This window comes from Rhinoderma darwinii, unplaced genomic scaffold (assembly GCF_050947455.1).
Source record: "Rhinoderma darwinii isolate aRhiDar2 unplaced genomic scaffold, aRhiDar2.hap1 Scaffold_3434, whole genome shotgun sequence".
NCBI classification, from domain to species: Eukaryota; Metazoa; Chordata; class Amphibia; order Anura; family Rhinodermatidae; genus Rhinoderma; species Rhinoderma darwinii.
In genome coordinates, this window is record NW_027463439.1 from 70,129 (window position 1) to 171,174 (window position 101,046).

The 101,046-nt window shown below is 45.3% G+C and overlaps 17 non-coding genes and 3 pseudogenes across 17 annotated transcripts; 4 read left to right on the top strand and 16 right to left on the bottom strand.

Moving 5' to 3' along the window:
- Nucleotides 1-4,724: 4,724 nt before the first annotated feature.
- LOC142706742 (U2 spliceosomal RNA) lies at nucleotides 4,725-4,918 on the bottom strand. Its single transcript, XR_012868468.1, has one exon. It is a non-coding gene; the product is annotated as a U2 spliceosomal RNA (small nuclear RNA).
- A 2,700-nt stretch (nucleotides 4,919-7,618) lies between these two features.
- Nucleotides 7,619-7,815, bottom strand: LOC142706744 (U2 spliceosomal RNA). The gene has a single exon (XR_012868469.1). It is a non-coding gene; the product is annotated as a U2 spliceosomal RNA (small nuclear RNA).
- Nucleotides 7,816-33,200: 25,385 nt separating this feature from the next.
- Nucleotides 33,201-33,391, bottom strand: LOC142706724 (U2 spliceosomal RNA). Its single transcript, XR_012868452.1, has one exon. It is a non-coding gene; the product is annotated as a U2 spliceosomal RNA (small nuclear RNA).
- Nucleotides 33,392-34,633: 1,242 nt separating this feature from the next.
- Nucleotides 34,634-34,824, bottom strand: LOC142706736 (U2 spliceosomal RNA). The gene has a single exon (XR_012868463.1). It is a non-coding gene; the product is annotated as a U2 spliceosomal RNA (small nuclear RNA).
- Nucleotides 34,825-36,062: 1,238 nt separating this feature from the next.
- On the bottom strand, nucleotides 36,063-36,253 carry LOC142706748 (U2 spliceosomal RNA). The gene has a single exon (XR_012868470.1). It is a non-coding gene; the product is annotated as a U2 spliceosomal RNA (small nuclear RNA).
- A 1,242-nt stretch (nucleotides 36,254-37,495) lies between these two features.
- LOC142706760 (U2 spliceosomal RNA) lies at nucleotides 37,496-37,686 on the bottom strand. Its single transcript, XR_012868474.1, has one exon. It is a non-coding gene; the product is annotated as a U2 spliceosomal RNA (small nuclear RNA).
- Nucleotides 37,687-38,932: 1,246 nt separating this feature from the next.
- On the bottom strand, nucleotides 38,933-39,123 carry LOC142706725 (U2 spliceosomal RNA). The gene has a single exon (XR_012868453.1). It is a non-coding gene; the product is annotated as a U2 spliceosomal RNA (small nuclear RNA).
- A 1,234-nt stretch (nucleotides 39,124-40,357) lies between these two features.
- Nucleotides 40,358-40,542, bottom strand: LOC142706733 (U2 spliceosomal RNA). Its single transcript, XR_012868461.1, has one exon. It is a non-coding gene; the product is annotated as a U2 spliceosomal RNA (small nuclear RNA).
- Nucleotides 40,543-47,319: 6,777 nt separating this feature from the next.
- On the bottom strand, nucleotides 47,320-47,526 carry LOC142706749 (U2 spliceosomal RNA; annotated as a pseudogene).
- A 1,376-nt stretch (nucleotides 47,527-48,902) lies between these two features.
- Nucleotides 48,903-49,044, bottom strand: LOC142706758 (U2 spliceosomal RNA; annotated as a pseudogene).
- Nucleotides 49,045-50,264: 1,220 nt separating this feature from the next.
- Nucleotides 50,265-50,433, bottom strand: LOC142706747 (U2 spliceosomal RNA; annotated as a pseudogene).
- A 6,757-nt stretch (nucleotides 50,434-57,190) lies between these two features.
- LOC142706728 (U2 spliceosomal RNA) lies at nucleotides 57,191-57,381 on the bottom strand. The gene has a single exon (XR_012868456.1). It is a non-coding gene; the product is annotated as a U2 spliceosomal RNA (small nuclear RNA).
- Nucleotides 57,382-58,615: 1,234 nt separating this feature from the next.
- On the bottom strand, nucleotides 58,616-58,806 carry LOC142706729 (U2 spliceosomal RNA). The gene has a single exon (XR_012868457.1). It is a non-coding gene; the product is annotated as a U2 spliceosomal RNA (small nuclear RNA).
- Nucleotides 58,807-60,040: 1,234 nt separating this feature from the next.
- Nucleotides 60,041-60,231, bottom strand: LOC142706726 (U2 spliceosomal RNA). Its single transcript, XR_012868454.1, has one exon. It is a non-coding gene; the product is annotated as a U2 spliceosomal RNA (small nuclear RNA).
- A 1,238-nt stretch (nucleotides 60,232-61,469) lies between these two features.
- LOC142706737 (U2 spliceosomal RNA) lies at nucleotides 61,470-61,660 on the bottom strand. Its single transcript, XR_012868464.1, has one exon. It is a non-coding gene; the product is annotated as a U2 spliceosomal RNA (small nuclear RNA).
- Nucleotides 61,661-68,205: 6,545 nt separating this feature from the next.
- On the bottom strand, nucleotides 68,206-68,398 carry LOC142706750 (U2 spliceosomal RNA). The gene has a single exon (XR_012868471.1). It is a non-coding gene; the product is annotated as a U2 spliceosomal RNA (small nuclear RNA).
- A 6,908-nt stretch (nucleotides 68,399-75,306) lies between these two features.
- Nucleotides 75,307-75,497, top strand: LOC142706761 (U2 spliceosomal RNA). Its single transcript, XR_012868475.1, has one exon. It is a non-coding gene; the product is annotated as a U2 spliceosomal RNA (small nuclear RNA).
- A 6,159-nt stretch (nucleotides 75,498-81,656) lies between these two features.
- LOC142706731 (U2 spliceosomal RNA) lies at nucleotides 81,657-81,847 on the top strand. Its single transcript, XR_012868459.1, has one exon. It is a non-coding gene; the product is annotated as a U2 spliceosomal RNA (small nuclear RNA).
- A 1,387-nt stretch (nucleotides 81,848-83,234) lies between these two features.
- On the top strand, nucleotides 83,235-83,425 carry LOC142706730 (U2 spliceosomal RNA). Its single transcript, XR_012868458.1, has one exon. It is a non-coding gene; the product is annotated as a U2 spliceosomal RNA (small nuclear RNA).
- A 6,537-nt stretch (nucleotides 83,426-89,962) lies between these two features.
- Nucleotides 89,963-90,150, top strand: LOC142706739 (U2 spliceosomal RNA). The gene has a single exon (XR_012868466.1). It is a non-coding gene; the product is annotated as a U2 spliceosomal RNA (small nuclear RNA).
- The last annotated feature ends 10,896 nt before the right edge of the window (nucleotides 90,151-101,046 follow it).

Below are 101,046 nucleotides of genomic sequence, written 5' to 3' on the forward strand. Positions count from 1 at the left end.
GCACCGCATCTGAATGGTTTTGGAGAGAGGGAGGGAGCTCCCTCTCATCTCACTGACACCCGGCGATAAAATCGCCGAGTGTCTGTGTCTTCTATGGCAGCCGGGGGTCTAATAAAGACCCCCAGGTCTGCCTGCAGCGAATGCCTGCTAGATCATGCCGCAGGCATGACCTAGCAGATGCCTGTCCGTTTTAAACGGACAGGCAGTAATACACTGCAATACAAAAGTATTGCAGTGTATTATAATAGCGATCGGAGGATAGGGAAGTCCCCTAGTGGGACTAGTAAAAAAGTAAAAAAAGTTTAATAAAGTTAATTTAAAAAAAAAAGTGAAAAAAAAAAAAATGAAAAACCCAGCTTTTCCCCTTACAAAATGCTTTACTATTAAAAAAAACTACAATAAAGCAAAAAAGTTACACATATTTGGTATCGCCGCGTCCGTAACGACCCCGACTATAAAGCTGTTACATTATTTAACCCGCACTGTGAACGCCGTAAAAAATAAAATAAAAAACAATGGAAAAATTGCTGTTTTCTGTTAATCCTGACTTAAAAAAAATGTGATAGAAAGTGATCAAAAAGTCGCATCTACTCTCAAATGGTACCAATAAAAACTGCAAGTCGTCCCGCAAAAAACAAGACCTTATACAGCTATGCCGACGCAAAAATAAAAAAGTTACAGCTCTTCGAATGTGACAATGGAAAAATCTAAAAAATGGCTTGGACATTAGGGCCCAGAATGCCAGCAGGGGGAAGGGGTTAAATTAGCATAAAATTCAGATTTTTCTTTTGCTTTCTTCATCCCAGCTTTAATAAAAAAATCTTTTATCTTTATTTTCATTTTTTCCCACCAGGAAACAATTAGCATATTGGGATGTCTTACCCGTCTGCAGCCCTTATAAAAGGTGATAAAATCGGATAAAATTTGCGGATCCTCTAAAAGGGATACGTTTAATTTCCAGGCTTTCTTCGGAGTTCTCCTTTGATCGTTCAAATTAACTTTAAAATATAAAAGTTTATGGTCCGAAAACACGTTAGAATTAAGATCACATTTAAAAGGCAGTATTTGATAAGAGCAAAAAATAAAATCAATCCTGGAGCTGCAGTTTACATTGCTCCAGGTGACGCCGTCCTCTTCCGGTAGATCCCTATTGCATTTTTTTAAAAACATCAGTAAGTTTAAAATCCACTGTAATATCTTTTAAAATAGACGGGGTTTTATCATAGTTTCGACTTACTGAATTAGAGAACCGGCGTTCCCCCTTTAAAATACAATTAAAATCACCAGCTAAAATAAGTGGTTCTGAATCATTGATAAAAAGGGGTAAAATTCCTAGCATTTTTGCTCTTTCTTTTTTGTCTGTACAACCATAAAAGTTTAAAAACTGCCATCTAACACCGTTTATAAAAGCTTTGACCATTAAAATTCTGCCTGGTAAAATTTCATAAAAACTATTAATTAAAACGTTCCCTTTGAATAAAATGGCGACACCTGCGGCTTTTGATTCATTGGACCCGGACCACACTGAAGGTCCGAGTCTCCAGTCTTCCTCATATTTTTTATAATTCATGCGGTGAGGTATGCAGCATTCCTGTAGGAAAAACACTGAGGCGGTAAAAACAGAAAGGTAGTTGAAAAGGGCAGCTCTTCTTGTCTGTGAGTGCACGCTTCTTACATTAAGGGAAAGACCACATAACTCAGCCATGAGGAAAAGGGAGAGAGACAGTCTATCTTTATCTTACCCGAGGAGGCCTCAGCAGTCCTCCGCGTCGCCAGACACCCCACTCGAGCTCTCATCATCATATTTCCTCGAGTCAAATGTACGCATCGATGAGGTTTGAGAGGAAGACCCGTCACTCAGCTGACCCCCCATACCTAAGGCGCTTCTTGAAAATGGGTCCCAGACGGACTCAACGGGTAAGATTCGGCTATCTTTGGCAGCGTCCTCCCCTTCTATAGGGGCAGGAATCGCGCTTCTGGACGTCTCAGGGACCACGCTTACCTCGGAGGCAGCTGTCCCTATATCCCCCAACTGTCTTGAAGGGGGGGGACCTTCAGCTGTCGCTTCCGGGGGCACGTCAACTGGTTTCCCTGCCTTCAACCTGGCAGGTACTCCCATCGGCACCCCCGCTGCCACCTCCGAGTACGCCCTACGTCTCTTAGTGAGCGCTGCCGCTCCGCCCGGGACCTCTGCCTCAGGTACAGGCTGACCCAGCATCTCTTGCAGGCCAGTAGGATCAGCTTCATCCGAACTACCCTGTGCCCCAGTCTCCTGGGGGGGCTCTTTCGTCCGCTGATCACTGGCTCTGCGTTTTTGTTGCCTCTGCTCTTTAGGGTCACCTGTTTGGGGGGGTCTGCTGGAGGTATCCATATCATCTTGCTCGCCTCCTTGGGGTTCCTCTCCTTGTACAGGGGTGATCTGGCCTGCGGGCCGCTCGGGACGCCTTGGCCGGTCCTCGGGTTGTTCCAACTCTTTAGATCTGTGGGGACAAGTAGCATACAGGTGACCAACTCGGCTGCAAAAACGGCACCTTTTCCCCAGAGGGCAAGTTTTGGTCTCGTGCTCAGAGCTGCCGCAGTTCCTACAGGTGCTGTCACAAGACTCCTTGGTGTGACCGTACTTTTGGCACTTCCTACAGAATGGAGGCATCCCTGAAAAATAAAAGTCTCCGGCCATATCACCTATTTTAAAACGTGCTGGCGGCAACATTATCCCTCCTGTAAAATTGGCATCTTTATAACACGTTACATTGAATCTCCACTTTGAGGTCCATACACCAACCTCGTTCATTACTTTGCCAATACATTTCACAGTTTTAAAATAAGGGAATAAAAAGGACATCACTTCTTTTAAGTCGGCAAAAGGGCAGTACATCTTTATAACTATCATTTTAGTGATGTCCATAACGTGCTCATAAAAATCAACACCGTCCAGTCTCGGGTCATTTTTTACCGTATAAGCCGCCAGCAGATCTCGGAATACTCCATTCTGTATGAAAGTAACGTCGTATGTCCTCCTTCTTGGGTAATCCTGCACCGCCAAAATTTCTCGCTTCTGGATGTTGAAGATACCAACAAGTACGGTCTCCACCACGAATTTTAAGCCGCAGGTCGTCGCCTTCTCCTCCGATAGCACTACACGAATTGTGTTTTTAATCCGGGCATAAGCCGGTATCTCACATGGATCCTCGTCCATGGTGAGTAAGGTTTTTTTTGAATCGTTACGCTACTCCTTAGTAGGCGCAACTTTGGGCGCAACTCCCCTTTTCGGCCGAAGCCTACACGGGGGTATGTGGATCGCAACCCGTTGCACAGGACTAAGCCTCTCTCCCAAATAGCAGCACGGGGGTGAAGTCCAGGCGAACCTGGACGATCCCCCGAGGCCGAGAGAGAGGGTACCTGAGCACCTCCTAACCAAGACCAGGCAGCACTGACTACAAGTAATCAGCACTACACTTGATCTCAGCCAGAAGGCCGAGAAGCGATAACCCGAACGGGCCGCGCGTTGCCCGGGCCTGCCCGATACTGCTGTTCAGCCCTTGCAGTGATTCAGCCTACTTCTAGGCAATTCCATGGGGCCCTGCAGGCTCACACACTCACAGCTACACGGGAGGTGAATAAAGGCCGGAGAGGAAGCCAGACAGGATTTGCTTCTTTTGCTTGCACCACAATGCAGTGCTGAAAGAGGAGGAATCTACATAAAAACGCCTTCCTGGCAACGCCCAAATGCCCTGCTGCCATGCAGATAAACACTGGCAGCGGCAGCAAGTGCATGCCCACAGCCACCCCTTGTTCCTTCACACCTTGTATCAGCTGTAATCCAGTCCAGTCCAGTGCTGCCTGCTGAGCAGCACTGACCAACACTGCCTGGGCCCAGGCTTTTATCTCTGAGGCCCCATTATGATGTCAGAAAGCTGGCTCTGGCTCCTCAGGGCTCCACTTTGACACGTGCAAAGTTCCGTCTGAACTTTATATAAGATGGTGCGGCTCAGTCAGTCACTCAGTGTTGCCTGAGAGGGCAACACTGCAACAGCCGGCCGCCAGGCTGTCTTTTTTTGCACAGCTAGTTGCCTCCAGGAGGCCACAAGAGGGAGACAAGGGACTGCAAAATGGAAAATAAGCATCCACCAACTTTACAGACAACTTCTCCTTGCTCCTACAACCTCCATCCTTGCACAGTTTGTTATTCTTCTAGGTAACATAGTAACAAATCCAAATTGCTGCTCTCTTTGTAGGCAAGCAAGGCTTTGTTGCAACTGCAATTCTTACTCCTTCTTGAAATGTAGGGACGACAGTACATTCCATCACATCCATCTAGTGTACACAGGTAGGTCCATTGTGGCGGGCGGGCGGGCGGGCGGCTTTAATGGCTGTTTGCTGTTCCCCTACTCCACTCCACTATTTGACTGTGGTGCTGCATCAATCAGTGGCTGGCTCAGGTGCAGCTCTTTAACTTACCTAAAAGGGAGGGCGGAGAGAAGACAAGGAAGGTGAATGAGCTGTTCCAATGTGAAATGCCGGAAACACAGACACACAGACGACACAAAACAAGAGGTGGCAATGTATTCATTAATTGCATTTAATCAATTAGCTCATTATCACTCATGCATTGTCCAACAGGTGTTGAAATAATGGGATTAAAAGGGGAGATCCCTTCAGAAAGACAGAAACAATGGCAAACACAAAAAACACTTTTGGAATCTGATTTTAGTCAACACATAAGGAAAGGGTGCACCGGTCCTGGAAATACTGCAATACCAGGTCAATGCGTGGAGTGGACAGAGCAAGCTCTATTTCCATCTCCCTGTTCTAAAAATCCATTTAATATATGGTCCCCAGATAGGGGACGTATCAGATATTAAACTGATAAGAACAGATTTTTTTTTTTTTTTCATTCAGATCACGTCTTAAAAATCATAAAATTCAAAATAAAAAAGACTTAGATCATCACAATGAAAACTGAAAATGTATAATTAACTTTTGTTTTCCTCTTTCCTTTTTTCCTTTTAAGAAATCAAAAAAACATTCCTTTTTTAACAGCAATAGTTCCTAACATATCCACTAAATGTTCCTGCAAATCATTACCATCCCATTCACAGTTTACAATGCACGCTAACCACGTTGGCACACCATACCGTTCAAGAAACCCTGGTAAATTTTCTCTTACACAGAGCCGCACCCTTCTCCGCATTTTTTCAAAATTAATTTTACTACGTAACTGCTCTACTTCTTCCAGTAACCTGACTCTTTCTGCTCTTTCCTCTTCTGAAATGACACTTTTTTTCTTTCTCTCTGCTTTTTTCCTTTTTTTCTCATCACTTTGCCCACTTCCTTCCAATTTCTGAAGCTTTCCTTCTTCCAAACTAACTTCCGCTTCCTTTCTTTTGACTATCTTCTTATTTTCTTCTTGTACCTCACGTTTGCTTTTCTTTGGGCATGATTTGAATATGTGCCCCTCCTCTCCACACATATTACATACTTTCCCTTTCTGACATTCATTATACTTATGCCCCTCTTGCAGACATTTTGTACACATTACTTTCTCACACGTTTCTCTCTCATGACCATAATCTTTACAATTCAAACAAAACATATCCATTCCCAAAAAAAAAAAATTTCCACATGCACTTCCAATCTTAAACCGCGCTGGAGGAAACAATAGGTTTCTAGATTCACCAATTCTCACAAATTTACAAAGAAATTTCCATTTCCCAGTCCAAAATCCAAAGGGGTTAAACACTTTCCCCTTTCCCACCACCTCCTCACAAAACTTAGTGAGAAATGACTTAATGTCCTCTTCCTCCACGTAAGGCGAAAACATCTTTACGACCACCAACTTCTTGTTTGGCACAAAATGTGGTGTTACCTTCACACCCACAAGTCTTGGGTCCCTTTTACCTTCCTTCAAGCGTTCCAAAAAATCTGAATAAATTTCTTCTGTAGCGAAGGTAACGTCAAAGCACCCTCTCCTCGGATAGTCCATCACCGCCAAAATGCACGATCTCTCCAGCTGAAAGAAATCCAACAAAAGGACCTTCGTGATGTACTCCAAATCCTTCCTTTGCCTCTCAGATTCCTCCACGAAAAACCGGACCGCATTCCTGGTTCGCATATGTTCGGGAATTTCCTCCATCCTGCTCCAAAAGAATTCCAGCAATCTCCAAAGAAATACCTTCAGTACCGGAGTACCAGGCAGGTGATCGCTCCCCGTTGCCCTGGACTAATCCTCCTCCCCAATAGCAGCAGAGGGGTGAAGTCTCTCCTAAGAGAAACGATCCCCCCAGGCCAAGGAAAAGGGTACCAGGGCACCTCCTGACCAAGAAACAAGGCAATACCCTAAAGTACTACACTTGATCTTAGCCAAAAGGCCGAGAAGCGACAACCCGAACGGGCCGCGCGTTGCCCGAGCCTGCCCGATACTGCTGTTCAGCCCTTGCAGCGATTCAGCCTACTTCTAGGCAATTCCATGGGGCCCTGCAGGCTCACACACTCACAGCTACACGGGAGGTGAATAAAGGCCAGAGAGGAAGCCAGACAGGATTTGCTTCTTTTGCTTGCACCACAATGCAGTGCTGAAAGAGGAGGAATCTACATAAAAACGCCTTCCTGGCAACGCCCAAATGCCCTGCTGCCATGCAGATAAACACTGGCAGCGGCAGCAAGTGCATGCCCACAGCCACCCCTTGTTCCTTCACACCTTGTATCAGCTGTAATCCAGTCCAGTCCAGTGCTGCCTGCTGAGCAGCACTGACCAACACTGCCTGGGCCCAGGCTTTTATCTCTGAGGCCCCATTATGATGTCAGAAAGCTGGCTCTGGCTCCTCAGGGCTCCACTTTGACACGTGCAAAGTTCCGTCTGAACTTTATATAAGATGGTGCGGCTCAGTCAGTCACTCAGTGTTGCCTGAGAGGGCAACACTGCAACAGCCGGCCGCCAGGCTGTCTTTTTTTGCACAGCTAGTTGCCTCCAGGAGGCCACAAGAGGAAGACAAGGGACTGCAAAATGGAAAATAAGCATCCACCAACTTTACAGACAACTTCTCCTTGCTCCTACAACCTCCATCCTTGCACAGTTTGTTATTCTTCTAGGTAACATAGTAACAAATCCAAATTGCTGCTCTCTTTGTAGGCAAGCAAGGCTTTGTTGCAACTGCAATTCTTACTCCTTCTTGAAATGTAGGGACGACAGTACATTCCATCACATCCATCTAGTGTACACAGGTAGGTCCATTGTGGCGGGCGGGCGGGCGGGCGGCTTTAATGGCTGTTTGCTGTTCCCCTACTCCACTCCACTATTTGACTGTGGTGCTGCATCAATCAGTGGCTGGCTCAGGTGCAGCTCTTTAACTTACCTAAAAGGGAGGGCGGAGAGAAGACAAGGAAGGTGAATGAGCTGTTCCAATGTGAAATGCCGGAAACACAGACACACAGACGACACAAAACAAGAGGTGGCAATGTATTCATTAATTGCATTTAATCAATTAGCTCATTATCACTCATGCATTGTCCAACAGGTGTTGAAATAATGGGATTAAAAGGGGAGATCCCTTCAGAAAGACAGAAACAATGGCAAACACAAAAAACACTTTTGGAATCTGATTTTAGTCAACACATAAGGAAAGGGTGCACCGGTCCTGGAAATACTGCAATACCAGGTCAATGCGTGGAGTGGACAGAGCAAGCTCTATTTCCATCTCCCTGTTCTAAAAATCCATTTAATATATGGTCCCCAGATAGGGGACGTATCAGATATTAAACTGATAAGAACAGATTTTTTTTTTAAGTTGGCTACCCCCTCGCGGGGGTGTCAATGATTTATTACTTAAAATTCAAAAACATTTACAATAAATTACAGCTTTTTACAATGAATTACAGTAATAAAATCAATTTACATAAAAACACATAAAAGGGGACATGGCGGCAAATTCTTATATATTGGAGTTCCATTCTTTTACAAACCATTTATTTGAAAGGGTGGCATTTCTTTTTTTATCTAATAAATAATAAATGTACATCTCGCTAAAACAAAGACCTAAAACATCGTCAACAGATAAAACATCGTGCTTAAAAATCAGGATGTTCCTGGCCTTCCACAGAGCTTCTTTTACGCAGTTCATCGTCTTCCATGCAATAGTCTTTTGGTTCGCAGTTGGGCATCCAAAGAGTCCATATAAAATCATTTCGTAACTCAAGTCCTTTAGGTCTGCCATCTTCTTCATTAGAGGGAATATCTTTATCCAAATATGTTTTGTAAAATCACAAGTCCAAAAAATATGACGCACTGTCTCCTCAGCCTGGCAGCCTTCCCTCGGACAGACAGCAGACCTCGTGAATCCTCTCCTGAATTGGAATGCCCGGCATGGAAGACATTGATGAACGCAGCTCCAGGCCAGGTCCATCTGTGTATTAAAAAGATAAAACACATTAACCATTTTGAAGATAAAAGCACAGCGTTCATTATTAAAATTTTCAATATTAGTGACGACTTCATTTCCTCTTATGTCTTTTATAAGTTTCTTACTGTTTATCATGTCATTAAAATTTTTCCCTTTAAAATTAAACAAGGCCACTATTTTCTCTAAAATCACGTAATTTGCTGGTAGATTAAAAGCATAAGGTGAGGTTAAAACAATTTCAAACCACCCCATCCTTCGCATAAAAAACCCAGTATTAAAACGTAGAAAATAAGACCAATGATGTTGTTTAAAAAGAGAATTAAGACAGAAACAAAAGTACTTGATTAAAAGAAACCTATTAAAATCTGGAAAGTCTTTGCCACCCTTTGGTTTGATTTTCATTACCGTCTCACGTTTAAGTTTCTCCATTCTGGAACTCCAAAAGAAGGTAAAACAAGCTTTAGTAATTTTTCTTAATAAAACCGTGGGAGGAGGGAAAACCATGCTTAAGTATAAAAGCAAAGGTAAAATTATCATTTTAATTATTAAAATTTTTCCCTCCATGGTAAGCTTCCTCATGTTCCACATGCATATTTTTTGATTTACCTTCTGCGCCACCATGTCCCAACTGATAAAACCATTGTCGTACCCACTGAAGGAGACACCTAAAATTTTAATATTATCAGACACAGGAACCGGTATATCTCTAAGAGCCATGCTTCCTATGTTTAAAATATGACTCTTGCTGAAGTTTACTTTAAAACCGGAAGCACAGCAATAAAACTCGATTTGCCTAAGGGTTCTCTGAAGCGACAGGGCGTCCCTACATAAAACCGCCACATCATCCATGTACCCCACTGCTTTGGCCTCTACGCCGCCTCCCCCGGGCAGGGGGACTCCACGGATACACTTATCGCGGCGAATTGCGCATAACAGAGGCTCCAATGCACATATAAAAAGCAGTGGGGACAAGGGACACCCCTGCTTCACCCCAGAGTTTAAAAATACGTCCTGTGTCTTAAAACCATTCACTAAAATTTTGCTGGTGCATTCTCTGTAAAAGGCTTTAATAGATAATAAAAATCCTTCAGGTATACCCATATGTTCTAAAACCTTAAAAAGATAAAAATGAGAGACACGGTCGAACGCCTTCTCAAAGTCTATAGATAAAATGGCTAATTTAACTTTTCTAGACCTTGTGTCCTCAATCACGTCTTTTATTAGGTTTAAATTATCCCAGATGCTGCGGCCTGGCACCCCACACACCTGGTCAGAGTGTATAATGTGGGGTATTATGGCTTTTAATCTATTTGCACATATTTTAGCCATAATTTTATAGTCGCTATTTAGAAGGGTTATTGGTCTCCAATTCTTTAAAACTGCGATGTCACCCGTCTTATACAGCAGGGAGACCTCACCCTTCCGCCAGGACTTAGGCAGCATCTTGGAATTAAAAACATCAGAAAAAAGGTTAAAAAGATCCTCTTTTAAAATGTCATAAAATTTTACATAAAACTCACTGGGTATACCGTCCGGTCCGGGAACTTTCCCTGTTTTAAAACTCTTAACAGTTTCTAAAACCTCCTGCTCCGTCAGCTCCTGTAATAAAAAATTCTGGGAGACAGGGTCTAAAACAGTAGTAATCTCCTTCAGTGAGTCACGCATAAAATTATGATCCACAGTCTTAACATTAAAAAGGTCAGTGTAAAACTCATGAACTTTACTTAAAAGACCCTGTACATCTGACACCCCTTCTATATTTTTGATAATTGCCTTTTTGTTATTTATTTTCTTAAAAAAGTACCTGGAGCAGGTCTCGTTCTCCTCCACATGTTGTATTTTTGAACGGAATATAATCTCTTTACCTTTCTGCTCCAGGCACTGGGCTATCTCCTTTTTCAAATTGGTGATGTCATCTTTAACGTCTATGTCATGATCTTGCATTTTGTACAGGGTCTGCAGACGGGTATTGAGAATTTTAAAAAAAGCGTATTTCTCTTTGGCTTTCGCCACGCTTTTCTTAATAAAAAAATCTTTTATTTTCTTTTTCATTTTCTCCCACCATGCACTGATGGGAGTACGTGTGTCTCTTACCCGCCTGCTTTCTTGGTAAAATTCAATAAAATCTGCTAAAACCTGTGGATCGTCTAAAAGGGAAACATTCATCTTCCAGGACTTTTTACATACAATATTATTAAGATCATGCTTTACTTTAAAAGATAAAAGCCTGTGATCTGAAAACACATTGGTTAAAACTTCACAATTAAAAGGCAGTAAATTTCCAGAACAAAAGATAAAATCAATCCTGGAGCTACAGGTGGCGTTGCTCCAGGTAACGCCGGCTTCCTCTGGACTGCTCCTGTTACATTCTTTGTATATGTCTTTTAATTTAAAATCAGTCATGATATCCTTGAGCAGTCCAGAGGTCTTGTCATAGTTCCTACTCGTACTGTTGGTAAGCCGGCGTTCTCCTCTCAGGATACAATTAAAATCACCTGCGAGGATAAAAGGCTCAGATGTGTTGATAAAAAGCGGTAAAATCTCCAGCATCCTCGCTCTTTCGTTCTTTTCTGGTGATCCGTAAAAATTTAAAAACTGCCACTTTACACCATCAATAAAAGCTTTAACCATTAAAATACGTCCTGGTAAGATTTCTTGAATAAAATCAATTAAAACGTTTCCCTTAAAAAGAATGGCGACCCCTGCTGATCTGGACTCGTTGGATCCAGACCAGACGGATGGACCATACTTCCAATCCTTTTTGTAATTTTCATATCTCATTGTATGGGGAATGCCGCACTCCTGCAGGAAAAATACAGAGGCTGCCAGGCAAGATAAAAAATTGAGGAGAGCAACCCTTCTCACTTTTGACTTGGCGCCCCTCACGTTGAGGGAGATTCCCATGAGCTCAGACATCGTGGAGAGTTAAAGCAAAATTCTGATTTTAAAATAATAAATAATAGGCGTACTTAAAATCAGATTGCTCCTCCACCAGCAATACCCGAAACCTCACTTGAACTCATGGCCCCGCCCTCATCCGACTCAACTGAAAAGAGGGACGAGGCAGGAGAAGAACTACTGTCGCTGAGAGCTGAGCCAGCAACACTCACCTCGTACACAGGGAGCCCAGACTCGCACAGCCTCACCTGGGTCTCTCTCGGTTGACCGACTGGGTCCATGTCTGGTGGGTCCCCCAAGGGCCCCGCCTCTCCCCCCTGGGCCCGTGAAGGCCGGTCTAGAGGGGGAGGTTGTGCGCATGGCGGGGTGTCCGATAATACGGAGGGAGCAGTGCCCGTCCTCCTCACCAGTGCAGGCGAGGAGGGGGTCCCAGGAGGAGCCACATCTTTCCGCACGGACGTATCCATCTGCTCCTCCCCTGTCTCCCTCCTACTGGCACGTTCTTGCTTCCCCTTTTTACGGGGACCCACCTGTACCCAGTTTTCTCCTTCCGAGTCGGTCTCTAGAGACCCAGGATTAGGAGCAGGCCCGGCACCGCCTGAGCAACCAGCCGTCTGGGATGCCACAGATTCATCGATGGCCTGCTTCCTCTTGGCCTGCCGTTTTTCCTTGGCGCTGGGCTCCATTTTATCCCCTGAGGTTACTGGCTGAGAGGCACCTGTTTTCGCTTCGGCTGGCCGTACCCTTGAAGCCCAGGTACCTCTCTGCTCTTTCGCCGCAACAGCTTGTTCTCCTCCTTGAGGACGGGACTGCTCTGCTGGTGGAGCACGTGGGGGCACCTCGGGTTGCTCATCTTCTTCGCCTCGGTACCTATGTGGACAAGCATAATAAAGATGACCAGTTTTTGACAAAAATTGCATTTTTTCTCTCCTGTACATTCTCTCATTGTGTGTTGTTTACTTCCACAGTTCCTGCAGGTGACATCGCAGTTAAAACTGGTATGTCCATAGGTACCGCAGGCCCTGCAGAAGTTTGGCATTCCTGAGAAATAGAGGTCGCCATTCACATTCCCAAGTTTAAAACGAGCAGGTGGTAGCTTCGTTTCTTGGGTGGAGGGGTCCTTTATTAGCGTAACAATAAATTTCCATTTGACGGTCCACACACCGCACTCGTTCATAACTCTCCCCAGCAGCTTAACGTTCTTAAAGTATGCAGCAAGAAACGCTGCCACTTCCTGATCTTTCACGTATGGGGAATACATTTTAATCACTACGAGTTTGGTTACTTCAAAAGCGTGTTCAATTACCTGGACTCCCAAGGCCATGAGTTCACCTTGTTGCCTCTCAGCTTTCCCCATGGCATCACGGAGGATTCCTTCTCCCATAAAGGTTACATCGTACACTCCACGCCTTGGGTAGTCCTGGATCGCCAAAATCTCGTTCTTGTGGACCGCCAACCGCTTTTCCAAAATATCGTGGACAAGGAACTTGAGACCACGAGGACCGCCTCCACCCTCTGCCAAGATAAATCTTGCAGTATTCCGCAACCGGGCGTATACCGGCACCGCATCAGGTCCGCCTGCCATTTGCGTGGCCAGGTCGGTACCGCACAGCTTGCGCTGCGCCCTTTGGGTTCAAGGAGACACACCAAAGGGCTGGGGGGGGATCGCAACTCGTTGCTCAGGACTAAGCCTCTCTCCCAAATAGCAGCACGGGGGTGAAGTCCAGGCGAACCTGGACGATCCCCCGAGGCCGAGAGAGAGGGTACCTGAGCACCTTCTGACTAAAAACCTCCTGTATAAATACACTTGGTCTTAGCCAAAAGGCCGAGAAGCGATAACCCGAACGGGCCGCGCGTTGCCCGAGCCTGCCCGATACTGCTGTTCAGCCCTTGCAGCGATTCAGCTTACTTCTAGGCAATTCCATGGGGCCCTGCAGGCTCACACACTCACAGCTACACGGGAGGTGAATAAAGGCCGGAGAGGAAGCCAGACAGGATTTGCTTCTTTTGCTTGCACCACAATGCAGTGCTGAAAGAGGAGGAATCTACATAAAAACGCCTTCCTGGCAACGCCCAAATGCCCTGCTGCCATGCAGATAAACACTGGCAGCGGCAGCAAGTGCATGCCCACAGCCACCCCTTGTTCCTTCACACCTTGTATCAGCTGTAATCCAGTCCAGTCCAGTGCTGCCTGCTGAGCAGCACTGACCAACACTGCCTGGGCCCAGGCTTTTATCTCTGAGGCCCCATTATGATGTCAGAAAGCTGGCTCTGGCTCCTCAGGGCTCCACTATGACACGTGCAAAGTTCCGTCTGAACTTTATATAAGACGGTGCGGCTCAGTCAGTCACTCAGTGTTGCCTGAGAGGGCAACACTGCAACAGCCGGCCGCCAGGCTGTCTTTTTTTGCACAGCTAGTTGCCTCCAGGAGGCCACAAGAGGGAGACAAGGGACTGCAAAATGGAAAATAAGCATACACCAACTTTACAGACAACTTCTCCTTGCTCCTACAACCTCCATCCTTGCACAGTTTGTTATTATTCTAGGTAACATAGTAACAAATCCAAATTGCTGCTCTCTTTGTAGGCAAGCAAGGCTTTGTTGCAACTGCAATTCTTACTCCTTCTTGAAATGTAGGGATGACAGTACATTCCATCACATCCATCTAGTGTACACAGGTAGGTCCATTGTGGCGGGCGGGCGGCTTTAATGGCTGTTTGCTGTTCCCCTACTCCACTCCACTATTTGACTGTGACTGAAACGAATGCAGCCAAGAGCGAGCGTCTGTGACTTACGGTTCAAGAGTTATTCACAGAAACATGGTTCTGAACTTTGCTGCCAGCCGCGAAAGCGAAAGTAACCAAGATCGAGCGTCTAGGATTTACTTGTGAATAGCTCGCCTGGGAAACATCCAGAGAAGTCAAAGACAGTGCTTCTATACTAATTGCCAGGCGCTGAGACGAATGCCGCCAAGATCAAGTGTCTAAGACTTACGGTTCAAGAATTAGCCTCAGAAACAGTGGGAAACAGTGCTTCTATACTAATTGCCAGGCGCTGAGACGAATGCCGCCAAGATCGAGCGTCTATGACTTACGGTTCAAGAATTAGCCTCAGAAACAGTGGTTTTGAACATGCTGCCAATAGCTCGCCTGGGAAACATCCAGAGAAGTCCAAGATAGTGTTTTTTAGACTGGCTGCCACGAGCTGAAACGAATGCAACCAAGAGCGAGCGTCTGTGACTTACGGTTCAAGAGTTATTCACAGAAACATGGTTCTGAACTTTGCTGCCAGCCGCGAAAGCGAAAGTAACCAAGATCGAGCGTCTAGGATTTACTTGTGAATAGCTCGCCTGGGAAACATCCAGAGAAGTCAAAGACAGTGCTTCTATACTAATTGCCAGGCGCTGAGACGAATGCCGCCAAGATCAAGCGTCTAAGACTTACGGTTCAAGAATTAGCCTCAGAAACAGTGGTTCTAAACATGCTGCCAATAGCTCGCCTGGGAAACATCCAGAGAAGTCCAAGATAGTGTTTTTTAGACTGGCTGCCACGAGCTGAAACGAATGCAGCCAAGAGCGAGCGTCTGTGACTTACGGTTCAAGAGTTATTCACAGAAACATGGTTCTGAACTTTGCTGCCAGCCGCGAAAGCGAAAGTAACCAAGAACGAGCGTCTAGGATTTACTTGTCAATAGCTCGCCTGGGAAACATCCAGAGAAGTCAAAGACAGTGCTTCTATACTAATTGCCAGGCGCTGAGACGAATGCCGCCAAGATCGAGCGTCTATGACTTACGGTTCAAGAATTAGCCTCAGAAACAGTGGGAAACAGTGCTTCTATACTAATTTCCAGGCGCTGAGACGAATGCCGCCAAGATCGAGCGTCTATGACTTACGGTTCAAGAATTAGCCTCAGAAACAGTGATTCTGAACATGCTGCCAATAGCTCGCCTGGGAAACATCCAGAGAAGTCCAAGATAGTGTTTTTTAGACTGGCTGCCACGAGCTGAAACGAATGCAACCAAGAGCGAGCGTCTGTGACTTACGGTTCAAGAGTTATTCACAGAAACATGGTTCTGAACTTTGCTGCCAGCCGCGAAAGCGAAAGTAACCAAGATCGAGCGTCTAGGATTTACTTGTCAATAGCTCGCCTGGGAAACATCCAGAGAAGTCAAAGACAGTGCTTCTATACTAATTGCCAGGCGCTGAGACGAATGCCGCCAAGATCAAGCGTCTAAGACTTACGGTTCAAGAATTAGCCTCAGAAACAGTGGGAAACAGTGCTTCTATACTAATTGCCAGGCGCTGAGACGAATGCCGCCAAGATCGAGCGTCTATGACTTACGGTTCAAGAATTAGCCTCAGAAACAGTGGTTTTGAACATGCTGCCAATAGCTCGCCTGGGAAACATCCAGAGAAGTCCAAGATAATGTTTTTTAGACTGGCTGCCACGAGCTGAAACGAATGCAACCAAGAGCGAGCGTCTGTGACTTACGGTTCAAGAGTTATTCACAGAAACATGGTTCTGAACTTTGCTGCCAGCCGCGAAAGCGAAAGTAACCAAGATCGAGCGTCTAGGATTTACTTGTCAATAGCTCGCCTGGGAAACATCCAGAGAAGTCAAAGACAGTGCTTCTATACTAATTGCCAGGCGCTGAGACGAATGCCGCCAAGATCGAGCGTCTAAGACTTACGGTTCAAGTATTAGCCTCAGAAACAGTGGGAAACAGTGTTTCTATACTAATTGCCAGGCGCTGAGACGAATGCCGCCAAGATCAAGCGTCAAAGACTTACGGTTCAAGAATTAGCCTCAGAAACAGTGGGAAACAGTGCTTTTATACTAATTGCCAGGCGCTAAGACGAATGCCGCCAAGATCGAGCGTCTATGACTTACGGTTCAAGAATTAGCCTCAGAAACAGTGGTTCTGAACATCCTGCCAATAGCTCGTCTGGGAAACATCTAGAGAAGTCCAAGATAGTGTTTTTTTAGACTGGCTGCCACGAGCTGAAACGAATGCAGCCAAGAGCGAGCGTCTGTGACTTACGGTTCAAGAGTTATTCACAGAAACATGGTTCTGAACTTTGCTGCCAGCCGCGAAAGCGAAAGTAACCAAGATCGAGCGTCTAGGATTTACTTGTGAATAGCTCGCCTGGGAAACATCCAGAGAAGTCAAATACAGTGCTTCTATACTAATTGCCAGGCGCTGAGACGAATGCCGCCAAGATCAAGCGTCTAAGACTTACGGTTCAAGAATTAGCCTCAGAAACAGTGGGAAACAGTGCTTCTATACTAATTGCCAGGCGCTGAGACGAATGCCGCCAAGATCGAGCGTCTATGACTTACGGTTCAAGAATTAGCCTCTGAAACAGTGGTTCTGAACATGCTGCTAATAGCTCGCCTGGGAAACATCCAGAGAAGTCCAATATAGTGTTTTTTAGACTGGCTGCCACGAGCTGAAACGAATGCAACCAAGAGCGAGCGTCTGTGACTTACGGTTCAAGAGTTATTCACAGAAACATGGTTCTGAACTTTGCTGCCAGCCGCGAAAGCGAAAGTAACCAAGATCGAGCGTCTAGGATTTACTTGTCAATAGCTCGCCTGGGAAACATCCAGAGAAGTCAAAGACAGTGCTTCTATACTAATTGCCAGGCGCTGAGACGAATGCCGCCAAGATCGAGCGTCTAAGACTTACTGTTCAAGAATTAGCCTCAGAAACAGTGGGAAACAGTGTTTCTATACTAATTGCCAGGCGCTAAAACGAATGCCGCCAAGATCGAGCGTCTATGACTTACGGTTCAAGAATTAGCCTCAGAAACAGTGGGAAACAGGGCTTCTATACTAATTGCCAGGCGCTGAGACGAATGCCGCCAAGATCGAGCGTCTATGACTTACGGTTCAAGAATTAGCCTCAGAAACAGTGGTTCTGAACATGCTGCCAATAGCTCGCCTGGGAAACATCCAGAGAAGTCCAAGATAGTGTTTTTTTAGACTGGCTGCCACGAGCTGAAACGAATGCAGCCAAGAGCGAGCGTCTGTGACTTACGGTTTAAGAGTTATTCACAGAAACATGGTTCTGAACTTTGCTGCCAGCCGCGAAAGCGAAAATAACCAAGATAGAGCGTCTAGGATTTACTTGTCAATAGCTCGCCTGGGAAACATCCAGAGAAGTCAAAGACAGTGCTTCTATACTAATTGCCAGGCGCTGGGACGAATGCCGCCAAGATCGAGCGTCTATGACTTACGGTTCAAGAATTAGCCTCAGAAACAGTGGTTCTGAACATGCTGCCAATAGCTCGCCTGGGAAACATCCAGAGAAGTCCAAGATAGTGTTTTTTTAGACTGGCTGCCACGAGCTGAAACGAATGCAGCCAAGAGCGAGCGTCTGTGACTTACGGTTCAAGAGTTATTCACAGAAACATGGTTCTGAACTTTGCTGCCAGCCGCGAAAGCGAAAGTAACCAAGATCGAGCGTCTAGGATTTACTTGTGAATAGCTCGCCTGGGAAACATCCAGAGAAGTCAAAGACAGTGCTTCTATACTAATTACCAGGCGCTGAGACGAATGCCACCAAGATCAAACGTCTAAGACTTACGGTTCAAGAATTAGCCTCAGAAACAGTGGGAAACAGTGCTTCTAAACTAATTGCCAGGCGCTGAGACGAATGCCAACAAGATCGAGCGTCTATGACTTACGGTTCAAGAATTAGCCTCAGAAACAGTGGGAAACAGTGCTTCTATACTAATTGCCAGGCGCTGAGATGAATGCCGCCAAGATCGAGCGTCTAAGACTTACGGTTCAAGAATTAGCCTCAGAAACAGTGGGAAACAGTGTTTCTATACTAATTGCCAGGCCCTGAGACGAATGCCGCCAAGATCAAGCGTCAAAGACTTACGGTTCAAGAATTAGCCTCAGAAACAGTGTGAAACAGTGTTTCTATACTAATTGCCAGGCGCTGAGACGAATGCCGCCAAGATCGAGCGTCTATGACTTACGGTTCAAGAATTAGCCTCAGAAACAGTGGGAAACAGTGCTTCTATACTAATTGCCAGGCGCTGAGACGAATGCCGCCAAGATCGAGCGTCTATGACTTACGGTTCAAGAATTAGCCTCAGAAACAGTGGGAAACAGTGCTTCTATACTAATTGCCAGGCGCTGAGACGAATGCCGCCAAGATCAAGCGTCAAAGACTTACGGTTCAAGAATTAGCCTCAGAAACAGTGGGAAACAGTGCTTTTATACTAATTGCCTGGCGCTGAGACGAATACCGCCAAGATCGAGCGTCTATGACTTACGGTTCAAGAATTAGCCTCAGAAACAGTGGTTCTAAACATGCTGCCAATAGCTCGCCTGGGAAACATCCAGAGAAGTCCAAGATAGTGTTTTTTAGACTGGCTGCCACGAGCTGAAACGAATGCAGCCAAGAGCGAGCGTCTGTGACTTACGGTTCAAGAGTTATTCACAGAAACATGGTTCTGAACTTTGCTGCCAGCCGCGAAAGCGAAAGTAACCAAGAACGAGCGTCTAGGATTTACTTGTCAATAGCTCGCCTGGGAAACATCCAGAGAAGTCAAAGACAGTGCTTCTATACTAATTGCCAGGCGCTGAGACGAATGCCGCCAAGATCGAGCGTCTATGACTTACGGTTCAAGAATTAGCCTCAGAAACAGTGGGAAACAGTGCTTCTATACTAATTTCCAGGCGCTGAGACGAATGCCGCCAAGATCGAGCGTCTATGACTTACGGTTCAAGAATTAGCCTCAGAAACAGTGATTCTGAACATGCTGCCAATAGCTCGCCTGGGAAACATCCAGAGAAGTCCAAGATAGTGTTTTTTAGACTGGCTGCCACGAGCTGAAACGAATGCAACCAAGAGCGAGCGTCTGTGACTTACGGTTCAAGAGTTATTCACAGAAACATGGTTCTGAACTTTGCTGCCAGCCGCGAAAGCGAAAGTAACCAAGATCGAGCGTCTAGGATTTACTTGTCAATAGCTCGCCTGGGAAACATCCAGAGAAGTCAAAGACAGTGCTTCTATACTAATTGCCAGGCGCTGAGACGAATGCCGCCAAGATCAAGCGTCTAAGACTTACGGTTCAAGAATTAGCCTCAGAAACAGTGGGAAACAGTGCTTCTATTCTAATTGCCAGGCGCTGAGACGAATGCCGCCAAGATCGAGCGTCTATGACTTACGGTTCAAGAATTAGCCTCAGAAACAGTGGTTTTGAACATGCTGCCAATAGCTCGCCTGGGAAACATCCAGAGAAGTCCAAGATAATGTTTTTTAGACTGGCTGCCACGAGCTGAAACGAATGCAACCAAGAGCGAACGTCTGTGACTTACGGTTCAAGAGTTATTCACAGAAACATGGTTCTGAACTTTGCTGCCAGCCGCGAAAGCGAAAGTAACCAAGATCGAGCGTCTAGGATTTACTTGTCAATAGCTCGCCTGGGAAACATCCAGAGAAGTCAAAGACAGTGCTTCTATACTAATTGCCAGGCGCTGAGACGAATGCCGCCAAGATCGAGCGTCTAAGACTTACGGTTCAAGTATTAGCCTCAGAAACAGTGGGAAACAGTGTTTCTATACTAATTGCCAGGCGCTGAGACGAATGCCGCCAAGATCAAGCGTCAAAGACTTACGGTTCAAGAATTAGCCTCAGAAACAGTGGGAAACAGTGCTTTTATACTAATTGCCAGGCGCTAAGACGAATGCCGCCAAGATCGAGCGTCTATGACTTACGGTTCAAGAATTAGCCTCAGAAACAGTGGTTCTGAACATCCTGCCAATAGCTCGCCTGGGAAACATCTAGAGAAGTCCAAGATAGTGTTTTTTTAGACTGGCTGCCACGAGCTGAAACGAATGCAGCCAAGAGCGAGCGTCTGTGACTTACGGTTCAAGAGTTATTCACAGAAACATGGTTCTGAACTTTGCTGCCAGCCGCGAAAGCGAAAGTAACCAAGATCGAGCGTCTAGGATTTACTTGTGAATAGCTCGCCTGGGAAACATCCAGAGAAGTCAAATACAGTGCTTCTATACTAATTGCCAGGCGCTGAGACGAATGCCGCCAAGATCAAGCGTCTAAGACTTACGGTTCAAGAATTAGCCTCAGAAACAGTGGGAAACAGTGCTTCTATACTAATTGCCAGGCGCTGAGACGAATGCCGCCAAGATCGAGCGTCTATGACTTACGGTTCAAGAATTAGCCTCTGAAACAGTGGTTCTGAACATGCTGCTAATAGCTCGCCTGGGAAACATCCAGAGAAGTCCAATATAGTGTTTTTTAGACTGGCTGCCACGAGCTGAAACGAATGCAACCAAGAGCGAGCGTCTGTGACTTACGGTTCAAGAGTTATTCACAGAAACATGGTTCTGAACTTTGCTGCCAGCCGTGAAAGCGAAAGTAACCAAGATCGAGCGTCTAGGATTTACTTGTCAATAGCTCGCCTGGGAAACATCCAGAGAAGTCAAAGACAGTGCTTCTATACTAATTGCCAGGCGCTGAGACGAATGCCGCCAAGATCGAGCGTCTAAGACTTACTGTTCAAGAATTAGCCTCAGAAACAGTGGGAAACAGTGTTTCTATACTAATTGCCAGGCGCTAAAACGAATGCCGCCAAGATCGAGCGTCTATGACTTACGGTTCAAGAATTAGCCTCAGAAACAGTGGGAAACAGTGCTTCTATACTAATTGCCAGGCGCTGAGACGAATGCCGCCAAGATCGAGCGTCTATGACTTACGGTTCAAGAATTAGCCTCAGAAACAGTGGTTCTGAACATGCTGCCAATAGCTCGCCTGGGAAACATCCAGAGAAGTCCAAGATAGTGTTTTTTTAGACTGGCTGCCACGAGCTGAAACGAATGCAGCCAAGAGCGAGCGTCTGTGACTTACGGTTTAAGAGTTATTCACAGAAACATGGTTCTGAACTTTGCTGCCAGCCGCGAAAGCGAAAATAACCAAGATAGAGCGTCTAGGATTTACTTGTCAATAGCTCGCCTGGGAAACATCCAGAGAAGTCAAAGACAGTGCTTCTATACTAATTGCCAGGCGCTGAGACGAATGCCGCCAAGATCGAGCGTCTATGACTTACGGTTCAAGAATTAGCCTCAGAAACAGTGGTTCTGAACATGCTGCCAATAGCTCACCTGGGAAACATCCAGAGAAGTCCAAGATAGTGTTTTTTTAGACTGGCTGCCACGAGCTGAAACGAATGCAGCCAAGAGCGAGCGTCTGTGACTTACGGTTCAAGAGTTATTCACAGAAACATGGTTCTGAACTTTGCTGCCAGCCGCGAAAGCGAAAGTAACCAAGATCGAGCGTCTAGGATTTACTTGTCAATAGCTCGCCTGGGAAACAGCCAGAGAAGTCAAAGACAGTGCTTCTATACTAATTGCCAGGCGCTGAGACGAATGCCGCCAAGTTCGAGCGTCTAAGACTTACGGTTCAAGAATTAGCCTCAGAAACAGTGGGAAACAGTGCTTCTATACTAATTGCCAGGCGCTGAGACGAATGCCGCCAAGATCGAGCGTCTATGACTTACGGTTCAAGAATTAGCCTCTGAAACAGTGGTTCTGAACATGCTGCTAATAGCTCGCCTGGGAAACATCCAGAGAAGTCCAATATAGTGTTTTTTAGACTGGCTGCCACGAGCTGAAACGAATGCAACCAAGAGCGAGCGTCTGTGACTTACGGTTCAAGAGTTATTCACAGAAACATCGTTCTGAACTTTGCTGCCAGCCGCGAAAGCGAAAGTAACCAAGATCGAGCGTCTAGGATTTACTTGTGAATAGCTCGCCTGGGAAACATCCAGAGAAGTCAAAGACAGTGCTTCTATACTAATTGCCAGGCGCTGAGACGAATGCCGCCAAGATCGAGCGTCTAAGACTTACGGTTCAAGAATTAGCCTCAGAAACAGTGGGAAACAGTGTTTCTATACTAATTGCCAGGCGCTAAAACGAATGCCGCCAAGATCGAGCGTCTATGACTTACGGTTCAAGAATTAGCCTCAGAAACAGTGGTTCTAAACATGCTGCCAATAGCTCGCCTGGGAAACATCCAGAGAAGTCCAAGATAGTGTTTTTTAGACTGGCTGCCACGAGCTGAAACAAATGCAGCCAAGAGCGAGCGTCTGTGACTTACGGTTCAAGAGTTATTCACAGAAACATGGTTCTGAACTTTGCTGCCAGCCGCGAAAGCGAAAATAACCAAGATCGAGCGTCTAGGATTTACTTGTCAATAGCTCGCCTGGGAACCATCCAGTGAAGTCAAAGACAGTGCTCCTATACTAATTGCCAGGCGCTGAGACGAATGCCGCCAAGATCGAGCGTCTATGACTTACGGTTCAAGAATTCGCCTCAGAAACAGTGGGAAACAGTGCTTCTATACTAATTTCCAGGCTCTGAAACGAATGCCGCCAAGATCGAGCGTCTATGACTTACGGTTCAAGAATTAGCCTCAGAAACTGGTTCTAAACATGCTGCCAATAGCTCGCCTGGGAAACATCCAGAGAAGTCCAAGATAGTGTTTTTTAGACTGGCTGCCACGAGCTGAAACGAATGCAGCCAAGAGCGAGCGTCTGTCACTTACGGTTCAAGAGTTATTCACAGAAACATGGTTCTGAACTTTGCTGCCAGCCGCGAAAGCGAAAATAACCAAGATCGAGCGTCTAGGATTTACTTGTCAATAGCTCGCCTGGGAAACATACAGAGAAGTCAAAGACAGTGCTTCTATACTAATTGCCAGGCGCTGAGACGAATGCCGCCAAGATCGAGCGTCTATGACTTACGGTTCAAGAGTTATTCACAGAAACATGGTTCTGAACTTTGCTGCCAGCCGCGAAAGCGAGAATAACCAAGATCGAGCGTCTAGGATTTACTTGTCAATAGCTCGCCTGAGAAACATCCAGAGAAGTCAAAGACAGTGCTTCTATACTAATTGCCAGGCGCTGAGACGAATGCCGCCAAGATCAAGCGTCTAAGACTTACGGTTCAAGAATTAGCCTCAGAAACAGTTGGAAACAGTGCTTCTATACTAATTGCCAGGCGCTGAGACGAATGCCGCCAAGATCGAGCGTCTATGACTTACGGTTCAAGAATTATCCTCAGAAACAGTGGTTCTGAACATGCTGCCAATAGCTCGCCTGGGAAACATCCAGAGAAGTCCAAGATAGTGTTTTTTTAGACTGGCTGCCACGAGCTGAAACGAATGCAGCCAAGAGCGAGCGTCTGTGACTTACGGTTTAAGAGTTATTCACAGAAACATGGTTCTGAACTTTGCTGCCAGCCGCGAAAGCAAAAATAACCAAGATCGAGCGTCTAGGATTTACTTGTCAATAGCTCGCCTGGGAAACATCCAGTGAAGTCAAAGACAGTGCTTCTATACTAATTGCCAGGCGCTGAGACGAATGCCGCCAAGATCGAGCGTCTATGACTTACGGTTCAAGAATTAGCCTCAGAAACAGTGGGAAACAGTGCTTCTATACTAATTTCCAGGCGCTGAGACGAATGCCGCCAAGATCGAGCGTCTATGACTTACGGTTCAAGAATTAGCCTCAGAAACAGTGGGAAACAGTGCTTCTATACTAATTGCCAGGCGCTGAGACGAATGCCGCCAAGATCGAGCGTCTATGACTTACGGTTCAAGAATTAGCCTCAGAAACAGTGGGAAACAGTGCTTCTATACTAATTGCCAGGCGCTAAAACGAATGCCGCCAAGATCGAGCGTCTATGACTTACGGTTCAAGAATTAGCCTCAGAAACAGTGGGAAACAGTGCTTCTATACTAATTGCCAGGCGCTGAGACGAATGCCGCCAAGATCGAGCGTCTAAGACTTACGGTTCAAGAATTAGCCTCAGAAACAGTGGGAAACAGTGTTTCTATACTAATTGCCAGGCGCTAAAACGAATGCCGCCAAGATCGAGCGTCTATGACTTACGGTTCAAGAATTAGCCTCAGAAACAGTGGGAAACAGTGCTTCTATACTAATTGCCAGGCGCTGAGACGAATGCCGCCAAGATCGAGCGTCTATGACTTACGGTTCAAGAATTAGCCTCAGAAACAGTGGTTCTGAACATGCTGCCAATAGCTCGCCTGGGAAACATCCAGAGAAGTCCAAGATAGTGTTTTTTTAGACTGGCTGCCACGAGCTGAAACGAATGCAGCCAAGAGCGAGCGTCTGTGACTTACGGTTTAAGAGTTATTCACAGAAACATGGTTCTGAACTTTGCTGCCAGCCGCGAAAGCGAAAATAACCAAGATAGAGCGTCTAGGATTTACTTGTCAATAGCTCGCCTGGGAAACATCCAGAGAAGTCAAAGACAGTGCTTCTATACTAATTGCCAGGCGCTGAGACGAATGCCGCCAAGATCGAGCGTCTATGACTTACGGTTCAAGAATTAGCCTCAGAAACAGTGGTTCTGAACATGCTGCCAATAGCTCGCCTGGGAAACATCCAGAGAAGTCAGACAGTGCTTCTATACTAATTGCCAGGCGCTGAGACGAATGCCGCCAAGATCGAGCGTCTATGACTTACTGTTCAAGAATTAGCCTCAGAAACAGTGGGAAACAGTGCTTCTATACTAATTGCCAGGCGCTGAGACGAATGCCGCCAAGATCGAGCGTCTAAGACTTACGGTTCAAGAATTAGCCTCAGAAACAGTGGGAAACAGTGTTTCTATACTAATTGCCAGGCGCTAAAACGAATGCCGCCAAGATCGAGCGTCTATGACTTACGGTTCAAGAATTAGCCTCAGAAACAGTGGGAAACAGTGCTTCTATACTAATTGCCAGGCGCTGAGACGAATGCCGCCAAGATCGAGCGTCTATGACTTACGGTTCAAGAATTAGCCTCAGAAACAGTGGTTCTGAACATGCTGCCAATAGCTCGCCTGGGAAACATCCAGAGAAGTCCAATATAGTGTTTTTTAGACTGGCTGCCACGAGCTGAAACTAATGCAGCCAAGAGCGAGCGTCTGTGACTTACGGTTCAAGAGTTATTCACAGAAACATGGTTCTGAACTTTGCTGCCAGCCGCGAAAGCGAAAGTAACCAAGATTGAGCATCTAGGATTTACTTGTGAATAGCTCGCCTGGGAAACATCCAGAGAAGTCAGACAGTGCTTCTATACTAATTGCCAGGCGCTGAGACGAATGCCGCCAAGATCGAGCGTCTATGACTTACGGTTCAAGAATTAGCCTCAGAAACAGTGGTTCTGAACATGCTGCCAATAGCTCGCCTGGGAAACATCCAGAGAAGTCCAAGATAGTGTTTTTTTTAGACTGGCTGCCACGAGCTGAAACGAATGCAGCCAAGAGCGAGCGTCTGTGACTTACGGTTCAAGAGTTATTCACAGAAACATGGTTCTGAACTTTGCTGCCAGCCGCGAAAGCGAAAGTAACCAAGATCGAGCGTCTAGGATTTACTTGTCAATAGCTCGCCTGGGAAACATCCAGTGAAGTCAAAGACAGTGCTTCTATACTAATTGCCAGGCGCTGAGACGAATGCCGCCAAGATCGAGCGTCTAAGACTTACGGTTCAAGAATTAGCCTTAGAAACAGTGGGGAACAGTGTTTCTATACTAATTGCCAGGCGCTGAGACGAATGCCGCCAAGATCAAGCGTCAAAGACTTACGGTTCAAGAATTAGCCTCAGAAACAGTGGGAAACAGTGCTTTTATACTAATTGCCAGGCGCTGAGACGAATGCCGCCAAGATCGAGCGTCTATGACTTACGGTTCAAGAATTAGCCTCAGAAACAGTGGTTCTAAACATGCTGCCAATAGCTCGCCTGGGAAACATCCAGAGAAGTCCAAGATAGTGTTTTTTAGACTGGCTGCCACGAGCTGAAACGAATGCAGCCAAGAGCGAGCGTCTGTCACTTACGGTTCAAGAGTTATTCACAGAAACATGGTTCTGAACTTTGCTGCCAGCCGCGAAAGCGAAAATAACCAAGATCGAGCGTCTAGGATTTACTTGTCAATAGCTCGTCTGGGAAACATCCAGAGAAGTCAAAGACAGTGCTTCTATACTAATTGCCAGGCGCTGAGACGAATACCGCCAAGATCAAGCGTCTAAGACTTACGGTTCAAGAATTAGCCTCAGAAACAGTGGGAAACAGTGCTTCTATACTAATTGCCAGGCGCTGAGACGAATGCCGCCAAGATCGAGCGTCTATGACTTACGGTTCAAGAATTAGCCTCAGAAACAGTGGTTTTGAACATGCTGCCAATAGCTCGCCTGGGAAACATCCAGAGAAGTCCAAGATAGTGTTTTTTAGACTGGCTGCCACGAGCTGAAACGAATGCAACCAAGAGCGAGCGTCTGTGACTTACGGTTCAAGAGTTATTCACAGAAACATGGTTCTGAACATTGCTGCCAGCCGCGAAAGCGAAAGTAACCAAGATCGAGCGTCTAGGATTTACTTGTCAATAGCTCGCCTGGGAAACATCCAGAGAAGTCAAAGACAGTGCTTCTATACTAATTGCCAGGCGCTGAGACGAATGCCGCCAAGATCAAGCGTCTAAGACTTACGGTTCAAGAATTAGCCTCAGAAACAGTGGGAAACAGTGCTTCTATACTAATTGCCAGGCGCTGAGACGAATGCCGCCAAGATCGAGCGTCTATGACTTACGGTTCAAGAATTAGCCTCAGAAACAGTGGTTTTGAACATGCTGCCAATAGCTCGCCTGGGAAACATCCAGAGAAGTCCAAGATAATGTTTTTTAGACTGGCTGCCACGAGCTGAAACGAATGCAACCAAGAGCGAGCGTCTGTGACTTACGGTTCAAGAGTTATTCACAGAAACATGGTTCTGAACTTTGCTGCCAGCCGCGAAAGCAAAAGTAACCAAGATCGAGCGTCTAGGATTTACTTGTCAATAGCTCGCCTGGGAAACATCCAGAGAAGTCAAAGACAGTGCTACTATACTAATTGACAGGCGCTGAGACGAATGCCGCCAAGATCGAGCGTCTAAGACTTACGGTTTAAGAATTAGCCTCAGAAACAGTGGGAAACAGTGTTTCTATACTAATTGCCAGGCGCGGAGACGAATGCCGCCAAGATCAAGCGTCAAAGACTTACGGTTCAAGAATTAGCCTCAGAAACAGTGGGAAACAGTGCTTTTATACTAATTGCCAGGCGCTGAGACGAATGCCGCCAAGATCGAGCGTCTATGACTTACGGTTCAAGAATTTGCCTCAGAAACAGTGGTTCTGAACATGCTGCCAATAGCTCGCCTGGGAAACATCCAGAGAAGTCCAAGATAGTGTTTTTTAGACTGGCTGCCACGTCTAAAACACAATGTACAAACACAAAGACACAATGTAAAAAAATGGATTAAAAGAAATGCTTTTATATTTGGAAAATCTTTACCACCCATTAGCTTTGGCAACATCACTTTTTCTCTCCTGAGCTTCTCCATCCTAGAATTCCATAAAAATGTAAAACATGCCTTGGTAATCTTTTTTAATAAAATATCAGGGGGAGGGAAAACCATACTTAGATACAATAAAATTGGTAAAATCACCATTTTTGTGATTAAAATTTTTCCCTCCATTGTCAGTTTTCTAAGATTCCATAAACAAATTTTCTTATTAACTTTTTGTGCCACCAAGTCCCAACTGATAAAACCATTGTTTGACTCATTGAAGGAGACCCCTAAAATCTGTACAGACTCCGACACAGGGACTGGAATGTCCTGTAAAATCATATTGCCAATATTTAAAATCTTACTTTTATTAAAATTGACTTTAAAACCGGAGGAGCAGCAAAATTGGTATATCTGTTGTAATGCTTTTTGCAGTGACGGGGCGTCCCTGCACAGGACCGCGACATCATCCATGTACCCCACTACTTTTCCCTCTAGTCCCCCCCCGCCCGGCAGGGGGACTCCACATATCTGCTTGTCATTCCTCAATCTGCAGAGTAGAGGCTCGATCGCACATATAAAAAGTAGTGGGGACAAGGGACACCCCTGCTTTACTCCGGAGTTTAAAAGGACATCCTGTGTCTTAAAACCCTTTACTAAAATCTTGCTCGTGCAATTTTCATAAAAGGCCTTCAGAGACTGTAAAAAACCTTCTGGTATACCCATCTTTTCTAAAACCTTAAAAAGATAAAAATGTGATACTCTATCAAAGGCTTTCTCGAAATCTATAGATAAAACCGCCAATCTGCCTTTTCTCTCCTTCGTATCACTAATAACATCTTTTAAAAGGTTTAAATTGTCCCATATGCTCCTCCCAGGTATCCCACAGACTTGGTTGGAGTGGACGATTTTCTCTATAACAACCTTTAGCCTATTCGCGCAAATCTTGGCCATTATTTTGTAGTCTGCGTTTAGTAAGGTGATAGGCCTCCAGTTTTTAATATCGGTTTTGTCCCCCTTTTTATAAAGCAGGGACACCTCACCTTTCTTCCAGGACCCCGGGAGGGCTTTTGTTCTAAAAACTTGAGTAAAAAGGGAATAGAGATCCTCTTTTAAAACTCCATAAAATGTGACATAAAACTCTATGGGTATACCATCAGGGCCAGGGACTTTACCTGTTTTAAAACTCTTGATGGTATCTAAAATCTCCTGTTCCGTAATATCCTGTAATAAAAAATCTTTGGAGACAGGATTTAAAACAGCGTCAACCTCCTTCAATGAGTCGTTCATCAAATCAACATTAACAAGTTTTGTATTAAAAAGATCCGCATAAAATCTGTGTACCTTTTTTAAAATATTGTCAGTGTTTGTATCTCCATCAATATTGTCTAACAGGGTATGCTTATCGTTAATTTTCTTAAAAAAGTACCTGGAGCAGGTCTCATTTTCCTCGAGGTGTTTAATTTTTGAACGAAAGACAATTTCCTTACCTCTCTGCTCCAGGCACTGGGAGATCTCCTTCCTAATCTCCATAATCTCCTCCTCTACCTGCATACCCTGTTCTCTGAACTTGTATTGGGTCTGCAGACGGGTATTCAAATTAGCAAAAAAATCCTGTTTTTCTTTTGCTTTTCTCCTTCCGATTTTTATGAAAAAGTCTCTTATTTTTATTTTTATTTTCTCCCACCATGAGACTATGGACATATTTGGATGTCTTACCCGTCTGCAGCCTTTATAAAAGGTAATAAAATCAGATAAAATTTGCGGATCATCTAAAAGGGAAACGTTCATTTTCCAGGCTTTTTTGACAGTATTTTTCCCAATATCATTTTTAACTTTAAAATACAATAATTTATGATCAGATAAAACATTGGGATTAAGATCACATTTAAAAGGCAGTACTTGATAAGAGCAGAATATAAAATCGATCCTGGAGCTACAGTTCACATTGCTCCAGGTGACGCCGGCCTCTGCAGATAAATTGCTGTTACATTTCTTAAAAACATCAGTAAGTTTAAAATCAGTAACTATATCTTTTAATAATGAGGAGGTTTTGTCATAATTCCTGCTTACTGAGTTAGAGAACCGGCGTTCCCCCTTTAAAATACAATTAAAATCACCCGCTAAAACAAGTGGCTCTGAATCGTTTAAAAAAAGGGGTAAAATCTCTAGCATTCTAGCTCTTTCATTCTTGTCCGAGGACCCATAAAAATTTAAAAACTGCCATCTAATACCGTCTATAAAAGCTTTGACCAATAAAATTCTACCTGGTAAAATTTCATTAAAACTGTCAATTAAAACGTTCCCTTTAAATAAAATGGCGACACCTGCGGCTCTGGAATCGTTAGACCCGGACCACACTGAAGGTCCGAGTCTCCAGTCTTCCTTATATTTGTTGTAGTTCGTGCGATGTGGGATACAGCATTCCTGTAGGAAAAAAACGGTGGCGGAAAAAATAGAAAGATAATCAAACAGGGCAGCTCTTCTCGTCTTGGAATGCACGCTCCTAACATTTAAGGAAATGCCACCTAACTCTGCCATGAGGAAAAGGGAAAAGAGACAGTCTTATGTAATCTTACCCGAGGTGGCCTCAGCAGTCCTCGGCGTTACCAGAGGCCTCACTCGAACTCTCATCGCCCTCCGACTTCAAACCAACTGTATAAGTTGAGGAGATTGGAGAGGAACTCATGTCAGACAGCTGACCCCCCGCCATACCTGAGGCACTGATTGAAAATGGGTCCCAGATGGACTCCACGGGCAAGGTTTCTGGAGCATTTCGTATGGCAGCCTCCTCCCCTACGATAGGGGCAGGAAACGCACTCGCGGCCGTTTCAGGGACTTCTGTCACCTCAGAGGTAGCTATGCTTGTCTCCCCCAACTGGCGAGAAGGGGGGAGACCTTCAGCTGGTGCTTCCGGGGGCGCGTCAACTGGTTTCCCTGCTTTCGCTCTAGCAGGTACTCCCATCGGCACCCCCGCTGCCACCTCTGAATACGCCCTACGCCTCTTATACCTAGCTGCCGCTCCGCCCGGGTCCTCTGCCTCAGGTACAGGCTGACCCAGCATCTCCTGCGGCCCAGGCGGATCAGCTTCATCCGAACTACCCATCTCCTCCGTTTCCTGAGGGGGCTTTTTCGTCCGCTGATCACTGGCTCTTCTCTTAAACCGCCTTTGCTCCTTTGGGTCACCTGTTTGGGGGGGTCTGCTGGAGGTGTCCATGTCATCTGCCTCTTCACCTCTTGGTTCCTCTCCTTGTGCGGGGGCGATCTGGCCTGCTGGCTGCTCTGGACGCCTCGGCCGGACCTCGGGTTGTTCCGATCTGTGGGGACAAGTAGCATATAGATGACCAACTCGGCTGCAAAAACGACACCTTTTCCCCAGAGGGCAAGTTTTGGCCTCGTGCTCAGAGCTGCCACAATTCCTACAGGTGCTTTCGCAGAACTCTTTGGTGTGACCGTACTTTTGACATTTTCTACAGAATGGAGGCATTCCTGTATAAAAAAGATCTCCTGCCATATCACCTAATTTAAAGCGTGCTGGCGGCAACATTATCCCCCCTGCTGTATTGGCATCTCTATAACAAGTTACTAAAAATCTCCACTTTGACGTCCAAACTCCAACTTCGTTCATTATTTTGCCAATACATTTTACACTTTTGAAATAGGGGGATAAAAAGGACATCACATCTTTTAAATCAGCAAACGGGCAGTACATTTTTATCACAATCATCTTAGTGATGTCCAACACATGTTCGTAAAATTCAATACCGTCCAGTCTCGGATCGTTTTTTACCATGTATGCCGCCAGCAGATCTTGGAACACTCCATTCTGTACAAAAGTTATGTCATATGTTCTTCTCCTAGGATAGTCTTGTACCGCCAATATCTCCCGCTTCTGAATGTTGAAAATGCCAACAAGCACGGTCTCCACCAAGAACTTCAGGCCGCAGGTCGTCGCCTTCTCTTCTGATACAATAACACGGATTGTATTCTTTATCCGGGCATACGCCGGTATCTCACCAGGACTTTCGTCCATGGTGAGGGGATTTCTGGAAAGTTACGCCACCCGTTGGTGACGCAACGTCTACGCAGCTTCCCCTTTTCGGCCGAAGCCTACACGGGGGATATGTGGATCGCAACTCGTTGCTCAGGACTAAGCCTCTCTCCCAAATAGCAGCACGGGGGTGAAGTCCAGGCGAACCTGGACGATCCCCCGAGGCCGAGAGAGAGGGTACCTGAGCACCTCCCAACTAAGACCAGGCAACACTGACTACAAGTAACCAGCACTACACTTGATCTCAGCCAGAAGGCCGAGAAGCGATAACCCGAACGGGCCGCGCGTTGCCCGAGCCTGCCCGATACTGCTGTTCAGCCCTTGCAGCGATTCAGCCTACTTCTAGGCAATTCCATGGGGCCCTGCAGGCTCACACACTCACAGCTACACGGGAGGTGAATAAAGGCCGGAGAGGAAGCCAGACAGGATTTGCTTCTTTTGCTTGCACCACAATGCAGTGCTGAAAGAGGAGGAATCTACATAAAAACGCCTTCCTGGCAACGCCCAAATGCCCTGCTGCCATGCAGATAAACACTGGCAGCGGCAGCAAGTGCATGCCCACAGCCACCCCTTGTTCCTTCACACCTTGTATCAGCTGTAATCCAGTCCAGTCCAGTGCTGCCTGCTGAGCAGCACTGACCAACACTGCCTGGGCCCAGGCTTTTATCTCTGAGGCCCCATTATGATGTCAGAAAGCTGGCTCTGGCTCCTCAGGGCTCCACTATGACACGTGCAAAGTTCCGTCTGAACTTTATATAAGACGGTGCGGCTCAGTCAGTCACTCAGTGTTGCCTGAGAGGGCAACACTGCAACAGCCGGCCGCCAGGCTGTCTTTTTTTGCACAGCTAGTTGCCTCCAGGAGGCCACAAGAGGGAGACAAGGGACTGCAAAATGGAAAATAAGCATCCACCAACTTTACAGACAACTTCTCCTTGCTCCTACAACCTCCATCCTTGCACAGTTTGTTATTCTTCTAGGTAACATAGTAACAAATCCAAATTGCTGCTCTCTTTGTAGGCAAGCAAGGCTTTGTTGCAACTGCAATTCTTACTCCTTCTTGAAATGTAGGGACGACAGTACATTCCATCACATCCATCTAGTGTACACAGGTCCATTGTGGCGGGCGGGCGGGCGGCTTTAATGGCTGTTTGCTGTTCCCCTACTCCACTCCACTATTTGACTGTGGTGCTGCATCAATCAGTGGCTGGCTCAGGTGCAGCTCTTTAACTTACCTAAAAGGGAGGGCGGAGAGAAGACAAGGAAGGTGAATGAGCTGTTCCAATGTGAAATGCCGGAAACACAGACACACAGACGACACAAAACAAGAGGTGGCAATGTATTCATTAATTGCATTTAATCAATTAGCTCATTATCACTCATGCATTGTCCAACAGGTGTTGAAATAATGGGATTAAAAGGGGAGATCCCTTCAGAAAGACAGAAACAATGGCAAACACAAAAAACACTTTTGGAATCTGATTTTAGTCAACACATAAGGAAAGGGTGCACCGGTCCTGGAAATACTGCAATACCAGGTCAATGCGTGGAGTGGACAGAGCAAGCTCTATTTCCATCTCCCTGTTCTAAAAATCCATTTAATATATGGTCCCCAGATAGGGGACGTATCAGATATTAAACTGATAAGAACAGATACTACACTTGATCTTAGCCAAAAGGCCGAGAAGCGATAACCCGAACGGGCCGCGCGTTGCCCGAGCCTGCCCGATACTGCTGTTCAGCCCTTGCAGCGATTCAGCCTACTTCTAGGCAATTCCATGGGGCCCTGCAGGCTCACACACTCACAGCTACACGGGAGGTGAATAAAGGCCGGAGAGGAAGCCAGACAGGATTTGCTTCTTTTGCTTGCACCACAATGCAGTGCTGAAAGAGGAGGAATCGACATAAAAACGCCTTCCTGGCAACGCCCAAATGCCCTGCTGCCATGCAGATAAACACTGGCAGCGGCAGCAAGTGCATGCCCACAGCCACCCCTTGTTCCTTCACACCTTGTATCAGCTGTAATCCAGTCCAGTCCAGTGCTGCCTGCTGAGCAGCACTGACCAACACTGCCTGGGCCCAGGCTTTTATCTCTGAGGCCCCATTATGATGTCAGAAAGCTGGCTCTGGCTCCTCAGGGCTCCACTATGACACGTGCAAAGTTCCGTCTGAACTTTATATAAGACGGTGCGGCTCAGTCAGTCACTCAGTGTTGCCTGAGAGGGCAACACTGCAACAGCCGGCCGCCAGGCTGTCTTTTTTTGCACAGCTAGTTGCCTCCAGGAGGCCACAAGAGGGAGACAAGGGACTGCAAAATGGAAAATAAGCATCCACCAACTTTACAGACAACTTCTCCTTGCTCCTACAACCTCCATCCTTGCACAGTTTGTTATTCTTCTAGGTAACATAGTAACAAATCCAAATTGCTGCTCTCTTTGTAGGCAAGCAAGGCTTTGTTGCAACTGCAATTCTTACTCCTTCTTGAAATGTAGGGACGACAGTACATTCCATCACATCCATCTAGTGTACACAGGTAGGTCCATTGTGGCGGGCGGGCGGGCGGGCGGGCGGCTTTCATGGCTGTTTGCTGTTCCCCTACTCCACTCCACTATTTGACTGTGGTGCTGCATCAATCAGTGGCTGGCTCAGGTGCAGCTCTTTAACTTACCTAAAAGGGAGGGCGGAGAGAAGACAAGGAAGGTGAATGAGCTGTTCCAATGTGAAATGCCGGAAACACAGACACACAGACGACACAAAACAAGAGGTGGCAATGTATTCATTAATTGCATTTAATCAATTAGCTCATTATCACTCATGCATTGTCCAACAGGTGTTGAAATAATGGGATTAAAAGGGGAGATCCCTTCAGAAAGACAGAAACAATGGCAAACACAAAAAACACTTTTGGAATCTGATTTTAGTCAACACATAAGGAAAGGGTGCACCGGTCCTGGAAATACTGCAATACCAGGTCAATGCGTGGAGTGGACAGAGCAAGCTCTATTTCCATCTCCCTGTTCTAAAAATCCATTTAATATATGGTCCCCAGATAGGGGACGTATCAGATATTAAACTGATAAGAACAGATACTACACTTGATCTTAGCCAAAAGGCCGAGAAGCGATAACCCGAACGGGCCGCGCGTTGCCCGAGCCTGCCCGATACTGCTGTTCAGCCTTTGCAGCGATTCAGCCTACTTCTAGGCAATTCCATGGGGCCCTGCAGGCTCACACACTCACAGCTACACGGGAGGTGAATAAAGGCCAGAGAGGAAGCCAGACAGGATTTGCTTCTTTTGCTTGCACCACAATGCAGTGCTGAAAGAGGAGGAATCTACATAAAAACGCCTTCCTGGCAACGCCCAAATGCCCTGCTGCCATGCAGATAAACACTGGCAGCGGCAGCAAGTGCATGCCCACAGCCACCCCTTGTTCCTTCACACCTTGTATCAGCTGTAATCCAGTCCAGTCCAGTGCTGCCTGCTGAGCAGCACTGACCAACACTGCCTGGGCCCAGGCTTTTATCTCTGAGGCCCCATTATGATGTCAGAAAGCTGGCTCTGGCTCCTCAGGGCTCCACTATGACACGTGCAAAGTTCCGTCTGAACTTTATATAAGACGGTGCGGCTCAGTCAGTCACTCAGTGTTGCCTGAGAGGGCAACACTGCAACAGCCGGCCGCCAGGCTGTCTTTTTTTGCACAGCTAGTTGCCTCCAGGAGGCCACAAGAGGGAGACAAGGGACTGCAAAATGGAAAATAAGCATCCACCAACTTTACAGACAACTTCTCCTTGCTCCTACAACCTCCATCCTTGCACAGTTTGTTATTCTTCTAGGTAACATAGTAACAAATCCAAATTGCTGCTCTCTTTGTAGGCAAGCAAGGCTTTGTTGAAACTGCAATTCTTACTCCTTCTTGAAATGTAGGGACGACAGTACATTCCATCACATCCATCTAGTGTACACAGGTAGGTCCATTGTGGCGGGCGGGCGGGCGGGCGGCTTTAATGGCTGTTTGCTGTTCCCCTACTCCACTCCACTATTTGACTGTGGTGCTGCATCAATCAGTGGCTGGCTCAGGTGCAGTTCTTTAACTTACCTAAAAGGGAGGGCGGAGAGAAGACAAGGAAGGTGAATGAGCTGTTCCAATGTGAAATGCCGGAAACACAGACACACAGACGACACAAAACAAGAGGTGGCAATGTATTCATTAATTGCATTTAATCAATTAGCTCATTATCACTCATGCATTGTCCAACAGGTGTTGAAATAATGGGATTAAAAGGGGAGATCCCTTCAGAAAGACAGAAACAATGGCAAACACAAAAAACACTTTTGGAATCTGATTTTAGTCAACACATAAGGAAAGGGTGCACCGGTCCTGGAAATACTGCAATACCAGGTCAATGCGTGGAGTGGACAGAGCAAGCTCTATTTCCATCTCCCTGTTCTAAAAATCCATTTAATATATGGTCCCCAGATAGGGGACGTATCAGATATTAAACTGATAAGAACAGATACTACACTTGATCTTAGCCAAAAGGCCGAGAAGCGATAACCCGAACGGGCCGCGCGTTGCCCGAGCCTGCCCGATACTGCTGTTCAGCCCTTGCAGCGATTCAGCCTACTTCTAGGCAATTCCATGGGGCCCTGCAGGCTCACACACTCACAGCTACACGGGAGGTGAATAAAGGCCGGAGAGGAAGCCAGACAGGATTTGCTTCTTTTGCTTGCACCACAATGCAGTGCTGAAAGAGGAGGAATCGACATAAAAACGCCTTCCTGGCAACGCCCAAATGCCCTGCTGCCATGCAGATAAACACTGGCAGCGGCAGCAAGTGCATGCCCACAGCCACCCCTTGTTCCTTCACACCTTGTATCAGCTGTAATCCAGTCCAGTCCAGTGCTGCCTGCTGAGCAGCACTGACCAACACTGCCTGGGCCCAGGCTTTTATCTCTGAGGCCCCATTATGATGTCAGAAAGCTGGCTCTGGCTCCTCAGGGCTCCACTATGACACGTGCAAAGTTCCGTCTGAACTTTATATAAGACGGTGCGGCTCAGTCAGTCACTCAGTGTTGCCTGAGAGGGCAACACTGCAACAGCCGGCCGCCAGGCTGTCTTTTTTTGCACAGCTAGTTGCCTCCAGGAGGCCACAAGAGGGAGACAAGGGACTGCAAAATGGAAAATAAGCATCCACCAACTTTACAGACAACTTCTCCTTGCTCCTACAACCTCCATCCTTGCACAGTTTGTTATTCTTCTAGGTAACATAGTAACAAATCCAAATTGCTGCTCTCTTTGTAGGCAAGCAAGGCTTTGTTGCAACTGCAATTCTTACTCCTTCTTGAAATGTAGGGACGACAGTACATTCCATCACATCCATCTAGTGTACACAGGTAGGTCCATTGTGGCGGGCGGGCGGGCGGGCGGGCGGCTTTCATGGCTGTTTGCTGTTCCCCTACTCCACTCCACTATTTGACTGTGGTGCTGCATCAATCAGTGGCTGGCTCAGGTGCAGCTCTTTAACTTACCTAAAAGGGAGGGCGGAGAGAAGACAAGGAAGGTGAATGAGCTGTTCCAATGTGAAATGCCGGAAACACAGACACACAGACGACACAAAACAAGAGGTGGCAATGTATTCATTAATTGCATTTAATCAATTAGCTCATTATCACTCATGCATTGTCCAACAGGTGTTGAAATAATGGGATTAAAAGGGGAGATCCCTTCAGAAAGACAGAAACAATGGCAAACACAAAAAACACTTTTGGAATCTGATTTTAGTCAACACATAAGGAAAGGGTGCACCGGTCCTGGAAATACTGCAATACCAGGTCAATGCGTGGAGTGGACAGAGCAAGCTCTATTTCCATCTCCCTGTTCTAAAAATCCATTTAATATATGGTCCCCAGATAGGGGACGTATCAGATATTAAACTGATAAGAACAGATACTACACTTGATCTTAGCCAAAAGGCCGAGAAGCGATAACCCGAACGGGCCGCGCGTTGCCCGAGCCTGCCCGATACTGCTGTTCAGCCTTTGCAGCGATTCAGCCTACTTCTAGGCAATTCCATGGGGCCCTGCAGGCTCACACACTCACAGCTACACGGGAGGTGAATAAAGGCCAGAGAGGAAGCCAGACAGGATTTGCTTCTTTTGCTTGCACCACAATGCAGTGCTGAAAGAGGAGGAATCTACATAAAAACGCCTTCCTGGCAACGCCCAAATGCCCTGCTGCCATGCAGATAAACACTGGCAGCGGCAGCAAGTGCATGCCCACAGCCACCCCTTGTTCCTTCACACCTTGTATCAGCTGTAATCCAGTCCAGTCCAGTGCTGCCTGCTGAGCAGCACTGACCAACACTGCCTGGGCCCAGGCTTTTATCTCTGAGGCCCCATTATGATGTCAGAAAGCTGGCTCTGGCTCCTCAGGGCTCCACTATGACACGTGCAAAGTTCCGTCTGAACTTTATATAAGACGGTGCGGCTCAGTCAGTCACTCAGTGTTGCCTGAGAGGGCAACACTGCAACAGCCGGCCGCCAGGCTGTCTTTTTTTGCACAGCTAGTTGCCTCCAGGAGGCCACAAGAGGGAGACAAGGGACTGCAAAATGGAAAATAAGCATCCACCAACTTTACAGACAACTTCTCCTTGCTCCTACAACCTCCATCCTTGCACAGTTTGTTATTCTTCTAGGTAACATAGTAACAAATCCAAATTGCTGCTCTCTTTGTAGGCAAGCAAGGCTTTGTTGAAACTGCAATTCTTACTCCTTCTTGAAATGTAGGGACGACAGTACATTCCATCACATCCATCTAGTGTACACAGGTAGGTCCATTGTGGCGGGCGGGCGGGCGGGCGGGCGGGCGGCTTTAATGGCTGTTTGCTGTTCCCCTACTCCACTCCACTATTTGACTGTGGTGCTGCATCAATCAGTGGCTGGCTCAGGTGCAGTTCTTTAACTTACCTAAAAGGGAGGGCGGAGAGAAGACAAGGAAGGTGAATGAGCTGTTCCAATGTGAAATGCCGGAAACACAGACACACAGACGACACAAAACAAGAGGTGGCAATGTATTCATTAATTGCATTTAATCAATTAGCTCATTATCACTCATGCATTGTCCAACAGGTGTTGAAATAATGGGATTAAAAGGGGAGATCCCTTCAGAAAGACAGAAACAATGGCAAACACAAAAAACACTTTTGGAATCTGATTTTAGTCAACACATAAGGAAAGGGTGCACCGGTCCTGGAAATACTGCAATACCAGGTCAATGCGTGGAGTGGACAGAGCAAGCTCTATTTCCATCTCCCTGTTCTAAAAATCCATTTAATATATGGTCCCCAGATAGGGGACGTATCAGATATTAAACTGATAAGAACAGATACTACACTTGATCTTAGCCAAAAGGCAGAGAAGCGATAACCCGAACGGGCCGCGCGTTGCCCGAGCCTGCCCGATACTGCTGTTCAGCCCTTGCAGCGATTCAGCCTACTTCTAGGCAATTCCATGGGGCCCTGCAGGCTCACACACTCACAGCTACACGGGAGGTGAATAAAGGCCGGAGAGGAAGCCAGACAGGATTTGCTTCTTTTGCTTGCACCACAATGCAGTGCTGAAAGAGGAGGAATCTACATAAAAACGCCTTCCTGGCAACGCCCAAATGCCCTGCTGCCATGCAGATAAACACTGGCAGCGGCAGCAAGTGCATGCCCACAGCCACCCCTTGTTCCTTCACACCTTGTATCAGCTGTAATCCAGTCCAGTCCAGTGCTGCCTGCTGAGCAGCACTGACCAACACTGCCTGGGCCCAGGCTTTTATCTCTGAGGCCCCATTATGATGTCAGAAAGCTGGCTCTGGCTCCTCAGGGCTCCACTATGACACGTGCAAAGTTCCGTCTGAACTTTATATAAGACGGTGCGGCTCAGTCAGTCACTCAGTGTTGCCTGAGAGGGCAACACTGCAACAGCCGGCCGCCAGGCTGTCTTTTTTTGCACAGCTAGTTGCCTCCAGGAGGCCACAAGAGGGAGACAAGGGACTGCAAAATGGAAAATAAGCATCCACCAACTTTACAGACAACTTCTCCTTGCTCCTACAACCTCCATCCTTGCACAGTTTGTTATTCTTCTAGGTAACATAGTAACAAATCCAAATTGCTGCTCTCTTTGTAGGCAAGCAAGGCTTTGTTGCAACTGCAATTCTTACTCCTTCTTGAAATGTAGGGACGACAGTACATTCCATCACATCCATCTAGTGTACACAGGTAGGTCCATTGTGGCGGGCGGGCGGGCGGCTTTAATGGCTGTTTGCTGTTCCCCTACTCCACTCCACTATTTGACTGTGGTGCTGCATCAATCAGTGGCTGGCTCAGGTGCAGTTCTTTAACTTACCTAAAAGGGAGGGCGGAGAGAAGACAAGGAAGGTGAATGAGCTGTTCCAATGTGAAATGCCGGAAACACAGACACACAGACGACACAAAACAAGAGGTGGCAATGTATTCATTAATTGCATTTAATCAATTAGCTCATTATCACTCATGCATTGTCCAACAGGTGTTGAAATAATGGGATTAAAAGGGGAGATCCCTTCAGAAAGACAGAAACAATGGCAAACACAAAAAACACTTTTGGAATCTGATTTTAGTCAACACATAAGGAAAGGGTGCACCGGTCCTGGAAATACTGCAATACCAGGTCAATGCGTGGAGTGGACAGAGCAAGCTCTATTTCCATCTCCCTGTTCTAAAAATCCATTTAATATATGGTCCCCAGATAGGGGACGTATCAGATATTAAACTGATAAGAACAGATAAGGTTTCAACAAAATTTTATTGACAAATATTCACATACATAGAATGCAATTTTTACAAAATAAAATTCAGTAATAAAATGCTGTTAAATAAAATTCCGTAATAATAAATTTGTTTATACATTCAATTGTCCAATAAGATTAGTAATAAAACGTTTTTAATACATTTCATTAAAAAACCTTTTTATAGCATAAAATTCGGTACTAAAAATGTTTATTTTTAATACATTTCATTAAAACGATAAAGGCAATATATTTTCAATGAGAAGAAGGTTTCTTTAAAAGTATGACAATGGCAGGATAAAACATCATAAAACAAGCAATAAAATCACAATTATAAATACATGGATAATTTACATAATAATTGTGTTCCATAGAGACAGACACCACATGGATGCCGCCTCTTTTGCTCCGAGATGTTTTTTGTCTCTTAGATAATATACATATAATTCACTCAACGCGATTTTAACACAATCTTTAATATCAATAAAATCACGTTTAAAAAGAAGAATGTTCCTAACCTTCCAGATGGCATTTTTAAAACAATTAATAATCATCCAGCAGATCATCTGCTGTCTGAATGATGGGCAGGTAAAAAGGCCATAAAAAACGTACTCGTATTTAAAATCGTTAAGACCGCAAATCCATTTTAATAAAAGGCCAGCCTTCCTCCAAATCTCCTGTGCATAGTGGCAGTTCCAGAATAAGTGCATTACCGTCTCATCATTTCTGCACATATCTCTCGGGCACTTGGCTCTCGCCACCAGTCCTCGCCTGTGTTGGAACTCACGTGTAGGGAGGCACTGGTGCACGATCGCCCAGGCAAGGTCCTTATGCACATTTGCAAGGTATTTCCCAAAAACATTCCGCCACACTTGCTTGGACCTTGCCTGTGAGAGATTGGAAACTGCCACCATTTCTTCTCTGTGTCTACACGCCACTGACACCTTCCTCTGGTCCCCCAATATATCAGGCTCCAACTCATGGAGGCTCAGGAGCCTGACAGTCTTCTCCAGCACCACGTAGTGTTCTGGGGGACACAGGAGCACAGGAGAATTTAGGGAGATACGAGACCAACGCTTAAAAACCATGCCCGCTGCATATTTTAAAAAGCAGCTAAAAATGCCATCGGATTTAAACATTTTAAAACAGAAGCAGAAATATTTGATATAAAAAAATGTAAAAAGGTTAGGAACATCTCTCCCGCCATTGTCCTTACATTTATACATAAAATCACGTTTTAATTTTTCCATCTTGGAGCCCCACAGAAACATAAAACAAATGCGTGTTAGCTTTTTAATATATAAAATGGACGGAGGGAAAACCATGGCAACATAAAGCATTATTGGGATTAAAACCATTTTTATAATTAAAATTTTCCCCTCCATCGTGAGGCTCCTAAGATTCCACATTAAAACCTTCTTCTCTATTTTTGCTATCACTGAGTCCCAGTTAGAGGTCCCATTGTTCGCCTGATTAAAAACAATGCCTAAAATTTTAATCTGGTCCTTCTGCATTCTGACTCCTGGGGTCAGGGAGGAATCCCAGCCTCCTATATTAAAACAATCACATTTATCAATGTTTAGTTTAAAACCAGAAGCCTCGCAGAAAAAGGTGGTGTTCCTCAGCGCCCTCCTCATGGATGTTGAATCAGGGCATAAAATTGTTACGTCATCCATGTAGCCCAATACCTTTATTTGGTTACCCCTCCCACCAGGTATCGGGGCGCCTCTGACTACTTTGTCACTTCTGAGCATAGCTAACAGGGGCTCCATTGCGCATATAAATAGTAGGGGAGACAATGGGCACCCTTGCTTGACTCCAGATAAAAGAGGAACACCTTTAGTTAAAAATCCATTTACAGAAATTTCACTAAAACAGGACCGATATAAAAGCATAACACGACTTATCATAAAATCAGGCACCGCCATCTTTTTAAGAACCATAAAAAGGAACTCATGGGACACTCTATCAAAGGCCTTTTCAAAGTCTAGTGATAAAATAGCAAGATTTTGGCCTCGATCTTTAAAATACCAAATAACATCTCTTAAAATATTAAGGGACTCAGTGATAGATCTACCAGGTACCCCACAGACCTGGTTTGGGTGGATTAGCTTACTGATAAAAGGTTTAAAACGGACCGCTATCAATTTGGCTAAAATCTTGTAGTCTACATTTAAAAGTGTAATGGGACGCCAATTTTTCAGTTGGTCCTTTTCACCTTTTTTAAAAATTAAAGACACGATCCCCCTTCTCCAGGAAGGGGGCAGCTCTTCAGTGATAAAAACCTCTTTGTACAGTAAAATCATATCCTCTTTTAAAACATCCCAAAAAGTTAGATAAAATTCAATAGGCAACCCATCCTCCCCAGGGGCCTTTCCCGCTGAAAAACTTTTAAAAACAGATAAAAGTTCCTCTAAATTAAGATCTCGGGATAAAACCTCCTGGTCTAAAATATCTAACTTAAAATCAAGGGAGTTAAGAGCATGATTTAAAAAGGATTTATCAATAGCTTTTTTACTAAAAAGGAGTTGGTAAAAGTTAAAAGCTGCATTCAACATTCCTCCCATAGAAGTCTCCCCTTCTAGGTTTAAAATAGCATCTCGCCTACCATTTACCTTTTTAAAAAAGAATCGGGAGCACTTCTCATCTTCTTCAAGGTGTTTTACATGGGAGTTAAAAATGATTTGTTTGCCTTTATCATCTAAACATTTTTTTATTTCAGCTTTTAAATTTAAAATATCCGAATCCACCTCAAACCCAACATCCTTTAGTTTAAAAAGCACATGCAAACGCTTATTAAGAACATAAAACCACTGTTTCTTTTCTCTAGCTTTCTTCCTACCTGCTCGGATAAAAAATAATTTAATTCTGGGTTTAATGCCCTCCCACCAGTGCAGCATGGTCTCGTGGGGCTTTTTCTGTGATTGCCAGCACTGGTAGGTCCGCACAAACTCACTTTTGTTTTCAGGGTCCTCTAGGAGCGTGGTGTTTAACCTCCAGAGGCCCTTACTCACTTTTTGCTCTCCCTCCAGCTCCAGGGACACACTAAGGAGCTTATGGTCTGAAAATATATTTGTTAAAATCATACATTTTTGAGAGATAAAATCATGGGAAGCAAAAATAAAATCGATTCTGGAGCTCACTCTTCCATTAGACCATGTGGCACCTGCGTCTCCTGGCAAGAGTTCCCTCCAGCAATCGCGCAATTTAAAATCTTCAATAAAATTTTTGAGCAGGTAGGTAGTGCGGTCTTTTCTATTTGCATCCCCACCCTGCCGGCCTTCTCCTTCTCTTGTGCAGTTAAAATCACCTCCTACCAGCAGGGGGGTAGACCCAACACAAAACAGTGGTAAAATATTAAAAAGCTCTGCCCGCTCCTGTTTATCAGGAGGGGCATAGACATTTAAAATACGTATTAAAAGTCCATTAATGTGCAGGTGGGTTAAAATAGCTCTGCCAGGCATAATCTCAGTGACGGTTTGTATCGAAATAGAATGGCCACGGCAGAGCAATCCCACACCTGAAGAACGACAGTCATTAGCACCCGACCACACCGAAGGGCCCAGCTTCCAGTCTTTTTTCAAGTCCATATAGTCCATGCTGTTAGGGATTCCACACTCCTGCAGTAGGCAAAAATCAAAGTCCATAGTCTGTAGAAAAGAGAATAAAGCAGCCCTGCGAACAGGGCTCTTTAGGGACCTCACATTTAGCGAGGCAACTTTCAGAGGAATACAAGGCATAGTTATTGTTAGGCGTCAGTGTCCACCTCCGAGGAATCCGACTCCGATATAAATTGGGAGCCAGACTCCCCTGTATCAGGGGATGCAAACTCCAGGATTTTCCCAGGGTCAGAGCCAGATATATGAATCGACCCGACTCTTCCCCTGAACTCACTCTCATCCGAGCTGCGGCATATTGTCTTCCTCTTTATGGTGGGCACATCTTCTTCTCTTAGCCTTTTCCCCGTACTCGTCAGGTCCATCCTTGATTCCTCCTCCCCGTCACTGGATGTCACCTCCGACTCCTGGCTGTTGTCATCACCATCGCGAACTCCGGCCGCTGCTACCTCCGGTACGGCTGCAGGTATCTCCGGGTCACTCATCTGCTCAGGGCGCTCAGGAGCCTGTGAGGTCCCCTCCTTCTCTCTCGTCATCTTGCCTACTGCACCTGAAGCCGTCAATGCCCGACCCCCTGTTGGCGTAATAAGAGGGTCAGACTCGGGCTTCTCAGTCGGTCGGAGGCAGCTGGTGGCAGGGAGGTCCAGCGTGGAGCCCCTCCTTCTAGATCCCTTAATTGGATCATCACCAGCCACCACCTCTGCCCAGTCCTCCTTTGACGGCACCGAGGACCGGCGAGATTTCCTACCAACCGACTCAGGTATGGAGCTCGGGGCCTTCATCGCAGAACCAGAACAGCCCTGCTCCGGCCCTTTGGAATCCCCGGGACCACCCTCCACTCGTGACTTGGAGGGTCTTGGTCCTGGCCCTTCGGCGGGTGCCGTTTCCGGGGCATTACCAGCAGAGTCCGCACCTGTTGTGGACTGCTGCCCTGGCCCCGGACGGGATGGACCAGGCCTAGGCCCACCCCTCAATGACTGCGTTCTTTTAGGACAGTCTTTATACATGTGACCTGCCTCCCCGCACAGGTTACATGTTGCTCTGGAACTGCACTTGGCGGCCACGTGCCCCAGGCCTCCACATTTGTTACAGCGAACAACACGGTTTTCACTGCATGATTCTTTTGTGTGCCCATATTTTTGGCAGTTCCAGCAAAACCGGGGCATCTGGGGGTAAAACAGGTATCCCCGGTTCTTCCCAATGGCAAAATTCGCTGGAGGGTGCACAAAGCCACGTATGCCATTGGGGTCTTGAAAGAACTTGACAAAGTACTTTCTCTTTCCGTTCCAAAATCCCTCAGCATTTTTTACTTCATGCGAGAAGTGAATTTCCTTGCAATAGCGCCCTAGGAATGTGTCAATGTCCTTGGCGGGGACAAAGGGGCTATGCATTACCACGACCAGTGGAATAGATTCTTCTCCGTAGAGGAGAGAAAAATGAAGCCCATCTAGGCGCTCATCTGTCTGGTCGGAACCAGACAGGGCTGCACAGATCGTATCGCAGCAGGCCGCGGTGCAGAAGGAGATGGTATACCGACCGCGGCCTTCCTGGTCATTCAGACACAGGATATTTTCCCGTCTGAGGCCGAAGGAGCCAAGCAGGATTTCCCCTACTATGAATTTCAGGTTCTTCCGCTGGCGATGTTCCTCTCCGACCTCGATCCGGATGGTTTGGCGTAACTGGGTCTCCCCAGTTACAAACCCATAGGTGAACGGCATTCCTGCTTGTCCCAACAAGTTTTTCCGCCCTTCTAGGCCGTCCAGCGCAAGCTGTCCGCCTAGCGATCCCTTCCCGTTGCCTGAGGACTAGTCCGACTACCCAATAGCTGCAGGGGGGTGAAGTCAAGGCGATAAACCAGTGACGATCCCCCCAGGCCAAGTAGCCGGGTACCCCAGGCACCTTCTGACTGAAACCTCCTGTACGAATACACTTGGTCGCAGCCAAAAGGCCGAGAAGCGATAACCCGAACGGGCCGCGCGTTGCCCGAGCCTGCCCGATACTGCTGTTCAGCCCTTGCAGCGATTCAGCCTACTTCTAGGCAATTCCATGGGGCCCTGCAGGCTAACACACTCACAGCTACACGGGAGGTGAATAAAGGCCGGAGAGGAAGCCAGACAGGATTTGCTTCTTTTGCTTGCACCACAATGCAGTGCTGAAAGAGGAGGAATCTACATAAAAACGCCTTCCTGGCAACGCCCAAATGCCCTGCTGCCATGCAGATAAACACTGGCAGCGGCAGCAAGTGCATGCCCACAGCCACCCCTTGTTCCTTCACACCTTGTATCAGCTGTAATCCAGTCCAGTCCAGTGCTGCCTGCTGAGCAGCACTGACCAACACTGCCTGGGCCCAGGCTTTTACCTCTGAGGCCCCATTATGATGTCAGAAAGCTGGCTCTGGCTCCTCAGGGCTCCACTTTGACACGTGCAAAGTTCCGTCTGAACTTTATATAAGACGGTGCGGCTCAGTCAGTCACTCAGTGTTGCCTGAGAGGGCAACACTGCAACAGCCGGCCGCCAGGCTGTCTTTTTTTGCACAGCTAGTTGCCTCCAGGAGGCCACAAGAGGGAGACAAGGGACTGCAAAATGGAAAATAAGCATCCACCAACTTTACAGACAACTTCTCCTTGCTCCTACAACCTCCATCCTTGCACAGTTTGTTATTCTTCTAGGTAACATAGTAACAAATCCAAATTGCTGCTCTCTTTGTAGGCAAGCAAGGCTTTGTTGCAACTGCAATTCTTACTCCTTCTTGAAATGTAGGGACGACAGTACATTCCATCACATCCATCTAGTGTACACAGGTAGGTCCATTGTGGCGGACGGGCGGCTTTAATGGCTGTTTGCTGTTCCCCTACTCCACTCCACTATTTGACTGTGGTGCTGCATCAATCAGTGGCTGGCTCAGGTGCAGCTCTTTAACTTACCTAAAAGGGAGGGCGGAGAGAAGACAAGGAAGGTGAATGAGCTGTTCCAATGTGAAATGCCGGAAACACAGACACACAGATGACACAAAACAAGAGGTGGCAATGTATTCATTAATTGCATTTAATCAATTAGCTCATTATCACTCATGCATTGTCCAACAGGTGTTGAAATAATGGGATTAAAAGGGGAGATCCCTTCAGAAAGACAGAAACAATGGCAAACACAAAAAACACTTTTGGAATCTGATTTTAGTCAACACATAAGGAAAGGGTGCACCGGTCCTGGAAATACTGCAATACCAGGTCAATGCGTGGAGTGGACAGAGCAAGCTCTATTTCCATCTCCCTGTTCTAAAAATCCATTTAATATATGGTCCCCAGATAGGGGACGTATCAGATATTAAACTGATAAGAACAGATTTTTTTTTTTTTTTTTTTTTTTTTTTCACTCAGGTCTCAAGTCTAAAATCTTAAAACTCAAATCTTAAGACTTGGATCATCATAATGAAAAATTATATATTTTTTTTTTTTTTTTTTTTTTTTTTCCATATTATCCATTACACAAACACATACATATATTTTTTCAATTATTCCACTTTTGACATTTACATGACATTTAAATCATGACACCAAGCCTTTTCTAACCGCGTAAACGGCAAGCATCTCCAATAGTTCCTGCTTCAGGGGTTTACCATCCCATTCATTTTTGACCTCTTCCACCAACCAAGGTGGTATATTATATGTTTCCATAAAACGGAAAAATTGTCTTGTCAAATGCGTCTCTATTAGTTCACGCAAAACCTCTACATCCACCTTCTTCCGTAAATTAATCGACTCTCTTATTATATCCTCTCTTTCTTCACTTTCTTCTTTAGATATTTTAACTTTCCCAATTTTCCTTTTTTCAGCAATTTTACCTTTGCCCACATCAGTATCTTTAATACTTCCTCCTCCACTATTCTCCACTTTTTCCGTTACTGAAGCAACCTCTTCAACATTCGATTTACTTTTCTCCATACTTGTTCCACTCTCTTGTTGCACTCCTCTTCTATGTCTCTTTGGACATATCCTGAAGACATGCCCACCCTCTCCACACATGTTACAAATCTTTTCCTCTTTGCAGTCTTGGTAACTGTGGCCTTCCTGCAAACATTTCGTACAGACAGTCTTTTGACATTCTGCTGTATTGTGCCCATATTTTTTACAGTTCCTGCAGAAGATGTCCATCCCAGAGAAGAACAAATCTCCAGTTGTGTTTCCAATTTTAAAGCGTGCCGGCGGGATCACCAATTTCCCAGAAATTTTGTCAAGTTTTAGTGAACAAAAAAATCTCCACTTACCGGTCCAAAAGCCAAACTCATTCAGGACTTTGCCTTTCTCCACAACTTTCCCACAATACTTCCCTAGGAATATGCTAATGTCCTCCTCTTCAACATATGGAGAGTACATTTTAACAGTCACAAGCCGTTGCCACTCAGAGAAGTGTGGCACCAGTACAATACCTTCCAGTTTTGAATCTCCACGTGTCTCATTAAAAATTCCCAAAAACTTCAAGTAAGTATCTTCGTTAATGAACGTGACGTCGTAGACACCTCTCCGTGGATAATCCATTACAGCCAGTATATCCTCCTTGCTCAGCCGAAACAGTCCCAGCAACAAATCTTTGCTCAGGAAACGCAGGTCTTTCTTGGTCCTTTCCAGTTCCGTCACCATAAAACGAACAGCATTCCTGGTCTTCATATAATCCGGTACGGTCTCCATTCTGACGTCTTTCAAGGTAAACCTTCAACACCGAGGTGTCAGGTGGGTGATCTCTCCTCGTTGCCCTGGACTAATCCTCCTCCCCAATAGCAGCAGAGGGGTGAAGTCTCTTGTAAAAGAGACGATCCCCCCAGGCCAAGGAAAAGGGTACCAGGGCACCTCCTGACCAAGAAACAAGGCAATACCCTAAAGCACTACACTTGATCTTAGCCAAAAGGCCGAGAAGCGATAACCCGAACGGGCCGCGTGTTGCCCGATACTGCTGTTCAGCCCTTGCAGCGATTCAGCCTACTTCTAGGCAATTCCATGGGGCCCTGCAGGCTCACACACTCACAGCTACACGGGAGGTGAATAAAGGCCGGAGAGGAAGCCAGACAGGATTTGCTTCTTTTGCTTGCACCACAATGCAGTGCTGAAAGAGGAGGAATCTACATAAAAACGCCTTCCTGGCAACGCCCAAATGCCCTGCTGCCATGCAGATAAACACTGGCAGCGGCAGCAAGTGCATGCCCACAGCCACCCCTTGTTCCTTCACACCTTGTATCAGCTGTAATCCAGTCCAGTCCAGTGCTGCCTGCTGAGCAGCACTGACCAACACTGCCTGGGCCCAGGCTTTTATCTCTGAGGCCCCATTATGATGTCAGAAAGCTGGCTCTGGCTCCTCAGGGCTCCACTATGACACGTGCAAAGTTCCGTCTGAACTTTATATAAGACGGTGCGGCTCAGTCAGTCACTCAGTGTTGTCTGAGAGGGCAACACTGCAACAGCCGGCCGCCAGGCTGTCTTTTTTTGCACAGCTAGTTGCCTCCAGGAGGCCACAAGAGGGAGACAAGGGACTGCAAAATGGAAAATAAGCATCCACCAACTTTACAGACAACTTCTCCTTGCTCCTACAACCTCGATCCTTGCACAGTTTGTTATTCTTCTAGGTAACATAGTAACAAATCCAAATTGCTGCTCTCTTTGTAGGCAAGCAAGGCTTTGTTGCAACTGCAATTCTTACTCCTTCTTGAAATGTAGGGACGACAGTACATTCCATCACATCCATCTAGTGTACACAGGTAGGTCCATTGTGGCGGGCGGGCGGCTTTAATGGCTGTTTGCTGTTCCCCTACTCCACTCCACTATTTGACTGTGGTGCTGCATCAATCAGTGGCTGGCTCAGGTGCAGCTCTTTAACTTACCTAAAAGGGAGGGCGGAGAGAAGACAAGGAAGGTGAATGAGCTGTTCCAATGTGAAATGCCGGAAACACAGACACACAGACGACACAAAACAAGAGGTGGCAATGTATTCATTAATTGCATTTAATCAATTAGCTCATTATCACTCATGCATTGTCCAACAGGTGTTGAAATAATGGGTTTAAAAGGGGAGATCCCTTCAGAAAGACAGAAACAATGGCAAACACAAAAAACACTTTTGGAATCTGATTTTAGTCAACACATAAGGAAAGGGTGCACCGGTCCTGGAAATACTGCAATACCAGGTCAATGCGTGGAGTGGACAGAGCAAGCTCTATTTCCATCTCCCTGTTCTAAAAATCCATTTAATATATGGTCCCCAGATAGGGGACGTATCAGATATTAAACTGATAAGAACAGATTTTTTTTTAAGTTGGCTACCCCTTTTCAGGGGTGTCAATGATTTATTTCATGATAAAAAATACAGTTTACAATAAAACCAACTTTTGTACAAATGGATAACAATAAAATCAATATTTCATTGCATTACATTACATAAAAGGGACATGGTGGCAAATCTTTATATGTTGGAGTTCCATTCTTTCACAAACCATTTATTAAGAAGGGTGGCATTTCTTTTTTTGTCTAATAAATAATAAATGTACATTTCGCTAAAACAAAGACCTAAAACATCATCAGTAGATAAAACATCGTGCTTAAAAATCAGGATGTTCCTGGCCTTCCATAGAGCTTCTTTGGCGCAATTCATCGTCTTCCACGCTATTATCTTTTGGCTCGCGGTTGGGCATCTAAATAGTCCATATAAAATATCTTCATAATTCAAGTCTTTCAGGTCTGCCATCTTTACCAAAAGAGGGAATATTTTTTTCCAAAATTCCTTCGCAAAATCACACGTCCAAAAAATGTGTCGAATCGTTTCCTCGGCCTGGCAGCCTTCCCTCGGGCAGACGGCAGACCTCGCGAGCCTCCTTCTGTATTGGAATGCCCGGCATGGAAGACATTGATGAATGCAGCTCCAGGCCAGGTCCATCTGTGTATTAAAAAGATAAAACACATTAATAATTTTGAAGATAAAAGCACTTCGTTCCTCATTAAAATTCTCAATCCTGCTGACCGTCTCACTTTCTCTTAGGTCTTTAATTAATTTTTTACTATTTTTCAGCTCATTTACATTTTTTCCCTTCAGGTTGAATAAGGTCACTATCTTTTCTAAAATCACATAGTTTATTGAGAGTTTAAAAGCGTAAGGTGAGGATAAAACAATGTTGAACCACCCAAACCTTCGCATTAAAAACCCTGTATTAAAACGTAAAAAATAGGACCAATAATGTTCTTTAAAAAGGGAATTAAAACAGAAACTGAAGAACTTGATTAAAAGAAACCTGTTAAAATTCGGAAAATCTTTGCCACCCTTCGGTTTGGATTTCATCACAATCTCTCTTTTAAGTTTCTCCATTCTGGAACTCCAAAAGAAGGTAAAACATGCTTTAGTAATTTTTTGCAATAAAACCGTGGGGGGAGGGAAAACCATACTGAGATATAAAAGCAGGGGTAAAATGACCATTTTAATAATTAAAACTTTTCCCTCCATGGTAAGTTTTCTCATGTTCCACATACATATTTTTTAATCAACACTGTTTTTTATTGAAAAATTTTTCAGTACAAATTATGCATTGCAAGGACAAGAATAACATACTCATCATCACATAAAGTATATCAAAACAAACAACTGCATCAAAAAATTATGCTTAAGATAGAGTAATTACATATTTCACATACATATTTTTTGATTTACCTTCTGCGCCACCATGTCCCAACTGATAAAACCATTATCGCACTCACTGAAGGAGACACCTAAAATCGTAATATTATCTGACACAGGGACGGGTATGTCTCTAAAAGCCATGCTTCCTATATTTAAAATATTACTTTTGTCGAAGTTCACCTTAAAACCGGAAGCACAGCAATAAAACTCAATTTGTCTGAGGGTTCTCTGAAGCGACAGGGTGTCCCTGCAAAAAACCGCTACATCGTCCATGTACCCCACTGCTTTAGCCTCTACGCCGCCACCCCCGGGCAGGGGGACTCCACGTATTAACTTATCGCGGCGAATTGTACACAGTAGAGGCTCTAATGCGCAAATAAAAAGCAGTGGGGACAAGGGACACCCCTGCTTCACCCCTGAGTCTAAAATCACGTCCTGTGTCTTAAAACCATTCACTAAAATTTTGCTTGTGCAATCTTTATAAAAGGCTTTAAGTGATAATAAAAATCCTTCAGGTATACCCATACGCTCTAAAACCTTAAAAAGATAAAAATGAGAGACACGGTCGAACGCCTTCTCGAAGTCTATAGATAAAATGGCTAATTTACCTCTTCTAGACCTCGTGTCCTCAATCACATCTTTTACCAGGTTAAGATTATCCCAGATGCTGCGGCCTGGCACCCCACACACCTGGTTAGAGTGTACAATGTGGGGTATTATGGCTTTTAATCTATTTGCGCACACTTTTGCCATTATTTTATAGTCGCTATTCAGAAGGGTTATTGGTCTCCAGTTCTTCAAAACTGCGATGTCACCTTTCTTATGTAGCAGGGAGACCTCACCCTTCCGCCAGGACTTAGGCAGCATCTTGGAATTAAAAACTTCATAAAAAAGGCTAAAAAGATCCTCTTTTAAAATGTCATAAAATTTGACATAAAACTCACTGGGTATACCGTCCGGTCCGGGAACTTTTCCGGCTTTAAAACTCTTTACTGTTTCTAAAACCTCCTGCTCCGTCAGCTCCTGTAATAAAAAATTCTGGGAGACAGGGTCTAAAACAGTAGTAATCTCCTTCAGTGAGTCACGCATAAAATTATGATCCACAGTTTTAACACTAAAAAGGTCAGCATAAAACTCATGAACTTTACTTAAAATACCCTGTACATCTGACACACCTTCAATATTTTTAATAATAGCCTTTTTATTGTTAATTTTTTTAAAAAAGTACCTGGAGCAGGTCTCATTCTCCTCCACATGCTGAATTTTGGAACGGAAAATTATTTCTTTGCCTTTCTGCTCCAGGCACTGAGCTATTTCTTTTTTTAAATTAGTGATGTCAGTTTTAACGTCAATTTCATTATCTCTCATCTTGTACAGGGTCTGCAGACGGGTGCTGAGAATTTTAAAAAAAACATGTTTTTCTCTGGCTTTCGCCACGCTCTTTTTAATAAAAAATTCCTTTATTCTTTTTTTCATTTTCTCCCACCATGCACTGATGGGAGTACGCATGTCTCTCCCCCGCCTGCATTTTTGGTAAAATTCAATAAAATCAGTAAAAACCTGTGGATCATCTAAAAGGGAAACATTTAACTTCCAGGACTTCTTACACACCGGTTTATTAAAATCACGCTTTACATAAAATGATAAAAGCTTGTGATCTGAGAAAACATTAGTTAAAACTTCACAATTAAAAGGCAGTACATTCTCATTACAAAAAATAAAATCTATCCTGGAGCTACAGGTGGCGTTGCTCCAGGTAACGCCGGCTTCCTCTGGGCTGCTCCTATTACATTCTTTGTACAAATCTGTTAATTTAAAATCATTTACAATATCTTTGAGCAGTCCAGAGGTCTTATCGTAATTCCTACTTGTAGTACTGGTAAGCCGGCGTTCCCCCCTCAGGATACAGTTAAAATCACCTGCGAGGATAAAAGGCTCAGTTGTATTAATAAAAAGAGGTAACATTTCTAGCATCTCTGCTCTCTCCTTTTTGTCAGGTGAGCCGTAAAAATTTAAAAACTGCCATTTTACGCCGTCAATAAAAGTTTTAACCAATAAAATACGTCCTGGAAGAATCTCTTGAATAAAATCAATAAAAACGTTTCCCTTAAAAAGAATGGCGACCCCTGCTGATCTGGACTCGTTAGATCCAGACCAGACTGATGGACCATACTTCCAATCCTCTTTGTATTTATGGTACTTCATTGCATGGGGAATGCCGCACTCCTGCAGGAAAAAAACAGAGGCTGCCAGGCCAGATAAAAAACTGAAGAGAGCAACCCTTCTGACTTTGGACTTGGCGCCCCTCACGTTGAGGGAGATCCCCTTTATTTCAGACATCGTGGAGTTTTAATTGTGTTAGTCTTGATTTTAAAAAATAAATAATCGTGTTACTTAAAATCAGACTTGGCCTCCACCAGCAATACCAGAAATCTCGCTTGAACTCATCTCCCCGCCCTCGTCTGACTCTAGCGAGAAAGGGGATGATTCAGGAGAGGAACTACCTTCCGTGAGCGTCGAGCCAACAGCCCTCATCTCGTATACAGGGAGTCCAGATTCACACAGCCTTACCTGGGTCTCTAACGGCTGACCATATAGGTCTGTATCGGGTGGGTCCCCCAAGGGCCCCGCCGCTCCCCCCTGAGGCCGTGCAGGCCGTGCAGGCCGTTCTAGAGGGGGAGGTTGCGCACATGGCGGGGTGTCGGTTGGCTCGGGGGGAACAGTGCCCACCCTCCTCACCAGTAACGACGAGGGGGCGGTCCTAGGAGGAGCCTCACTTTGCTTTACGGACGTATCCATTTGCTCCTCCCCTGTCACCCCCCTACCGGCACGCTCCTGTTTACCCTTTTTACGGGGACCCACTTTCAGCCAACCTTCCTCTTCAGACTCCGTATCTAGAGACCCAGGATTGGGAGCAGGCCCGGCATCCACTGAGCAACCAGCACTCTGGGATGCCTCAGTTATCTCACTGGCCTGCCCCTTCTCAGCCTTACGTTTGGCTTGGCGTTTTTCCTTCGCACTGGACTCCCTTCTCTCCTCTGAGGCTGTTGGCTGTGAGGTACCTGCTTTGGCTCCAACAGACCGTACCCTTGAAGCCCAGGTACCCCGCTGCTCCTTTGCAGCACTGGCTTGTTCCTCTCCCTGAGGGCGGGGCTGGTCCGCTGGTGGAGCACGTGGGGGCGCCCCGGGTTGCTCTTCTTCTCCGCTTCGGTACCTATGAGGACAGAAAAATACAAGTGACCAGTTTTTTGACAAAAGTTGCATTTTTTTTCTTCTGTGCACTCCCTTATATTGTGCTCTTTGCTTCCACAGTTTCTGCAGGTGACATCGCAGTTAAAACTGGTATGTCCATAGGTACCACAAGCCCTGCAGAAGTTTGGCATCCCTGAGAAGTAGAGGTCGCCATTCACATTTCCAATTTTAAAACGAGCCGGTGGTAATCTCGTTTCTTGGGTGGAGGGGTCCTTAATCAGCGTAACTAAAAACTTCCATTTGGCGGTCCACACTCCACACTCGTTCATCACTTTCCCCAGGAGTTTGACATTTTTGAAGTAGGCAGCTAGAAATGCTGCCACTTCCATATCTCTCACATATGGGGAATACATTTTAATCACCACGAGTTTGGTTATTTCAAATTCATGCTCTACTACCTTGACTCCCGCTGCTACGAGTTCACCTTGTTTCCTCTCAGCTCGGTCCATAGCATCACGGAGTATTCCTTCTCCCATGAAGGTGACATCGTAGATTCCTCGCTTCGGGTAGTCCTGGATAGCCAAGAGCTCGTTCTTGTGGACCGCCAGCAGATCTTCCAAAATGGCGTGGACTAAAAATTTAATACCACGGGGACCGCCTCCACCCTCTGCCACGATAAATCGTGCAGAATTCTTAAGCCGGGCGTACACCGGCACCGCATCGGGTTCGCCTGCCATTAGCGTGGCCAGGTCGAACCGCACAGCTTTCGCTGCGCCCCTTGTCTTACGGAGACCAAGGGGCTGGGGGGGATCGCAACTCGTTGCTCAGGACTAAGCCTCTCTCCCAAATAGCAGCACGGGGGTGAAGTCCAGGCGAACCTGGACGATCCCCCGAGGCCGAGAGAGAGGGTACCTGAGCACCTTCTGACCAAAAACCTCCTGTATAAATACACTTGGTCTTAGCCAAAAGGCCGAGAAGCGATAACCCGAACGGGCCGCGCGTTGCCCGAGCCTGCCCGATACTGCTGTTCAGCCCTTGCAGCGATTCAGCCTACTTCTAGGCAATTCCATGGGGCCCTGCAGGCTCACACACTCACAGCTACACGGGAGGTGAATAAAGGCCGGAGAGGAAGCCAGACAGGATTTGCTTCTTTTGCTTGCACCACAATGCAGTGCTGAAAGAGGAGGAATCTACATAAAAACGCCTTCCTGGCAACGCCCAAATGCCCTGCTGCCATGCAGATAAACACTGGCAGCGGCAGCAAGTGCATGCCCACAGCCACCCCTTGTTCCTTCACACCTTGTATCAGCTGTAATCCAGTCCAGTCCAGTGCTGCCTGCTGAGCAGCACTGACCAACACTGCCTGGGCCCAGGCTTTTATCTCTGAGGCCCCATTATGATGTCAGAAAGCTGGCTCTGGCTCCTCAGGGCTCCACTATGACACGTGCAAAGTTCCGTCTGAACTTTATATAAGACGGTGCGGCTCAGTCAGTCACTCAGTGTTGCCTGAGAGGGCAACACTGCAACAGCCGGCCGCCAGGCTGTCTTTTTTTGCACAGCTAGTTGCCTCCAGGAGGCCACAAGAGGGAGACAAGGGACTGCAAAATGGAAAATAAGCATCCACCAACTTTACAGACAACTTCTCCTTGCTCCTACAACCTCCATCCTTGCACAGTTTGTTATTCTTCTAGGTAACATAGTAACAAATCCAAATTGCTGCTCTCTTTGTAGGCAAGCAAGGCTTTGTTGCAACTGCAATTCTTACTCCTTCTTGAAATGTAGGGACGACAGTACATTCCATCACATCCATCTAGTGTACACAGGTAGGTCCATTGTGGCGGGCGGGCGGGCGGCTTTAATGGCTGTTTGCTGTTCCCCTACTCCACTCCACTATTTGACTGTGGTGCTGCATCAATCAGTGGCTGGCTCAGGTGCAGCTCTTTAACTTACCTAAAAGGGAGGGCGGAGAGAAGACAAGGAAGGTGAATGAGCTGTTCCAATGTGAAATGCCGGAAACACAGACACACAGACGACACAAAACAAGAGGTGGCAATGTATTCATTAATTGCATTTAATCAATTAGCTCATTATCACTCATGCATTGTCCAACAGGTGTTGAAATAATGGGTTTAAAAGGGGAGATCCCTTCAGAAAGACAGAAACAATGGCAAACACAAAAAACACTTTTGGAATCTGATTTTAGTCAACACATAAGGAAAGGGTGCACCGGTCCTGGAAATACTGCAATACCAGGTCAATGCGTGGAGTGGACAGAGCAAGCTCTATTTCCATCTCCCTGTTCTAAAAATCCATTTAATATATGGTCCCCAGATAGGGGACGTATCAGATATTAAACTGATAAGAACAGATACTACACTTGATCTTAGCCAAAAGGCCGAGAAGCGACAACCCGAACGGGCCGCGCGTTGCCCGAGCCTGCCCGATACTGCTGTTCAGCCCTTGCAGCGATTCAGCCTACTTCTAGGCAATTCCATGGGGCCCTGCAGGCTCACACACTCACAGCTACACGGGAGGTGAATAAAGGCCGGAGAGGAAGCCAGACAGGATTTGCTTCTTTTGCTTGCACCACAATGCAGTGCTGAAAGAGGAGGAATCTACATAAAAACGCCTTCCTGGCAACGCCCAAATGCCCTGCTGCCATGCAGATAAACACTGGCAGCGGCAGCAAGTGCATGCCCACAGCCACCCCTTGTTCCTTCACACCTTGTATCAGCTGTAATCCAGTCCAGTCCAGTGCTGCCTGCTGAGCAGCACTGACCAACACTGCCTGGGCCCAGGCTTTTATCTCTGAGGCCCCATTATGATGTCAGAAAGCTGGCTCTGGCTCCTCAGGGCTCCACTATGACACGTGCAAAGTTCCGTCTGAACTTTATATAAGACGGTGCGGCTCAGTCAGTCACTCAGTGTTGCCTGAGAGGGCAACACTGCAACAGCCGGCCGCCAGGCTGTCTTTTTTTGCACAGCTAGTTGCCTCCAGGAGGCCACAAGAGGGAGACAAGGGACTGCAAAATGGAAAATAAGCATCCACCAACTTTACAGACAACTTCTCCTTGCTCCTACAACCTCCATCCTTGCACAGTTTGTTATTCTTCTAGGTAACATAGTAACAAATCCAAATTGCTGCTCTCTTTGTAGGCAAGCAAGGCTTTGTTGCAACTGCAATTCTTACTCCTTCTTGAAATGTAGGGACGACAGTACATTCCATCACATCCATCTAGTGTACACAGGTAGGTCCATTGTGGCGGGCGGGCGGGCGGCTTTAATGGCTGTTTGCTGTTCCCCTACTCCACTCCACTATTTGACTGTGGTGCTGCATCAATCAGTGGCTGGCTCAGGTGCAGCTCTTTAACTTACCTAAAAGGGAGGGCGGAGAGAAGACAAGGAAGGTGAATGAGCTGTTCCAATGTGAAATGCCGGAAACACAGACACACAGACGACACAAAACAAGAGGTGGCAATGTATTCATTAATTGCATTTAATCAATTAGCTCATTATCACTCATGCATTGTCCAACAGGTGTTGAAATAATGGGATTAAAAGGGGAGATCCCTTCAGAAAGACAGAAACAATGGCAAACACAAAAAACACTTTTGGAATCTGATTTTAGTCAACACATAAGGAAAGGGTGCACCGGTCCTGGAAATACTGCAATACCAGGTCAATGCGTGGAGTGGACAGAGCAAGCTCTATTTCCATATCCCTGTTCTAAAAATCCATTTAATATATGGTCCCCAGATAGGGGACGTATCAGATATTAAACTGATAAGAACAGATACTACACTTGATCTTAGCCAAAAGGCCGAGAAGCGATAACCCGAACGGGCCGCGCGTTGCCCGAGCCTGCCCGATACTGCTGTTCAGCCTTTGCAGCGATTCAGCCTACTTCTAGGCAATTCCATGGGGCCCTGCAGGCTCACACACTCACAGCTACACGGGAGGTGAATAAAGGCCGGAGAGGAAGCCAGACAGGATTTGCTTCTTTTGCTTGCACCACAATGCAGTGCTGAAAGAGGAGGAATCTACATAAAAACGCCTTCCTGGCAACGCCCAAATGCCCTGCTGCCATGCAGATAAACACTGGCAGCGGCAGCAAGTGCATGCCCACAGCCACCCCTTGTTCCTTCACACCTTGTATCAGCTGTAATCCAGTCCAGTCCAGTGCTGCCTGCTGAGCAGCACTGACCAACACTGCCTGGGCCCAGGCTTTTATCTCTGAGGCCCCATTATGATGTCAGAAAGCTGGCTCTGGCTCCTCAGGGCTCCACTATGACACGTGCAAAGTTCCGTCTGAACTTTATATAAGACGGTGCGGCTCAGTCAGTCACTCAGTGTTGCCTGAGAGGGCAACACTGCAACAGCCGGCCGCCAGGCTGTCTTTTTTTGCACAGCTAGTTGCCTCCAGGAGGCCACAAGAGGGAGACAAGGGACTGCAAAATGGAAAATAAGCATCCACCAACTTTACAGACAACTTCTCCTTGCTCCTACAACCTCCATCCTTGCACAGTTTGTTATTCTTCTAGGTAACATAGTAACAAATCCAAATTGCTGCTCTCTTTGTAGGCAAGCAAGGCTTTGTTGCAACTGCAATTCTTACTCCTTCTTGAAATGTAGGGACGACAGTACATTCCATCACATCCATCTAGTGTACACAGGTAGGTCCATTGTGGCGGGCGGGCGGGCGGCTTTAATGGCTGTTTGCTGTTCCCCTACTCCACTCCACTATTTGACTGTGGTGCTGCATCAATCAGTGGCTGGCTCAGGTGCAGTTCTTTAACTTACCTAAAAGGGAGGGCGGAGAGAAGACAAGGAAGGTGAATGAGCTGTTCCAATGTGAAATGCCGGAAACACAGACACACATACGACACAAAACAAGAGGTGGCAATGTATTCATTAATTGCATTTAATCAATTAGCTCATTATCACTCATGCATTGTCCAACAGGTGTTGAAATAATGGGGTTAAAAGGGGAGATCCCTTCAGAAAGACAGAAACAATGGCAAACACAAAAAACACTTTTGGAATCTGATTTTAGTCAACACATAAGGAAAGGGTGCACCGGTCCTGGAAATACTGCAATACCAGGTCAATGCGTGGAGTGGACAGAGCAAGCTCTATTTCCATCTCCCTGTTCTAAAAATCCATTTAATATATGGTCCCCAGATAGGGGACGTATCAGATATTAAACTGATAAGAACAGATACTACACTTGATCTTAGCCAAAAGGCAGAGAAGCGATAACCCGAACGGGCCGCGCGTTGCCCGAGCCTGCCCGATACTGCTGTTCAGCCCTTGCAGCGATTCAGCCTACTTCTAGGCAATTCCATGGGGCCCTGCAGGCTCACACACTCACAGCTACACGGGAGGTGAATAAAGGCCGGAGAGGAAGCCAGACAGGATTTGCTTCTTTTGCTTGCACCACAATGCAGTGCTGAAATAGGAGGAATCTACATAAAAACGCCTTCCTGGCAACGCCCAAATGCCCTGCTGCCATGCAGATAAACACTGGCAGCGGCAGCAAGTGCATGCCCACAGCCACCCCTTGTTCCTTCACACCTTGTATCAGCTGTAATCCAGTCCAGTCCAGTGCTGCCTGCTGAGCAGCACTGACCAACACTGCCTGGGCCCAGGCTTTTATCTCTGAGGCCCCATTATGATGTCAGAAAGCTGGCTCTGGCTCCTCAGGGCTCCACTATGACACGTGCAAAGTTCCGTCTGAACTTTATATAAGACGGTGCGGCTCAGTCAGTCACTCAGTGTTGCCTGAGAGGGCAACACTGCAACAGCCGGCCGCCAGGCTGTCTTTTTTTGCACAGCTAGTTGCCTCCAGGAGGCCACAAGAGGGAGACAAGGGACTGCAAAATGGAAAATAAGCATCCACCAACTTTACAGACAACTTCTCCTTGCTCCTACAACCTCCATCCTTGCACAGTTTGTTATTCTTCTAGGTAACATAGTAACAAATACAAATTGCTGCTCTCTTTGTAGGCAAGCAAGGCTTTGTTGCAACTGCAATTCTTACTCCTTCTTGAAATGTAGGGACGACAGTACATTCCATCACATCCATCTAGTGTACACAGGTAGGTCCATTGTGGCGGGCGGGCGGGCGGGCGGCTTTAATGGCTGTTTGCTGTTCCCCTACTCCACTCCACTATTTGACTGTGGTGCTGCATCAATCAGTGGCTGGCTCAGGTGCAGCTCTTTAACTTACCTAAAAGGGAGGGCGGAGAGAAGACAAGGAAGGTGAATGAGCTGTTCCAATGTGAAATGCCGGAAACACAGACACACAGACGACACAAAACAAGAGGTGGCAATGTATTCATTAATTGCATTTAATCAATTAGCTCATTATCACTCATGCATTGTCCAACAGGTGTTGAAATAATGGGATTAAAAGGGGAGATCCCTTCAGAAAGACAGAAACAATGGCAAACACAAAAAACACTTTTGGAATCTGATTTTAGTCAACACATAAGGAAAGGGTGCACCGGTCCTGGAAATACTGCAATACCAGGTCAATGCGTGGAGTGGACAGAGCAAGCTCTATTTCCATCTCCCTGTTCTAAAAATCCATTTAATATATGGTCCCCAGATAGGGGACGTATCAGATATTAAACTGATAAGAACAGATTTTTTTTTTGAGTTGACTACCCCAACAAAGGAGGTAACCGTTTATTTAAAATTTTGAACAAATTTACAATAAATCAATACATTTCAACAAAAATTTACATAAATTTACAATCATGGTTTTTTAATACAGATAAATACAAATTGTCAAATAAAAACAATTTATAAAAGGGCACTTGGTGGCATCATATTATGGAACTCCATTCACTTAAAAACCATTTTCTACATAAAACAGGAGAGAGTTTTTTATCTAAAAGAAAATATTTGTACATTTCATTAAGACAAATGGCTAAAACATCTTCCACAGCTAAAACTTCACACTTAAATAATAAAATGTTTCTGGCCGCCCACAGAGCTGCTTTTACGCAGTTGGTGATCTTCCATGCCATCATTTTTCGAGTCTGTGTTGGGCATTCCAGGCATCCATATAAAACGCCATCACTTGTGTATCTCCGAAGTCCTGTAATCTTCTGTACCAAGGGGAGGATTCTTGTCCATATCAATTTCGCGTAAAAACATTCCCAGAATAGGTGGTAGACTGTCTCATCATCTCTACATCCTCCCCTTGGACACGCAGCCGAGTTGGTCAGTCCCCTTCGATGCTGGAATGCCCGGCATGGAAGACACTCGTGGGCACAGCTCCAGGCCAGATCTTTCTGTGGGTTAAAAAGATATTTAGCGCTCACCATCTTCCATATTTCTTTACATTTTTGTTCATTAAAATTACTGATGGGAGCTACTAAAACATTTTCTTTTATCTTTTTTAAAATTCCTTTACTATTTTTTACTTCGTTAATATTTTTGTCTTTTAAGTTAAAAAGGTTTACAATTTTTTCTAAAATCTTATACTGGCCAGAAAGGTTAAAAGCATACGGGGAGCTTAAAACCGTGGAGAACCAACCGTTCCTCCTCATAAAATAACCTGTGTTAAAACGTATAAAATATGACCAGTAATGTTCCTTAAAAACTGCATTAAGACATAAAGTAAAAAATTTTATTAAAAGGAAGGCTTTTATATCGGGGAAATCTTTCCCCCCCATTGGTTTGGGTAATATTACCTTCTCTCTCCTGAGCTTTTCCATCCTGGAGTTCCATAAAAATGTGAAACATGCTTTAATTATTTTTTTCAATAAAATCTCAGGGGGAGGGAATACCATACTTAAATATAATAAAATAGGTAAAATCACCATTTTTGTAATTAAAACCTTTCCCTCCATTGTTAACTTTCTCATGTTCCACATGCAAATTTTCTGATTGACTTTTTGTGCCACCAAGTCCCAACTGGTAAAACCATTATTTGACTCATTGAAGGAGACTCCTAAAATTTGTACAGACTCTGACACAGGGACTGGAATGTCCATTAAAACCATTTTGCCGATATTTAAGATGTTACTTTTATTAAAATTGACTAAAAAACCGGAGGAGCAACAGAATTGGTAAATCTGTTTAAAAGATTTCTGTAATGACAGGGTGTCCCTGCAAAGGACCGCGACATCGTCCATGTACCCCACCACTTTAGCCTCTAGTCCCCCCCCGCCCGGCAGGGGGACTCCGCTTATCTGCTTATCCTTTCTTAACCTGCAGAGTAGAGGCTCGATCGCACAAATAAAAAGTAGTGGGGACAAGGGACACCCCTGCTTCACTCCGGAATTTAAAAGGACATCCTGTGTCTTAAAACCCTTTACTAAAATTTTGCTAGTACAATTTTCATAAAAGGCCTTCAGAGACTGTAAAAAACCTTCCGGTATACCCATTTTTTCTAAAACCTTAAAAAGATAAAAATGTGACACTCTATCGAAGGCTTTCTCGAAATCTATAGATAAAATTGCCATTTTACCTCCTCTCTCTTTCGTGTCACTGATCACATCTTTTAAAAGGTTTAAATTATCCCATATACTCCTCCCGGGTATCCCACAGACCTGATTGGAGTGTATGATCTGGCCTATCACTGCTTTTAATCTGTTCGCACATATCTTCGCCATTACTTTGTAGTCAGAGTTTAGCAAAGTGATAGGCCTCCAATTTTTAATGTCTGTTTTGTCCCCCTTTTTGTAAAGCAGGGACACCTCGCCTTTCTTCCAGGACCCCGGGAGGGCTTTTGTTCTAAAAACTTGGGTAAAAAGGGGGTGGAGATCCTCTTTTAAAATACCATAAAATATAACATAGAATTCTATAGGTATACCGTCAGGGCCAGGGACTTTACCTGTTTTAAAACTCTTTGTAGTTTCTAAAATCTCCTGTTCCGTAATATCCTGTAATAAAAACACTTGGGAAGCAGGATCTAAAACAGCATCCACCTCCTTCAATGAGTCGTTCATAAAATCAACATCAACATGTTTTGTATTAAAAAGATCCGCATAAAAACCGTGCACCTTTTTTAAAATGTTTTGGGTATTTGTTTCCCCATCTATCTCATTTAACAGGGTATGCTTATCATTTATTTTCTTGAAGAAGTACCTGGAGCAGGTCTCATTTTCTTCAAGATGTTTTACCTTAGAGCGAAAGATTATCTCCTTTCCCCTCTGCTCCAGGCACTGGGAGATTTCTTTTTTAATTTCGGTGATCTCTTTCTCCACATGCATACCCTGTTCTCTGAACTTGTATTGGGTCTGCAGACGGGTATTTAAATTAGCATAAAATTCAAATTTTTCTTTTGCTTTCTTCATCCCAGCTTTAATAAAAAAATCTCTTATCTTTATTTTCATTTTTTCCCACCAGGAAACAATTAGCATATTGGGATGTCTTACCCGTCTGCAGCCCTTATAAAAGGTGATAAAATCGGATAAAATTTGCGGATCCTCTAAAAGGGATACGTTTAATTTCCAGGCTTTCTTCGGAGTTCTCCTTTGATCGTTCAAATTAACTTTAAAATATAAAAGTTTATGGTCAGAAAACACGTTAGAATTAAGATCACATTTAAAAGGCAGTATTTGATAAGAGCAAAAAATAAAATCAATCCTGGAGCTGCAGTTTACATTGCTCCAGGTGACGCCGTCCTCTTCAGGTAGATCCCTATTGCATTTTTTAAAAACATCAGTAAGTTTAAAATCCACTGTAATATCTTTTAAAATAGACGGGGTTTTATCATAATTTCGACTTACTGAATTAGAGAACCGGCGTTCCCCCTTTAAAATACAATTAAAATCACCAGCTAAAATAAGTGGTTCTGAATCATTGATAAAAAGGGGTAAAATTTCTAGCATTTTTGCTCTTTCCTTCTTGTCTGTAGAACCATAAAAGTTTAAAAACTGCCATCTAACACCGTTTATAAAAGCTTTGACCATTAAAATTCTGCCTGGTAAAATTTCATAAAAACGATCAATTAAAACGTTCCCTTTGAATAAAATGGCGACACCTGCGGCTTTGGATTCATTGGACCCGGACCACACTGAAGGTCCGAGTCTCCAGTCTTCCTCATATTTTTTATAATTCATGCGGTGAGGTATGCAGCATTCCTGTAGGAAAAACACTGAGGCGGTAAAAACAGAAAGGTAGTTAAAAAGGGCAGCTCTTCTTGTCTGTGAGTGCACGCTTCTTACATTAAAGGAAAGACCACATAACTCAGCCATGAGGAAAAGGGAGAGAGACAGTCTATTTTTATCTTACCCGAGGAGGCCTCAGCAGTCCTCCGCGTCGCCAGACACCCCACTCGAGCTCTCATCATCATCTTTCCTCGAATCAAATGTGCGCATCGATGAGGTTTGAGAGGAAGTCCCGTCACTCAGCTGACCCCCCTCACCTAAGGCACTTCTTGAAAATGGGTCCCAGACGGACTCAACGGGTAAAATTCGGCAATCTCTGGCAGCGTCCTCCCCTTCTATAGGGGCAGGAATCGCGCTTCTTGACGTCTCAGGGACCACGCCTACCTCGGAGGCAGCTGTCCCTATATCCCCCAACTGTCTGGAAGGGGGGGGACCTTTAGCTGTCGCTTCCGGGGGCACGTCAGCTGGTTTCCCTGCCTTCAACCTGGCAGGTACTCCCATCGGCACCCCCGCTGCCACCTCCGAGTACGCCCTACGTCTCTTAGTGAGAGCTGCCGCTCCGCCCGGGACCTCTGCCTCAGGTACAGGCTGACCCAGCATCTCTTGCAGGCCAGTAGGATCAGCTTCATCCGAACTACCCTGTGCCCCAGTCTCCTGGGGGGGCTCTTTCGTCCGCTGATCACTGGCTCTGCGTTTTTGTCGCCTCTGCTCTTTAGGGTCACCTGTTTGGGGGGGTCTGCTGGAGGTATCCATATCATCTTGCTCGCCTCCTTGGGGTTCCTCTCCTTGTACAGGGGTGATCTGGCCTGCGGGCCGCTCGGGACGCCTTGGCCGGTCCTCGGGTTGTTCCGACTCTTTAGATCTGTGGGGACAAGTAGCATACAGGTGACCAACTCGGCTGCAAAAACGGCACCTTTTCCCCAGAGGGCAAGTTTTGGTCTCGTGCTCAGAGCTGCCGCAGTTCCTACAGGTGCTGTCACAAGACTCCTTGGTGTGACCGTACTTTTGGCACTTCCTACAGAATGGAGGCATCCCTGAAAAATAAAAGTCTCCGGCCATATCACCTATTTTAAAACGTGCTGGCGGCAACATTATCCCTCCTGTAAAATTGGCATCTTTATAACACGTTACATTGAATCTCCACTTTGAGGTCCATACACCAACCTCGTTCATTACTTTGCCAATACATTTCACAGTTTTAAAATAAGGGAATAAAAAGGACATCACTTCTTTTAAGTCGGCAAAAGGGCAGTACATCTTTATAACTATCATTTTAGTGATGTCCATAACGTGCTCATAAAAATCAACACCGTCCAGTCTCGGGTCATTTTTTACCGTATAAGCCGCCAGCAGATCTCGGAATACTCCATTCTGTATGAAAGTAACGTCGTATGTCCTCCTTCTTGGGTAATCCTGCACCGCCAAAATTTCTCTCTTCTGGATGTTGAAGATACCAACAAGTACGGTCTCCACCACGAATTTTAAGCCGCAGGTCGTCGCCTTCTCCTCCGATAGCACTACACGAATTGTGTTTTTAATCCGGGCATAAGCCGGTATCTCACATGGATCCTCGTCCATGGTGAGTAAGGTTTTTTTTAGGAATCGTTACGCTACTCCTTAGTAGGCGCAACTTTGGGCGCAACTCCCCTTTTCAGCCGAAGCCTACACGGGGGTATGTGGATCGCAACCCGTTGCTCAGGACTAAGCCTCTCTCCCAAATAGCAGCACGGGGGTGAAGTCCAGGCGAACCTGGACGATCCCCCGAGGCCGAGAGAGAGGGTACCTGAGCACCTCCCAACTAAGACCAGGCAGCACTGACTACAAGTAACCAGCACTACACTTGATCTCAGCCAGAAGGCCGAGAAGCGATAACCCGAACGGGCCGCGCGTTGCCCGAGCCTGCCCGATACTGCTGTTCAGCCCTTGCAGCGATTCAGCCTACTTCTAGGCAATTCCATGGGGCCCTGCAGGCTCACACACTCACAGCTACACGGGAGGTGAATAAAGGCCGGAGAGGAAGCCAGACAGGATTTGCTTCTTTTGCTTGCACCACAATGCAGTGCTGAAAGAGGAGGAATCTACATAAAAACGCCTTCCTGGCAACGCCCAAATGCCCTGCTGCCATGCAGATAAACACTGGCAGCGGCAGCAAGTGCATGCCCACAGCCACCCCTTGTTCCTTCACACCTTGTATCAGCTGTAATCCAGTCCAGTTCAGTGCTGCCTGCTGAGCAGCACTGACCAACACTGCCTGGGCCCAGGCTTTTATCTCTGAGGCCCCATTATGATGTCAGAAAGCTGGCTCTGGCTCCTCAGGGCTCCACTATGACACGTGCAAAGTTCCGTCTGAACTTTATATAAGACGGTGCGGCTCAGTCAGTCACTCAGTGTTGCCTGAGAGGGCAACACTGCAACAGCCGGCCGCCAGGCTGTCTTTTTTTGCACAGCTAGTTGCCTCCAGGAGGCCACAAGAGGGAGACAAGGGACTGCAAAATGGAAAATAAGCATCCACCAACTTTACAGACAACTTCTCCTTGCTCCTACAACCTCCATCCTTGCACAGTTTGTTATTCTTCTAGGTAACATAGTAACAAATCCAAATTGCTGCTCTCTTTGTAGGCAAGCAAGGCTTTGTTGCAACTGCAATTCTTACTCCTTCTTGAAATGTAGGGACGACAGTACATTCCATCACATCCATCTAGTGTACACAGGTAGGTCCATTGTGGCGGGCGGGCGGGCGGCTTTAATGGCTGTTTGCTGTTCCCCTACTCCACTCCACTATTTGACTGTGGTGCTGCATCAATCAGTGGCTGGCTCAGGTGCAGCTCTTTAACTTACCTAAAAGGGAGGGCGGAGAGAAGACAAGGAAGGTGAATGAGCTGTTCCAATGTGAAATGCCGGAAACACAGACACACAGACGACACAAAACAAGAGGTGGCAATGTATTCATTAATTGCATTTAATCAATTAGCTCATTATCACTCATGCATTGTCCAACAGGTGTTGAAATAATGGGATTAAAAGGGGAGATCCCTTCAGAAAGACAGAAACAATGGCAAACACAAAAAACACTTTTGGAATCTGATTTTAGTCAACACATAAGGAAAGGGTGCACCGGTCCTGGAAATACTGCAATACCAGGTCAATGCGTGGAGTGGACAGAGCAAGCTCTATTTCCATCTCCCTGTTCTAAAAATCCATTTAATATATGGTCCCCAGATAGGGGACGTATCAGATATTAAACTGATAAGAACAGATTTTTTTTTTTTTTTTTTTTTTTTTTTTTTATTAAACCATTCAGGTTTTTTTGAATAAAACCGAGAACTGTAGTTGTTCAAACCACCTCTCTATTTTTCAAAAAATCTCATCACTCTGGTTCATTATTTTATTTTTCCATCAAATACAAGATAAGTCAAACAAAATTCCTCAAACTAAATACCGCCATTTTAACATTCGCCATATCCCTTCCGCATCCATACCTTTTTCTAGATCCCATTTATAATAAAAATACAACTTAGCCAATACCATACTAACCACATCCTCAATCTCAAATACTTCTCTTTTATACACATTCAAATTCCTCATATTCCACAATACCTCTTTCACACAAGTCAAAAAAATCCACAACACTCTATCCTTTTCACTACCCAAACTACACAAACCAAACAAGACAATTTCATACGTCAAACTCTTCAAACCAGTCAATTCTTCGCACAACCCACTCAACTTTTTCCAAACATCCTTTGCATGCTTACACGACCAAAACACATGACTCACATCCTCATCATCCCCACAACCTTCTCTCGGACACCTTTCAGATGCAACCAAACCTCTTCTTTTCTGAACACTCCTTACAGGCAACACTCCATGTACCGACATCCATAACAAATCTTTCTGCTTATTTGACACATCATACGTAACAATCTTCTTCCACACAGACCTAGACTCCATTGAATTCAAACCATTTACAGAACACATCACATTATTCATACACATACTTCTCACAACATTCTTTTCACTCAAAAATCTCTCCATTCTTACATCCTCTAGCTGGAACTTTTTAATAAATTTTTCAACATACAAATACCACCCTGTGCACTGAAAAGCAATTGGTTTACATAAATTACGTTTTTCCCACCTTAGACGCTGAATCACCGTTCCAGCTAAATATTTCGACATTCTGGAAGCCTTGGATTCTTTAAATAAAAGCTCTACAAAAAAACGTACACAATTAATTCCGATGAAAATCTCCAAATTTGGGAAATCCAAGCCTCCATTACGTCTGCTTTTCATTAGAATTTCTCTCTTTGCCTTCTCAATCCCGCTCCCCCATAAAAAAAGGAACAAAACTCTATTCACTTTTTTTAACATAGCTACAGCAGGAGGAAAAACCAGAGCAACATATAAAATCATAGGAAGAATAATACTTTTGACAATTAAAACCTTCCCCGAAAAAGAAAGATCCCTCATTCTCCACATTTCCAACTTTCTCACAATCCTACCACCTAACTCATCCCAACTTTCTCTCCCTTTCAGCTCATCATCAAACACAATACCCAAAATTTTCACACCATTCACCTGTTCCATATCAGAATCACTCACCCGCTCATTACTGAAAAAAATTTTAAATTTGCTCTTACCCCAATTTATTTTAAAAGCAGACGCAATACAAAACATATTTACGATCAACTTCACTCTGGACATATCATACACTGAATCACACAATACGCAAATATCATCCATATATCCCAAAGCTTTCACACGCTTTCCATCACACCCGGGCACCACCAAACCTTTCACAACCTTATCATTTCTAATCATTTGCAACAATGGTTCAATCGCACAAATAAATAGGATGGGAGACAACGGACAACCCTGTCGCACACCAGACATAATATTAAACGTTTCTGAAAAAAAACCATTCACCTGCACACAGCTCTTTGCATTCGCGTATAAATTCTTCAACAAACTCACAAACTGAACCGGAAAACCCATTCTCTCTAACACTTTGAACAAAAACACATGCGCCACACGATCAAACGCTTTCTCAAAATCTAACGCACAGACAATCACCTTCTTATTCCGACCCTTACAATCCTCAAGCATGTCCCGCACCAACGCCACGTTTTCATGCAATTTCCTTTTCGGTACCGCACATACCTGATCCTCATCAATCACACACCCAATCACATCTCTCATACGATTCGCAATCAGCTTGGCAAAAATTTTATAATCCGTATTAAGCAAAGTAATTGGTCGCCAGTTTTCTAACCGTCTCTTATCTCCTTTTTTATGCAACAAAACTACCATACCCTTCTTCATCACATCACACATATTAGTCCCAGAAAACAACACTCTCATAACTTCTATAACATCCTTCCCAATTATATCCCAATATTTCCCATAGAAATCAGCTGGTATTCCATCGATCCCTGGAGACTTATTTTTAGCCATACTTCCCACCACATCCTTTACTTCACCATCCATAATCTCACCAAGCAAAAACGCACATTCACTTTCAGGAACAAAATTACACACAATATCCAAAAACTCCTCATCATCGCCCAAATCACATTTCTTCACATCATACAGTTTTTTATAAAAATCAGACACCACATCAATCACATCCTTACCGAACACCTCTTTATCATCCTTATCCAATAATACATTCATTCCACTTTTTCCACCACACATTTTTTTAAAGAAAAATCTAGTGCACTTCTCGTGATTATCTCTAACCTCCACCTTAGACCTAAATATAATTTCTTTCCCTTTCTCTCGGAACCACTCCTTAATATCTTTTTTTGTTTTTTCCAAATCGTGTCTTACATCCATACCCAAATTTTTACATTGTTGAAGGAACGTCATCCGCATATTAAAGCGTGAATATTCTAATCTTTTCCTTCTCGCTCTTCTATACCCTATCTGTCTAAAAAACCCACCAATCTTTTTTTTCACCCATACCCACCATTCACACACATTAGAGAAAGAACTTTTCTTCCTAACCCAAAACCCATATTTTTTCCCAAACCTAGTTTTTTCCCTTTTATCACTCAGAAAACTAACATTCATCTTCCATACCCCTCTACCATAAAAGAAATTATTTATAACAAAAACCCCCAACAAACACTCGTGATCTGAAAACCACACTCTCTCCTGCGCATAATCTACACATTCCATTGCAGAGGTAGAAAAAAAGAAAAAGTCCAGACGAGAATCCGTTCTTCCGTCATCGGCATGATAGGTAAATGGACCTGGTTTCCTGGTGACAGCGTCCTGCAAAGCAAAGTCCTGCAAAATTTTATTCCACAAAACTCCGGTAGCGTCCACATTAGACTCTGTGGATCCAGCTCGGGCCTGCTTCTCCAGGATACAGTTAATGTCACCGACAATAATAACAGGAACTTTACCGTGTAGAAAAAATTTTAAAGTATCAAAAAGTGCCAACCTATCAGATTTCACAGCATGGCCATAGATATTGATAAGCCTAAACTGCCACCCCTTGTAGGATAGTAACACGCAGACACATCTTCCTTCCTGAATGATTTGAGTCTGTTTGATGACAAACTCATTATTTTTAAAGAGAATACCAATTCCATCGTTCCTATTTGTGGAAGAAAAGGACCAAATTGCTTCCCCAAACTTCCATTCTTCTTTACTAGGATTTTTTGACAAACCACATTCTTGTACACAAACAATGTCACTGCCCTTAGAGGCCAAAAAGTCCAGGACTGCAGCACGCTTGTGAGCAGAGGAGAACACCCGTACATTTTGAGAGACAATCTTTAATCTCAAAGACATGCGGGCATAGTATGGTTAGTGCAAAGGAAAGCCATGAGATAACCAGAACATATCACGTCCCAGGGAAATACATAGCTCTTTCCAGATTTGCCACATTGACTTCACTGAGGAAACCTTCCCCAGGAGAGCTGGGTACTTCTGAGGCCACCTCAGATGACTTAGGGCTAGAACTAGAGTCACTGTCCAGCAATGAGAAGGGATTTGCATGAGCAGAATCTTCCAATAAGCCTATCTTCAGTCTCTTCACCGCCTTTCCAGACTTCCCCCTTTTTGAGACCACTTTATGAAAAATTTCAGCACTAGTGGCACTAGGCATCCTGGCCTCCTTCTCGTCCTCCTCCGATATTGACCACTCCACTTTAGCTGAGTCTTCCATTTTTGACTCTGGGCTAGAAAAAGACAAAATTTGCATACTTGCACCATCATCAGGGGAAGCACACCCAATAGGTGGCGCTGTGTCTTCACCTTCCATAGGCATAACCCCAGGTGTTTCATCAACACTTTGCTCTGCAGGAGGGACCACACCCAACTCCATGCTGTTAGTATGTGAGGTTAGAACCTCTCCTAATCCAGCTTTCCCAGGGTCCTGAGAAGCAGGCACAGAAACACTGCCAGCTGGCTCTGAAATTGCATCAGAAGTGGCAGCAAGGGAACTTGTTGTTCTCACCTGTCTGCCCCATGTTCTTCTCTCTTGCCCTAAAAAGGGAAACACCTTTGGACATTTCCTACAAGTATGACCCGGCAAACCACAAATGTCACACCTGGATGGGGAAATACATGTACTAGCCTCATGTCCTGTTTCTTTGCAATTCCTGCATACTTTGCCTTTGCATGCATCTTTGGTATGCCCGTAGGAAAAACATGATCTGCAAAAACATGGCATATCTTGGTAATAAAGATATCCCTTATTACCACCAATTGAAAAATTTGCAGGAGGATTCATCACTCCTCCAATACAGCTGGAGTCAGGTTTCAGCCTGACCCAGTACTTAATATCACCATTGAAAACTCCCCATAGGTTCTTCTGCTCCACACCTCCTCTAACATGGGTACAGTAGTGAGCTAAGAAGGCCCTGACCAGCCTTCTATCCAGAAATGGGTTATACATGTGGATGGTAATACATTTCTCCACTGCTGAAAAAAGAGGTTGCACTTCAATAGATTTTAAAGCCTCATGCATGTGTTTCTCCTTGAGCAACTGAAAAACATTTAGACAGTAGGCGGCCTCAAAAAAGGATACGTCATACGTAGCAATATTGCTGAAAGCTTGGATACAGAATACCTCTACCAATGTGACTCCAGCCAGGTCCAGAAGGATGTTCTCAATGATGTGCCCAGTATCCACTTCTTCTCTCCTCTGCTCATTCACCACAAAACGAATTGTATTCCGCACAGCTGCCATCTTGATGAGGAATGCCCAACGGCACGATGATCGCTCCCAAAAACGTCGGAGAGGACTCCACGAAAGACCGAACCCCCGGCCCAGACCAGGCAATAAACCTGATCTGAGCCAAAAGGCCGAGAAGCGATAACCCGAACGGGCCGCGCGTTGCCCGAGCCTGCCCGATACTGCTGTTCAGCCCTTGCAGCGATTCAGCCTACTTCTAGGCAATTCCATGGGGCCCTGCAGGCTCACACACTCACAGCTACACGGGAGGTGAATAAAGGCCGGAGAGGAAGCCAGACAGGATTTGCTTCTTTTGCTTGCACCACAATGCAGTGCTGAAAGAGGAGGAATCTACATAGAAACGCCTTCCTGGCAACGCCCAAATGCCCTGCTGCCATGCAGATAAACACTGGCAGCGGCAGCAAGTGCATGCCCACAGCCACCCCTTGTTCCTTCACACCTTGTATCAGCTGTAATCCAGTCCAGTCCAGTGCTGCCTGCTGAGCAGCACTGACCAACACTGCCTGGGCCCAGGCTTTTATCTCTGAGGCCCCATTATGATGTCAGAAAGCTGGCTCTGGCTCCTCAGGGCTCCACTATGACACGTGCAAAGTTCCGTCTGAACTTTATATAAGACGGTGCGGCTCAGTCAGTCACTCAGTGTTGCCTGAGAGGGCAACACTGCAACAGCCGGCCGCCAGGCTGTCTTTTTTTGCACAGCTAGTTGCCTCCAGGAGGCCACAAGAGGGAGACAAGGGACTGCAAAATGGAAAATAAGCATCCACCAACTTTACAGACAACTTCTCCTTGCTCCTACAACCTCCATCCTTGCACAGTTTGTTATTCTTCTAGGTAACATAGTAACAAATCCAAATTGCTGCTCTCTTTGTAGGCAAGCAAGGCTTTGTTGCAACTGTTGATTAAATGCAATTAATGAATACATTGCCACCTCTTGTTTTGTGTCGTCTGTGTGTCTGTGTTTCCGGCATTTCACATTGGAACAGCTCATTCACCTTCCTTGTCTTCTCTCCGCCCTCCCTTTTAGGTAAGTTAAAGAACTGCACCTGAGCCAGCCACTGATTGATGCAGCACCACAGTCAAATAGTGGAGTGGAGTAGGGGAACAGCAAACAGCCATTAAAGCCGCCCGCCCGCCCGCCCGCCACAATGGACCTACCTGTGTACACTAGATGGATGTGATGGAATGTACTGTCGTCCCTACATTTCAAGAAGGAGTAAGAATTGCAGTTGCAACAAAGCCTTGCTTGCCTACAAAGAGAGCAGCAATTTGGATTTGTTACTATGTTACCTAGAAGAATAACAAACTCTGCAAGGATGGAGGTTGTAGGAGCAAGGAGAAGTTGTCTGTAAAGTTGGTGGATGCTTATTTTCCATTTTGCAGTCCCTTGTCTCCCTCTTGTGGCCTCCTGGAGGCAACTAGCTGTGCAAAAAAAGACAGCCTGGCGGCCGGCTGTTGCAGTGTTGCCCTCTCAGGCAACACTGAGTGACTGACTGAGCCGCACCGTCTTATATAAAGTTCAGACGGAACTTTGCACGTGTCATAGTGGAGCCCTGAGGAGCCAGAGCCAGCTTTCTGACATCATAATGGGGCCTCAGAGATAAAAGCCTGGGCCCAGGCAGTGTTGGTCAGTGCTGCTCAGCAGGCAGCACTGGACTGGACTGGATTACAGCTGATACAAGGTGTGAAGGAACAAGGGGTGGCTGTGGACATGCACTTGCTGCCGCTGCCAGTGTTTATCTGCATGGCAGCAGGGCATTTGGGCGTTGCCAGGAAGGCGTTTTTATGTAGATTCCTCCTCTTTCAGCACTGCATTGTGGTGCAAGCAAAAGAAGCAAATCCTGTCTGGCTTCCTCTCCGGCCTTTATTCACCTCCCGTGTAGCTGTGAGTGTGTGAGCCTGCAGGGCCCCATGGAATTGCCTAGAAGTAGGCTGAATCGCTGCAAAGGCTGAACAGCAGTATCGGGCAGGCTCGGGCAACGCGCGGCCCGTTCGGGTTATCGCTTCTCGGCCTTTTGGCTAAGATCAAGTGTAGTATCTGTTCTTATCAGTTTAATATCTGATACGTCCCCTATCTGGGGACCATATATTAAATGGATTTTTAGAACAGGGAGATGGAAATAGAGCTTGCTCTGTCCACTCCACGCATTGACCTGGTATTGCAGTATTTCCAGGACCGGTGCACCCTTTCCTTATGTGTTGACTAAAATCAGATTCCAAAAGTGTTTTTTGTGTTTGCCATTGTTTCTGTCTTTCTGAAGGGATCTCCCCTTTTAATCCCATTATTTCAACACCTGTTGGACAATGCATGAGTGATAATGAGCTAATTGATTAAATGCAATTAATGAATACATTGCCACCTCTTGTTTTGTGTCGTCTGTGTGTCTGTGTTTCCGGCATTTCACATTGGAACAGCTCATTCACCTTCCTTGTCTTCTCTCCGCCCTCCCTTTTAGGTAAGTTAAAGAGCTGCACCTGAGCCAGCCACTGATTGATGCAGCACCACAGTCAAATAGTGGAGTGGAGTAGGGGAACAGCAAACAGCCATTAAAGCCGCCCGCCCGCCCGCCCGCCACAATGGACCTACCTGTGTACACTAGATGGATGTGATGGAATGTACTGTCGTCCCTACATTTCAAGAAGGAGTAAGAATTGCAGTTGCAACAAAGCCTTGCTTGCCTACAAAGAGAGCAGCAATTTGGATTTGTTACTATGTTACCTAGAAGAATAACAAACTGTGCAAGGATGGAGGTTGTAGGAGCAAGGAGAAGTTGTCTGTAAAGTTGGTGGATGCTTATTTTCCATTTTGCAGTCCCTTGTCTCCCTCTTGTGGCCTCCTGGAGGCAACTAGCTGTGCAAAAAAAGACAGCCTGGCGGCCGGCTGTTGCAGTGTTGCCCTCTCAGGCAACACTGAGTGACTGACTGAGCCGCACCGTCTTATATAAAGTTCAGACGGAACTTTGCACGTGTCATAGTGGAGCCCTGAGGAGCCAGAGCCAGCTTTCTGACATCATAATGGGGCCTCAGAGATAAAAGCCTGGGCCCAGGCAGTGTTGGTCAGTGCTGCTCAGCAGGCAGCACTGGACTGGACTGGATTACAGCTGATACAAGGTGTGAAGGAACAAGGGGTGGCTGTGGGCATGCACTTGCTGCCGCTGCCAGTGTTTATCTGCATGGCAGCAGGGCATTTGGGCGTTGCCAGGAAGGCGTTTTTATGTAGATTCCTCCTCTTTCAGCACTGCATTGTGGTGCAAGCAAAAGAAGCAAATCCTGTCTGGCTTCCTCTCCGGCCTTTATTCACCTCCCGTGTAGCTGTGAGTGTGTGAGCCTGCAGGGCCCCATGGAATTGCCTAGAAGTAGGCTGAATCGCTGCAAGGGCTGAACAGCAGTATCGGGCAGGCTCGGGCAACGCGCGGCCCGTTCGGGTTATCGCTTCTCGGTCTTTTGGCTCAGATCTCGTGTCTGACTGAAACGTCTTTCCAAAGCTTGTCGAGCTCTTGGCCATAGGGCATCGGTGGTTCGCCATCTTAAGCCCTATGCTGCTATAAGGAGAGGACCTGCGAGGATAATTCGAGGAGAAGGCGATCCCCACAAAGCGAGGATGGAGGCTACTATGCGTTTTTCAAGATCCGATGAACTGAAGATAAAGGATTCCTTCAAGATCGAGGTTGGAGATGATGCCAGAGACAAGTTCCAGCTGGGTTTCTTCATGAGGCGAGTTTTGCTGGAGACCCTTGGGATAAAGAGAGAAGACATCCTAGCTCTCCAAGATGCTCCAGGTCGCTATACCCTTACCCTGGTGTCGGAAGCTGCTTGTCAAAGCTTGTACAGGACCATCAGGTTGAAGTTGGGTGAGGAAGACCTTAAAGGTCTAGTCTTTGTTATTCTGTTTACCACTGAAGAAAAGCCTCTGGTGGTTCATATGAGTAATCCCCATGTGCTCCTGGATGACATCAGCTTCTTTCTTCAGAGACATTGCGCCTCAGTGCGCTTTTCCCACAAAGTCCTGAACTCTGAGAAGCTGTGAACAGGAAAATATAAGTTTTTTGTCAAGCTGAAGGAAGACTCAGAAGGAATTGGGGGATACCATCACCCCCCTTCAGGATTCTTAATTGGCAGAGACAGAGGACGTCTGTTTTATCCTAACATGCCTTTGTTTTGCCGGAAATGTATGGACTTTGGGCATACGTATGAGAACTGCCCAGAAGAGGTGGCAGTTTGTAAAAAGTGTTACCAGAAGGGCCACGCAACTTTCAGTTGTCCAAATGTGATGGTCTGCAACATTTGCCGTGTACCAGGGCATGCCTTTCGGGACTGCCCTTTGAAGAAAACTGGCTCTTATGCAGATGCAGTCAGAGGGCAGCCAGGGACATCTGCTGGGACATCTTCAGCGCAGAGGCCAGCGGCGAAATCTCCGCAAGGAGAAGGCTTACCTGACGTGGGTGCTCCGGCTGTCTGGTCGGATTGCCCTGATGGATTGGAGAATGCTGATCCTGTGAGACCTGAGGCTAAAGCAGGGGAGAGATCGTCTGTGGCAGCCAAAGGTCTTGGTCCAAAAAACTCTGAAGATCTAGAGAAGGCTAAGATCATGAGACAGGTGAAACCCGAAGCCAAAGTGGGGGAGAGATCTTCTACAGAGGCCAAGGGTCACAGTCTGGAAGAAGCCATGGATCTAGAAGTGCAGAGGAAAAGAAAACCTGAGGAAGAGGGATCAAGTGTTGGCTCTAAAAGGTCCAGCACGCCTCAATATAAGCCCCTAGTGACACTGGCTAAACTGACACCTCCGGCAAAGCAACCTCCAGCAAAACCGCCTCCGGCAAAACCCCCACCATCCGATCCTGCCAATATTGAATTTTCGGATTCAGAAGACGTGTCTAGCCCCTGCACCCCAGTGGGCTTCATGTCAGATTCGGATAGTAGTGCCCACTAATCCGAATGATCTATGGCAAACAGCATTAAAATTTCCTCACTCAATGTGAGGAGTCTAAAGGGTCCGACAAGGCGGGCCGCTTTATTTTCGTATTTATCTACAGTAGACTCAGACATTTTTTTCGTACAGGAATGCGGAATAGATTTTGACATGAACTATGCAACTCTAAGACAAGATTGGACTTTGGGCAATTCCATATGGTCTGGAGATAATGAAACCAGATCAACCGGTGTTGGAATATTGTTTAAGTCTAAGGAGTTCAAAGTCAATGCATTCAAGGAAGTTATGCCCGGAAGAGCTCTGTTTGCTAATATAACCCATCATGGGGTGGACTTAAGACTTCTCTGTGTTTATGCCTCGCCTGTAAAAGAAGAAAGGTCGCAGTTGTTGGAGGATACACAATGCTACTTACCTGGTTCATCCCCGCTAATAATAGCTGGCGACTTTAATTGTATCTTATCTGGTGAGAAGAGAGAAGGTAGCACTGGAGAGCCAAAAAAAGACAAAACAGAGAAACAGTTAAAAGACCTGCTCATAGACTTTAAACTAAAAGACACCTGGAGAGACCTGCAAAAATCTGACCCGGGTTACACCTGGGAAAATGCTGTTACGAAGTCCAGAATTGACTTTACTTTTGTTACAGAGCAAATTATTCCAAAATCATCTTTGTTAATTTCCAATATTTTTTCAGACCACAAAATGATTCAGACACAATTAGAAGTCCCCAGACTTGTCAAAGGCAGAGGAGTCTGGAGACTCAATACAACGCTACTTCAAGAAACTGCAATAAAGACAGATTTTTTAAACCATTATAACCATTTAAAAAGTAAACAGAAAAATTACGCTTCCATGCTAGAGTGGTGGGAATACGCCAAAAATAAAATCAAAGAATTCTTTGTCAAAAAAAGCATTGCGAGAGCAAGAGAGAAGACGAAGTGGCACAACACACTCAACACCAAGCTACAAACGTACTACAAACTTAGAAGTGCTGGTATAGACATGGAAGACTTAATTATAAATGTAAAGGAACAAATCGCAAAAGAAATTGAGAACAAAGGGAAAGAAATCATCTTCAGCTCAAAAATTGAAATTCTTGAGAAAAATGAAAAATGCTCTAGATATTTCTTCAAAAAAACCGTCAGCACCAAAGAGATGATTAAGGAGCTGGAAGGCGAAACAACAGCAGACGGTATGCTTGCCAAAGCTCAAAGCTTTTATCAAGAACTTTTTAGCGACAAACCTATAGACTTGTCTTTTACTGAGGATGCTATTAACACTCTAGATTGCACTTTATCCAAAACCGACCAAGAACTGTTATGTAAGGACATTACTTCTGAAGAACTTCATGCTGCTGTCAAAAGCTTTTTATATGGAAAAACCCCGGGATATGACGGTCTTCCCGTAGAATTTTATAGGGAATTTTGGGACATTTTAAGTGTGGACTTTTATCTTGTTATTAAGGAAGCCTTTAAAAGTGATCTGCTACCACTATCCTGGAGAAGTGGACTCGTATCTCTAATTCATAAAAAAGGAGAAAAATCTCGGTTAGAAAACTGGAGACCAATTACGCTTCTCAACGTGGATTACAAAATTATGTCCAAAATTTTAGTTAACCGTTTTAAAGGGGTTTTAAGCCAAGTTATAAATATGGACCAAGTTTGTGCAGTACCAGGGAGAAGTGTGACAGAACATCTAAACACCATCAGAGATGTAATTTGGTACCAGCAAGATAGACAGCAGAATTTAGCCATCTTGTCATTAGATTTTCAGAAGGCATTTGATCGTGTGTCTCATAGGTTTTTATGGTTAGTTTTAAAAAAGATGTGTTTTCCAGATGCTTTTATACGACAAATTGCGCTTTTATACAAAAACTCTTTTAGCAGAATATTAGTCAACGGCTCGCTAACAGATAAAGTTAAACTGCACTCAGGAGTTAAACAGGGGTGCCCCTTGTCACCCATACTATTTATATGTGCCATTGAACCGCTTCTGTCAATGATCAGAAAAGACAAGGTTGTCAGAGGTGTTCCCCTACCCGGAGGTGGTGGGAACGAAGTTAAAGTCATGGGCTATATGGACGATATCTCTATCTTCTGTTCATCACAGGTTGCCCTTAGACGAGCGATAAGAATTACAGAATTTTTTTGCCTAGCCTCTGCTTTCAAACTTAATATTGACAAAAGTAGTTGTTTTACGATTGGAGATTGGACTGATTTTTTTATGCCTAGCTTAAAAATGCAAACCGACCAAATTAAAGTTTTAGGCGTAATCTTCGATCAACAAAATAATGGTGCGCAAAGCTGGGAAGACGTAAAAAACAAGTTACAAACGAAAATAGATTTATGGATGTTGAGAAAACTTACCTTGAGTGGGAAAATTCTTGTCATAAAAGCCATTCTGCTTCCGATTATGCTGTACTTGAGTTTTGTGTTTCCACCGAATGAGTTAACTGTTAAAAGACTTCAAAGAATGCTATTCCAATTCGTATGGAGTTCGAAATTCGAAAAGCTAAATAGACAGACAATGTTTAAATCACTTAGTAAAGGTGGTAAAGATGTGCCAAATGTAAAACTTTTTCTATATTCTACGTTTTTTAGCCTCTGTTTTAAAAGTGTGTCTTTATGTAATAATTGGTCCTATTTTTTACGATATGCTGCAGGACATATTTTTAGGCGACGCAAGTGGATTTCTATGTCATTATCTAGTCCAGTTTTAATATTTCCACCCAAGCAATATATTATTTTAGAAAAGGTAATAAAACAACATAACCTTGAGTCCTTTGAGGTGGAGACTTTGAAAAATCCGAGGAAATTGTCCCTAGAAATAAAGAAAAAAGATACAATGACACCCATTTCTAACTTTTCTTTCAACAGAAGCGCTGCTATATGGGAAAAAGTTAATGCACCCTACCTTACAAACAGCCACAAAGACATTGCCTGGATGATGGTTCATGACTGTCTGCCCACCAGATTTTTCCAGCACAGAAGGGGATTGAGCAATTTCAGTGTCTGCCCTAGACAACAATGCTGCTATGATGAGACGACCTTGCACATATTCTGGAATTGTCCATTTGCACAGACTGTTTGGAAAGAATGTGGAGAACTTTTAAAATTCTTAACTGGTCTTAGCTTTTTAAACTTTGAAGTGATTTTTTATGGTATTCATGAGACACTGCCAAAAGAAAAAGAAAGAGTTTTATGGTGCACTATAAACTGCATAAAAAACGCACTATGGAAAACCAGAAATATTTTATTGTTCAAGAGAGATTATATTAGCGAAAAAGAGTGTATAAAATTAGCAATCAGTGAACTGTATTTATATTACCTGCTAGACAAGAAACGTTTAGGGAAAAGAAGAGCACAGAGCACATGGCACTTTAGTTGTTGGAAGATGTTATACTAGACCTTGTTCTTAAGAAATTAGTTTGATTAGACTTAGTTAAATTCAAAAGAAAAAATCTGTTCTTATCAGTTTAATATCTGATACGTCCCCTATCTGGGGACCATATATTAAATGGATTTTTAGAACAGGGAGATGGAAATAGAGCTTGCTCTGTCCACTCCACGCATTGACCTGGTATTGCAGTATTTCCAGGACCGGTGCACCCTTTCCTTATGTGTTGACTAAAATCAGATTCCAAAAGTGTTTTTTGTGTTTGCCATTGTTTCTGTCTTTCTGAAGGGATCTCCCCTTTTAAACCCATTATTTCAACACCTGTTGGACAATGCATGAGTGATAATGAGCTAATTGATTAAATGCAATTAATGAATACATTGCCACCTCTTGTTTTGTGTCGTCTGTGTGTCTGTGTTTCCGGCATTTCACATTGGAACAGCTCATTCACCTTCCTTGTCTTCTCTCCGCCCTCCCTTTTAGGTAAGTTAAAGAGCTGCACCTGAGCCAGCCACTGATTGATGCAGCACCACAGTCAAATAGTGGAGTGGAGTAGGGGAACAGCAAACAGCCATTAAAGCCGCCCGCCCGCCCGCCACAATGGACCTACCTGTGTACACTAGATGGATGTGATGGAATGTACTGTCGTCCCTACATTTCAAGAAGGAGTAAGAATTGCAGTTGCAACAAAGCCTTGCTTGCCTACAAAGAGAGCAGCAATTTGGATTTGTTACTATGTTACCTAGAAGAATAACAAACTGTGCAAGGATGGAGGTTGTAGGAGCAAGGAGAAGTTGTCTGTAAAGTTGGTGGATGCTTATTTTCCATTTTGCAGTCCCTTGTCTCCCTCTTGTGGCCTCCTGGAGGCAACTAGCTGTGCAAAAAAAACACAGCCTGGCGGCCGGCTGTTACAGTGTTGCCCTCTCAGGCAACACTGAGTGACTGACTGAGCCGCACCGTCTTATATAAAGTTCAGACGGAACTTTGCACGTGTCATAGTGGAGCCCTGAGGAGCCAGAGCCAGCTTTCTGACATCATAATGGGGCCTCAGAGATAAAAGCCTGGGCCCAGGCAGTGTTGGTCAGTGCTGCTCAGCAGGCAGCACTGGACTGGACTGGATTACAGCTGATACAAGGTGTGAAGGAACAAGGGGTGGCTGTGGGCATGCACTTGCTGCCGCTGCCAGTGTTTATCTGCATGGCAGCAGGGCATTTGGGCGTTGCCAGGAAGGCGTTTTTATGTAGATTCCTCCTCTTTCAGCACTGCATTGTGGTGCAAGCAAAAGAAGCAAATCCTGTCTGGCTTCCTCTCCGGCCTTTATTCACCTCCCGTGTAGCTGTGAGTGTGTGAGCCTGCAGGGCCCCATGGAATTGCCTAGAAGTAGGCTGAATCGTAGATTCCTCATCTTTCAGCACTGCATTGTGGTGCAAGCAAAAGAAGCAAATCCTGTCTGGCTTCCTCTCCGGCCTTTATTCACCTCCCGTGTAGCTGTGAGTGTGTGAGCCTGCAGGGCCCCATGGAATTGCCTAGAAGTAGGCTGAATCGCTGCAAGGGCTGAACAGCAGTATCGGGCAGGCTCGGGCAACGCGCGGCCCGTTCGGGTTATCGCTTCTCGGCCTTTTGGCTAATATCAAGTGTAGTATCTGTTCTTATCAGTTTAATATCTGATACGTCCCCTATCTGGGGACCATATATTAAATGGATTTTTAGAACAGGGAGATGGAAATAGAGCTTGCTCTGTCCACTCCACGCATTGACCTGGTATTGCAGTATTTCCAGGACCGGTGCACCCTTTCCTTATGTGTTGACTAAAATCAGATTCCAAAAGTGTTTTTTGTGTTTGCCATTGTTTCTGTCTTTCTGAAGGGATCTCCCCTTTTAATCCCATTATTTCAACACCTGTTGGACAATGCATGAGTGATAATGAGCTAATTGATTAAATGCAATTAATGAATACATTGCCACCTCTTGTTTTGTGTCGTCTGTGTGTCTGTGTTTCCGGCATTTCACATTGGAACAGCTCATTCACCTTCCTTGTCTTCTCTCCGCCCTCCCTTTTAGGTAAGTTAAAGAGCTGCACCTGAGCCAGCCACTGATTGATGCAGCACCACAGTCAAATAGTGGAGTGGAGTAGGGGAACAGCAAACAGCCATTAAAGCCGCCCGCCCGCCCGCCACAATGGACCTGTGTACACTAGATGGATGTGATGGAATGTACTGTCGTCCCTACATTTCAAGAAGGAGTAAGAATTGCAGTTGCAACAAAGCCTTGCTTGCCTACAAAGAGAGCAGCAATTTGGATTTGTTACTATGTTACCTAGAAGAATAACAAACTGTGCAAGGATGGAGGTTGTAGGAGCAAGGAGAAGTTGTCTGTAAAGTTGGTGGATGCTTATTTTCCATTTTGCAGTCCCTTGTCTCCCTCTTGTGGCCTCCTGGAGGCAACTAGCTGTGCAAAAAAAGACAGCCTGGCGGCCGGCTGTTGCAGTGTTGCCCTCTCAGGCAACACTGAGTGACTGACTGAGCCGCACCGTCTTATATAAAGTTCAGACGGAACTTTGCACGTGTCATAGTGGAGCCCTGAGGAGCCAGAGCCAGCTTTCTGACATCATAATTGGGCCTCAGAGATAAAAGCCTGGGCCCAGGCAGTGTTGGTCAGTGCTGCTCAGCAGGCAGCACTGGACTGGACTGGATTACAGCTGATACAAGGTGTGAAGGAACAAGGGGTGGCTGTGGGCATGCACTTGCTGCCGCTGCCAGTGTTTATCTGCATGGCAGCAGGGCATTTGGGCGTTGCCAGGAAGGCGTTTTTATGTAGATTCCTCCTCTTTCAGCACTGCATTGTGGTGCAAGCAAAAGAAGCAAATCCTGTCTGGCTTCCTCTCCGGCCTTTATTCACCTCCCGTGTAGCTGTGAGTGTGTGAGCCTGCAGGGCCCCATGGAATTGCCTAGAAGTAGGCTGAATCGCTGCAAGGGCTGAACAGCAGTATCGGGCAGGCTCGGGCAACGCGCGGCCCGTTCGGGTTATCGCTTCTCGGCCTTCTGGCTGAGATCAAGTGTAGTTCTGATTACTTGTAGTCAGTGCTGCCTGGTCTTGGTTAGGAGGTGCTCAGGTACCCTCTCTCTCGGCCTCGGGGGATCGTCCAGGTTCGCCTGGACTTCACCCCCGTGCTGCTATTTGGGAGAGAGGCTTAGTCCTGAGCAACGGGTTGCGATCCATATACCCCCGTGTAGGTTTCGACCGAAAAGGGGAGTTGCGCCCAAAGTTGCGCCTACTAAGGAGTAGCGTAACGATCCCAAAAAACCTTACTCACCATGGACGAGGATCCATGTGAGATACCGGCTTATGCCCGGATTAAAAACACAATTCGTGTAGTGCTATCGGAGGAGAAGGCGACGACCTGCGGCTTAAAATTCGTGGTGGAGACCGTACTTGTTGGTATCTTCAACATCCAGAAGCGAGAAATTTTGGCGGTGCAGGATTACCCAAGAAGGAGGACATACGACGTTACTTTCATACAGAATGGAGTATTCCGAGATCTGCTGGCGGCTTATACGGTAAAAAATGACCCGAGACTGGACGGTGTTGATTTTTATGAGCACGTTATGGACATCACTAAAATGATAGTTATAAAGATGTACTGCCCTTTTGCCGACTTAAAAGAAGTGATGTCCTTTTTATTCCCTTATTTTAAAACTGTGAAATGTATTGGCAAAGTCATGAATGAGGTTGGTGTATGGACCTCAAAGTGGAGATTCAATGTAACATGTTATAAAGATGCCAATTTTACAGGAGGGATAATGTTGCCGCCAGCACGTTTTAAAATAGGTGATATGGCCGGAGACTTTTATTTTTCAGGGATGCCTCCATTCTGTAGGAAGTGCCAAAAGTACGGTCACACCAAGGAGTCTTGTGACAGCACCTGTAGGAACTGCGGCAGCTCTGAGCACGAGACCAAAACTTGCCCTCTGGGGAAAAGGTGCCGTTTTTGCAGCCGAGTTGGTCACCTCTATGCTACTTGTCCCCACAGATCTAAGGAGTTGGAACAACCTGAGGACCGGCCAAGGCGTCCCGAGCGGCCCGCAGGCCAGATCACCCCCGTACAAAGAGAGGAACCCCAAGGAGGTGAGCAAGACGAAATGGATACCTCCAGCAGACCCCCCCAAACAGGTGACCCTAAAGAGCAGAGGCGACAAAAACGCAGAGCCAGTGATCAGCGGACGAAAGAGCCCCCCCAGGAGACTGGGGCGCAGGATAGTTCGGATGAAGCTGATCCTACTGGCCTGCAAGAGATGCTGGGTCAGCCTGTACCTGAGGCAGAGGTCCCGGGCGGAGCGGCAGCGCTCACTAAGAGACGTAGGGCGTACTCGGAGGTGGCAGCGGGGGTGCCGATGGGAGTACCTGCCAGGTTGAAGGCAGGGAAACCAGTTGACGTGCCCCCGGAAGCGACAACTGAAGGTCCCCCCCCTTCCAGACAGTTGGGGGATATAGGGACAGCTGCCTCCGAGGTAAGCGTGGTCCCTGAGACGTCCAGAAGCGCGATTCCTGCCCCTATAGAAGGGGAGGACGCTGCCAAAGATTGCGGAATCTTACCCGTTGAGTCCGTCTGGGACCCATTTTCAAGAAGCGCCTTAGGTATGGGGGGTCAGCTGAGTGACGGGTCTTCCTCTCAAACCTCATCGATGCGTACATTTGACTCGAGGAAATATGATGATGAGAGCTCGAGTGGGGTGTCTGGCGACGCGGAGGACTGCTGAGGCCTCCTCGGGTAAGATAAAAATAGACTGTCTCTCTCCCTTTTCCTCATGGCTGAGTTATGTGGTCTTTCCCTTAATGTAAGAAGCGTGCACTCACAGACAAGAAGAGCTGCCCTTTTCAACTACCTTTCTGTTTTTACCGCCTCAGTGTTTTTCCTACAGGAATGCTGCATACCTCACCGCATGAATTATAAAAAATATGAGGAAGACTGGAGACTCGGACCTTCAGTGTGGTCCGGGTCCAATGAATCCAAAGCCGCAGGTGTCGCCATTTTATTCAAAGGGAACGTTTTAATTGATCGTTTTTATGAAATTTTACCAGGCAGAATTTTAATGGTCAAAGCTTTTATAAACGGTGTTAGATGGCAGTTTTTAAACTTTTATGGTTCTACAGACAAGAAGGAAAGAGCAAAAATGCTAGAAATTTTACCCCTTTTTATCAATGATTCAGAACCACTTATTTTAGCTGGTGATTTTAATTGTATTTTAAAGGGGGAACGCCGGTTCTCGAATTCAGTAAGTCGAAACTATGATAAAACCCCGTCTATTTTAAAAGATATTACAGTGGATTTTAAACTTACTGATGTTTTTAAAAAATGCAATAGGGATCTACCTGAAGAGGACGGCGTCACCTGGAGCAATGTAAACTGCAGCTCCAGGATTGATTTTATTTTTTGCTCTTATCAAATACTGCCTTTTAAATGTGATCTTAATTCTAACGTGTTTTCTGACCATAAACTTTTATATTTTAAAGTTAATTTGAACGATCAAAGGAGAACTCCGAAGAAAGCCTGGAAATTAAACGTATCCCTTTTAGAGGATCCGCAAATTTTATCCGATTTTATCACCTTTTATAAGGGCTGCAGACGGGTAAGACATCCCAATATGCTAATTGTTTCCTGGTGGGAGAAAATGAAAATAAAGATAAGAGATTTTTTTATTAAAGCTGGGATGAAGAAAGCCAAAGAAAAATTTGAATTTTATGCTAATTTAAATACCCGTCTGCAGACCCAATACAAGTTCAGAGAACAGGGTATGCAGGTGGAGAAAGAGATCACCGAAATTAAAAAAGAAATCTCCCAGTGCCTGGAGCAGAGGGGAAAGGAGATAATCTTTCGCTCTAAGGTAAAACATCTTGAAGAAAATGAGACCTGCTCCAGGTACTTCTTCAAGAAAATAAATGATAAGCATACCCTGTTAAATGAGATAGATGGGGAAACAAATACCCAAAACATTTTAAAAAAGGTGCACGGTTTTTATGCGGATCTTTTTAATACAAAACATGTTGATGTTGATTTTATGAACGACTCATTGAAGGAGGTGGATGCTGTTTTAGATCCTGCTTCCCAAGTGTTTTTATTACAGGATATTACGGAACAGGAGATTTTAGAAACTACAAAGAGTTTTAAAACAGGTAAAGTCCCTGGCCCTGACGGTATACCTATAGAATTCTATGTTATATTTTATGGTATTTTAAAAGAGGATCTCCACCCTCTTTTTACCCAAGTTTTTAGAACAAAAGCCCTCCCGGGGTCCTGGAAGAAAGGCGAGGTGTCCCTGCTTTACAAAAAGGGGGACAAAACAGACATTAAAAATTGGAGGCCTATCACTTTGCTAAACTCTGACTACAAAATAATGGCGAAGATATGTGCGAACAGATTAAAAGCAGTGATAGGCCAGATCATACACTCCAATCAGGTCTGTGGGATACCCGGGAGGAGTATATGGGATAATTTAAACCTTTTAAAAGATGTGATCAGTGACACGAAAGAGAGAGGAGGTAAAATGGCAATTTTATCTATAGATTTTGAGAAAGCCTTCGATAGAGTGTCACATTTTTATCTTTTTAAGGTTTTAGAAAAAATGGGTATACCGGAAGGTTTTTTACAGTCTCTGAAGGCCTTTTATGAAAATTGTACTAGTAAAATTTTAGTAAAGGGTTTTAAGACACAGGATGTCCTTTTAAATTCCGGAGTGAAGCAGGGGTGTCCCTTGTCCCCACTACTTTTTATTTGTGCGATCGAGCCTCTACTCTGCAGGTTAAGAAAGGATAAGCAGATAAGCGGAGTCCCCCTGCCGGGCGGGGGGGGACTAGAGGCTAAAGTGGTGGGGTACATGGACGATGTCGCGGTCCTTTGCAGGGACACCCTGTCATTACAGAAATCCTTTAAACAGATTTACCAATTCTGTTGCTCCTCCGGTTTTTTAGTAAATTTTAATAAAAGTAACATCTTAAATATCGGCAAAATGGTTTTAATGGACATTCCAGTCCCTGTGTCAGAGTCTGTACAAATTTTAGGAGTCTCCTTCAATGAGTCAAATAATGGTTTTACCAGTTGGGACTTGGTGGCACAAAAAGTTAATCAGAAAATTTGCATGTGGAACATGAGAAAGTTAACAATGGAGGGAAAGGTTTTAATTACAAAAATGGTGATTTTACCTATTTTATTATATCTAAGTATGGTATTCCCTCCCCCTGAGATTTTATTGAAAAAAATAATTAAAGCATGTTTCACATTTTTATGGAACTCCAGGATGGAAAAGCTCAGGAGAGAGAAGGTAATATTACCCAAACCAATGGGGGGGAAAGATTTCCCCGATATAAAAGCATTCCTTTTAATAAAATTTTTTACTTTATGTCTTAATGCAGTTTTTAAGGAACATTACTGGTCATATTTTATACGTTTTAACACAGGTTATTTTATGAGGAGGAACGGTTGGTTCTCCACGGTTTTAAGCTCCCCGTATGCTTTTAACCTTTCTGGCCAGTATAAGATTTTAGAAAAAATTGTAAACCTTTTTAACTTAAAAGACAAAAATATTAACGAAGTAAAAAATAGTAAAGGAATTTTAAAAAAGATAAAAGAAAATGTTTTAGTAGCTCCCATCAGTAATTTTAATGAACAAAAATGCAAAGAAATATGGAAGATGGTGAGCGCTAAATATCTTTTTAACCCACAGAAAGATCTGGCCTGGAGCTGTGCCCACGAGTGTCTTCCATGCCGGGCATTCCAGCATCGAAGGGGACTGACCAACTCGGCTGCGTGTCCAAGGGGAGGATGTAGAGATGACGAGACAGTCTACCACCTATTCTGGGAATGTTTTTACGCGAAATCGATATGGACAAGAATCCTCCCCTTGGTACAGAAGATTACAGGACTTCGGAGATACACAAGTGATGGCGTTTTATATGGATGCCTGGAATGCCCAACACAGACTCGAAAAATGATGGCATGGAAGATCACCAACTGCGTAAAAGCAGCTCTGTGGGCGGCCAGAAACATTTTATTATTTAAGCATGAAGTTTTAGCTGTGGAAGATGTTTTAGCCATTTGTCTTAATGAAATGTACAAATATTTTCTTTTAGATAAAAAACTCTCTCCTGTTTTATGTAGAAAATGGTTTTTAAGTGAATGGAGTTCCATAATATGATGCCACCAAGTGCCCTTTTATAAATTGTTTTATATGACAATTTGTATTTATTTGTATTAAACCATGGTTGTAAATTTATGTAAATTTCTTTTGTAAAAACGTATTGATTTTCTGTAAATCTGTTCAAAATTTTAAATAAACGGTTACCTCCTTTGTTGGGGTAGTCAACTCAAAAAAATCTGTTCTTATCAGTTTAATATCTGATACGTCCCCTATCTGGGGACCATATATTAAATGGATTTTTAGAACAGGGAGATGGAAATAGAGCTTGCTCTGTCCACTCCACGCATTGACCTGGTATTGCAGTATTTCCAGGACCGGTGCACCCTTTCCTTATGTGTTGACTAAAATCAGATTCCAAAAGTGTTTTTTGTGTTTCCCATTGTTTCTGTCTTTCTGAAGGGATCTCCCCTTTTAATCCCATTATTTCAACACCTGTTGGACAATGCATGAGTGATAATGAGCTAATTGATTAAATGCAATTAATGAATACATTGCCACCTCTTGTTTTGTGTCGTCTGTGTGTCTGTGTTTCCGGCATTTCACATTGGAACAGCTCATTCACCTTCCTTGTCTTCTCTCCGCCCTCCCTTTTAGGTAAGTTAAAGAGCTGCACCTGAGCCAGCCACTGATTGATGCAGCACCACAGTCAAATAGTGGAGTGGAGTAGGGGAACAGCAAACAGCCATTAAAGCCGCCCGCCTGCCATAATGGACCTACCTGTGTACACTAGATGGATGTGATGGAATGTACTGTCGTCCCTACATTTCAAGAAGGAGTAAGAATTGCAGTTGCAACAAAGCCTTGCTTGCCTACAAAGAGAGCAGCAATTTGGATTTGTTACTATGTTACCTAGAAGAATAACAAACTGTGCAAGGATGGAGGTTGTAGGAGCAAGGAGAAGTTGTCTGTAAAGTTGGTGGATGCTTATTTTCCATTTTGCAGTCCCTTGTCTCCCTCTTGTGGCCTCCTGGAGGCAACTAGCTGTGCAAAAAAAGACAGCCTGGCGGCCGGCTGTTGCAGTGTTGCCCTCTCAGGCAACACTGAGTGACTGACTGAGCCGCACCGTCTTATATAAAGTTCAGACGGAACTTTGCACGTGTCATAGTGGAGCCCTGAGGAGCCAGAGCCAGCTTTCTGACATCATAATGGGGCCTCAGAGATAAAAGCCTGGGCCCAGGCAGTGTTGGTCAGTGCTGCTCAGCAGGCAGCACTGGACTGGACTGGATTACAGCTGATACAAGGTGTGAAGTAACAAGGGGTAGCTGTGGGCATGCACTTGCTGCCGCTGCCAGTGTTTATCTGCATGGCAGCAGGGCATTTGGGCGTTGCCAGGAAGGCGTTTTTATGTAGATTCCTCCTCTTTCAGCACTGCATTGTGGTGCAAGCAAAAGAAGCAAATCCTGTCTGGCTTCCTCTCCGGCCTTTATTCACCTCCCGTGTAGCTGTGAGTGTGTGAGCCTGCAGGGCCCCATGGAATTGCCTAGAAGTAGGCTGAATCGCTGCAAGGGCTGAACAGCAGTATCGGGCAGGCTCGGGCAACGCGCGGCCCGTTCGGGTTATCGCTTCTCGGCCTTCTGGCTGAGATCAAGTGTAGTGCTGGTTACTTGTAGTCAGTGCTGCCTGGTCTTAGTTGGGAGGTGCTCAGGTACCCTCTCTCTCGGCCTCGGGGGATCGTCCAGGTTCGCCTGGACTTCACCCCCGTGCTGCTATTTGGGAGAGAGGCTTAGTCCTGAGCAACGAGTTGCGATCCACATATCCCCCGTGTAGGCTTCGGCCGAAAAGGGGAAGCTGCGTAGATGTTGCGTCACCAACGGGTGGCGTAACTTTCCAGAAATCCCCTCACCATGGACGAAAGTCCTGGTGAGATACCGGCGTATGCCCGGATAAAGAATACAATCCGTGTTATTGTATCAGAAGAGAAGGCGACGACCTGCGGCCTGAAGTTCTTGGTGGAGACCGTGCTTGTTGGCATTTTCAACATTCAGAAGCGGGAGATATTGGCGGTACAAGACTATCCTAGGAGAAGAACATATGACATAACTTTTGTACAGAATGGAGTGTTCCAAGATCTGCTGGCGGCATACATGGTAAAAAACGATCCGAGACTGGATGGTATTGAATTTTACGAACATGTGTTGGACATCACTAAGATGATTGTGATAAAAATGTACTGCCCGTTTGCTGATTTAAAAGATGTGATGTCCTTTTTATCCCCCTATTTCAAAAGTGTAAAATGTATTGGCAAAATAATGAACGAAGTTGGAGTTTGGACGTCAAAGTGGAGATTTTTAGTAACTTGTTATAGAGATGCCAATACAGCAGGGGGGATAATGTTGCCGCCAGCACGCTTTAAATTAGGTGATATGGCAGGAGATCTTTTTTATACAGGAATGCCTCCATTCTGTAGAAAATGTCAAAAGTACGGTCACACCAAAGAGTTCTGCGAAAGCACCTGTAGGAATTGTGGCAGCTCTGAGCACGAGGCCAAAACTTGCCCTCTGGGGAAAAGGTGTCGTTTTTGCAGCCGAGTTGGTCATCTATATGCTACTTGTCCCCACAGATCGGAACAACCCGAGGTCCGGCCGAGGCGTCCAGAGCAGCCAGCAGGCCAGATCGCCCCCGCACAAGGAGAGGAACCAAGAGGTGAAGAGGCAGATGACATGGACACCTCCAGCAGACCCCCCCAAACAGGTGACCCAAAGGAGCAAAGGCGGTTTAAGAGAAGAGCCAGTGATCAGCGGACGAAAAAGCCCCCTCAGGAAACGGAGGAGATGGGTAGTTCGGATGAAGCTGATCCGCCTGGGCCGCAGGAGATGCTGGGTCAGCCTGTACCTGAGGCAGAGGACCCGGGCGGAGCGTCAGCTAGGTCTAAGAGGCGTAGGGCGTACTCAGAGGTGGCAGCGGGGGTGCCGATGGGAGTACCTGCTAGAGCGAAAGCAGGGAAACCAGTTGACGCGCCCCCGGAAGCACCAGCTGAAGGTCTCCCCCCTTCTCGCCAGTTGGGGGAGACAAGCATAGCTACCTCTGAGGTGACAGAAGTCCCTGAAACGGCCGCGAGTGCGTTTCCTGCCCCTATCGTAGGGGAGGAGGCTGCCATACGAAATGCTCCAGAAACCTTGCCCGTGGAGTCCATCTGGGACCCATTTTCAATCAGTGCCTCAGGTATGGCGGGGGGTCAGCTGTCTGACATGAGTTCCTCTCCAATCTCCTCAACTTATACAGTTGGTTTGAAGTCGGAGGGCGATGTGAGTTCGAGTGAGGCCTCTGGTAACGCCGAGGACTGCTGAGGCCACCTCGGGTAAGATTACATAAGACTGTCTCTTTTCCCTTTTCCTCATGGCAGAGTTAGGTGGCATTTCCTTAAATGTTAGGAGCGTGCATTCCAAGACGAGAAGAGCTGCCCTGTTTGATTATCTTTCTATTTTTTCCGCCACCGTTTTTTTCCTACAGGAATGCTGTATCCCACATCGCACGAACTACAACAAATATAAGGAAGACTGGAGACTCGGACCTTCAGTGTGGTCCGGGTCTAACGATTCCAGAGCCGCAGGTGTCGCCATTTTATTTAAAGGGAACGTTTTAATTGACAGTTTTAATGAAATTTTACCAGGTAGAATTTTATTGGTCAAAGCTTTTATAGACGGTATTAGATGGCAGTTTTTAAATTTTTATGGGTCCTCGGACAAGAATGAAAGAGCTAGAATGCTAGAGATTTTACCCCTTTTTTTAAACGATTCAGAGCCACTTGTTTTAGCGGGTGATTTTAATTGTATTTTAAAGGGGGAACGCCGGTTCTCTAACTCAGTAAGCAGGAATTATGACAAAACCTCCTCATTATTAAAAGATATAGTTACTGATTTTAAACTTACTGATGTTTTTAAGAAATGTAACAGCAATTTATCTGCAGAGGCCGGCGTCACCTGGAGCAATGTGAACTGTAGCTCCAGGATCGATTTTATATTCTGCTCTTATCAAGTACTGCCTTTTAAATGTGATCTTAATCCCAATGTTTTATCTGATCATAAATTATTGTATTTTAAAGTTAAAAATGATATTGGGAAAAATACTGTCAAAAAAGCCTGGAAAATGAACGTTTCCCTTTTAGATGATCCGCAAATTTTATCTGATTTTATTACCTTTTATAAAGGCTGCAGACGGGTAAGACATCCAAATATGTCCATAGTCTCATGGTGGGAGAAAATAAAAATAAAAATAAGAGACTTTTTCATAAAAATCGGAAGGAGAAAAGCAAAAGAAAAACAGGATTTTTTTGCTAATTTGAATACCCGTCTGCAGACCCAATACAAGTTCAGAGAACAGGGTATGCAGGTGGAGGAGGAGATTATGGAGATTAGGAAGGAGATCTCCCAGTGCCTGGAGCAGAGAGGTAAGGAAATTGTCTTTCGTTCAAAAATTAAACACCTCGAGGAAAATGAGACCTGCTCCAGGTACTTTTTTAAGAAAATTAACGATAAGCATACCCTGTTAGACAATATTGATGGAGATACAAACACTGACAATATTTTAAAAAAGGTACACAGATTTTATGCGGATCTTTTTAATACAAAACTTGTTAATGTTGATTTGATGAATGACTCATTGAAGGAGGTTGACGCTGTTTTAAATCCTGTCTCCAAAGATTTTTTATTACAGGATATTACGGAACAGGAGATTTTAGATACCATCAAGAGTTTTAAAACAGGTAAAGTCCCTGGCCCTGATGGTATACCCATAGAGTTTTATGTCACATTTTATGGAGTTTTAAAAGAGGATCTCTATTCCCTTTTTACTCAAGTTTTTAGAACAAAAGCCCTCCCGGGGTCCTGGAAGAAAGGTGAGGTGTCCCTGCTTTATAAAAAGGGGGACAAAACCGATATTAAAAACTGGAGGCCTATCACCTTACTAAACGCAGACTACAAAATAATGGCCAAGATTTGCGCGAATAGGCTAAAGGCTGTTATAGAGAAAATCGTCCACTCCAACCAAGTCTGTGGGATACCTGGGAGGAGCATATGGGACAATTTAAACCTTTTAAAAGATGTTATTAGTGATACGAAGGAGAGAAAAGGCAGATTGGCGGTTTTATCTATAGATTTCGAGAAAGCCTTTGATAGAGTATCACATTTTTATCTTTTTAAGGTTTTAGAAAAGATGGGTATACCAGAAGGTTTTTTACAGTCTCTGAAGGCCTTTTATGAAAATTGCACGAGCAAGATTTTAGTAAAGGGTTTTAAGACACAGGATGTCCTTTTAAACTCCGGAGTAAAGCAGGGGTGTCCCTTGTCCCCACTACTTTTTATATGTGCGATCGAGCCTCTACTCTGCAGATTGAGGAATGACAAGCAGATATGTGGAGTCCCCCTGCCGGGCGGGGGGGGACTAGAGGGAAAAGTAGTGGGGTACATGGATGATGTCGCGGTCCTGTGCAGGGACGCCCCGTCACTGCAAAAAGCATTACAACAGATATACCAATTTTGCTGCTCCTCCGGTTTTAAAGTCAATTTTAATAAAAGTAATATTTTAAATATTGGCAATATGATTTTACAGGACATTCCAGTCCCTGTGTCGGAGTCTGTACAGATTTTAGGGGTCTCCTTCAATGAGTCAAACAATGGTTTTATCAGTTGGGACTTGGTGGCACAAAAAGTTAATAAGAAAATTTGTTTATGGAATCTTAGAAAACTGACAATGGAGGGAAAAATTTTAATCACAAAAATGGTGATTTTACCAATTTTATTGTATCTAAGTATGGTTTTCCCTCAGGCGAGCAATTGGCAGCATGTTCAGAACCATGTTTCTGTGAATAACTCCTGAACCGTAAGTCCTAGACGCTCGCTCTTGGCTGCATTCGATTCAGCTCGTGGCAGCCAGTCTAAAAAACACTATCTTGGACTTCTCTGCATGTTTCCCAGGCGAGCAATTGGCAGCATGTTCAGAACCATGTTTCTGTGAATAACTCCTGAACCGTAAGTCCTAGACGCTCGCTCTTGGCTGCATTCGATTCAGCTCGTGGCAGCCAGTCTAAAAAACACTATCTTGGACTTCTCTGCATGTTTCCCAGGCGAGCAATTGGCAGCATGTTCAGAACCATGTTTCTGAGGCTAATTCCTTAACCGTAAGTCCTAGACGCTCGATCTTGGCGGCATTCGTCTCAGCGCCTGGCAATTAGTATAGGAGCACTGTGTTTGACTTCTCTGGATGTTTCCCAGGCGAGTTATTGACAAGTAAATCCTAGACGCTCGATCTTGGTTATTTTCGCTTTCGCGGCTGGCAGTAAAAGAACCATGTTTCTGTGAATAACTCCTGAACCGTCAGTCCTAGACGCTCGCTCTTGGCTGCATTCGATTCAGCTCGTGGCAGCCAGTCTAAAAAACACTATCTTGGACTTCTCTGCATGTTTCCCAGGCGAGCAATTGGCAGCATGTTCAGAACCATGTTTCTGTGAATAACTCCTGAACCGTAAGTCACAGACGCTCGCTCTTGGCTGCATTCGATTCAGCTCGTGGCAGCCAGTCTAAAAAACACTATCTTGGACTTCTCTGCATGTTTCCCAGGCGAGCAATTGGCAGCATGTTCAGAACCATGTTTCTGTGAATAACTCCTGAACCGTAAGTCCTAGACGCTCGCTCTTGGCTGCATTCGATTCAGCTCGTGGCAGCCAGTCTAAAAAACACTATCTTGGACTTCTCTGCATGTTTCCCAGGCGAGCAATTGGCAGCATGTTCAGAACCATGTTTCTGAGGCTAATTCCTTAACCGTAAGTCCTAGACGCTCGATCTTGGCGGCATTCGTCTCAGCGCCTGGCAATTAGTATAGGAGCACTGTGTTTGACTTCTCTGGATGTTTCCCAGGCGAGTTATTGACAAGTAAATCCTAGACGCTCGATCTTGGTTATTTTCGCTTTCGCGGCTGGCAGTAAAAGAACCATGTTTCTGTGAATAACTCCTGAACCGTAAGTCCTAGACGCTCGCTCTTGGCTGCATTCGCTTCAGCTCGTGGCAGCCAGTCTAAAAAACACTATCTTGGACTTCTCTGCATGTTTCCCAGGCGAGCAATTGGCAGCATGTTCAGAACCATGTTTCTGTGAATAACTCCTGAACCGTAAGTCACAGACGCTCGCTCTTGGCTGCATTCGATTCAGCTCGTGGCAGCCAGTCTAAAAAACACTATCTTGGACTTCTCTGCATGTTTCCCATGCGAGCAATTGGCAGCATGTTCAGAACCATGTTTCTGTGAATAACTCCTGAACCGTAAGTCCTAGACGCTCGCTCTTGGCTGCATTCGATTCAGCTCGTGGCAGCCAGTCTAAAAAACACTATCTTGGACTTCTCTGCATGTTTCCCAGGCGAGCAATTGGCAGCATGTTCAGAACCATGTTTCTGAGGCTAATTCCTTAACCGTAAGTCCTAGACGCTCGATCTTGGCGGCATTCGTCTCAGCGCCTGGCAATTAGTATAGGAGCACTGTGTTTGACTTCTCTGGATGTTTCCCAGGCGAGTTATTGACAAGTAAATCCTAGACGCTCGATCTTGGTTATTTTCGCTTTCGCGGCTGGCAGTAAAAGAACCATGTTTCTGTGAATAACTCTTGAACCGTAAGTCACAGACGCTCGCTCTTGGCTGCATTCGATTCAGCTCGTGGCAGCCAGTCTAAAAAACACTATCTTGGACTTCTCTGCATGTTTCCCAGGCGAGCAATTGGCAGCATGTTCAGAACCATGTTTCTGTGAATAACTCCTGAACCGTAAGTCCTAGACGCTCGCTCTTGGCTGCATTCGATTCAGCTCGTGGCAGCCAGTCTAAAAAACACTATCTTGGACTTCTCTGCATGTTTCCCAGGCGAGCAATTGGCAGCATGTTCAGAACCATGTTTCTCTGAATAACTCCTGAACCGTAAGTCCTAGACGCTCGCTCTTGGCTGCATTCGATTCAGCTCGTGGCAGCCAGTCTAAAAAACACTATCTTGGACTTCTCTGCATGTTTCCCAGGCGAGCAATTGGCAGCATGTTCAGAACCATGTTTCTGAGGCTAATTCCTTAACCGTAAGTCCTAGACGCTCGATCTTGGCGGCATTCGTCTCAGCGCCTGGCAATTAGTATAGGAGCACTGTGTTTGACTTCTCTGGATGTTTCCCAGGCGAGTTATTGACAAGTAAATCCTAGACGCTCGATCTTGGTTATTTTCGCTTTCGCGGCTGGCAGTAAAAGAACCATGTTTCTGTGAATAACTCCTGAACCGTAAGTCCTAGACGCTCGCTCTTGGCTGCATTCGATTCAGCTCGTGGCAGCCAGTCTAAAAAACGCTATCTTGGACTTCTCTGCATGTTTCCCAGGCGAGCAATTGGCAGCATGTTCAGAACCATGTTTCTGTGAATAACTCCTGAACCGTAAGTCACAGACGCTCGCTCTTGGCTGCATTCGATTCAGCTCGTGACAGCCAGTCTAAAAAACACTATCTTGGACTTCTCTGCATGTTTCCCAGGCGAGCAATTGGCAGCATGTTCAGAACCATGTTTCTGTGAATAACTCCTGAACCGTAAGTCCTAGACGCTCGCTCTTGGCTGCATTCGATTCAGCTCGTGGCAGCCAGTCTAAAAAACACTATCTTGGACTTCTCTGCATGTTTCCCAGGCGAGCAATTGGCAGCATGTTCAGAACCATGTTTCTGAGGCTAATTCCTTAACCGTAAGTCCTAGACGCTCGATCTTGGCGGCATTCGTCTCAGCGCCTGGCAATTAGTATAGGAGCACTGTGTTTGACTTCTCTGGATGTTTCCCAGGCGAGTTATTGACAAGTAAATCCTAGACGCTCGATCTTGGTTATTTTCGCTTTCGCGGCTGGCAGTAAAAGAACCATGTTTCTGTGAATAACTCCTGAACCGTAAGTCCTAGACGCTCGCTCTTGGCTGCATTCGATTCAGCTCGTGGCAGCCAGTCTAAAAAACACTATCTTGGACTTCTCTGCATGTTTCCCAGGCGAGCAATTGGCAGCATGTTCAGAACCATGTTTCTGTGAATAACTCCTGAACCGTAAGTCACAGACGCTCGCTCTTGGCTGCATTCGATTCAGCTCGTGGCAGCCAGTCTAAAAAACACTATCTTGGACTTCTCTGCATGTTTCCCAGGCGAGCAATTGGCAGCATGTTCAGAACCATGTTTCTGTGAATAACTCCTGAACCGTAAGTCCTAGACGCTCGCTCTTGGCTGCATTCGATTCAGCTCGTGGCAGCCAGTCTAAAAAACACTATCTTGGACTTCTCTGCATGTTTCCCAGGCGAGCAATTGGCAGCATGTTCAGAACCATGTTTCTGTGAATAACTCCTGAACCGTAAGTCCTAGACGCTCGCTCTTGGCTGCATTCGATTCAGCTCGTGGCAGCCAGTCTAAAAAACACTATCTTGGACTTCTCTGCATGTTTCCCAGGCGAGCAATTGGCAGCATGTTCAGAACCATGTTTCTGAGGCTAATTCCTTAACCGTAAGTCCTAGACGCTCGATCTTGGCGGCATTCGTCTCAGCGCCTGGCAATTAGTATAGGAGCACTGTGTTTGACTTCTCTGGATGTTTCCCAGGCGAGTTATTGACAAGTAAATCCTAGACGCTCGATCTTGATTATTTTCGCTTTCGCGGCTGGCAGTAAAAGAACCATGTTTCTGTGAATAACTCTTGAACCGTAAGTCACAGACGCTCGCTCTTGGCTGCATTCGATTCAGCTCGTGGCAGCCAGTCTAAAAAACACTATCTTGGACTTCTCTGCATGTTTCCCAGGCGAGCAATTGGCAGCATGTTCAGAACCATGTTTCTGTGAATAACTCCTGAACCGTAAGTCACAGACGCTCGCTCTTGGCTGCATTCGATTCAGCTAGTGGCAGCCAGTCTAAAAAACACTATCTTGGACTTCTCTGCATGTTTCCCAGGCGAGCAATTGGCAGCATGTTCAGAACCATGTTTCTGTGAATAACTCCTGAACCGTAAGTCCTAGACGCTCGATCTTGGCGGCATTCGTCTCAGCGCCTGGCAATTAGTATAGGAGCACTGTGTTTGACTTCTCTGGATGTTTCCCAGGCGAGTTATTGACAAGTAAATCCTAGACGCTCGATCTTGGTTATTTTCGCTTTCGCGGCTGGCAGTAAAAGAACCATGTTTCTGTGAATAACTCCTGAACCGTAAGTCCTAGACGCTCGCTCTTGGCTGCATTCGATTCAGCTCGTGGCAGCCAGTCTAAAAAACACTATCTTGGACTTCTCTGCATGTTTCCCAGGCGAGCAATTGGCAGCATGTTCAGAACCATGTTTCTGTGAATAACTCCTGAACCGTAAGTCACAGACGCTCGCTCTTGGCTGCATTTGATTCAGCTCGTGGCAGCCAGTCTAAAAAACACTATCTTGGACTTCTCTGCATGTTTCCCAGGCGAGCAATTGGCAGCATGTTCAGAACCATGTTTCTGTGAATAACTCCTGAACCGTAAGTCCTAGACGCTCGCTCTTGGCTGCATTCGATTCAGCTCGTGGCAGCCAGTCTAAAAAACACTATCTTGGACTTCTCTGCATGTTTCCCAGGCGAGCAATTGGCAGCATGTTCAGAACCATGTTTCTGAGGCTAATTCCTTAACCGTAAGTCCTAGACGCTCGATCTTGGCGGCATTCGTCTCAGCGCCTGGCAATTAGTATAGGAGCACTGTGTTTGACTTCTCTGGATGTTTCCCAGGCGAGTTATTGACAAGTAAATCCTAGACGCTCGATCTTGGTTATTTTCGCTTTCGCGGCTGGCAGTAAAAGAACCATGTTTCTGTGAATAACTCCTGAACCGTAAGTCCTAGACGCTCGCTCTTGGCTGCATTCGATTCAGCTCGTGGCAGCCAGTCTAAAAAACACTATCTTGGACTTCTCTGCATGTTTCCCAGGCGAGCAATTGGCAGCATGTTCAGAACCATGTTTCTGTGAATAACTCCTGAACCGTAAGTCACAGACGCTCGCTCTTGGCTGCATTCGATTCAGCTCGTGGCAGCCAGTCTAAAAAACACTATCTTGGACTTCTCTGCATGTTTCCCAGGCGAGCAATTGGCAGCATGTTCAGAACCATGTTTCTGTGAATAACTCCTGAACCGTAAGTCCTAGACGCTCGCTCATGGCTGCATTCGATTCAGCTCGTGGCAGCCAGTCTAAAAAACACTATCTTGGACTTCTCTGCATGTTTCCCAGGCGAGCAATTGGCAGCATGTTCAGAAC